Raw genomic sequence first — 128,676 nt, 5'->3', positions numbered from 1 at the left:
ACGATGCAGCCCAATGGGATTGAAATTCAAATTGGTCCAAGCAGCCACTTCTCTACAGATGGCTGATGATTAAACCCAGCAACTCACTGCCACAAGATAGCACGGGGTTCTAATAATAACAGAGCAAACCCCAGGAGCAGGGAAACAGCGCTTTTACGCTTTGATAAATCAAATAATTCCAGATTATGTTTTGGAAAAGTTTAACAACAGCCCCAGCATGGCTTGGAGTCTCTCTCTGGGTTGGGCTTTTCACCCTTGAGGATGTCCAAGCTCAGATCTGGTCTCTGCCACCTGTGAGGCTGCTCTGGGACCCCAAAGTGATGGCACTTGGTCACAAAATCACAGTTTAAATAGAGGTGAGCTTGCAAATAAAGAGATTTTTCTTCCCCCCACACTCAATACATGAACATTCATTGATTACCAAGGGTAATATAGATTATTATTGGATATTACAGCCAAAATTAAAAATCTACCACCCAGATGGGAGTCAAAATTAAATTTCAGTCAAAATTAAAAATCCAGATGAGCACTGGCTGTCCTGTGCTCAGCTTCAGAGAGGTTCAGTGTAAACTTCTGTTAAAATCTTGTGGCCATCCCCAAAAAAATGCAATAAAATTCCTCCAGCCACCACAAAAATCAACAATTAGAAAATCAACAAAACCAAAGCAGCCAATCCTTTATACATACATACATATATATTTACATATATATTTATATGCCAAAGCAGCCAATCCTTTATACATACATATATATATATTTATATATATTTTTATACATATATTTATATTTATGTTTATATTTATATACCAAAGCAGCCAATCCTATATATTTTTTTTTTTTTTAAGAATTTTTCTACTTGGCAAAATTTGGGCAGGAAAATGCAACAATTGAAAATCTGAAAATCACATTAATATAATAATATGTTAGCCATATAATTTTGGAAAAAAAAAATTTACTCATTGTTATTGGAGTAGACCCTCACAGTCCCAACCACCAGGACAGCCTTGCTCTGTCGGAGGCTTTTTCCAACTCCTCTTTGGAGTCTGATGAATTTTTAAAATTTTATCTCAGGTTTTTCAAAAAAAAAAGGAGAATGGGAGGGATGGTCCATAACTGTGGGAAAAGCCTATTTTTAAGATGTTTTTTGCCTTTCCAGGACTGTCTGCAGGGCAGTGACCACCACTGTGGGCTTGTAGAGATGGGGAGTGGATCCTTCATTCCTCCTCCTCCTCTCCATCCCTCTGGATGCTTCAGCCAACACAGTGGATGGACAACATCCTCTCTGCTCCCCAGGGATGTCCACTGGAGATCCCAGAGAAATCCCACTTGTAGAGGTGGGAAAACCAGTGCCAGGCATGGAGGCAAACCCAGGAGAGGACCTGCCTGGGCTCCATCCTTGTTGGATGTCAATGTGCCTTCAGCACCTCCAAAGGTGCCCAGGTGTGGACATCCAGGGAATGACAGGTTCCTGCATGTCCTGAGGCCCAGGTTCCCACAGGTGTCCCTACAGGTGTCCCAGTGTCCTTACAGGTGTCCCTACAGGTATCCCAGATTCTCAGAGATGTCCCTACAGGTGTTTCAGATTCTCACAGGTGTCCCAGATTCTCAGAGATGTCCCTACAGGTGTCCCAGTGTCCTTACAGATGTCCCAGATTCCTACAGGCATCCCTACAGGTGTCCCAGATTGTCACAGGTGTCCCCACAGCACCTGAGGCTTTTCTCCCTCCAATACACCTGGTGAGAGTGCAAACATTGGTTCAACCATAATTTGAGTAGTTGATTAATTGCTGTCACAAATTAAGCCCAATTAAGGCTTCTCCTTGGGAATGATCTCATGAGGGACCCCTCACACACAGCAGCAGTGGGTCCCTTTCTGTCCTGGAATGAGAATTTTTCTCACCTTTGTCACAATGTTAATTTTTTATTTTGCTGGTTGTTGTTATCGTAGAATCCCAGAGTGGTTTGGGTTGGAATGGGTTGGGTTGGAGAGGGTTGGGTTGGAAAGGGTTGGGTTGGAAAGGGTTGGGTTGGAAAGGGTCTTAAAGCCCATCCAGTGCCACCCCTGCCATGGCAGGGACACCTTTCACCATCCCAGGCTGCTCCAAGCCCTGTCCAACCTGGCCTTGGGCACTGCCAGAGATCCAGGGGCAGCCACAGCTGCTCTGGGAATTCCATCCCAGCCTCTCACCACCCTCAGAAGGAAGAATTCCTTCCCAAAATCTCATCTAAATCTCCACTCTTTCAGCTCAAAGCCATTCCTCCTGTCCCATCACTGCATCATCTCTCCTATGCTTTTGTCAGGAGGATAAACATGTAAATCAGTTTATTTATTGAAATAAAATACTGTCTGGGGGGTTTTCCCCTCTTTCAGCAGTGAATTCCACTGATGGACAATGAGTGGAGCACTGAAGTGTGGGAACATCTCACATGTAGGGTCGGGAACAGCACTGGAACCTTTTAGCGGTTCCCAAACTGCCAACCACAAACTCGTCCTTCTTCTCACCTGGGCTGCTCCTCACCTGCCAGGAGCTGCCGAATGTGAACAGCCACTGCCATCTAGTGACCACGGGACAGCTCCCAGTTCCCGAAAATTCCTTTCCTGCCTTCTTCAGGAACGTGAGAAAGGAGATTGCTGGAATATGAAATGCAAGGAGCTCTCAGAACTTTGGGCCTGGGAGCCAAAGCTTGGAATGAAACCCAGGATTTGATCTGAGACCTTGGGAAGGGCTCCAAAACTGAGGTGCTAGAAGAGAGAATGTGGATTTATAGTTTAAAGCAGAGACGTGTTAAGCTAAATAAAGGGAAGTTTAGGGTTTTTTGAGTTTAAAATATAGAAAAAATAAAAGTAGTTACAGATGTAAAGAAGGATTTTAGAATGCAGCACTGTAGGTTTGTGTGTTATAAAATGGTTGGCTAAGAAAGCTTACACTGTAGCATGGGTCCATAAGATGAAATATTTAAGGATTGAGTCAAAAATATAAATATCCTTGTTAGAAGTATTTTATTAGTCAATAAATCATTAAAAGGTCTTGTAACTGAGGGTCTTGCAACCTTCTGAACCATGCTGTAACGACATGAACTGAACTCACCCTTCCTACCTATGTAGAAAATAAGAAAATAAACCCTATAATCTAAAAACTCAGAGGTCCTGTCTCTAACTCATTCCTTCAAAATTCCTTCCAAAATCCCCATAAGAGATGAGCACCTGGCCCCAGGAGAAGAACTTCAGATTATATGGAGTCATTTCATTGTCCATTGGTTTGACTTTTTTTGAGCAGGCGGGAAGGGAATTTGAACTCCACTGAAGTGTCCCTAGAATTTTTAGGGTTGGAGAAGCTTTCTAAGATCATTGTCTTAGTTTTGTATGGGAGGCATTTACAGAAGTAATGCAAAGCTTCTGACTATTAGAAAGTTGTATGTACTTTTGTGAAAAAAACACATGTTAAAGATGACAGAAACTTAGAAACTTCATCTTTTTTTCTGGACTGGAAGAAGGTAACAAGAAGCGCCTGTTTTGGCTAGGCCAGGCCCTGTCCATGAGCACATTCTAGTAAATACACCAGCAATTGACCAAGAATAAACCCACCACACTCATTAATACATTAACCTAAAAATCTCTAATTAACAAACTAACATCACTACAATCATAAAATCCAGGCACCACTGTGTTCACCACTAACCCCTGTCCCCACATGGCTTGGAACACTTCCAGGGATGGTGACTCCACCAGTTCCTTGAGAAATTGGTTCTGGTGGTTAAGAACTCTTCTGGTGAGGAAATTTTCCCTGATCTCCAATCCAAACCTCCCCTGGCCCAGCCTGAGGCCGTTCCCTCTGCTCCTGTCCCTGTTCCCTGGGATAAGATCCCAAATCCCCCCTGGCTGTGCCCTCCTGGCAGGAGCTGTGCAGAGCCACAAGGTCTCCCCTGAGCCCCCTTTTCTCCAGGCTGAGCCCCTGCCCAGGTCCCTCAGGGATTCTCCAGCCCCCTCCCAGCTCTGTTCCCTGCCCTGGACACACCCCAGGATGCTCCCTTCTCCCTCATCTTGGTCTCCCCATCCTGGTCCTCCCTTGTGCCTCAGGAGATCTCAGTGTCCTCACTCCTCTCTCCTTTCCTGGCCTCACCTAACCCAGCTCTTGGAATTACAATCCTGAATTAACAACAAGAAGAAAGATCCTCTCTGGATCCTCTCATTGTCCAAAGGGGAGGAAGAGGAGGAGGACTCAGGAAGAGAAGTTTTGCAGAGATGGGAAGAGAAGGATGGACACAACTGGAGTGAAATAGGGACAGAGAAAGGGGAGACAGATTCATCCCAAGAATAAGCCATGGAAAACCAGGAAGAGCAAAACGAGAGTGGGAGATCAAAGAACAGATGGGCAGATGCCAAGGAGGAAGAGGGACACCCAGCAGGGACAAGGACAAGCTGGAGGAACCTCAGCCCATCTCCTGGCAGGGAAATCCAGACCCCACAGGCCCTTTTCCCTTCAGGAGGGAGTAAAAGGGTGGGAAAAGGCTGTGGGAAGAGAGAATCCCCATCTCTGTTCCCTTCCCTGGACACACTCCAGCCCCTCAATGTCCTTCTGCTCATGATGGGTCCAAACTGACCCTGGGATTTGAGGTGTGGCCACACCAGGGTTGAGAACAGGGGGAAAATAAGACCTGAATAGCTCCTGACTCTGGTCACTCCAATGACCTGCCCATATTCCCAGGAAAAGTTGTCCTGTCCATGGAAAAGGTGGTCTGGGGGATGGGATTCATCCATCTCTATCTATTTCAGCTGCTCTGGTCCTCCCTGTGGCTCCAGCCAGAGCTGAACCACCCAGCTGCAGCAGTTTCAGTTATCAGAGCATTAATTAATTGATTAAATTGATTAAATTAAGTGATTAGAGTGATTAAATTAAAGATTGCCATCTGGGAGGAGCCCACAGCTCAAAGGAGGATAATTCAGAGCTCTGCTTGCCAGCTATTCATCCTCACCTTCCCATGAGCTGAGTAACTTCAGGATGGCCCCAGGCATGTCTCAGATCCCAGATTTTAGCCTTGCTCTCAGTGGACTGGGAAAATGGGACTGGAATTAGAATTGGGACTGGAATTAGAATTAGTCCCGTGTTGGAGTTCTGGTTACTGAGAATTTCAGATTTCTGTGCTGCCAGGCACTGACCCCCAAGAGAACACTGCACTGACCTGAGGCCCTGGAGAAGCTTCCAAAATGGAATGACAGAACTGGGATTGTGGGTGTGGAGTTTGGATAGAAGTGTGTGATATCACAGGGTGGGAAACTCAGAGTTTAAGGGTTTAGAATACAGGAATGGATATAAAGCAAGATGGAGGTTTTGGGGTGGAGGCTGATTCTTCTTCTTCCCCTTCTTCTTCCCCTTCTCCTTCTCCTCCTTCTCCTTTCTCCATGGGTTTGGGTGGTTTTGTGTAATTGGATAAAAAGTCCCCATTGCAGCCATGGGTGGTTGGTTATTGGGTTAAAAGTAAAAATAATTTCGGTATCATTTCTTAACTGGACAGTTGATCCTTCAAAGGCCTTGTAGAGAGAGAGATGGGGCTCCATTTTTAGTTTGTTGGAGTGAAGCGCTGCAGAACTCAGGGTTTGTGAGAGTGTGACAGAGATAAGAACTGATAAACATCTGAGTCCCAACAAGAAATTCCATCTCACACATTTAATCCCCACTTTAGCAAAATAGAAGCAAAGAATCTGCAAAGGAAGGAGTTTTGTGTGGATTCCCCATGTCTGGGACTGCAATTAACTCTCCAGGAGAAAACTCCTGATGGAGGTTTTGGGGTGGAGGCTTCTCCTCCTTCTTCTCCTTCTCCTTTTCTCCTCCATGGGTTTGGGTGGTGCCATTCATGGTGGGGGTTGAAGTGAGCCAATGTCACTGAGCTCCATCTCCCTCTGAGAAGCCCAAACTGAGCTTGCAGAATTTTACAATCACCCAATCCTGCACGGACATGGACAATAGGTGGATTTCCAGCTCTCCCAGGGACATTATTTTATCCTCCACCTGCACACAGCTTAGAAAAACACAACTCAGGGCTGAGTGTGAGACAACACAAAGTCGGGGCATCCTCTGGAGAGCTGCCTGCCCAAAAGGACCCAAAACCTGGGGCTGTGCTGGGACAGGTCTCGTTTGCCAGAAGATGGCACTGGTTCTCCATGGAACCGTCTGTGGAGCAGGTGCACCCCAACCCATCCCAGCTGCTTCTGCTCCTCTGCTTGCCTTAAAGCTCTGCCCAGGGACCCCGCAGATTTTGGGTTTATCAGGAGCACCAGGGCAGCTTTATCTGCACCCAGACTATCCTGGAATTCACAGCTCTTCCTACACAACGAGCACAGAGCAGGCAGAGTGGATTCCTCACTTGTAAATGTATGGAAAACTCACTTTTTGCTTTTCTGTTTTTTTTTTGTTTGTTTTCTTTTGGTTTTTTGTTTGGTTGTTTTTTTGTTTTGTTTTTGTTTGTTTAGTTTGGTTTGGGTTTTTTTTGTGATTTTTGTTTCCTGCAATGTTTCACTCCCTCGACTCAAAGCCTTCTTTCCAAAGGAGAAAAAGCACCTCAAATAACTAAATGTCTTCAGCTTGGCAAGGATTATTTTATTTAATTGCTATTTATCTCTGCAATGGAGATGCTCAATTGCTCAATCCAGCTCCCAGAAGCCCAGGGAAATCAAGGGAGAAGTGGGAAATGATAGGTTTTGATTCTGACATAGAGGAACAATTGTGATTTTAAGGTGATCTGGAGCTCCCTGTGCTCCGGGCCAGGTTTGTGTTGGGGTTCCTGTTGCTGATTCCCCAACTTCTGGGACTCTGGATGGGCCCTCCCAGGGGGCTCTCCTGTCTGGGGAGATCCTCCTGGAGTGGTTTTGTGTCAGGAAAGAGAGACACACTGGATCCTTTTGGTCTCCAGGTTCTTGTTTGTTGTTATCTTATCTAGAGTTTTGCACGCTGTCCACACCAGGCTCAGCACGCTGGAAAAGCACCACAAAATGGCCACAATCTCTTGTTCCAAGGTCTTTTCAGACTAAACTGTCCAATTAAGAACTGACACCTGGATTATTTTCCATTTTAACCCAATCACTGATCCCACAGAGCTGCAATGGGGACTTTTCTGCCCAATTACAAAATGCCACCCAAACCCATGGAGAAGGAGGAAGAAGAAGCATGGAGCAGAAACCCAGGATGACACCCTGTGCCCTCCATCTGCTTCCATTCACAACACACTAAAAACCCCAAAACCTCAATTTCTCACCCAGTGACACACCTGCACTGCTCTCTATAATCTATTTCACACCCCCAGTGGATTCTTGTGGTGGTGTTTGCAGGGGTCCCAGGATGAGGGAAGAGATGAGAATCTTGACTCCATGTTTCAGAAGGCTGATTTATTATTTTATGATATATAAAAGAAAATTATATATTAAAAGAAATTATTATATATAATATATATATTATAATTTTTAAATCTATTTTGTTTTATATATCTTCTTTTATATATTTTATAATTATTATATTAAAAAAATGATATATTAAAACTACACTAAAGAAAGAGAAAGGATTTCATCAGAAGGCTTGAACGGAATAGAAAGGAATGATAATAAAATCTTGTGACTCTCAGAGAGTCCGAGCCAGCTGACTGTGATTGGCCATTAATTAGAAACAACAACATGAGACCAATCACAGATGCACCTGTTGCATTCCACAGCAGCAGATAATCATTGGTTACATTTCATTTCTGAGGCCTCTCAGCTTCTCAGGAGAAAAAATCCTAACAAAAGGATAAAACATGTCCGTGACAGATTCCAGTCTATCTTGAAGTCTGGGGAACTTTCTCCATGAATGAGGGTCAGAGTCAGTGCTGCCCTGGGGGTCAGGGCAGCCCAGAGCAGACACAGAAACATTCCCGGTGCCCTGGGTTTCCAAAGGTTTGTGACCAACAGATGGGGCCATTTCCACACCTTCCAGCCGCAGATCCCCCAGAGCAGCTTCTCCCAGTGCCCACAGCAAGGTGGCTCCGGAGTCCCTGGGATGAAGCTTCCATGGGATGTGCTGAGGAAAAGCTTTCAGGTCAGTGGAAAAGGTCTTGGAAAAGACCAGCGGGCGGGCAGGAGGAAGTCTCCAACAAATCCTGTTCCTCCGCTTCTTTCGCATGATAAAAGCTGCCAGTTCTGCCAAGAAAACCTGGAAAACTCCCCGAGGGCAGTGGTGGTTCCTCAGAGGAGCAGCAGGGCTTTGCCAGCCTGGAGAACAGCACAGATTTTCCCAACCTTTTCCACAGCCACCATCACCTCTGTTCCTGAGCTTTCCACTTGTAGGGATGCAGGATTTCTCTCTGCCCTGGGAAAATCCAGTTATTCATCATTTAGTGAGCCATGGCACTTTGAGGAGGTCAGATACACACCCGGGAATCACAGGATTCCCAGGCTGGGCATCAGGGACCAGCAAAGAATCCATCAAAAAGGCAGAAAAAACATTTTTTTTTTTCCAGCCCCACATCTGGAAAAGCAGAGGAACACTTGCTACAGAAGCAAATAAGAACCCCTCTTTTATTCCATTTTCAACACTTTCAATCCCTTGTGCGTTAAGACCTCCACCTGTAAAAAGCAAAATAAAGGCATTCAACTTTTTATTGCAGGAATCTTCCTGCTGATTAAGAATATAAATAATATTAAATATTAATAAATAAATAAAATATAAAGAATAAAAATATAATAAAATTATAATAAATAAAAATAAATAATAACAAATATTATTTAATTGCCAAATGGAAGAGAGCAGTGCTGGGACTTGTTTTGGCCTGCCAGGTTCCATCCTGTGCGTGGATTTAATTGCCTGAACCACTGAGTTCTTACTTTGTTAACCTAAAAATCTCAAATTAACAAACCAATACCACTACAATCATAAAATCCAGGCAGTAACCCAGCACCACTGTGCTCACCACTAACCCAGGACCTGTGGGATGGAAAGAAAGCCCCCAAAGCAAAGAGAAAAACCCCAAACATCAAAGGAAAGCCCAGCAAGGTGCAGTCTGAGCCCAGGACAAGGCTGAGTCACCCAGGCATTACCCAGCAGCACAGGTAAGTGCTGGTCCTGCAGTTTTACAAGGCTCCTGCCAATCACACTTGGAATCACAAAATTTCCTGAGCCAGGAGGGATCCACGAGGATCAACAGGTCCAAATCGTGGTCCTGCCCAGGACAAGTCCAAAATCACACTGTGGTTTAATAAGGGAGCACAAGGGAGAAAATGTAACCCCCTGAGGGAGGCTGTGTCCTTCCCCAGTCCCCACATCCTTCACCTCCTCCCAATTGGCTCACCCCAAACCCTCTTCCCAAATTTTAGGCTCCTCCTATTATAGGAATGTGTTTTATGTTGATGGAGTGACAAAACTATTTTTTGGTTTTGTTTGAAAAAGGAAAGAAGTTTAGAAGTTTTTTTTCTTTGATTAGGTGAAAAAGGCATTTTATAGGCTTAGAGGACTTCAAACTTAAGGATAGCTAATTGGACAGGAGCTAAAAAGTTTTGCTTGGGCAATTTACTAGAAAAAGAAGTGAGCAAAGAAACTGATCACTTTTGTGAGGTGTTTTACCAAGAGGAAGAACCTCTTGCACCTAGATTGCTTCTTCTCTGTAAAGAGTTTGTTATTTTGCTTTTTATTAAATCTTTTTATTTCCAACACTGCAACAGAAGCCATCCTGCTGATTTTATGCCTCCAAAAGTAGCTGAGCTATCTTAGGTGAAAAAAAGACCTCCAAGAGCTGATGAGACCTGGCTCGAGGAGGCTCCTATTGCCTCAGGCCAAGACTAGAAGCTGACTTCCACTAGCAAGGCCACCTTCAGCCCCTAAATCTTCACTCACCATAAAAGCTGCTGCTGGAGATTTATCCCAGCCTTTTCCAGCCTGGCCTGCCAATCCCAGGCTTTGCTGCAACTTGCAGGAGCCCTCAAACCTTCAGTGTGGCTTTGCTTCAAGACAGGACCTGAAGGAAGGATGGCCGAGGTCCAGCCTGTGCTGGAGGTGCCAACAAGCCTTGGCCTCCTCACACATACTTGGGAGGATTTAAAGGCAGTGGTTAAATGGGATGGGAATTGCTTTTATCTGCCCAGCAGCCAAGGCCAGCAGGAACACGCTCTTGGAAGCTGCACACCGTCTTTTTTGTGTTCAAAAGCTTTTTTGGCTTTTGAAGGTGTCCCAGTGGAGGAACCCAGGGCACAGGGGATCCTCCCTTTCCTCCACGTGGGACTGGCACCACGATATTTTCTGAAAAGTTCCTTCTCCAGGATTTTTCTCCTGAGAAGCTGAGAAGCCTCAGAAAAGAAGTGTAAACAATAATTATCTGATCGCTTCTCCCTGTGTTTTGCTGCTTTGGAGTGTGGCAGATGCATCTTTGATTGGTTCCACGTGAATTGTTTTTAATTAATGACCAGTCCCAGTCCAGCTGTGTCGGGACTCTGGTCCGTCACGAGATTTTATTTTATTTTATTTTTTTTTTTAATTTTATTTTATTTTTATTCCATATTTTATTTTTTATTTTTAATATATTTATTTATTATTCCTTATTTTATTTTATTTTATTATTTTTATTGTATTCCATTCTTTTCCAGCCTTCTGTCTGTATCCTTTCTCTATAATTTAGTATAATTTTAATATATAATATAATATAATATAATATAATATAATATAATATAATATTTATTATAATATAGTATTTAGGATAATATAATATTTAGTATAATATAATATATTATAAAATAATATGATATAATATCATTTCATAAAATAATAAATCAGCCTTCTGAGGACTTGGAGTCAATTCTCATCTCTCACCTCGTCCTGGGGACCCTCACAATTGGTGACAACATGAGACCACACAGAGCTGGAGACACCCAGGGCAGCCCCTGCCTAGCCCTGGACTAACAGGGAGAGGCTGGGTCTGAAATCAGAGTTAATTAATTCCATAATCATGGAATATCCTGAGTGGGAAGGGACATTCAGGGGTCATTGATCCAGATGCTGGTCCTGCACAACAATCCCACCCTGGGCATCTCTGGGAGTGTTGTACAAACTCTCCTGGAGCCTCAAGGCTGTGCCCATTCCCTGGGGGGCCTGGGCAGTGCCCAGCACCCTCTGGGAGAAGAAGTTTTCCCTGATTTCCATCCTAAAGCTCCCCTGGCACAGCTCCAGCCCTTCCCTGAGGGCTGCCACAGTCACAGGGAGGAGAGACCCACACCTGCTCTCCCCTTCCCCTCAGGGGGAAGCTGCACTGAACCATTCAGGGTGGTGGGGACCTCAGGAGGGGCCTGGTTTTGGGGGGGATGGATGTGAGACCCCTCAGGAGGGGCCTGGTTTGGTGGGGATGGATGTGAGACCCCTCAGGAGGGGCCTGGTTTGGGAAGGGGGATGTGAGACCCCTCAGGAGGGGCCTGGTTTTGAGGGGTGGATGTGAGACCCTTCAGGAGGGGCCTGGTTTGGGAAGGTGGATGTGAGACCCTTCAGGAGGGGCCTGGTTTGGTGGGGATGGATGTGAGACCCCTCAGGAGGGGCCTGGTTTTGAGGGGTGGATGTGAGACCCCCTCAGGAGGGGCCTGGTTTTGGGAAGGGGGATGTGAGACCCCTCAGGAGGGGCCTGGTTTGGGGAAGGGGTGGATGTGAGACCCCTCAGGAGGGGCCTGGTTTTTAGGTGTGGATGTGAGACGCCTCAGGAGGGGCCTGGTTTGGGGGGGCGTGGATGTGAGACCCCTCAGGAGGGGCCTGGTTTGGGGGGGGTGGATGTGAGACCCCTCAGGAGGGGCCTGGTTTGGGGGGGGTGGATGTGAGACCCCTCAGGAGGGGCCTGGTTTTTAGGTGTAGATGTGAGACCCCTCAGGAGGGGCCTGGTTTTGAGGGGGTGGATGTGAGACCCCTCAGGAGGGGCCTGGTTTTGAGGGGTGGATGTGAGACCCTTCAGGAGGGGCCTGGTTTGGGAAGGTGGATGTGAGACCCTTCAGGAGGGGCCTGGTTTGGTGGGGATGGATGTGAGACCCCTCAGGAGGGGCCTGGTTTTGAGGGGTGGATGTGAGACCCCCTCAGGAGGGGCCTGGTTTTGGGAAGGGGGATGTGAGACCCCTCAGGAGGGGCCTGGTTTTGGGAAGGTGGATGTGAGACCCCTCAGGAGGGGCCTGGTTTGGGGGGATGGATGTGAGACCCCTCAGGAGGGGCCTGGTTTGGGGAAGGGGTGGATGTGAGACCCCTCAGGAGGGGCCTGGTTTTTAGGTGTGGATGTGAGACGCCTCAGGAGGGGCCTGGTTTGGGGGGGCGTGGATGTGAGACCCCTCAGGAGGGGCCTGGTTTGGGGGGGGTGGATGTGAGACCCCTCAGGAGGGGCCTGGTTTGGGGGGGGTGGATGTGAGACCCCTCAGGAGGGGCCTGGTTTTTAGGTGTAGATGTGAGACCCCTCAGGAGGGGCCTGGTTTTGAGGGGGTGGATGTGAGACCCCTCAGGAGGGGCCTGGTTTTGAGGGGGTGGATGTGAGACCCCTCAGGAGGGGCCTGGTTTTGATGGGTGGATGTGAGACACTGGTTTGGCCTGGAGGTGGATGCAGAAAGAATGTGGGAATGGGGGAAAGAAAGGCCCTGGGCTGATAAGAAGGGGATTAAGAGCTGCAAGGTGATCGTGATGATTTTTGTGTTTTCCACCCTCGCTGCTTTTGCCTGGCTCAGGCTCACACCAACAAGCACAAGGTCTCCCAGCAGATGACCCAAAGGAGACCCCAGCACATGTTCTGGGTGTCCTGTGCCTTGGCCATGCCTCACCCACACCAATCTCAGGACTGAGAGGTGGTCCTGCAGCAGCTGAGTGCTCCAGGGGCCTCTCTGCAGGAGATTTGTGTCCTTTCCATCACTCCTTTCCAGCACTCCTTTCCAGCACTTCCCATGTCTGAGGCATCTCAGCATGGCAAAGCTGCACCTCCTGCACCCACAGAACCCCCTGAAAATGCCCTGAGCTCCCCAGAGCCTGGCACCCCACTGCACTTGGGTGAGGAACCACCTCAGGAGGGCTGGGGCTGCTCATAAATCAGGGCATGGTGGCAGGAGATGCTTCAGTGCTCAGCCCCTGACCTGTGGCCTGCTGTGTGTGAGTGCTGACAATGATTTACAGGCCAGGAGAGCTCTGCATGCCCACACACTCCCAGGGGCCAAAATGCCCTTGCAAACTGCAGCTACAGCCTGCACTCCATCCTCTGGGAACAGGGCAGGGGATGGGTTCTGCTTCTCAACCCAGTGCCAGCAGTGAGAGGAGAGCAGATTGCTTCCCTCGTGCTCCTCGTGGAGGTTAGAAACAACCAAAATAAGAGGGAGAAGGGAAGGGTGATGCCTCAGGTTTGGCTTTTATATTTTCAGATTCTGTGCTGCTTTAGTGTGTGGGTCTGAGCTTCACATCAGGGCATGCTGAGCTCTGTGCACAGAGCAGGGAGACAAAACAATTCCTGCTCCAGCTGGGCACCAAGGACAAATGATCCAAATCTCAGCCCCAAGAGCACAAACCCCGTGGGCTGGAGAGAGAAAAACAAGCAGGGTGGGACTGCAGGGGCTAAAGCTGGAATGGGACAATGAACTGCAAGATGCAAATGGAGCAGAACTGATCCCAGGGAGAGAGCCCGGGAGCGCTGGTGCATTTTGGGGCCATTTTGGTTCATCTTGGGTGCAGCCCTGGCTGGGCTCTTGTGCTGCCCAAGGTGCATCCATGGAGGCCTTTGAATAAATCCCTGCTTTATTCTTTAGCTCTGTCCAGCCTCTGTTCTAGGGCAGCCTGCATAAGGTATCAAGGTCAATAATTCTGAGGGGTAAAAATGTGATCAAAACACACCTGATCCTTTCAGCTGGAATGCTGAGAGCCAGGCTGAGGCCATCCCTGCTCCCCCAGGGCTCTGGATTGTGTAAATCACTGGAATAAGGAGTAGCATGGCCCTGGTTTCCACTCCTGCCCCTTCCCAATTTGTGAGTGAAGAAAAGGCCATGGGCCAGTTGCAGTGTTATGGAAAACAAAAGCAAATTACAGCAGTTTTTCACTCTTTCCATGCAAAGCAGAGCTGGATGGAGGGATATGGGGGTGTTGTAAGGCTGAGTGTGTCCCCTGCTGCAAAAGGTGTGGAGCCACCAGCTTTGCCCTCTGAGATCCATCTGGGATCCCTCTGAGATCCATGGACTCAAAGCTTTGCTTATTGGGCTGCACATGTTCAATTTTCCCTCTCTAAATCTATCCCAAACTGGGCAATCTTATGGGAAAAGAATCAGCCAGGGCACCAAGGTGGTCAAAATGCAGCAGAGCCCCTTAAATCTCAACAAAGTGGAGGTTTCCCCACACCTCCCTCCCCTCAGGGATCCCCTCCCTCAACTGATTACAGGACACACAAGAAAACACTTTGAAAGTATCTCATGCAAGAAGAGAAAGGGGGGATTTTTAGGATTCTTTTTCCCCTTTCCCTCTAATTTAGGAAGCTGTGGCACCAATTCTTCACCTTTTTGCATGAAGTGACCTTGAGGTGCCTGCACAGACCTTCAGAGAATCATGGAAGTGTGAAAAGGTTGGAAGGGACCTTAAAGCTCATCCAGCCCCACCTCTGGATGGGCAGGGACACCTCCCAATGTCCCAGGCTGCTCCAAGCCCCATCCTTGGACATTTCCAGGGATCCAGGGGCAGCCACAGCTGCTCTGGGAATTCCATCCCAGCCAGGAATTCCCAATTCCCAATCTCCCATCCATCCCTGCCCTCTGGCACTGGGAGCCATTCCCTGGGTCCTGTCCCTCCATGCCTTGTCCCCAGTCCCTCTCCAGCTCTCCTGGAGCCCCTCCAGGCCCTGCCAGGGGCTCTGAGCTCTCCCTGGAGCCTTTTCCTCTCCAGGGGAACATTCCCAGCTCTCCCAGCTCCAGAGCAGAGGGGCTCCAGCCCCTCATATCCCTCTTTTTCTCTCTTCTGGCTTCTGTTATTGTCCAATCCTTTTGTTCTGGCAACAAAACACATTTCCTTTCACTGATGTTTCCAAAAGCTGGCAATTTTTATTTTTTTTTAAGTACCTAAAAAGGGAATTTTTTTGCCTTCTGCTTCCATGCACATCCTTCCTGAGCTGTGCTCTGCTCTTGCAAAGGTTTTCCTTCATTGCATCCATCCCATCAAAACAGCCCCTCTGAGCAAACACCAGGCAGGAATTCCTCACATGGAAATCACCTTTTGCTGGTAATTTCATGGAGAATGATGGACTTTATAGTCTGGACCAGAATGCTTTTTTAATACAATTAATCCCAGTGCAAAATCAGCTTCCTTTTGTCTTCATGGCATCCAGACACGTCAGGAATGAAGGAATTTTGTGGGGCAGAGCTCCAGGAGGGATTTTTGAGCTCTGAAGGAGCAGTGCCAAGGAAGCAGGGACTCTTCCCACCTTCAGCCTGTGCTGTAAAACCTGCATTAAGCAGCCATTATTTGAGGGACTGTGAGGACAACTGGAAAATTGTCATTTCCTTCTGAAAATCAGCTGTAAAAGACAGACCTGGGAGGGAGAAACCCCTGTGTGTGAGCTCAGCACCTCTCTGAGCTGATTCATTCTGTTCTAGAACTGAATTAATATTGAAACCCTGAGCTATTCCTGAGCTGTGGCACTCCTGGGCTCATTGGGAGAGCGACTGGAAGGGGGAAATGAAGAAATTGGGGTTGTGGGGGCAGGAATTGGGGGAGAAGAGGGAGAATCAAGGGTTCCAGGGAGGGTAAATATCCCAGTGCTGATCTATAGGGGACCTGGTCAGCTCTGCCCCTCCAGGAGCTCTTGTTTACCTCAGCTGAGGGTGACAGGAGCCCTGTGACCTGTGTCCCTCTGTCCTTAGGGTCACCCACCTCTGTCCCTCTGGGCATGGAGGCAGGGGCCAGGGAGATGCCCCAGTCAAGGCTCTTTGGCCTTGAGCATCCATTAAAGCATTTAATGCAGGGTGCCTGAGAGGGGAGAGGAGAGATGAGACAGTGTGGGAGAAAAGGGAAAGGAAAAAAGGGGAAAGAAGGAGGAAAAAAGGAAATAATAAAGGAAGAAGAGGGGGGAAAAAAGGAAAGAGAAGTGGGGAAAAAAAGGAAGGAGAAGTGGAAAAAAAAAGGGGGGGGAAAGAGGAAAAAAGGGAGAAGAAAAGGAAAAAAAAGGAGAAAAGAGGAAAAAAGGGAGAAAAAAAGAAAAAAGGAAAAAAGGGGAAAAAGAGGAAAAAAGGAAAAAAAAGAGGAAAAAACAGAGAAAAAGGAAAGTAAAAAGAAAAAAAGGGGGAAGGGAGGAAAAAAGGAAAAAAAGGGAAAAAAGGGAGAAAAAGAGGAGAAAAGGGAGAAAAAGAGGAAAAAGGGAGAAAAAGGAAAATAAAAAGAAAAAAAGGGGGAAGGGAGGAAAAAAGGAAAAAAAGGGAAAAAAGGGGAAAAAGGAAATAAAAAAGGAAGAAGAGGGGGGAAAAAGGAAGGAAAAGCAGAAAAAAAAGGGGGGGAAGAGGAAAAAAGGGAGAAGAAAAGGGAAAAAAGAAAAAAGGAAAAAAGAGGAAAAAAGGGAGAAAAAGAGGGAAAAAGGGAGAAAAAATGGAAAATAAAAAGAAAAAAAGGGGGAAGGGAGGAAAAAAGGAAAAAAGGGAAAAAAGGGAGAAAAAGAGGAAAAAAGGGAGAAAAAAGGAAAATAAAAAGAAAAAAGGGGGAAGGGAGGAAAAAAGGAAAAAAGGGGAAAAAAGGAAATAAAAAAGGAAGAAGAAGGGGGAAAAAGGAAGGAAAAGCGAAAAAAGGGGGGGAAGAGGAAAAAAGGGAGAAGAAAAGGGAAAAAAAAAGGAAAAAAGAGGAAAAAAGGGAGAAAAAGAGGAAAAAAGGGAGAAAAAATGGAAAATAAAAAGAAAAAAAGGGGGAAGGGAGGAAAAAAGGAAAAAAGTGAAAAAAGAGGAAAAATAAAAAGAAAAAAAGGGAAGGGAGGAAAAAAGGGAAAAGAGGAAAAAAGGGAGAAAAGGAGGAAAAAAGAGAGAAAAGGAGGAAAAAAAAAGAAAAAAGGGGGAAGGGAGGAAAAAAGGGAAAAAAGGGAGAAAAAGAGGAAAAAAGGGAGAAAAAAGAAAAAAAAGGGAAAAAAGGGAGAAAAAGAGGAAAAAAGGGAGAAAAAAGAAAAAAAAGGAAAAAAAGAGGAAAAATAGGGAAAAAAGAGGAAAAAATGAAAAAAGAAAAAAGGGGGAAAGAAGAAAAAAAGGAAAAAAAGGGGAAAAAAGAGGAAAAATAAAAAGAAAAAAGGGGGAAGGGAGGAAAAAAGGAAAAAAGGGGAAAAAGAGGAAAAAAGGGAGAAAAGGGAAAAAAAGGAAAAAAGGGGAAAAAGAGAGAAAAAAAGAGGAAAATAAAAAAAAAAAGGGAAAAAGAGGAAAAAAGGGAGAAAGAAAGGAAAAAAGGAGGGAAAAGTGAAAAAAAAGAGTAGAAAGTGGGGAGTAGAAGCTGGAGTTCAGCTGTCCCTGGCTGTGGTCACCGCTGTCACCTTGGAGAGAGGTAACAGAAACCTCTTTAAATCTCTACAAATTCATTTCTGGTTGAAGTTTTGTAACAGTTTCCAACCATCTCCATTGTCTGGGGGTGCTGCATTCCACCATGGGTTTTGGAAATTCTTCTAATTGATTACTGCTCTGATAAAATAATTCCAGTTTAAAAATCCTCTCTCCATCGGATTCACTGGGAAGGGACATGGGATGTTTGGTCAGATTTTAACACAGCAAAGAACAAAAAATCATAAAAAGAGATGGGGATGAGGAGCAGGTCTGGGCAGTGCTTTCTCTCTCTCTGTTTCTTTCTTTTTTCTTTTTTTTTTTTTGGTTGGTTGGTTGGTTTTGGTTTGGTTGGTTGGTTGGTTTTTAGTTTGTATTTTTTTTTTTTTAATAGTGAATTTTCTGGGAATGGAGATTGGCAGGGAAGAGAAGATAACAAAAAAAAATCCACATTGAAATTGTTTGGGGGGTACAAAAGGTGGGAGAAAATTTCTATGGGGAAAAAAATGAATGTATTCCCAATGCAGGTCCAAAACATCAACAGATTTCCTTGGATATTTCAAAATATGACCTTTTTGCCTGTAAATTACAAGCTGGCTTAAAAAAAAAAATAAATCCCAGAGTGCAAAGGAAAGGCTGGAAAAGGAGGAGTGAAATGCCCTCAGAAGGGAACAAAACTGAGCTCCATGGATGTCCTGGGCTGAGCTAAAAGGACATTTGCTGTTCTCTGGCTTCATTTTTTGATGGAAAACCTTGGAAAAGAAGAAAAAAAGACCAAATTCCTTTGGTGTCTGCAAACTACCTGAGCTTCCTCCTGAACCCAGGCTGGTTTTGGGTTCTGGGAGACCCCACATTGTCCAAAGCAGCTCTTGGGTGGCAGGAGTGTCCCCAGGGATGTGTCCTCCTGTGCTTCTCCATCCTGTGGGCAGCCAGGATGTTTTGTTTTTATTGCAACAAAAATGGGAAAACTGCTGCTCCTCAGTCCTGCTCTTCCCAACCTGAAATTCTGGAGAAAAATGAAGCTTTTTTGGCATTTTTAATGAATTGCTCTGAAGTTGTTGACAGATGCTGTGGCTCAAAACGTTGGGATATTTCACGGACATTTACCAGGGGAGTTATTCCCTGAGTCCACCACCCCTCCAAGCCTTGTTGGGATGAGCAATGCCATCTTATGGAATGCTGAAGGAAAAGGGATCCAGCTATAGTGGATATTTTTGCTTTTGAAAAGGAGAGGAATGAGGAGGAGGACTTCATCTTATTAGAAGGCTAATTATTATATATTATATTATATTATATTATATTATATTATATTGTTATCTTATATTGTTGTATTATATTATATTATATAGTTATATTATATTATATTATATTATATTACATTTAAATTGAATTTTCTAAGCACTTAATTGTCCTTTACTGTGCAGCATCCTGGGACTGTCAGCTGACAGTCTTGATACACACACACTTGGATTTCATTGGTTAGTGAATTAAAACACTTACACTACAATTTAATTACTAATTTTTTTTTTAGGTAAACAATCTTCTACAATGCATTTCCCTTGTCAACAAACACAGGCACAGCAAATAAGAATTGTTTTTTCCTTTCTCTGAGGTTCAGAGAATGTGAAACCCAGAAATATTCTTGGGAAGAATCATGCCTTGCTTTTCTCTGTGAAGAGAAATGTGGCAACATCCAGCCAAGAGATCTGGCAACCCTTCAGCTGCAGAACAGCCAGAAACAAACTGAGCAGAAATATTTCTGTAGCCACAACATCAAGCCCACCCATTGAAAGTGTGTCAGGGATTTTCCAGCCCTGCTGAAAATTCCCTCTCTTTGCTTTTATTTTTGGAGGACGGGTGATGCTGGTGGTGTTATTTCACTGTTTTGGATGTTTCCTGCTAATAAAAGTGTTTTATTTCACAGTGCTTTGCTTTCTTTGAAACTTATGATTTCCTGCTGGAACTGAGATGTCATTGTCTTGAAGGCTGTCATCTGCCTGGTCCCCAGCCAGGGGAGTCTCTGGGAGCTGGGTGTTGTCACCTGGCTTGGTTTGTGAGCACTGCCAGGTTTTGGCCAAGTTAGGAGAAGGTTCCTGTGAGTGATGCCTGCTCCTATGAGTAAAATGAACCTTTTGAAAGAAAGCTCGAGTTCAAAAGTCCTTTTAACAAAGGCCTGGAGTGACAAGACAAGGGGGAATGGGTCCAAACTGACAGAGACAAGGTTGAGATGGGATACTGGGCAGGAATTCCTCCCTGGCTCAGGCTCCCAGAGCAGCTGTGGCTGCCCCTGGATCCCTGGAAGTGTCCAAGGCCAGCCTGGATGGGGCTTGGAGCGCCCTGGGATAGTGGAAGGTGCCCCTGGGTAAAACTGGATGATCTTTAATATCCCTTTCAACCCAAACTGTTCTGTAATTCTGGAGTTTCTGAGCATAGAGTATTTTTCCTGCTGCTCTACCTGTTTACTGCCAGTGGTTTTGCCTTCCTGCCCAGCCAAAAATACAGAAATAATAATTTTACAAGTTCCAGTTGCTGCTCAAGTTCTTGCAAACCTCATCCCAGCCTGCTGCATCCCTGAAATCCTTTCCCAGGATTGTTTCCAGTTAAGCAGCAAAGCAAAAATTCCAGCTCTCAACAGGTAACTCCCAGCTGGGAAAATTCTGAATATCACTGGGGCCTTCTGGTTTTGCTGTCATCTGTGCAAATCTTTGACCAAACCCGGTTTGGGAGACAACCAGAAGCCCTGGAATCTTGGAGCACCCCAATTTCCGTGCCCACAGGGCTGGGTGAGCTCAGAGTCACAACAAGGCTGTGTTGTCTGGTGAGTGTTTGGGATGTGACATCACCATGGGGGGTGTGGATAGTTGGGGAGTGTTGGAACCCAGGACATTGCTCTGGCTGCCCTGGAGGACTGGAGACCCTGGCAGGGGGCTCAGAGACCTTGGCACAGAGTCACAAACACCTGTGCCTTTGATTTTAGCCCATGGAAACAATTCCCAACTTTGTGTGAGGATTTACAAGCCACAAGAGTTTGAGTAGAATGACAGTGAATTTATCACAGGGTGAAAAAGTAGAATTTTGGGGATTTAGAGTGGGGATTCAAGAGGCAAGATGGAGGAATCTGGGCGTGTCCTGTCCTTCTTCTTCTTCTTGTCCTCCGTCTTCTGCTGTGGTGGTGGCACTTCTGGATTGGTTTAGAGTAGAGCCAGACTGTCTAACATAGGTGATAGGTATTGGAAAATTATTGTAAATAAAGTACAGGTAGTTTTTATTACAAAAAGATAACACCACCCCAAGGGTGGTCAGTGTGCCACAACCCAACCTGCCAGACAGATCTCAGCAGGTCAGAGAAAGAATGGAATAGGTAAGAGAAAATAAACAACCTTGAAAAGCAGAGCTGAGGAATCTCGACTTCTTCTTCGGTCACAGGGCTGGGAAAAAGAGACTTTCTAATACTTTGGGAGCCATTTCAAGCACAGAAACCCAAGAGGGAAGCAGAGCAATGGGAAGCAGGGCCCATCCCCAGTGGAAAGCTGGGATGGACGTGCAGACTCCAGGGCAGGATACTCATCCTAACGGTAATGGGTAACTCCAGATCTGGCCCAAAATCTATCATATATTTGGTTCATCTGCCAAGGAATTTTTCAAGGAATTTTATGTGGGGAAGCAGAGATGAAGCTCAATACGTAGGAAAGTTCATCCTTATTTGTTTCAAATAAATGTTTTTTTCAGAGTTTCAATTTGGGAAATCACAGAGTCATCAAGGCTGGAAGAGAGCTTCAAGATCATCCACTCTAACCATGAACCCAACACCAACATAACCACCCCAAAACTGGATCTCCAAGTGCCACAAAAGCAGGATTTTCACCCATTTTTCACTTTTCTTCCCAGCCCCAAAAGAAACCTTTTGTGTTCTGTTTTCATATTCACTGTACTGAAGAACCTTGGAAATCTGAGTCAAATGGAACTCCAAGAATCTCTGCCTTTGGGGCACTTCCTGTTTCAGGATTCCTGGAAAGCCTGAGGTGCATCAGGGAATGTTCCATGTACCAAATGTGCACATTGCAGAACATCCCCCCAGTCTGTATCCATGTACTAACCTGGGCAGGGGCAAAAAAAGTGGGAATCTTCCCATCACACTATCCAGTTTTTGTGTCAAATCCTGATATTCATGACATCCAGATAGAAGAATTCCTCCCTTGGTTTTATCACATCACCAGTTTTCCTTGTCTTTTGAAATCAGAGGGTTGGGAGATTCTTTTCCCTGATTTTCCAGTGGCACCCACCAAGGAGAATGTCAGGGGGTAAGTATGGGACAGCTGAGCAGGAACAGACCCAAAATAAATCATGGAACTGGATGGTCTTTAAAACACAGGAATGATGGAATTAGATAGTCATTAAAACACATTAGGTGCTCTTTAAAACACAAAAAGAGGGAGTCTGAAACACACATCTGGATGGAACTGGGTGGATTTTAAAACACAGGAGTGATGGAACTGCGTGGTTTAAGGTGTCTAAGGTCCCTTCCAACCCAAGCTCTTCAGTGATTCTGGGATGGTTTGATTGAGGATGAATGTGACAGACACAGCCAGGATGGGATGGAGCACCATAATTCCCAAAAAAGATTTAATTAGACATAATTAGCTAGAAAGAAATTATTAATTCTGTCTCGTGTTCAGCCAATGCCTCCAGATGAGTAAATCTGGCTGACTTAGTGATGCCTCAGGTTTAGCTTTTATATTTTCAGATTCTGTGCTGCTTTAGTGTGTGGGTCTGAGCTTCACATCAGGGCATGCTGAGCTCTGTGCACAGAGCAGGGAGACAAAACAATTCCTGCTCCAGCTGGGCACCAAGGACAAATGATCCAAATCTCAGCCCCAGAGCACAAACCCCGTGGGCTGGAGAGAGAAAAACAAGCAGGGTGGGACTGCAGGGGCTAAAGCTGGGATGGGACAATGAACTGCAAGATGCAAATGGAGCAGAACTGATCCCAGGGAGAGACCCCGGGAGCGCTGGTGCATTTTGGGGCCATTTTGGTTCATCTTGGGTGCAGCCCTGGCTGGGCTCTTGTGCTGCCCAAGGTGCATCCATGGAGGCCTTTTAATAAATCCCTGCTTTATTCTTTAGCTCTGTCCAGCCTCTGTTCTAGGGCAGCCTGCACAAGGCATCATTAGGATCTCCTCAATTCCCACACAGCATTCCTGCAGCATGCAAAAGGGAGGCTGGAAAACCAGTGGCAGCTCCTAAACCTCCCAGGGTTTGATTTGGGCAAGATCAGCCTCCAAGGTCAGCACAGGGCAGATGGAAAGGTGGGGAACACGGGGTTGGCTGCGTGAGAGCCCAAACTGAGCCATTCCAAGGCAAAATCCACCGGGCTCTGTCAGAGAGGCACTTCCAGGATAGGCAGGCTGGGCTGGTTTCTGTATGGAGCCCATTGTTCAGCCCAGCTCAGGCCTTCCTCCCTGGTTAATGGCTCAGCAAAGTGTGTTGCTTTAATGGTTAATCATCTACTTACATTGTTCAGGAGGAAAAGCAGGCAGATAATGCCCCTTGGCCTGCTGCTCATGTGACAGGCTGACTTCCCAGGCAGCAGGGAAGGGATTTCACACTGGGACAAGGAGGGAGAGGGAAAATGCCAGGCTGGGAGGCTCTGGTGGTTACAAAATGAGCAAAAACACACATGAATCCATATGTGTCTATAGATACACACATTGCTAAATCCATATGTGGCTGTAGATACACACACTGTGTGCACAAACAAAAATGTGTGTAGAGCAGAAACACACACAGATCCATGAAATGAAATGATCAAATTATTATTTCTACCTTTCACTTGCAAGCTTGGATATTTGGTCAGGGCAGTGAGATTATGATTGATGATTATGATATGATGGCTATGATGATGATGATTATGATATGATGATGATGATGATTTTATGTTTTATTATTATCTATAGTTGTAGTTATTGGTATGACTCTTGCAGTTATGTATTTTATCATATATTGTTGTCATTATTGGTGTGATGATGATTATTGATGATGATACCAGATTATCATCACCATCTGCAGGAGCTGTGCTGTGGGCACTGCCCCACAAGCTCCTCCAGGAATGCAGAAACCTCTGGAACAAGGGCACATGCAGGAGTTCCTGTCTGGTCATTAAATTATTATTTCCTCCCCAGCTGATTTCCCAACAGTTAAATGAGCTGATGATCAGATATCACAGAATCAGAGAATGGTTTGGGTTGGAAGGGATCCTACAAATCATCTGTCCATGGGCAGGACACCTTCCCCTAGAGCAGGTGGAATTTCACACAAATGGTTGTGAGCTTACAGGCAAACCTCACTCCAAATTCTTTTAGCAGCATGTCAGACTGAGAGCCATCACCATTCAGGGTTTCAGGGTCTCAGGAGTATCTCCTCTTACTCTGATTGCAAGTCCTGATCTTGCACAGCCCACCCTGCACCCTTTGCTGTCTGAATAGATCCACCAGAGTTGTCATGGAGGAGTCAGGGGGCTCAGTTCTACTCTCTGCAATCATTTTGGAGATGTTTCTTGTTTGGACATGTCTCACACAGGGAATACACCAATATTTCAGTTCCTGGAAGACCTTGGAATCACTGAGGTTGGAAAGCCAAGATCATCATCATGAGCCTGGAGAAAAGGAGACTCAGGGCTGCCCCCATCACTCTCTGCAGCTCCTGAAAGGTGCCTGTGCTCAGCTGGCCCTGGGCTCTTTCTGCAGCAGCACTGACACAACCAGAGCACACAGCCTCGAGCTGCACCAGGGGAAATACAGGTTGGATAGCAGGGAAAAGTTTTTCACAGAAAGGTGATAAAGTTCTGGAATGGCTGCCCAGGGAGGTGGTGGAGTCCCCATGCCTGGGTGTGTTTAACAAAGCCTGGATGTGGCACTGGGGGCCAGGGTTTGGTTGAGCTGTTGGGGCTGGGTTGGACTCTGTGACCTTGAAGGTCTCTTCCAACCTGGTCATTCTGGGAATTCTGGGAATCAAGTCCAACCATTCATCCAGCACTGCCAAATCCCCCTAAATCATGTCTCCAAGCACTACATCTGCTGTGCCCCTGGGGACATCTACCTGACCACCTGGGCTCATCCACATGAGAAATCAGTTTGTCAGTGTCAAGGAAGGAAACTCTGAGTCAAATTTTCTCCCTCAGTGTACTCAGCAAATATCAAACTTCATCATTGCATCCTGGCCTAAACATCTCTGTGTGACAGTGACAAATGTGCATTTGCACCCCAAGTGGAGGGGCAGGCACTGAGTTTTTCTCTCTGTGACAGTGACAGGACCCAGGGAATGGCATGAAGCTGTGCCAGGGGAGGGTCAGGTTGGATATCAGGGAAAGGTCCTTCCCCAGAGGGTGTTGGGCACTGCCCAGGCTCCCCAGGGAATGGGCACAGCCCCGAGGCTGCCGGAGCTCCAGGAGGGTTTGGACACTGCTCTCACGATGCCCAGGGTGGGAATGTTGGGGTGTCTGTGCAGGGTCAGGAGCTGGACTAGATGATCCTTGTGGATCTCTTCCAGCTCAGGATATTCCATGATTCTATGATTCACCTTAATTTGACAGGAGCTTGATTCCACCCATAATCAAAATTAAGCCTCCAACTCCACTCCCTTGAGCTGGGTCCTTCCAGAGCATCTGTCCCTTCCCATAGGGAAATGATAGGAGGAAACATCACCCCCAATACACTGGGAACATGTCCTTTATTTATTATTATTATTATTATTATTATTATTATTATTATTATTATTATTATTATTGTTGTTGTTTATTTGTTATTTATGTCCTTCTTATTTTTAACTTAATAACTAATCACTCATGTCTCGTAATGTGGATGCTTTTTGTCTAATTACAAAATACTCTTGAAACCCTTGAAGAAGAAGGTGAAGAAGAAGGACTAGTTACTGCTCTAAAACTTTTATCTTAGCTTTATATATGTATTACTGTATTCTAAACCCTTAAACTCTGAGTTTCCCACCCTGTGATATTACACATTTCTATCCAAACTCCACACCCACAATCCCAGTTCTGTTATTCCATTTTGGAAGCTTCTCCAGGGCCTCAGGTCAGTGCAGTGTTCTCTTGGGGGTCAGTGCCTGGCAGCACAGAAATCTGAAATTCTCAGCAGCCAGGGCTCCAACACTTAATAACTCCCTTGATCCATTCCCATCACCCTGAGCAGGATATAACCATTTCCCTATCTCCTAAAACACACAGCCTGGCCCCCCAAGACCAGGAAACAACACCCAGGAGGGGAAAAAAGAGACACCTGAGCCACTCAGGGCAGACAGACCAGACACAGGACTACCCTCAGCAGCCTTGGGGCCTGTGTGACTCAGCAAGGTCAACACACTTCAAGTCCACTCCAGGAACAACAGCGCTGACTTTCTGTCATCATCCCAGGAGGAAAGAGGCAGGAGGAGAATGGTCTGCAAACACTTGGAGTGTTTGTTCCTCCCAGGAGGACACTTGGCACTTGGGAAGTACTCACAGCCTTCCAGGGCAGGGATGAGTAACCTTTGAAGTGCAGGTTCCCTTCCCACCTGGAGAGCTCCACAGCCTGGCTGGATTCTTGTGTCATGGAGCTGATTTTGTTGTTGTTAAGCAGTGATGTCACCCAGGATGGTGGGGACAGGTCATGGCCACCAGGTTGGAGAAGAGGATCAGCAATAGGAATTAATCCCTGTCTCCAGGGGAAAAATGTGCTGAGGGTTCTAAAAGCAGGGGGAATGGGGCAGGCTTCCCCCCAAGGGAATTTAGAGTGAGGTAAACACAGCCAGGCTGAGCTGGCAGGGATCTTTTTGGCTGGGTCCAGACAGGAACTCCTCCATGTGCCCTTGTGCCAGAGATTTCTGCATTCCTGGAGGAGAGGAGCCTATGGGGCAGTGCCCACAGCACAGCTACTGCAGATGGTGATGATAATCTGGTATCATCAATAATCATCAATCATAATCACACCAATAATGAGAATACTCTATGTGGCAGTCACATTCTCTGAAAAATCCTTTCCCCCAGGATTTTTCTCCTGGGAAGCTGAGAAACCTCAGAGAAAAAGGAAAACAATTCTGATCTCATTTGCTTCTCCTGTGTTGTGCTCACATGTGGAATGTGTTTGGAGATTGTTTACCCACAGGTGATTGTTTCATTGGATTCTGCTGTGAGTTGTTTTCACTCTTTGGCCAATCAGGGCCAAGCTGTGTTGGGGCTCTGGAAAGAGTCAGGAGTTTTCATTATTATCTTTTTAGCCTTCTGTAAGTATCCTTTCTGTATTCTTTAGTATAGTTTAGTATAGCATCCTTTAATATAATATAGTATCATAAAATAATAAATTAGCCTTCTGAGAACATGGAGTCAGATCCATCATTCCTCCCTTTGTCAGGGGACCCAGCAAATACAATAAATATATAATAAAACCATAACCATAATAGTCATCCTAATAACTACAACTATAGATAATAATAAAACATAAAATCATCATCATGATAGTCATCACATCATAATCATCAATCATAATCTCTCTGCCCTGACCAAATATCCAATGAATACCAAATATCCAAAGATAATGAAGGAAATCTGACATCAAAGAGTACCAGGGATGGCTTTTCTTCTGCTCAGGGACAATAAGTCAGAGCCCTCTCCCCCCATAGTCCTGGATCTGACCTGTCTCAGGACCCCATCCTCATCCCAGCACAGGAATCCACCTGTTCTTCCCAACACAAATCCTTTCTGCTGCTCCAGGGAAGGATGTGCCCCCCTGGAGAAGGTCAGAGCTGGAGAGCTGAGATGAAAAGAGCTCTCAGTTGATGCCCTGTGAAGGGCAGTGGAGGGACAGCCAGCCTTGTTTGGTGTAGGGGACACCGAGAGGTGAGGGGGTCACTGCATCCACTGGGAATAAACTTGTGCAGAGGGGAGGGAAAACAGGCTCTGAATGCAGTGACACAGGCTGGAGTTAAACATTAGTGTGACCTGTCTGCAGGCCTGGCTGGCAGGGCTGGGGGGTGGAGGGGTCACTCAGAAATCACCAGCTTGGCTTCCAACCCCAGGAACCTCAGGACACCCAGGAAATTCACTCAGGAGCTAAAATTCACCAAGGCAAATGGTAGAATAACAAAGAGGATTTTACTCAAAGGAGCAAAGAGAAAATACCTCCTCGTCCTCAAGACAGAAATGCAAAGTAACACACAGAAAAACTTCCCCTGCACAAAAAATGAACCTATTCAAAATAAACACAGTTTATTTTAAATAGACAATAAACTGCCTGTTTGTCCCCTCTGTTTTAGCCCAGCTCCTCTCCATCCAATTCCAACAAACCCTCCATCCTTTGGGATCTCATCCCCCTGAAAGACAGCTGTGCTCTGCTTTGATTTCAAGCCTTTGCTACCAGGCTGATTTTTTTTTTTACTGCAGGAATCCAGGAAAAACCTGTCTGAGGAGGAGCTTAAATGCACTTTCATGCCTGGTACAAAATCCCAGGATGGTCTGGGTTGGAAGAAGTGTTGTAGATCATCCAGTTCCAACTCCCTGCCATGGGCAGGGACACCTTCCACTATCCCAGGGTGCTCCAGCCTGGCCTTGGACACTTCCAGGGATGGGGCAGCAGATGAAAATCACAGGAACTTTCTCCAGTCTGGCCAGCTACATCTTTTTGAGGCCACTTTTCCCTTTCCTAAGGGCCCACAAAATTCAGTTTCAATTCAGATCCCAACTCATTTTCTGCAGATGGCATCTACAAGCTACAGAAAATCAGTGTTTCATCCATCCATCCATCCATCCATCAGTCATTTCTACATCATTCCTCCCTGCAGATCACTCTGCTGCTTCCTGTAGCCACTCTCCACTTTCCCCATCTCACTCTTTTAAAGCTTTTTTTCTTTTTTTTGTCTCCTTTTGCATTGTCCTAAAAAACAAACTGAAATTCCTGGCTGTGCAAAGGAAGAGAAAGGAGATGATCCCCAAAAAAATGCCCAACACAGACCATTGCAAACCAATAAAAGCAACCAGAAGCTCTGTCCCCAGCCAGGTTTCTCTCTCCAGCAGGTCTAAATTGTTTGCCACGCTAGTTTTCTGCTAAATAAAAACTTCAGGGTTTAAATTTCCAGTCCTTTATGAAGCCATTGCTCTTGGCCACGTGATCCCTGCAAAAACAGCTTGGGTAAAACTCTTGACATTGATCCTGGGGGATTCCCCTTCTGAATGTTCCTGCAGCAAATGGTTTTATTTTATCACTTCCCAATAAAACCTGAGCTCTGGGGCTCTCAGGTGTGTGGCCAAAGGAAAATCTGGCAGCAGCCCAGGGCAACTCGTGACTATTGAGGAGACTCTTGGTGCCAGAGTTCATGCCCAAGAAAAGGATGCAGAGGGTGGAAAAGCACCCCCAGGTCCCAGTGACCACAAGTTCACCAGTTTGGCTGCTTTCTTCTCCTTCCCCACTGCCCTTAAACCTCTGCTGGCCACAGGAAGCCTTTGCATTAACCTCCAGACCTTGAAGAAGTGGGATTTGGATGCACATTGAAACATCTAAATCTTGGCATCTGCACCTTGATGGGGTTTGACCATGGGGACTTCCTGCCACCTAAAATCCCCCATGGGCTGCCCCACCTGCATGCAGACATCCAAAAGGTTTGATGGCCTGCAGGTGGATGTCCCAGGTGTCCCACAGTGTCTGAGACAACATTAAACACCCTCATTGTGTCCAATTCACATTCTCTGAAAAATGCCTTCGCCCAGGATTTCTCTCCTGGGAAGCTGAGAAGCCTCAGAGAAAAAGGAAAACAATTCTGATCTCATTTGCTTCTCCTGTGTTGTGCTCACATGTGGAATGTGTTTGGAGATTGTTTACCCACAGGTGATTGTTTCATTGGATTCTGCTGTGAGTTGTTTTCACTCTTTGGCCAATCAGGGCCAAGCTGTATCGGGACTCTGGAGAGAGTCAGGAGTTTTCATTATTATCTTTTAGCATTCAGTAAATATCCTTTCTGTATTCTTTAGTATAGTTTAGTTTAGTATTTTTTAATATATTATAGTAACATAAAATAATAAATTAGCCTCTGAGAACACGGAGTCAGATTCATCATTCCTTCCTTTGTTGGGGGTCCCAGCAAATCCAATAGAAGGGGACAAATGCTTTCCCATGGGCAGGCTGCATTCCCAGTATTGTATTGTGGGGTGCCCTGTGGCAGGAAGGAATGATGGATCTGACTCCATGTTCTCAGAAGGCTAATTCATTATTTTATTATACTATATTATATTAAAGAATGCTCTACTAAAACGATACTAAAGAATACACAAAGGATACAGACAGAATGCTGAAAAGATAATAATGAAAACTCCTGACTCTCTCCAGAGTCCCGACACAGCTTGGCCCTGATTGGCCAAAGAGTGAAAACAACTCACACCAGAATCCAATGGAACAATCACCTGTGGGTAAACAATCTCCAAACACATTCCACATGTGAGCACAACACAGGAGAAGCAAATGAGATCAGAATTGTTTTCCTTTTTCTCTGAGGCTTCTCAGCTTCCCAGGAGAAAAATCCTGGGCGAAGGCATTTTTCAGAGAATGTGAATGCCACATTCCCAGCTCCTGTCTGTTATTTCAGCCTCCCTCTTGCTGGCACAGAAATGCCAGGCCCACTTCTAATTCAGGAAACTGAGGAAGGGAAATGTGAGTGGCTCCTCTCGGAGGAAACACCACCAAAGGCTTCTCAGCTATCCTGGGAACGGCCTCGGCCACCCGGCCCAGCCCCAGCCCGGTGAGGTTCCTGCCTCTCCTGCCCTGCTTGGGTTACTCCAACCTGGGAGTGGCTGCCAAATATCTGCTGGGGAATCCATGCAGGACTGGCAGTGAGGGATGAGAGAGATGAGCTCACGGGTATTTTCCTTGCCTCTCACCCTTCTGTGAGTCAGTCGCCCCGCTGAGCTGGAATGGCTGCCCTGGAGAGGCAGAGAAACCTCCATGGGCAAAATCCCCTGCTCTCCAATGGATGTTTTGGATGGTGGGTGGAAGCTGGTGTTGAACTGCAGAGAAAAACACCTGGAGCAAAGCTTTAGGGAGGGAAGGGGGTCGAGATCTCTCACTGCTCAGAGTGACCCTGAGAAAAGTTGGAAAGTCTCTTTTCCCAGCCTGGTGGTCGAAGAAGGAGTCAGAGTCTTCATTTCTCGGTCTCAAGGTTGTTTATTTTGTCTTATCTATAAAAAATTTTCTCCTGCCCTGCCAAGGTCCATCCAGCAGGACAGACAGAGGCACTCTGCCTGCCCCCAGGGCAATGTTATGTCTTTATACTAAAAACTACCTGTACAATGTTTACAAGTCCTTTCCAATACCTATCACCTATGTTAGACACTGAGCTTCTACTCTAAACCAATCCAAAAGTGCCACCATCACAGCAGAAGATGGAGGCCAAGAAGAAGAAGGAGAAAGGCTGGACACGCCCAGATTCCTCCATCTTGCCTCCTGAACCCCCATACCAGAAACCCTAAAATCGACTTTTCCACCCCATGATAACTTCACTGTTATTCTATCTAAATTGTTGTGGCTTGCTGATCTTCATCTAAGGTTGGTAACTTGCTCCATGGGTCATAATCAAAACCACAGGGGTTTTTGGGCTCTGTGCCAGGGTCCCTGAGACCCCTGGCAGGGCTCTGGGCTGCTCAGGACAGCCAGAGGGATGTCCTGGCTCCTGACAGAAGAGAAGCCCTGGAGAAATGATGAGCTGGGATTCCTGCAAAAAACACAGAGATGGGAGCGAGGGCTCCTCTGGGATGGGGAAGCCTCAGGCAGGCTCTGCTCCAGAGCTGAGTCATGGAGCAGGAAAACTTGAAATCACCCTCCAGATCCCCCTGGGAAGAGCCTGCTGGGGTGGACACAGCAGTGCTGGCTGAGACCCTGGGAGCTGAGCTGCTGTGGGATGGTGTCACCCACAGGACAGGGACACAGGGAATGGGACATTGGGACCCTTTGCAGGATGCCACACTTGGACCCTCACAGGTCACTCCCACAACTGCTTTGCCTGCAGGAGCACATTCCAAAAGCACAACGGTGGGGTTGTGGTCATTTAAAAATTCTCTACAAATCCATTTCCCACAGGGTTGGGGTCAGGGTGAGGACACAGGGTTTGTGCTGCTGCCACACCAGAGGTGACAACAATTCTGGGGCTCCTTGTCCAGCATTATCCTTGCACCTGGCATTATCTTTTGCTCCCAAAGAAAACAACTATGACCATTTGGAATTGCCGCTTACACCACCAAACTCCTTGGGTGCTTCCCCCTGGCTCTGCTGTGTCCCTTTCCCTCCCGGCCAGAAAAATTCCCGTTTTCCAGAGCCGTGGCACTGCTCCTATGTGGCACTGCCCTCTGCTGTCGGTGGCTGCGGGGACAGCGCCCGAGGCCACTGCTCTGAGCACAAACACCGGGATTTATGTCACCTGGAGGACCTGGAAGCCACCAAGCTGTCCCAGGAAGACGCTGCATGCGTGGTCCCCGGGCATGACAAGCAGCAAAGTCCTGGAGGAGCCACTGCCTGCTTGGGCTTCCCTTTTTTCCCTGGCTGGAAGCAGAAGTGGGGACTATTTTTGGTGCTGCCTCGCTTTGGAAAGAGTCACACACACAGCCAGGGCATCACCCCGGGTCTGGCAGAGAAAATGAGTAACAGCAAGGGGCTCACTGCCTTTCCGTGACCCACAGCTCAACCAGGGGCTGCCTGGAGCAGCTGGAGTTTCCTTCCACGTGCTGGGATCACCAGCTTCTTGGGGATGTGCGTGGAAAATGACTCTTAAACTGCTTTTTCCACCAGAGAAACGCTCAGGAAAAGCCTCCCAGTGATAACATTGCTTGTCCTGGCCTCCACCTACAACCCTGCCTTGCCTTTTCCCAAGCTGGAAGAGCTCGGGTGGCAGGATAAGGACACTCAGCATGACCCTGGCACTGGTCCTATCTCCCAAATTCTCCTCCAGGAAAGGCCTCTAGATGGGGCTTTAATGAAATATTGCTCTGCCCTCTGCCAGATTGTGATGGCCCCATGGGGCTTCTGACCCCCAGAACCAACAGGGGGCTGACTCGGTGCCACTTCACTGGGAGAAGGAAGCTGAGATATTCCCAGATAATGGTGAATCACATGGATTTGAGGAAGCTGGAGTGGATGGGGCACCCACCCCAAGCAAGTTTCAGCCCCCATCCCAAGGGGTGCTGATGCAAAGCCACAGTGGGAGCCCCCACATCCCATGCACGGGTGGATGTGGGAAGCTTTGAACGGTGCTTTTCCACAAGGACACTTTTGTTTTGCCAAAAATGTGGTCAGGGACTGGGCTGAGATGTTTTAAACATTAAAAAATTTCAAAAAAAATCTTTCTCCTTCTCACCCCAAAAATAAGCAGAATCCACACAGTTTGCACAAGGCTGGGAAGGCTGCAAATGCTCAGGGTGAGAATAAATTTATTGAGCTGCCAGTGAATTTTGTGCCACTCCAGGAGCTATTCCAGGACAGAAGGTTCATCCCCATGAACTGTCCCCCTGTGTGGCTCCTGAACCTGTCTGTCCACACAATCTGGGGGTCAGAAACACCAATGACCCCATTCTGAGCACCTTGCTGCTCATCATGCACCAAATGTCACCTGCTGGGCACAGCTCTGTGGGGCTGAGCTTAAACCCCCGGGCATGGTGGCTTTGGAGATGAGAGCCCAGGGCCAAGTGTCCTCCTGGCTCTGTCCCCACGGGGACACGGGCTGGCTCAGCAGTGTGACACACACATGCTCAGGAGGGGAACCTTCCCGTCCTCGGGTGCTGGAATTACCTCCAGGATGACGATGACAGTGACATCGACAGACCTGGAAAAACGCTGCCGGCCAAAAGGGTGACATTCAGGGCATTAACTGCTTCCTCCCCGGGCTGCTCGGTGTCCCTGCACTGCTCACAGCGCTGTGGGTGTGCACACGAGTGTGCAACGCCGGTGCCTTCCCACATCCAACCTCTGCACGGCTGCCCAGATGTGCCGAACCTCCCCCTTGCCCAGCTGGCACACCCAGCCCTTTCACGATTGCTGCATTCTTGCACAGCTGCCCAGATGTGGCACACCCATCCCTTGCACATCTGCACTGATCCTTGCACCGCCACCCAGCCCTGTCACTTGCAACACCCACGCCTTGCACACCTGGCCCTGCCGCCCGTGCCATGCCCAGATGCCAATGCCTTGCACACCCGCCCAGATGTGCCAAACCTCGCCCTTGCCCAGCTGCCCACCCCTGGCACACCCAGCCCTTTCAGGACTGCTGCATTCTTGCACAGCTGCCCAGATGTGCCAAACCTCCCCCTTGAACAACTTCCCCGATCCTTGCACGGCCACCCAGCCCTGTCACCTGCAACACCCACGCCTTGCACACCTGGCCCTGCCGCCCGTGCCATGCCCAAATGCCAATCCCTCGCACACCCACCCTGGCACACTCATCCCTCTCTCCCCTGCCCATCTCTCTCCCCTCCTGCCCTCTCCCCTTCCCCACCGCGTCCCGCGCTCCCCTCTCCCCGCTCCGCTGGCGCTCCCCGCTCTCTCCCCGCCCCGCCGCTCCGTGTCCCTCCTCCCGGGGCGTGTCCCCCTGTCCCAGCCCGCCTCTCCTCCGTGTCCCTCCCCCCCCGCCGGCCCCTCCCCGGCCCGCCCCGCCGCCGCTCGGGCTCTCTCCGCCGGCCGCGCTATAAGAAGCGGGGCGGGCGGCGGGGCCGCAGCGGGCGCGGCGGGGGAACGAGATGAGCAGCGCCGGCGCCGCTGCAAGATGCTGGATGGACACGTCCTGCTGGGATGGCTCTCCTCCTGCGCGCTCCTAGGGCTGCTCGCCTGCGCCCCGCGGCCCTCCGCCGCCTACTTCGGGTAGGTGCCTCCTCGCTCCTGCTCTTTAACTTTTGCCCGAGTTTGTTTTTTTGGATGCTGAAGGGGTTTTGCGCTTTGCGCGGTCCCGCCCGAGGTGGGGATGCTGCTGTTCTCCTGCGGGCACCCTCGGGGGTGCGGGCATCCCCTCCTGCAGTGACAGCCGGCCCGGGACAGGGGCAGCGACAGCGCCGTGCCCGCGGCTGTCCCGCGTCCTAGCGCCCGGAATCCCCTTGGGTTTGCCAGGCGGGACCGGGCGCTCCGGGAGCTGCCGGGCTGAGTCCCGGGACTGAGGGCAGGAGCTGCCGGCGGCGAGCGAGCGCTTCGTTCCCCCGTTCCCCGCACGGAGCGGACCTGCAGCGCGGTTGTAACCCCCGTAGCGTGCGACAGCGCGGAGAAAACTCCTTTTTCCCCGCTATTAAAGCGTGGCTTTCAACACCAGTTGCCAGCCGTGGGGTGCTGCCGGTCGGTTTTTGGGGGGATCCGCGGGTGCGGGCGCCGCATCCCCAGCGCTCACCTGTGCGCGGGGCGGGGCGCGGCCGGCAGGGGGCGCTCCCGGCCCGGCGCGCGTCGCGCAGGTGGATCCCGATCCTTTCCCTTCCCGACCCCCGATCCCGGGGATTTATCCCACTTATACCGAGGTTTTATCCCACTTATACCGAGGTTTTATCCCCCTCTTGTTATCCCTCTTATTCCCCTGTCACGGCTCCGTGCGGTGAGCTGGACCAGCCAATTCAACCCGCTGCCCCGATCCCCTTCAACGCCCCCCGCAGCCGCGTCAGCTCCGTGCGGGTTTTCCCTCTGCTTTTTGGGGTGTCGCTGCCTCTTATCCTTAATTTTAAACCGTTTGTCGCAAAATGTTGTCGGTTTGAGAGAGGAGTTTGGCGCGACCACCTGTGTAAGAGGTTTTTGTGTAAGTTTACACGACAGTGGGGATTCTTGCTTCTTTTTTTTTTTCCCTTTTTTTGGGGATGTTGCGTTGTGACCACTGGTAGGAGCCACTGGACCAGCCCTGGAGAATGTTTTAGCAGGCTTGAGGTTTTCCCCCCTTCTTTCCAGTAAAACAAATCCTGGTGTTGAGGCTTGTCCATTGCTTGTGGTCTGGCAAAGTTTTCCAAACAGTGCTACTTACATCTTCTGTTTCCAACTCCAGAACCGTTTCACTTCCCGCTGCTGGGGCTGGTTTTCTAAGGAAACAGCCTGTCCTGTGTGTGCAGGTTTTTAGGAAAAGCCCTTTTCTCCCTGGGCAGTGTGCAGAGGGCTGTTCCCAGCCCGCTGGCTCATGTGTCTGCCCGGGACCACCGGCACTGTGCAGCTCAATTGTGCCTTGGGGACTGACAGGCTTTGCAAGGAGCTTGGCTGTAACTCTCCTATTAATCCTTGCTGTGCTGCTATCTGCTCTAGAGCAGCAGGTAACTCATTCCAGTTCCTTCTGGGATTTCTCTCTTGGCTTGGAGAGGTTTTAGCTTTAGGAGGGACATTCTGAGCCAAGGGCAGTGTCTGCTGTCTGTCCCGACTGCTTTGGGGTTTTCTGTGTCTTGGTACAGCTGCTGTTTTTGGTTTGAGACTCTCTCCCTGGCAGTGAGGAGATGCTGCCAGATGTGCACTCCTGGGCTGCTGTGCAGTGGAGTTTGCTTATGCAAAGCCTCCTTGTCTCTGGTTAAAGCCCCAGTGAAGGAGCAGCTGATCCCCTCTTTGTTCTTCCAAGAGCAGAGGTTGCACTTGCAGAGCTGCTGGGGCCACTGGGAATAGTCAGTGCTGAGATCCCAGCTCCTGATAATCCACAAGCATGTGGGGAAGAGCTGAGCCCTCCTCGCTGTGGGTTTCTCTCTGTTGGTAAGGAGAGAAATCCCACCTGGTAAAAAAGCTGGATGTTCCTGCAGAACTCCCCAGTTCTCCCTGCCAGTCCCTGGGAAGGCTGGTATTGATCTTCTTTTTCTTCTGCCACATGCATGAAGGAGCTGCTCCAGGTGAGGCAGCACATCTGTTCATTCTGAGAAATCCTTGCTAACAGCTTGGCTGAATGACCTGAGCTAAACCACACCTTCCAGGCAGGGAAAGGGATGCTTCTTTTGAGTCCCAAAGCCACCTTTTGGTGGCCTGCTGGCCCCTCTGGGTGCTGGCATCCGTGTGGAGGAGGTGGTGGGGCACAGAGCGAGGCAGTGCTCAGCAGATGTCACACTGTGGCTGCAGCTTGGCTGCTCCCTTCCTCAGCCTGGAGGGGGATGGAGACAGCTGTGGATGATCCCTTCCCCCCCCAAGCCCCAATGTCTTATTTCAGGGAAAGAATTCCACGTCTCCAAATGCGTGGCCTGGTGGGGAATGAGTGCCCAGGGACAGAAACGGGGCATGGTTACAGGGTAATGAGATTGTGTCAGCATGGAGTTATGTCTGTGCCTGTCCCAGGGGGTGGCAGGAGGGGATGCTGGGCTGGGGACACCACGGCTGGAGGCTGCTGTGCTTCCTTGGAACGCTGGCTCTGGTGTTCTTGGAGGGATGCACAAGTGGCTGAGTAGGATCAATGCCCTCTGGAAGCAGAGTTTGGGGTGTGTGGGAGTTAAAGCTGTGGTGCAGCTGGGGCTCTTGCTGCTGTTCTGCTCCATCCCCAGGCTGCCTGGCTGGGAAATGTGATGGTCTGTGGAGGGAGAGAGAGATTTTCCCTTTTTCTGAGGGGAATTCTTGCAGCTGGGTGTTGCTGCCCTCCTCCTGGAGCAGGTGCCAGCAGGACCCGGGGTTCCTGCCCAGGACAGCACCTGCAGTGATGCTGAGCAGAGCTGAGAGCCTGCAGGCACCTGCTCAGGAGGGGTTTTGAGGGGTTTGGCTCAGCCCTAACTCCTGGGAAGCAGCTGGAGAGCCTGGCTGCAGGCATCAGGGATGTGCTGATGCTACAGCTCCTAAACCTTGGCTGATAAGAAACTTTTTGACAGAGAGAAAAAAGCATGTCTGTAAAGCTGAGCACAGCCCTGCTGGCTCTTTGTGCATGTAGAGCTGCCCCTCAGGAGGATGGTGATGATGATGGGGGTGGCTGAGTTTTGTGGGATTTTGAATATTTTGGGGGGAGGCATTGCCTGGGGCTCGGTGTCAGCCTGCTGGGATGCACTGGCTGCCCCAGGAGTGAGGCTGCTTTTGTGTCCAGCCACGGCCTCTGCAGCTGGGCTGTCTGAGCACTAATTTGCACCATATTCCATTTGCAGGCTGCTGGGGGGAGTCTGGAGCAGCCCCAGGCTGCCAGGATCCCTGAGAAAGCATTGCATTTCAGTTTTCCTCCCTGCTCTGCTTTCCCGGTGCCTGACACGCTCTGGGCGTGGGTACCTCCCCTCCCTCCCTCCCTTTCCTCTCTCTAGTGTGGCCGGGGGTGGTGGAAATGCCAGAGCAGCATCTGGGAATTGTGTTGGGACTTGCACTTCTGGGCTTTGGAAGTGGCAGGTGACAAGATTAGCCATGCTGGGGTGACAGGGTGGCTGAGGAACTTCAATCCTGCTGTGCCCTGTGCTGGTGGGAAGGGAAACCAACCCGTGGGAGCTTCTGCTTTCCTGATCTGTGGGTCTGGGGTGACCCAGGCCATAAACCAACTCCTTCTATTTTCTGTTGTGATTTAGAGTCTGATTCAGTTTTGATGCATCTCTTTTTTTAAAAAAAAAAAAAAAAAAATTTTTTTAATTCTTGCTGGAAGGAATATTTTTGCTGCTGGTTGGGATTTGCTCTGCTTTCCCTCTGGGAGCAGAAGGATCCCAGCAGCTCTGCCCCCTCTGCAAACACTTGTCAAGACAGTAGTAATGTTACAAGTGGCTCATGCTTACATAGTGTTTATATTGACAGATTGCAATGTTCTGCATAAATGTAACTGATCTGTCCCCTGCACGCAGGCAACAGGAACCCTCAAATGCTCACGGGGGGAGAGGGAGGGGAAGCATAGCTTGCCCTAATTTACCAACACACCACTCACTGCGGGCTTTGCAGTGTGGGAAGTGCTGTGTATTTTTATTCCCTTTGGCAGGTGCAGGATAGGTGCTCTGCTCTGGCATAGAAACCTTGCTGTTCAGGGTGTGATTTTATTTTTTTTAGGAGAGACTTAGAAGAGAGCAGGATGTTGGACTTGAAGGGGCTGTTCAGACACCTTCAGGGTTCCTGAGTGGGGCATGAAGTCACCACGAGTTCCAGCGTCAGCTGTAGGATAGAAACCTCATCCTTCAGCGTGTGATTTTGTTAGGAGAGACTTAGAGCAGGATGTTGGACTTGAAGGGGCTATTCAGGGTGTGATTTTGTTAGGAGGGACTTAGAAAAGAGGAGGATGTTGGATTTGAAGGGGCTGTTCATGTGCTGTGAGCGCTCTGGGGTGTGTTCCTGAGTGGGGCATGAAGTCACCACGAGTTCCAGTGTCAGCTGTAGGATAGAAACCTCATCCTTCAGGGTGTGATTTTGTTAGAAGAGACTTAGGAAAGAGCAGGATGTTAGACTTGAAGGGGCTCTTCAGGTGCTGTGAGCACTCAGGTGGGTTCCTGAGCCAGGCATGAAGTCACCCCAAGTTCCAGTGTCAGCTGTAGGACAGAAACCTCATCCTTCAGGGTATGATTTTGTTAGGAGAGGCTTGGAAAAGAGGGGGATGTTGGACTTGAAGGGCTGTTCAGGTGCCGTGAGCACTCTGGAGCAGGTTCCTGAGCAGGGCGTGAAGTCACCGTGAGTTCCAGCGTCAGTTACAGCTCTGCTGTAGGAGAGAAACCTCTCTCATCCTTCAGGGTGAGATTTTGTGAAGAGAGAGTTAGAAAAAAGCAGGATGTTGGACTTGAAGGGGCTGTTCAGGGTGTGCTTTTGTTAGGAGAGACTTGGAAAAGAGCAGGATGTTGGACTTGAAGGGGCTGTTCAGGTGCCTTCAGGGTTCCTGAGTGGGGCATGAAATCACCGTGAGTTCCAGTGTCCCCTGTAGGATAGAAACCTCGTCCTTCAGGGTGTGATTTTGTTAGAAGAGACTTAGAGCAGGATGTTGGACTTGAAGGGGCTGTTCAGGGTGTGATTTTGTTAAGGGAGACTTGGAAAAGAGGAGGATGTTGCACTTGAAGGGGCAGTTCAGGTGCCATGAGTACTCTGGGGCAGGTTCCTGAGCGGAGCACGAAGTCACCACGAATGTCACCTGGAATGTCCCCTCCAGGAGAAGCAATCCCAGGGGCTCTTCCAGCTGGAACGTCCCCTCCAGGAGAAGCAATCCCATAGGCTCTCTGTCCCTGTTTTTCCAGCCTGTGGGCCGCTCTGGGCCACGGCAGGGCCCGCGTGTGTGTGGCTGTCACTGGAGGGTGGTGTGGGGCCACGTGCAGGCCGCTCCAGGCCGCGGTGGCTCCGCTGGGCTCTGGCGTGTGTGAGATGGAGCAGCTGCTTCCCAGCACGACCCAAAAAAACAAACCCTGGCCTGGGCTGGCGAGGCAGGAATGCAGCAGGCAGGCAAACACAGCTGGAGTGCCCGGAAAGGACGGCTCAGCCATCCCGCCCTGAGCCGCGCGTTCTGCCGCTCCCACACGGCTCTGCGGGGTTTCAGCTGCTGCTTTTTGGGGTTTTCCTTGGAAAACTGGAAGGGTTTGCCTGGTTTGGGTGGGTGGGGTGGTTTTTTCCCCACCCCTCCCCTCGCTTTTTTGGAGCAGGGTGAGTTGTCACTGCTGTGAGTCCTGCCTGGCTTGGCTCCCAAAGTTGGCCTCTCTGGGTCAACTCAAAGCAGTGTTTAACCTCCATTCCTCTGGAGAGGGAACCCCGTGCCCAGAAGCAGCATTTGCTTTGGAGGTGCCTGGAAGTGGCACTGGATTTGATAAAGTGCCACGAGCGTGGTGACAAAGCCAGGAATATTTGGAAAAATAACTGTGCCGGACCTGCATCTTCATCCCTGGGGAGCAGGATTTGTCCCAGATTGGGCTGGGAAGTGCCAGAAAGCTCCTCCTGCCTGCAGAGGATGGAGCAGCGTTAACTCAAGCAAGAATTAGTAATTTTTTGGCTTAAGTAGTGGTTTGATCACATTGCTTGACATTTTGGAACCACTGCCTTGTGCCTCAGTTTCCCTTGCCTGGGCCTGTTCCTTTCTGAACTAAGGTTAATGATGAGCACTGCTGCAGCCTCCATGTCCAAATATTGCATTTTTCTTTTTCCCAGTGCTGTAAATGACACCTTGGAGAGGGAAGATGGGTTGTTAGGAGAATATTGAGTGGATACCTGGCAAAGCAGGAGGCTGGTGACTTCCTTTAGCCTGACTGGTGATGCAGAACCAGGGACCAGGAATCCACAGGACTCTGGTCTCCTGCTGAAAGGCCTGGTCAATGATTAACTTGATTTCTGGAAGCTGCTGACAACAATAAAAGGGAGTCCAGCCCCACAACCCCAACACAAAGAGCCCCAGAGTGTTTAATAATTAAAGGCCTTGTGCTTTATCGGGGTAATGAGAATGGCCTGAAGGCTTATTTGGTGGCAGGTAATTGAATTAGGCTGTGGGATTGGGAAGGGGGGAGCAGGTTAAGTGGAAAGTCTGGAAGACTGAATGGAGAAGCCTCTGTGATGCAGCTTAGTCTGAATCTTTCTGACCAGAGCAAGTTTTGTCAGTTTTTGCTGCTTTCTTCATTTTTCTGTCAGATTAATTCATGGTGCTGGCAGATTTGGTGTAGTTTCCTCTTGGAGAGTCATGGAATGATTTTGGGTTAGAAGAGATTTTCTAGTTTCACCTCCTGCCATGGACCTTCCACTATTCCAGGGTCTCCAAGCCTTGTCCAGCCTGGCCTTGGACGCTGCCAGGGATCCAGGGGCACCCTGTGCCAGGGCCTCAGAGCCCTCACAGGGAAGGATTTCCTCCTAACACCTCCCCTAAACCTGTTTTCTTTCACTTTAAAACACTCCCACTCATCCTATCACCGTGTACCTGTGTAAAAAGCTCTCCCCAGCTCTCTTGTGGATATTCCTGGCTCAGGGATGCTCCATTCTGTTCCCGTCATTTAAGGACATGCTGACAGTGTTGTTATTTCTAATAAATGTTGATATTTAACCATTCTTTAAGGTTTTTTAGTGGGACATATGAGTCAGAAGAAACTGTGGAGGTTAAGCTGTTGTGGGGCTGGCTGGGCAGCCAGAGGAGGTGCTGGACCAGTGACCATCACTGGTGTTCCCACAGTATGAGGCATTTGTGGTCCAGAGCTGCACAGGGGTGGTGGCACATGGAAATCTTGGCTCAGGAGAGCTCAAGACTGGATTTGCCTTCCCTGTCTCCTGTTTCATCCCAGTGCCTTGATGCCTTCTAAGAGGGAGTTAGGTTTTGAAGATGTTTAATCAGAATGTCCCCACTGTGGGGACCACCAGAGGTGGGAGGACTTCTGGAGCCAGAAGCTCCATGTAGATCCCCTCTGCTCCAGTTGCATGTTCACAGAAATAATGTGGCCCCTTCAGGGCTTGTGTTCTTTGGCCACCTGAGTTCTCTAGAAGAGGAAGGGTGATGATTGAGAGGATTTGATGCATTCAAAGTGTCTTGATCTACTCCTTCTCCATTTCTGTCCCTGTGGTTCCAGCTGCCTTGAGAGACCCCTCTGGGGTGGGATGGTGCTGAGTTCACACTGCAACCTTCTGTTAAACACAAACTTCCCAAGTTCCCAACTCCCAGGGCTGTGTTGGAGCAATCCAAGAACTCTCCTGGACCTGTTTTTCCAACCTGAAGCCTTCTGAGCCTCTGGCTTCCCTCCACACTGGAGCAGCCCCTTCTCTGTGCAGCCAGAACAGCTCTCTGGTGGCTTGTGCTGTGTTCCTACACTTGGTTCCTTGACCTGAGGAGCCCTGGAGCACAGGACTTGGTGTTTGCACTCCTAAATGGTCATGGGGGGCCACTGCTTCTCCTGCAGAACGTGGCTGCTGCTTCTGGACCAGCATGATCCAGCTAGGATTTGCTTTCCTGACTTTTTCCAGAGCTCAGGTCAAGTTGAGAGGACCCAGAAATTATTAGGATTATTATTATGGAAAGGGTTAACCCTTTAGAAGCTTTTTTTTTGACGTCAAGATGCAAATTTTTTTCCTCTTCTCTTGTTTGTAACTGTGCTTTATAAGGTTCCTTCATCTGGTGGCTGTAAGTGCTAATGAGCCTTATCTCTGCAGATACTGTCATAAAACACACTTATGAAGTTTATCAGCTCAGCAAGCTTTACATTTTATTGTAACGTGTGTTTGCACTTCCCCAAGTGGAACAGGGAGTATTTTGATTCTGTGGATAAACACAGCACTTACAGGATTTGCTGGAGCTGATAGAAAAATCTATCCTGATTTTTTTTTTTAATTTTTTTTTTCTTTTTATTCCCTCAGCTCTTACCAGGAACTCTTGTTTCAAATGAATCAAGCAGCTCCTGATTGTGCTCTGTAGCATTCCAGTCTGTTATTATAAACCATTCTCTCAGGTGTGGGGAGCATTTTGTTAATTCAGTTGTTGGAGGATCTTGGGAGAAGGGGAAATGACAAGTTAAAAAAAAACATAAACTCTTTTTTGGGGAAGAACACAGAGGAAAACCTATTTTCTCTCCGTCTACCACAGAAAATGCAAACTCGACAATGTCTGACAGAAATGCTGAGTCTGGGATACAGCTTGGAACACCCAATTCCTGTTGATTCCCAACAGGCTGGATGGCAGTTGGCAGGAATTTCATGAGCAGATCCATTTGGCCTAGCTGGTTAAAACAGCATTAATTGCTCATGGAGTTTGGGGCAAACTTGCTCTGATTTCTGCATTTGCCACGTGCTGGGTGGAGCAATTTCCCAATTGGAGCAAAACTTTCCTTTCTTGGAAAAACTTCTTGGGGTCTCTTCCAGAGAGTGGAGCAGCAAAATTGGCCATGGAGCAGAGCAGGAGGTGGCTTTTGTGGTGTGGAGCAGCAGATGATTCCCCCTAAATGTGAACAAAGCACTGAAAGAGAACCACAGGGACATCTGGGCTTGGCTGAAAACCCTCCCTGCTTATTGTATTTGTGGGGTGCCCTGTAGCAGGGAGGAGTGATGGATCTGACTCTGTGTTCTCAGAAGGTTAATTTATTATTTTATGATGCTATATTATATTAAAGAATGCTATACTAAAGAATACAGAAAGGATACTTACAGAAGGCTAAAAAGATAATAATGAAAACTCGTAGCTCTCTCCAGAGTCTTGACACAGCTTGGCCCCAGTTGGCCATTGAGTCAAAACAATTCACATGAAAGCAATGCAACAATCTCCAAACACATTCTAAAGCAGCAAAACACAGGAGAAGCAAAACAGATAATTATTGTTTTCCTTTTTCTCTGAGGCTTCTCAGCTTCCCAGGAGAAAAATCCTGGGCAAAGGGATTTTTCCAGAAAATGAGAATGTGCCACACCTACTGGCTGGCTGAGGCAGTCCTGGCAGGAATGGGCAGAAGTTTCACCAGAACTTTGGTGTGCTGTTGAAATTCTCTCAATTTCTGTGCAGCAGCCTCCCAGCACAAAGAGGGTCAAGCCACTGCTGTTTTCAAGGCCAAATCCTTTTGGAAGAGGTGAATTGATGAGCAAAATAAATGCCAAAAATTAAGAGCCTATTTTGAAGTACCCAGGGAGGTGTGTTGAGTGTGACCCCTGGGAGGGGACACAGGTGGCAGAGATGAATTATTCTGACTCAGAGCCCACAGCTTGGCACTGGGATTTCTGCTTCTGGATCTTTAGCACCTCTTAACTCTGGCTATGGAGAGACCTCAGAGCTCCTTCCAGTGCTAAAGGGTCTCCAGGAGAGCTGGAGAGGGACTTGGACAAGGGATGGAGGGACAGGACAAAGGGAAATGCTTCTCACTGCCAGAGGGCAGGAAAAAATGGGATATTGGGAAGGAATTCCTCCCTGTGAGGGTGGTGAGACCCTGGCACAGGGTGCCCAGAGGAGCTGTGGCTGCCCCTGGATCCCTGGAAGTGTCCAATGCCAGGCTGGATGGGGTTGGAGCACCCTGGGACAGTGGAAGGTGTCCCATGGCATGTTCTTCTCATGACTTGCTGGGACTTTTGTAGCCTTCCCTCACCTGATCCTAAAAGGAACAGCACAGAGGGATTGTTGTGCCCTGCTCTGCTCCTCATGGCTTTCCTACAGCTAATTCCCAGTGTAGACCTCACTGGGAGCCCCTGTTGTCAGCCCCTGCTGAGCTGGGGGCATTGTTTCATCACTATCTTACTATAAATATTAATAGAATATAGTTATATAATTACTATAAATATCAATATAATTAACAATATAATAAATACACTGTAAATAGAATAATATAAACATAATACATAAGAATAAATATATAATACATTACATTATTATTATATATATTATTATATATAAATATATAATACATTATTATTACATGTAATAATAAATAATATGTAATCTATATTACATGTAATAATAATATACAATCTATTAATATGTATTATATATTAATATATAATAAGAAAATATATAATATAGTATAAACATAATAAATAAGTATAAATATGCAAAAATAATTTAGTATTATTAAATATATAATTATATATAAAATAATTAACAATAAATAGAATGAATATAATTTCTCATTATCTTTTCAGATTAATGATTTTTTTTTTTTTAATCATGTTTGGTATTCCAGCAAAACAAAGCCAGGCAGCCCTGGTGGTGTAACTGTAGTTTTTGTAGAGATGGCAGCTGAAGCTTTTAGGTAGTGGGGAACAGTGGCTGAGGGCTCATCAGACAAGGCTTTGAAAATTACTCAGATAATCAAAGAAAATGTGTTTTCACTTGAGTTAACATTGAAAGGCTGCTGGATTTTGGTGTTTCTCAGCTTTTTTGCATCCTGGATTGAGAAGCTGGGAGCCAGCTGAGTGGCTGCACTGGGGATGAGCATCCACCTTGGACTGGATCCACTGGTGTTGGCTGCAGAGCCTCTCCCAGGGCAGTCCATGACTTCAGGGGACCTTTCCCAGCTCAGGAACATGGAGTTCAGCTGCTCCCCAGTGCTGCCCATCTCCTCTGACAAGAAACCCAATCCTGCAGCCCAAACCCCTCAGGGGACAGCTCACCAGAGCTGATACTCGATTTAAAAGAACTGACTTGTTTGGCTTAATCTTGACAAAATTCTTTTCTAGCCCTAATCCTCTCCCGGTGTAAGGTGAGAGCTTGAAATACCTGGCAAACCTGGAGCTCAGCTCTCTCTCTGCATCTCTGGGCCTCTCTGCAATCAAAGGTGAGGGGGGTAGGGGCTTTTTCAGCATTTTCAGCCCCTGCCAAAGATCAATCTCCTGCTGTGGGAGCAAGCAGGGAGTTCTTTCCCAGTCTGTGGTTAACAAGTTGATCTGACAGGCCAGAGGTGAAGCAGCCACTTGAGCTGAATTACAGGGTCTGACCAAAGATCCAACACTTCCTCTGGCTCGTTAGCACAGCTGTGCTGCATCCCTGGGGACTCTTTCTATCTCCTGGCTTGCCCCATGTTGACTCTGGAAATCCAGAGGCTTAGCATGAGTTTGGAGAGAGGACTGGAGCTGAAGAGCTGCCCTTGGGAGGGTGTGAGCTGGACTGAGGAAGGCTTTGAGCAGTCCCTGTGGTCAGTGTTACGAACTGTAATGTCCAAGCTCGTTTGTGGAGCTGAGGAAAATGTGTTTTCAGGCAGATCTGCCTCTCTGCAAGGTGCAGGGCAGGCACTGGGCTAAAGGGATGGTGGTTGCAGGGTGGTGGGACCAGGCATAATCCTGGATCAGCTGAGCTTGCAGAGGGATCCCCAACCATGAAGAAACAAATCTGATGTTGTGGAGATGCCTTAGGAGTAACTGCAGTGGGATTTTGTGTTCCCAGAGCACAGACTGGGCTCACCAGGGCTGTCCCAGCCAGGGCAGGAGAAGGGCATCCTCCCTTAGCCCTGCATCCCTGGGGCTGCTCCAGGCTCATGGAAAATCTGAGAGCTGGTGCTGGGAGGGGGCAGCTGAGCTGACAGCCTGGCCTGGGCTGACTCACAGCCACAAAAACGCCTCAGTTTGGGGCTGACCCTGTGGCACCATGGCTCTGGGGGTGTTTCTGCCTGGATGTGCCCCCTCACAGACTCATGGTGAGCAGTGAGGGGTGACTCCTCTGCTCCCAGAGCCTGCAGAGAGCCAGGACTGAGCTGAGCTGCTCCCAGGGATGCTCTGCTGCTGCTGGCCACATCAGTGGCCTTGTCCAAACAGCTGCTCCTCATGCCTGGGGGCTGTTTATTCTGCTCCCAGGGCTCTCCTGTCAAGTGCTTTGGGTTGAAGGGGCTCTGGAGCTGCTGTCTGACCTGTCTGTATGTTCAGTTTTACCCCACTGTGGGTGAAGGGAGCAGAGATTGCTCAGGGTCTGAGTGGCTTTGGTGCTTCAGTGTCGCATTCACATTCTCTGAAAAATCCCTTTGGCCAGGATTTCTCTCCTGGGAAGCTGAGAAGCCTCAGAGAAAAGGAAAACAATTCTGATCTCATTTGCTTCTCCTGTGTTGTGCTCATGTGGAATGTGTTTGGAGATTGTTTACCCACAGGTGATTGTTCCATTGGATTCTGCTGTGAGCTGTTTTCACTCTTTGGCCAATCAGGGCCAAGCTGTGTCAGGACTCTGGAGAGAGTCAGGAGTTTTCATTATTAACTTTTTAGCATTCTGTCTGTATCCTTTCTGTATTCTTTAGTATAGCTTAGTAGAGCATTCTTTAATATAATATAGTATCATAAAATAATAAATTATCCTTCTGAGAACATAGAGTCAGATCCATCATTCCTTCCTGCCATGGGGGTTCCAGCAAATACAATAACTTCAGCTGTGGCACAGGGCTGTTCTCACAGGGAGCAGCCCTGAGCTGAGTCAGGGATTTGGTGCACATCCTTTAAAGCCTCAAAAAGACCTGTTAAACTATGGATTTTATTTAAAAATGCCTTCAATATGTGCCTGACAAAGCAGAACTCGCTGGATTGGAGTTTCTCCTTCTGCTGCAGCAATAGAGGGGGATCTCAAGGCAAATTTGTGTGAGGGATCCCAAGGCCAATTTATGGGGGATCCAAATTTGTAGGTGATCCAAAGACAAATTTCTAGGAATCTTCCTGCTGAATTGGTGGGGTCTGAAGTGTTTAAAAGCAGGAAACACCAAGCTCCAGCCCACGAGGTCTGGCTGCAGAACAAGCTGAGTGGTGCAGGCTCCACTTTGGGGGTGCAGCGTTGCACCTGCTCTCCTTTCCCAGAGCCTGGCTGGGAGATGTGTGGCTGGATTTCCAGGGCAGCTGCTGCCCTTGCTTCAAGCAGCAGCCACACGTTGTTCCTGCTCCTGTCAGCTGCCCGAGCTCCTCTGTTTGTGTGTCTAAAACTTGAAGGCTGGGAGAAGGAGGAAACCTGACCAGTGCAATGGAAACCTTCAATTCCCCGCGGTCCCAGGAGGAGCGGAGCAGCTCCAGGCTGGAGCTAGCAATGAACTCCGTTTGTACACTGCCTCGCCTCTCCAGGAGGAGCAGCAGCCAGGAAAAATATCAACAGTTCCATTAAAAAGTCTGCTGCTTTGCTAAAGTAGTGGAATAAACATACCTGGAGGTAAAGCAGCCCGAACCGCACAGGAAACATTAACGGCAGCGAACACACGCAGCCTCTCCCTGTGGATGTCCCCGAGAAAAAACACTGCATCCATGGCGATGGGGACATCAAACAGCAGCTGGGGGGATTATTCTTAGCTGGGGAAGCAGTGGCTTGCGTGAAACAGGGGCTCTGTGGTTTCCTAGAAAGGCAAAACCTGGGCTGAGCCTGCCCTGTGCTGCTGGCGGCTCTGGGGAAGGGGGGACCTGGGGTAAAAATCGAGGCAGGATGTGGTTTGGGGTGGTTGGTAGCCCTTTGTTTGGTTTTATTACCCTTCTTAGCTTTCTGATCGCTGTTTCTGTGGGAATTGTGTGGGGCTGACCTGCTTTTGCTCTAACTAAACTGGGATGAAAAGCAGTGGGAAGTGGGGAACACCCTGGGAGCTTGCAGAAGAACAGGGTGGGTGTGGTAGCACTAAATGGGGGATCCAATCACCCCCAGCCATCAGTGCAGGATGGACTTGGCCCCTTCCCACCTGCACAGACCCCAGATCCATCCCCTGACCCCTTTGGGGCAGGGGAATGGAGGGAGAGCTGTATTTGATATTTCAGTGAGGGATGGTAGCCCTTTGTTTGGTTTTTTTGCCCTTTTTAGCTTTCTGCTTGCTGTTTCTGTGGGAATTGTGTGGGGCTGACCTGCTTTTGCTCTAAGCAGTGGAGAAGCTGGGATGAAAAGCAGTGGGAAGTGGGAGCTTGCAGAAGAGTGGGGTGGGTGTGGTAGCACTATAAATGGGGGATCCAATCACCCCCAGCCATCAGTGTGGGGTAGAGTTGGCCCCTTCACAGACCCTAGATCCATCCCCTGACCCCTTTGGGGCAGGGGGAATGGAGGGGAGAGCTGTATTTGATATTTCAGTGAGGGGACATCAGCATGGCTCGAGTGGGAGATGCTGGCAGCACTTGTTGGACCAGGGAGCTGCCCATAAAACCCAATTTCCCCTTGGCCATGCCCAGCAAATATGGCCTGCCCGGAAAATCCACGTGGAAAATGCCTTTGGTTGCAACCAGGTGGCACCTGTCAGGCACCAGGAGACATTTCTATTAGTGCTCTTCTTGGAGTGGTTTGGATCCCTCCCAGGCCTGAGCTGTCCTCCCTGGGGCAGATTGATGGGATTATTGCATGCTAGAGACAGTCCCTGTGCTCCCAGGCCTCATCTGCACAGCCACTTAGCACAACTAATCTGAAGTGACTTTTAAAGTGGATTAGTTCAATTACTCTTAACTAGCCCTGGTGGAAACACTCTCCTTGGGGATTAAAGGTCCTTAATTCACTTTAACAGACTTGATTTCAATGCAAAGCAGGCTGAACTGAATTAAGGGCACTTTAGAGCCTTGTTTGGAGGAGGCACTCCAAAGCTGATGTGGTTTCACCACCCCACTTTGCATTCCTGGGCTCCATTCGTTCCAGTTGAGCATTGCTGGAGTGTCCCCTTACCGGTGACTAATGCAGGCAGCCTCTCACACAGAGAGCTGCAAACTTCACCTCTGCTCATGTGTGAACCAGCTCCTCCTGCATCTCCTGAGCCACTGCTTAAAATTGGTGTTTTACAGGTGTTTACTCTCCTTTTTTTTAACTTTTGTTTTCTTTTCCAAATATTTTTTTAAATTTTTTTCCCCCCTTTAACTCCTCAACCCAAGCTCTTTTTGCTTTTTCACTTCAAAATGCAGGGCAGTGAGTTACACATCAGCTTTTCCCTGCTGTCCTGAATCTCTGGGTGAACTGGGAATACTTGACCAACAGCACACTCCTCCTTTAGCTGGGGAGTTTCTCTGCAGTTGAGGGTGAGCTGTGGTTGTGAAAGACTTTTTGGCTTCGGTTTTCCTGAAGTTTTTGTGAAAAACAGTCACTCCATGTGGTGCACTGGATAATTCTTGCTTTGGAGGGAGCTGGGTGGGACAGGGCTTTTCCTCTGCATTTGAAGTGTTGGCTGATGTGGGTGTGGAGGAGAAGAGGGGAATCCTGCCAGTGCCAGGGAAGATCCCTGAGGGGAAAAATATCATGACTTTTTATTTCCTTCATGCTGATCCTAAACATTTTAACTGTGAAAGGGAGAAGATGTAGCAGTGACCCTTCTGCAGATGGGGCTCTCCACCCTTTGTCCTCATCCCACACCCCATTGTCTGCCTTAATACCATCCTGACCCCTGTCAGATCCCTGCTTTGCATCCAAATTTAATCCCTGAGGAGCAGATTGTGGAGGGAATGGCTGCTGGGTGCAGCTTTGCCACCTTTCCTTTCCAAGGAAAGGAAGGGTTAAACGCAGTGACTGCAATGAGTGCCAGCATTGCTCTGGGTAAGGCTCCTCCAGCGTGCCAGAGCAAGGTTTATTTTACTAATAGCCCTGTGTAACTTCACCCTCCCCTCCTGCTCAGGATATTTCAGCTCCTCTCCTTAGTTCAGCATCCCTTCAGAACTGGGGGAGCAGTTTGGGTGGCCACAGCAGCAGCTGGCAGCTGTGTAAGGATTTTTTTTTTTTTTGGGGGGGGGTCAGTGAACAAACCCAGAGTTTCTTTAGGTTGGGTTGTTCATGGCTCTGCTGAAGGGTCCCTGCAGGCTGTGGAGAGGGGAACAGACACTGCACACAGGCAGGACATGGATGCTGCTGCTGCCCTGATGTGCTGGGGCTCTGAGACCTCTCTGTGCTGCAGCTCAGAAATCCCTCAAAGGCCCCTCTGTGCTGCCCTGCAAGGGCTGTGTCTCGCTTACAGCTCTGCCTGAGCCCTAAGCTGATTTAATCTCATTTTCTTGCCACCAAGGAGCTCCTCCTTCCCTCTCCACAGCAGCTGAAGGACATCACCAAGCTGCTCCTCAATCCCTGGTGGCCTTCAGGCTTGGCTGGAGCTTGGCACAAACAGTGACCATGTGGCTGCTGTGGTTCTGCTCCAAGTCTGGTTTCTCTGGTGAACTTTTCTGGAGCGGTGATGGAAATCATGGCCAGATTTGGGGAGCTTATTCTTATTCTTATCATGGAATGGGTTGAGTTGGGTTGGCAGGAACCTTAAAGATCATCTTGTTCCACCCTCTTCCACTGTCCCAGGGTGCTCCAAGCCCAGCCTGGCCTTGGACACTTGCAGGGATCCAGGGGCAGCCACAGCTGCTCTGGGCACCCTGTGACAGGGCCTGCCCACTTTCACAGGGAGAAATTTCTTTCTAACATCTAATCTAAGTCTCTATTCTTGCTCAAAGAGTACCCTCAAAAATAAATACCTTTTTTAATTTAAATTTTTAGTTATATGACATTGTTTTTAATTACCTGGGCCAAGAGCTCTTTCTCTCTAGGTTTTGGTGGCAGTGCCTGTGTGTTTAGCACCATGAAGTGCTGGTGTTTTCTTCTTTAAGACACAAAGCCATTAACTTCATCTTTAGCAACTTTTAAAATTTTTGGGGACTTTTTGCTCTGGGAAATAAGGAAAGACTACTGAGAACACATCAATTTTGTGTAAGTGTCCAACTGAGAAACTCCAAGTGTTGCTGAGAACTCTTTCACCTCAGGATACATTTTTATTTTGGAATGATGCTGGTTTTAAACCTCAGGATCTAGAAAGAGGTGCATTAATACATCCTTCAAAACCTTCTCCTCTCTTAGGGATACCTGGGGGTGCCCCCATCCCTGAAAGTGCCCAAGGCCAGGCTGGACAGGGCTTGGAGCAGCCTGGGATAGTGGGAGGTGTCCCTGCCATGGCAGGGGGTGGCACTGGATGACCTTTAAGGTCTTTTCCAACCCAAACAATTCCATGGTTCTCTGTCTGTTCTAGGGTAGTTTTTTGAAGGGCTCTTTGAGGTCAGGCTCACAAAGTTTGAGTTTGTGACCATCATCTGAAGAGGGAGTCCAACAAGCTGCCTTCGAGGTGGGAGTGCTCACATCCAAGAGCAGCCCAGTGTTGTTTGCCATCCCTTGTGGCTTCCTGCGGGGATTGCAGAGCTCCAGAGCTGCTCTTGTCAGTAGTCAGGAGTGCTGGAAACATAAATGCAAGACATGCTGGGTCCTGGGAGGTTTTCATTTTAGACCCATATTAAATTATTTCACTTGCGTTCCACTTCTTTCATCGTGTGTTGCTGTGACCATTGGGTGGGGGGCATAAAGGATCTGCTGGAGTGGCCCTAAAAATGAGCTTTCAGTAGGCAGAAGATACATGGCAACACCTAAACTGGATTTTTCCTCCTGTAAAATTTCAATCTGACGGATGTTGACCTGTGGCATCCATGGGATTGGTGAGGTTTTCTGTGTAAGTTGCCCCCTTCTTTCTACTCCTGCAGCTTTTCCACAGGGATGGAAACTGTTGTTTGAGGAGATCCTCAACTTCCATCTACAAAAATGAACTAATCAGTGTCAAAAATTGGGAGTAATGGATTGGCTGAGATGTTGGTGTATGGATATTATTGCTTTTTGTGGCTTCATGTTGGGAAGAGCAAACCTAGGAAGGTTTGAAGAGCCTAAGAACTTCATGAGTTCTTGCTGTGATCAACTGGTGGCTGGGTGGAGGAGCTGAGCAGATTTAAATCTGGAGTAGAATCACAGCCAAGTCCTGTCCCTTTGAGGATCCAAACGGGAAATTTCTTTGCCCACCAAGCTCTTGTCCAATTAGATGAAGCCAGCCTCTTCCCCAGTAATTCCAAAGAGAAAGATGATGTTCTCAAAATGACTGAAAACTCTTAAAATCACTCAAAATCTCTGCTGTGGGATTTATATACATCCTGCTTAATGGGTTCACACTGGAACACTTCTTGATCTCTTGCTGCCCTGCTTTCAGCAGCCTCTGGACAACCTGAGAGCTGTTGCATTTAGGTGCCAGGATAATTTGGTAAGGATTTGTCCTTTTTAATGGTTTCTTTCCCACCTCACTCTTTAAAGCTGCTCTAATTCCATGTTGCCCTAATTGTGATATGCAAACTTTAAAAGGAAAATCGCAGCCAATGTATTTTAAGATCCTTTTGGGCAAGCAGCCCCCTACTTAACGTGATAAATTTGGACAGCTTTTCTCACTAAGGAAAATAAAAAGCTTTCCAAATCAAGAAAATTATGTAAGCAAATCCGATGAGTGTGCTCTAAAATTAAACCTGCCTCACAAGCTTTGGGACCTTTAGTGTGGAACTAATGTTGGGGTTTTTTGGGGACTTTTTGGTTGGGTTTTTTTTTTTTTGGAAGCTGTAAAACCTTGCTGGGGAATGTCCAGTGGTTTCTCTCTGATTCATCCATCCACTTATTATGACCAAATGTGGAAGAACATAGAATTATCAGGGACCATCCTTGCCCAGGACCCACTTGCCATCATCCTAAATGAGCCACAGGAGGTATTGGGCCAGAAATATTCTGGAAGCAGTGGTTGCCTTGTCCTGTTCCTTCATGGATCTCCTGCCATGCAGCATCCAAAGGCATGACTGTAGAATTCCAGAATGGTTTGGGTTGGAAGGGACCTCAAAGCCCATCTCAATCCAGTCCCCTGCCACAGACAGGGAACCTTCCACTGTCCCAGGTTGCTCCAAGCCCTGTCCAGCCTGGCCTTGGGCACTTCCAGCATGGGGAATCCACAACCTCTCTAGGAACTGCAGTGCTGTTGTAGCTGGGTATGGATTTTCTGTGCTGGAACCAAGTTGTGCTGTCTCCTCACCTGTGACCCAAATTGTCTTGTGTGAGGTTCCTAAACCTGGGGTTTGCAAACTGCTACAGACACTCTATCTAAAGGATAATTATTCCAGGATGAAGATGGGATAGAAAGGTTTTTACTGGTCACTTTTCCATAAATCCCTGTCTCCTCATTCCATGTGCATTGGTGAAGTCTCTTTTCTTGCTGCTGTCTTCATCCTCCCTCCCACAGTATCACCTAAACTCTCCTCCACTTTGTCCAAGGTGTGTTTTTCTGTGGCCAAAGTTGCTTTGGAGACCTCATTCCCTTGGTGCAAACTCGGAAGGGCTCAGCATTATCCTCCAGGGATAGCAGTCAGCAGCTTCCTCCTGAGGGAATTGGAGGCACAGGCTCTGTTCTCCTCTCTGTAGTTGATGCCTTGTGCAGGCTGACCTAGAGCAGAGGCTGGACAGAGCTAAAGAATAAAGCAGGGATTTATTCAAAGGCCTCCATGGATGCACCTTGGGCAGCACAAGAGCCCAGCCAGGGCTGCACCCAAGATGAACCAAAATGGCCCCAAAATGCACCAGCGCTCCCGGGGTCTCTCCCTGGGATCAGTTCTGCTCCATTTGCATCTTGCAGTTCATTGTCCCATTCCAGCTTTAGCCCCTGCAGTCCCATCCTTGTTTTTCTCTCTCCAGCCCACGGGGTTTGTGCTCTGGGGCTGAGATTTGGATCATTTGTCCTTGGTGCCCAGCTGGAGCAGGAATTGTTTTGTCTCCCTGCTCTGTGCACAGAGCTCAGCATGCCCTGATGTGAAGCTCAGACCCACACACTAAAGCAGCACAGAATCTGAAAAATAGAAAACCTGAAACCTGAGGCATCGTAGTGACCAGAAACAGGACCCAGAAGAACAGCAGGAAGCTGTTGAGGGGTTTAGGTTGGATATCTTCTTCCCCCAGAGGGTGGTGAGGCACGGCCCTGAGGCTTCCAGACCTCCAGGAGCATTTGGACAATGCTCTCAGGGACAGGCTGGGATTGTTGGGGTATCTTTGCAGGGCTGGAGTTGGACTTGATGATCCCTGTGGGTCCCTTCCCTCTCAGGATATTCTGCGATTTGAGTGTCTCCATGAGGTTTCCCTGTTGGGACTCTGGTGCCAAATGCCCATTCAGTTTGGAATAGGAGGGAGACTCACAGTTTCTCCATGCAGAGCAGGAGTTAATTGACCTTAACATTTGTTCTGAGTCCTCTTTGGGCTGTTGATAGCCTGGGGTGACCTTTAGGGGTTCATGGCACCTTTCCTGGCCAAAGCCAGATATGAACATCTGTAAAACTTTAGCATTTCACCCTACAGAGTCTCACACTGTGCTCTTCACTTGTTGGCCCCAACAGCTGTGTCAGCTCAGCCTCCCAAGGTGTTTCCATGTGGGGAAAATCTCTCCTGATCCTGTTTTACTCCTTTATCTGCAGCCTGGGGACAGGTTTCCAGCAAACACTCGGAGCAGTTGTTAGCGTTGCTATCCCTCCCCTCTCTCCTTCTTGGCCCTTGGTCCTCCCGAGCTCGTGCAGCCAGGAGACACTGAAATCCCAACTGTGCAGGACACAGCATGGATAAACATCTTAATCTCACGGATCCTTCAATCTAAATGTTTTCTGGGGCCCTCCTTCAGGCAGGATTAGCTGGGAACGGCGTCCCAAAGGTCGCAGCCTTGCTCTGACTCGCGCCGCTGCTCAGGATGCTGAACGTGTGTGAAAGCCTCAGCAGAAAGCCTGAGATGCCATCACTGTTCTCCGAGGAGCATCTGTGTGTCCTCTTGGGCTTTGGACTCAGGTCTTGGAGCTCTGCCTGCCCCTGTTAGCCATTGTGATAGCGTTGCCTGGAGCGCCCAAATGTGACATGTAGCAACTGGCATTTTGGCTACACTTAAGTGCAAGATTTTTCCAGTGTAGGTTTATATCTGGTTTGTTTTTTTTCTTCCCCTCTTCTCTCAAGTGTGTGCATATTACTGTTACGATTTATTTTCAGGCTCTAACTTGGGTTTTATCACTTGAAATGCTTTGGAAACTTTGAGGGTTTTTTTTTTAAATTAGTGGCATGGCCCTCTTTACCTCGGAGGAAAATTCCAGGGTGAAGAATGCTTTTGATTCACAAAGAAATTATGTTAGAAAGGTTTTCCTCTTATCTTTGTGTTCTTTGGGCATTGCTTTCCTCCTTGAAGCTGACATTTGCTTTGCCAAACTTCACTTTGCTTCTTGACAGCTCTAGAATGGATTAGGGTTTATTACCAGAATGTCAAAGCCCTCAATGTGGACATCCTTCAGCAGAAAGTTGGGTGGGAAGTCATGATCCTGGGAAAATAGTCTTGAGTTCTTGCTTAAAGTGACACAGGGTGGAAGAAATTAATACAAAGAGTATTTTGATGATTAATAGCAATAATTTTGTGCTAGGATGGGTTATTCTTGCTCCCTTCACCCTGAGACCTGTGACAATGAATTGAACATCTCCCAGTCATTCCCTCCCTATATCTCCATGATTTTGGTTTCGTTTTTCATTGCTCCAGCTGCCTATGAGCAATACATTTTTGGGGCACTGCTAGTTTGGGGCTGGACAGGGGTAAACTGGAGGGATTTCTTTCTCCAGCACCAGGAAAACAAATGGCAAACAAATGGCACCCAGTGGAGCGCGAAGCTCCCGCCGCTCTCGTTCCCGCGGTTCAGACCGCGGCATCGCTCGCGGGGTTTCACAGAAACGAGCTGTGGGCCATGCAGGTTGGTGTCCCTGGGGTTATGAGGGTCAGGGATGGATGCTGGACACCTCCCCAGCCTCAGGGGACGTCTGGCAGGAGGCTCTGGCAGCAGGAGCCACCGAGGCTGGGAGTGGGACAGGGCTCTTGACACGGGGCCAGCGGGAAAGTCTCAGGCTCAGACGGAGAGAGGGGCTGGGGAATGTGATCCCGGCTCCCAGGCAAGGACCTGGCCAAGTTTTGTCACAGAGCTCTTGGGTTTCAGCTGCTGCTTCAGCAACGTGGTTGTGTAGGATTTGCTGAAAGAGCTGGGAATTCTGGTTTGGTTTGTCCAAGAAACCAAAGACCGGTCTCACCCTGGGTCTGCTTAAACTCCCAAGTTTCCTTGAATCTCCTGAATTTCCTTTCAATTTACATTCATACCCTTCCTTTTAAATATGTTTTGCCACAGGATTCAGGGGAAAAATAATGACTCAGGCTAAATTGGAGTGCAAGCAGGGCTCAGACAAATTTTTCTTTTGCCCTGAGTTGTCTTCATGTGGGCAGCTCTGGTTCTGCTTGTCCTCCCTGCTGAGGAGATTTATTCATAAGCAAGTTTTTATTTTAATTTTTAATTTGGAATATAAGTCTACTCTTTCTCCAGTATCATTATTAATGTATTTTTTTGAGATTATACTCTATAGCTGATCACCTTTGTGACACTTGGAAATGAATTGAGATCCTTCTGGTTTTATTTTTTTATATTTTTAGCTTGTTAACTCTAATTCTGATAGGCTCCATGTAGCTGTGCCCTGTATCCTCCTGGGAATAATGACTCAGTGTCCAGATCCACAGAAGTAGGTGGGATGTGGGATTTGTACAGCTAAGCCCACGTGCATTTTGGAGACAGATGGAAACTCCATTTCAGGCTGGGGCTGCTCTGGTTGTGATTAGCTCTAATGAGCATCTGTTGATGGAGTAGTTCAAGAATGGTTCTCAGTGTTCTTTATCCCTTCTCGTGTTGGAATATCAAGAGCTGAACTGAAAAGGAGGATTCGGATTGTTTGTGAAGACTTCCAGCAAAGCTGTCTCTCTTATGGAATATACCCAATGTGGGGGTTTTAATATTCATTTTAATTTTTATTTCCCTTGTTCTTGTGCTTCCATATCAGACTAATTCCACCTGTGTTGTTACAAATATTAACTTTTTATTTATTCACACCCCAGGATTTCCCTGGTGTGTCTATACCCTCGGGTACAGCCTGGACTCCCTGGAATTTGCTTGTCCCTTGCAGTGCTGGACACAATTCCTGGCAAATCCATGAAAAACTGAGCATAACCACCAAAGTGCATCTGCAAGTGAATCCAGATGTACTCTGTGATTCAATGCCAGCACCTCGGGTATCAGGAGACACCTTTTACTGCACAATTTCTGCTAATTAAGAGCTCAGAGTTTAATTTGGGAAGCTCCAGAGGAGTTACCTCAGTCATCCCCTCCGTGCCTGCACCCTGCCATGGAATTCTGTCCCGTGATTCCATGCGAGGTTTGTTCTGCAATTCCTCTCCCCTTGCAGTGAATGGGCAATTACTGAATATTTCTTTTCTGTTCTCATTAACTGCCTGGCCCCAGGGCTGATTTAGAACACATTATCCATGTTCTGTATTCCATGGAAAACACATTTGGGTCCTCGTGGGTGTTTTTAAGGTGCTGTCTGACACGGAGCTCAGAGAAAGCTGTCAGGAGTTCACTTACTCCAGCATTGCTCCTGATGTTGAAAATCAGATTTCTTTTCATTACTTTGGAGTACTTGGAATTATTGTAGGTCATCCTGTATTTGGTTGTCACACCAGGGAAACCTAAAGCCTGGAAAACGAGGAATACTGATGACTTGGGAACAACTGTGAATGTTCTTTCCCTGAATTTGCCTTTTATTGTGACACTACGAGAATGAATTTTAATTCTCAAAAATGAGTTTGCTCCTCCCATTGCCCACTGCCTCCTTTCCCTTTAGTTGTCCTTTGGGAATTAAGAAAAGATGGGAATGTGGAAAAGGATTCTGCTGCCTTGCAGAGTATGGCCATTTTTCTATTATTTTTAGTAGAATTGATTTCCTACTGCATACATAGAATTATGCTGATGTTTCCTGGCCCTTGAGCGGCTCAAATTCAGGTAATTTGCCTGTAATGATTTTGTTCCTTTTGCTTCTTCCACTCCTAGTTCCCAAAGGAATTCACGAGGAGTAATTTAGACCCCAAACTTTCAAATCTCTTCATCTCTTTCACAGATGGATTCTGTAGCATTCTGGGTGTTTTCAGAGGAATTTAGGGATGCAGATAATTATTTCAAATGAGATGTCAGCTCTGAATATTTAGAAAACTGATTGTCCAGGCCTGGGTTGGGAATGGATCCCGTGTTTTCAACACAAGCACTTTGTGTTGTGAGGCAGAGCATCCTCCTGGGTCAGTGCTCTGTGCAGAAATTGCACTTGGCTTTTCCCAAATGTGTCAATTATTGGGGTCTCTCTCAGCTGGGACTTCTGGCCTCGCTGTAGCTTCTCACAGATGAAACCAACGCCTTCCATTCAGCTGAAACCCAGCAATCTTTCCAAAGGAAAAGATTCAAACCCTGTACTGGAGATGAGTTGGGGAATAGACCCCCTCAAATCCCCCATTTCTGAGGCCTAAAGAGTAAAACTCTTTAGACTCAAAGGGAAATCATAGAATCACTCAATAGTTTGGATTAGAAGGGTAAAGGAGAAATCATCTCATGCTGTTGGAAGCCTGGTTACTGAAAATTTTAGACTTTCTGCCCTGACAGCACCAAGAGAACGCTGCATTTGACCTGAGGCTGTAGAAAAGCTTCCCAAATTAAATGATAAAACTAAAATTATGAGTGTATAGTTCGAATTAATGTGTATAATATCATATAATGGAGAAGTTAGAATTTAAAACATTAGAATGTAGTAATATATATAAAACAAAATAGAAGTTTTAAAACAGAAACTAATCCTTCTTTTTCATGAGTTTAAGTAGTAGTATAAGATTAGATAAAAAAGTCCACGTTGTGAAACATGACTAGTTAGTTATTAAGTTAAAAGTGAAAATAGTTCAAGTATCATTTCTTAATTAGACAATTTGTCCTTAAAAAGCCTTATAGAGAAAAAAAAGATAAAAACTCAACATCATGGCACTATCCTGTTGTGGGCAGGGACACCTTCCACTGTCCCAGGCTGCTCCAAGCCCCATCCAGCCTGGCCTTGGGCACTTGCAGGGATCCAGGGGCAGCCACAGCTGCTCTGGGCACCCTGTGCCAGGGCCTGCCCACCCTCCCAGCCAGGAATTCCCAATTCCCAATCTCCCATCCATCCCTGCCCTCTGGCACTGGGAGCCACTCCCCGTGTCCTGTCCCTCCATCCCTTGTCCCCAGTCCCTCTCCAGCTCTCCTGGAGGGTACCAGAAACATTTCCCTTTTTCCTCAAGTTCTTTGGGACTTGGAAATGCCCAGTGTGGGATATTGAAAGGACCCAGTGCTGAAAAGACCCAGGATCTCAGTTCTGTTCAGCAGGTGAAGATAAAACCTCATTTTTCTGCATAACCCATGATTTAGGAACTGCCTTTCTGCTCTGCTGCTTTTCTGAGCTTTTGATGGCTGTTTCAGGAAATGGGAACTCAGGTTGATTGAAGGTGTTCTGGATGATGTTTACCTGCTGGGATAACTCTAAACCTGTGGACACTCTTCCCGTGAGGGTTTTTCCTCAGGATACCTCCTGTCATGTTTCCTTGCACTTTTTAATTAGAATTGAAAATGATTTTCCCTTTAACTGAAGGGATGCAGAGGATTGGCAGAGGAATAAAATTTTCCTTCACTTTTTAATTAGAAATGAAAATATTTTTCCCTTTAACTGCAGGGATGCAGAGGAATAACGTTTTCTTGCATTTTTTAATTATAACTGAAAATGTTTTTCCCTTTAAGTGCAGGAGGGCAGAGGAATAACACAGTGTAGCTCTGCTTTTGTTGGGACTTCCTTCTCCAGCACCCCCAGCTTGCAAATCAAATGGTTTCTTTACCTGCTCTGCTGCTCCTGAGGTCACCTTTTTTAGGCAGTGGTTGTAACTCGAGGCTTGCTCCGAGCTGCTTCTTGGAATTGGAGTGGAACAGCCCCAGTTTGATGAAGGATGAGTCTCACAGAGCTGGGCAGCAGCTCTCAGCTCCATGAATATGGATGCAGCTGTGGCATCCCACAACTTCGCATCCAGCCCTAAAGCCGGGCTCTGTCCCCCCAAAAGTGACCCAAAATCTCCCAAAACCCAGTGAGGAACAGCTGCCACATTCAGTGGGGATTGGGCTGGGGTGGCACACGGTGACATAATGTGTCCTTGCCCTCTGTAATCTTTTACCCCTTCCACCATCCAGGCACACAAGAGCCGATTCAATTCTTAATCTTGGTGTAACGAAACCACCTCGTGGTTTTGTGTGTTTGAGTTGATCTAAATTGGGATGGCAGGGGCTCCTGAATCCGACAGCTTTAGGCTATTTTAGGTAGTGAAAATCTGCCATTGGCACTATGGGAGGCATTTATAAGCAACAAGCTAATTATGTAAAATGCACACTGTCCACTTGTTAAGATCTTCTTAAAGTTTCATAATCTAATCAGAATTTGCTATGTATAACACTTGGCTTGTTGTCCTCCCCTCTCTGCCTTTTTAATGCCACTTTGTGGGGTGGGTGGGTGATCAATACAGGAAGGAAATGCTTTCCTTAATACTGGTTGGTGGAGTGTGCCCCACGTGCTGCTTTAATGCACAAAGGATTTGCCTTTCAATTACTGAGCACAAATGCATTGCTTTGGAGTGGATCAGCAAACCAGAGCTTGGGTTGGGTTGGGTTGGAAGGGACTTTAAAATTCCACCCTCTGCCATGGGCAGGGACACCTCCTGCCATCCCAGGTTCCTCCAAGCCTCACCCAACCTGGCCTTGGACACTTCCAGGTGTGTGGTGCCTTGCAGGGAAGAATTTCTTCCCTGTATCTAATCAAAATATCTCCTCTTTTAGTTTAAAACTCTTTCTGCTTTTCCTATCACTGTATTTAAAAAAAAAAAAAAAAAAAGGCTCTCCCTCTTTTTCCCATTTTTTATGGATGCTGTGCAGTCCACAGAATAAAACTGTATCTTTCCCTGGCCTGGGGTATTTTGGCTAATGTGGCTCTTTGTTCAGACAGACTTTTTGTAGTATAAAAAAACCCCAGGTATGTGCTGAACTCAGCAAGGATCCTAAGGGTGTTCGCCTGAAGTGTTGGCCAGGGTAGCTCTGGCTGAGGTCCTTGCCAGTGTTCTGTAGTCAAGTCACACTGGAAAGGGAGCTGGGGTCTGTTAAAAACATCAATATTGATCTGTTTGTCCCCTCTGATTAACCCCAGTCCCAGCCTCTGCTTCCCTTCCCCAGAGCTGGGCCTGGATGCAGCCCTTGGAGGAAGGTGGTGAAGGAACATCAGGAGGCTGGGGGCAGATGCTCACCCTGTTTGTTCTTGAGCAGTGCTCAGGGTGTGTGGAAGGAGGGGAAGGAAGGACCACACAGTGCCCCTGAGTCTGGAGCAGAGCTTGGTTCCTGCTGTTGGTAACAGAATGGAGCAACAAGAACATTCCCCTGCATTGATGGCTCGTCCTTACCTGAGTTTGAAACCTTGGCCAGGGCTGCTTTGTTTAGCTGAGGTTTGACCATTAAAGTCCCATTTGAAACTGCAGGGCTCCTCCAGGAAGTCATTCACAAGACACCTTTGGGCATGGGATGAGTTTCCTGCAAGAGCCTTTGAGTGTCTTCCTGTTGGGTTTTGTAAGGAATCAACCTCTGTGCTCACAAGGGATTCCCACAACCTGTGCTGGGCCTCAGGATGAGGATAAACTTCCACCACCCCATCACCCCAAAGCCTCTGGTGCATCCTGCTCTGTGCAGTGCCCTGAATGTTTGTTTTTTCACCTGTTTAGTTTTGAAACCTGCCACGAGGATAATGTGACATTAGAGTGGAAAAGCTATCGGGGCTGTGCAGGGGAGGAATTGCAGACCCGTAAACTGCTCCCAAAATAGCTGAGATGATGTGTCAAACCGCCCAACCATCCCAATCCTCCATGAGCTGACCTCCCAGGGATATCTAATAGGGGCTGGTAACGTTGGGAGGGGAGGGGGAGCTGACACCCCTCCTCCCTGAACCCACATGCTTGTTTCTAGAAGTTGTCATTTATCCAGAAGTTGACCAAGAGCCAGTCCCTGCTTCCAGCTGGGACCTCCAGGTCCTGGATGTAAAGCTAGGGCTGGGCAAGGAGGAAGAAGCTCATTCTCCAGTTGTTTTTCTGTCCAAATGAACTCGACGAGCTCTTTGCACTCAAAGGTTTAATTTCATTTATGTAGTCTGGCGAGTAAACTTGATTTTCTCTTTAGCTGCTGTGCTGCTGGAGCGTGTGTGTGTGCACAGGGAAGCTGCTGCCTTGGCTCCAAGGAGTTTCTTGCCTGGCTGCCAGGCTCTGTGGTCTGGGCAAGGGCAGCTCTGTGGCTGCAGCATGGGCTGGGAACAGACCAGGCAGTGTTGGGGATGGACGGCACCATTTATCCCCCAGATGGGACAAGGCAGGGACAGCCCCTGCCAGACCCTGCTGCTGCAGAGCCGGGCAGCCTTCACCCCCTGTCACAGACATCTTTTATGGAAAATCCTTTCTTTAGGATTTTTCCTCCTGAGAAGCTGAGAGGCCTCAGGAACAAAATGTAACCAATGGTTATCTGCTGCTGTGGAATGCAACAGGTGCATCTGGGATTGGGCTCATGTTGGATGTTTCTAATTAATGGCCAATCACAGCCCAGCTGGCTCAGACAGAGAGAGCCCGAGCCACAAACCTTTGTTTTCATTCCTTCTTATTCTATTCTTAGCCAGCCTTCTGATGAAATCCTTTCTTCTATTCTTTTAGTATAGTTTTAATGTAATATATATCATAAAATAATAAATCAGCCTTCTGAAACATGGAGTCAGATCCTCATCTCTTCCCTCATCCTAAAACCCCTGTGAACACAGTCACAACCCCCCAAAGTGGACAGAAGGGCTGGCTGAGGTGTGAGGGAGACAAGCAGGAATTCAGTGGGAAGTCAGATGCATTCCCTGGCAGGGGGAGACTGACACTGACACATGGCTGTGGGAGCTGTGCCCACAGCCCAGCGTGCCCGGGGCTGCCGTGGGTGGGAGCCCTGCTGGGATTGATCCCAGCCCCATCCAGCCTGGCCTTGGACACTTCCAGGGGTGGGGCAGCCACAGCTTCTCTGGACAACCTGGTTTTCACCAGCCAAGAATTTTTTGCAGCACCTCATCTAAATATCTTTATTTAAAGCCATTCCCCCTTTGTCCTGTTCCTGTTGGAGCCCTGGCTGCTGAGAATTTCAGATTTCTGTGCTGCCAGGCACTGACCCCCAAGAGAACACTGCACTGACCTGAGGCCATGGAGAAGCTTCCAAAATGGAATGACAGAACTGGGATTGTGGGTGTGGAGTTTGGATAGAAGTGTGTGAGATCACAGGGTGGGAAACTCAGAGTTTAAGGGTTTAGAATACAGGAATGGATATAAAGCAAGATGGAGGTTTTAGGGTGGAGGCTGATCCTCCTTCTTCTTCCCCTTCTTCTTCCCCTTCTTCTTCTCCTTCTTCTTCCCCTTCTCCTTCTCCTTCTCCTCCATGGGTTTGGGTGGTTTTGTGTAATTGGATAAAAAGTCCCCATTGCAGCTATGGGTGGTTGGTTATTGGGTTAAAAGTGAAAATAATTTCAGTGTCATTTGTTAATTGGACAGTTGATCCTTCAAAGGCCTTGCAGAGAGAGAGATGGGGCTCCATTTTTAGTTTGTTGGAGTGAAGTGCTGCAGAACTCAGGGTTTGTGAGAGTGTGACAGAGATAAGAACTGATAAACATCTGAGTGCCAACAAGAAATTCCATCTCACACATTTTAATCCTGACCCTGGCAAAAAAGAATGAGATTTGACTTATTCCTTTATTATTATCTGTAAAAAGTCTCTCTCTCTCTCTCTCTCTCTCTCTTTTATCAGACTCCTTTAAGCCCTGGAAGGCCCCAGTTGGTAAAATATCAGTGTGCTGTGTGCTTGACACCTCTGGGGCCATTCCTGCTGCCATCCAAAGGGTTCCAGAGTGCAGATGGGTTCAGTGTTAAATGTCCAAATGCTGTGACTGCAGCAAGAAGCATCTTGCAGGTGGTTGGGAACACAACAGCTGCCATTTGGGGTCAAATCAAAGGTTTCTCCAACCACTTGTGGATCTCTGGGGGTTCCAAGGAGAGCTGGGAGCAGTGATGTGGCTCCTGACGTGTCCTGCAGGCTGCCTGTGGTTTAAAGGCTTCCTGAGCCCTCGTGTTTCATCACCCAGCTGCCTGAACCTCCCTTTCCTGAGTTTGTTTAATCCATTTTGGAGTCTGTTCATCGTTCTGGGCTCCACAACATCCGGTGGCAGCGAGCCTTGACGTTTAATGATGTGCACTTTGGAAAAACGGCTCCCTTCTCAATGGCTGCCATTTATTATTATTATTATTATTATTTTATTATTTTTTAATGCTGTGCCTGGTCTGAGTCAAAAGGTCTGATCCCTGCACTGGCCTGAGCAGAGCTCTCCCTGTGGAGCTTCCAGCCCTGGCTGGATCTGCAGGATTTGGTTCTTCTTCTCCTCCTCCTCCTCCTTCTCCTTCTTTCGTCTCCTTCTTTCCCTTCTCCTCCATGGGTTTAGGTGGTTTTGTGTAATTGGATAAAAAAGTCCCCATTGCAGGGCATGGGTGGTTGGTTATTGGGTTAAAGGTAAAAATAATTGAGGTGTCATTTGTTAATTGGACAGTTGATCCTTCAAAGAAGGATGGGCAGGAGGTGTTTTGAGAGCTGGAATTACCCTTTTGAAGGAATGTCCTTACCCCCTGTGTGGTGCTTTCTGATTCCTTCTTGGTAAAATAAATAAATAAAAAGCAGCATCAGTGCAAGGAGCACAGGGAACAAACATTTATGGGGCTTTTGGGCCTCTTTGTTTAGATTTCAAATGCCAAATATCATTTATTCTGTGCAACTCTTCCCAGATGAGGGAAGCTGGTGAGAAAGATCATGAGCTTGGATTTTCTTTGCTTGGAACAGAAAATCAAAGCTGTTTCTGAAGCATTTTGGCCTTTAGGAATTTGGGATTTGTGGTAGGAGCAGATAGGTTTCCATGGGGCTCAAGACCACTGAGCCCCTGGGCCACCTCCTTTGGTCTCCTGTCTTTAAAATCTTGTATAAAATCTTTTGCTGTGTTCTGTCGTGTGATCCATGACATTTGTTGTCCTTTCCTGGTCCTGAGTCCCACCAAAAACTGCTCAAAAGCAAGGCAGGGTGATGATTCTTATCTTCTGTAAGTGGCACCTAGAAATCTCCTTTGTCTTCTATGTCATTTTTGGCCCAATTTTAGATTAAAAATCATGAAATATCTTGAGTTGGAGGGGACCTGCAAGGATTGAGTCCAGCTCCTGGCCCTGCACAGGACACCTCAACAATCTCAGCCTGTGCTTGAGAGCGTGAATTTCTCTAACCCTGTGTCAGGGATGGAGCTGAGATCCTGGGATGAGAGGATATTCAGTAGTGTTAAAAAAACCCCAAAACCCACAAAATATTCCCCCCTCCCCCCAAAAAACCCCAACAAAAGCTCCAATATTTTAAAAATCTGTCCCTTTTTGGGCTTTTGATTTTTTTTTTCCTCCCCTCTAGACCGCGTGGAGTTAATGGGTTAAAACAAACCTTTTATTTTCTTCTCTGGGTTAATTCTTCATCTTCCATTGCACTTTTCCTGCTTCCCTGCATCAAACTCCCAACTCCTCATTGCCTATGCTGCAGGAGGCTACAGGCCAAAAGAAATGATGTTAGGCTAAAAAATTAAAATAAATAAAATAAAAAAATCAAATAAATAAATTAAAATAAATTAAATACAAATGATCAGTGGCTGGGCAAGGAGAAGGGGTTTGGACTGGGGGTCCAGGAGCTGTCCAGCCAAGGAGGGGATGGTGTGGGGGGATAATTCCTGGCACAGGCTGCCAGGGGCAGAGCTAATGCCTCTTAACTCAGCACTGAAAGCCCCTGTTGCCGCCTGGCCCGTGCATTCCACTGGCACCGTTGGGTTGAAAATCCTTTGTAAATCTCCCTGATTGCTGTTTCATTCTTGAGAGGATGAAGGGGAGAGGAAACAACCTTTCCCTCCCCACCCTCTTTCTCTGTTTCTGCTTGTTTGTGGACAGAATGGGTCCTTCCTAGGGGAATTATGTCTTGGGGCTGAGGTTTTTACCTAAAATCAAATTGTCTTTTGCTCTGATGGGCTGGAAACTTCCTGAGGAAGGTTTGGTGTAAGGAGAGGAGGGGGGAAAGAGGAGAAATTCTTCAGCCTTGTGGTTCAGGTGCGCCACCAAAGAGCCAAAATTGATTCTTTCCTCTGCTGAGTTTGTTCCCCCTCACTGGGGAAGGGAAGGCAAACCCTCCCTTCAGTGAGTTTTAATTCATAACCTGTGCAGGCTTCCTGCTTTGCAGGAGAGGGGAATGCTGCAGCAGCTTGGAGGAGCTCCTTGTGGTTCTCCAGTGGAGCTGTTCCTCATGGCACCTCCATCCCATAAAGTCCTCTGCAGGAATGGGAGCATCTCCAGCCCTCCACAGCTGAGCTCTGTCACATCTCTACCCTGCTCATCCACTGAGAGCTTTTTTCCTTTATATGTCACATGCCAAACTTTTTGGTAATTTGTCCAGGGGAAGGTGAGGACCTGTTTTGGCAGGAAATTGGATGAAAGTTTATTTATACATGCAGCAACCGTCCTGTATCTGGGAGAAAACCATCCATGTTTTGTCCCATTCCCAGGGAAATCCCTTCTGAACTGGTTTAAAAACCTGCTGGTGGTTGGAGTCCAGTGTTCTCCCCAGTGCAGGCCTGGAGAAATCTCCCAACTTCCATGTGAGCTTCATCTACATCTGAAATAGGAAACTCTGTGGTAGCACCCAAAAAGAACTTTGGGATCAGAGTGGCAGCTGAGTGCTGGAGGCCATCAGGAGAGCTGTGCTGGAGAGGGCCAAGCAGGAGGTTTGCACCATTGGTTTATTTTGTCCAGAAGCAGCTGTTGTTTTCTCTTTTTGCTGGATGCTGGAATAACTCTGGGTAGGACCTGAGGTTTTGGATCCTTCCATGTCCACGTGTCCATCCTGAGATGGCTCAGAGGAAGCCATTGCATGGATCTATCCAGGCATGGTTGAAGAGAGCTTGAATGATTGAAACCTACAAGAATCTGCACCTTTTCTCCCTAAAAAAGGACCCCAAAAATCTGTTTGAGCAGATTCCATAAGGAGACTGGTGCTTCCTTCCCTGGTGAGTGGGATCTGCTGGGTTGGAAGTTCCCCTGTGCTGTTGCTTTTATCTTCTTTCCTCCTCCTCCCCATTGCTCAGAAGCTGATCCAAGGACCTTAGAGGATTTCCCTCTATCCCCAAACCCCAGAAACCTCCACTAGAAAAACCCATCAAGCACATGCTCTCCTTTGGAGCAGGGCTGTGGGGTTTGGCTGCTTCCCACCTTGATGGTGTGAGCTTGGAAGGGCCTCTCACCCCTACTTGGTGTTTTTGGGAGTGTGTAATGTTGTAGTAAGCTCTGTGAGGAAGCCCTGAGGGAGCTGGGGGTGCTCAGCCTGGAGCAAAGGAGACTCAGGGCTGCCCCCATCACTCTCTGCAGCTCCTGAAAGGTGCCTGTGCTCAGCTGGGCCTGGGCTCTTTCTGCAGCAGCACTGACACAACCAGAGCACACAGCCTCGAGCTGCACCAGGGGAAATACAGGTTGAATAGCAGGGAAAAGCTTTTCACAGAAAGAGTGAGAAAGTTCAGGAATGGCTGCCTGTGGGAACCCAGGAAATTCCTCTGGCTGCCCTGCAGGACTCGAGCCCCTGCCCAGGGGGCTCAGAGACCCTGGCACAGAGCCCAGACCCCCCTGTGCCTTTGACTGAGCCCTTGGAAAAAACAATTACCAACCTTTATATGCAGAATCACAAGCCATGAAAGTTTAAGTAGAATGATAGTGAATTTATCACAGTGTGGAAAAATAGATTTTTGGGGTTTTTAGAATGGGGGTTCAGGGAGCAAGACGGAGGAATCTGGGCATGTCCAGCCTTTCTCCTTCTTCTTCTTGGCCTCCATCTTCTGCTGTGATGGTGGCACTTTTGGGTTGGTTTAGAGTAGAAGCTCAGTGTCTAACACAGGTGATAGGTATTGGGAGATAATTGTAAATATTGCACATGTAGGTTTTTAGTATAAAAAGATAACACAGCCCTGGGGTAGGCAGAGTGCCTCTGTCTGTCCTGCTGGATGGACCTTGGCTGGACAGGAGAAAGAATTTTATAGATAAGGAACAATAAACAACCTTGAGACTGAGAAATGGAGAGCTCTGACTCCTTCTTCGACTGCTGGTCTGGGAAAAGAGACTTTCTAACACATCTTGGGGTCACTGTGAGCAGCAAGAGACCCCAAGAGCTGCCCAGGGAGGTGGTGGAGTCCCCATGCCTGGGTGTGTTTAACAAAGCCTGGATGTGGCACTGGGGGCCAGGGTTTGGTTGAGCTGTTGGGGCTGGGTTGGACTCGATGACCTTGAAGGTCTCTTCCAGCCTGGTCATTCTGGGAATTCTGTGTCTCCAGTAGCCTCTGTGTTTGGGCTGTGACTCCTGTAGAAGCTGCAACTGAGATTTGGGCACTGCTGGCTAAGGAGGAAGTGACATTTGAGAGGTTGTCACCTAAAGAAAGCTCTGGCCACACTGTTGAGAGGAAGATAAGGATCAAAACAGCCATTGGGGCGTAATTGTGATGGGAATTTCTGTGCTCTTTGCTGGAGTTTATAATTGCTTTATTTCGTGGTCTCCCACAGCCAGGCCCCATTGTTTGGGGACAATGACAGGGAGAGGTGAGCCCAGGGCAGAGCTGGCTGGGAATGGACCTGAGGGAGGAGAACTGGCATGGCCATGAGGGACGGTGGAACTCGCAAAGATGAGTTTTAGCAAAGCTGGGTTTGGTTCCTGGCTGGGGTTCAGCTCTGTCCTGTAAAGGCCTGTGTGGTTTGGATTCCCTCAGGCTGGGAATAACGCTTTTCCTCCTGTCACCTTCCTCGACCCTCGCAATGTCACAGCATCTTGTCAGGGGATCACTGGGAAAATTACACTGGGAAAGGGGTGAGGTGGAAGTGGGGAATTCTGACAGAACAACCTTTGTGAACACTTGCTGAGATTTCATTTTGGAAGCCTGAGGTTTGGAGAATCCATAACCTTATTTTTATGTAATCTAAGGAGATCTGGGATATTTTAGAGTTCACATGGACACTTAAAACTGTAAACATTTAAAAGCCCAAACAATGCAGAATGTGGTGGTTGAGCCTTCCATGTCCAGCTCTTCTTCCAAATATCAAATCTTCACTACTTACCTTGAAATTCAGATTATTTTCTTGGACTTCTGGGTTTTTATACTTCAAATATTCAATAGCCTTTGTGGGAGGATGAGTGTGATAAATCAATTTAGGAAAGATTCACGGAGTAGGAATGTGATGAAAGGAGAGAAAGATAGCAACTGGAGGTTATTTGGTACAAAATAAAATAATATAGGCCTGGTATTCAGCATAACTCAGACTCCTTGAGCTATGGAATCATTAATTTAGGTGTTGTGGTGAAGACTCGTGGTCAAGCTGTCAATTTTCCAGAAGATTTTTTAATTATGAAAGGAAAAGTGGTGGAAAGAGAAGAAAAAGGGCTGAAAATGTGGCAATTCCACAGGAAAAAATTAGTGTGGAAAGTGGAATTAGAATTAATCCAGTCATTGTACTGATGGACCAAAGAGAAATTTCCTAATCCAGGAGGAAGTGGGGTAGGAATGCAGAATTTCAGCAGCCCTGTCATTCCAGGTGGGAGCAGCAGAGGAAACAGCTCCAGTGGCACTTGCAAAGGAAACTCTGGAGCACCTCAAAACTGAGGGTGCCCTCACAGGTCTGTGTAGGTGCCTTAAATCTGCCTCATCCTGCTCCAATCCCCGGCAGGAAAGTCCCCACTTCAACAAGGGAAAATCCAGGGGCACTGATGGAAGTGTGAGCTGATGAGGCCATAAAAACTCTTGACCCCTGAGATGAGTGGGAAGCAGGATCTGTCTTGAGTTGCCTCTTGGAAGGTCAATAATTCCATGATGTCACAGATAAAACCTGGCCTGTGTAGTAGAGCCAGGGCTCTGCTTGGGATCTCTCCCAAATCTTTGGGTGATTGAACTCCAGGAAAAAAAAAAAAAGTAATTAGCAAGGTTTGAGATGAAGTTCACGACCAAGGAAGTGACAGGAATAGAGTGTGTGCAAACCAGATGGGTCTTGCTTTTTACATCAATTCATGATAAATATGGAAAGTGGAACTAGAATTAATCCAGGCATTGTACAGATGGACCGAAGAGAAATTTCCTAACAGAGGAGGAAGTGGGATGGAAATGCAGAATTTCAGCAGCCCTGTCATTGCAGGTGGACACAGCAGAGCAAACAGCTCATCTTGGATCCCAGCTCCAGTGGCACTTGATTTAATTATAAACCTTCTGATTTCCTGGCTTCAGACTGGTGGAACTGGAATGGGAATAGCACAAAGGATGCTGCAATGGTTCCTCTCAGGGTGCTGGGGCAGCCAGGTCCTTCCTGATTTTTGGATCTTGCACTCAGAGCAGAAATTGGAGAAGATTAGGTCAAAACCCACAGAATATCCTGAGTTGGAAGGGACCCACAAGGTGCAAAATTCTGCAGCAGAAATTTAAAATCCTGAATTCTATGAACAGTCTCTTGACTCTGGAGGTTGATGTTGCTCTCAGAGTCAAATTCCAGAGGGGTAAATCTTCCTGGGTTGTGTGCAATGAGCTGTTTGCTCTCTCTCCAGGTTCCTGGTGGACACACACACAGAACCCTTTGGAATCTTGGAATCTAGCTTAAAACAGTTTGGCTTAGAACAGCTGGTTCTCAGCTTAGAACCAGCTAAGTTTGGCTTAGATGGTCTTGGCTTTAAGACCATCCAGTTCCTACCTTTTTCCACTTAGAGGTGTCCACTCCATCTCCCACTCAGCCCCTTCTTGGAGCAAAATTACACAATCACAGGGTTCTGGCTGGCACTTTAATTGTAACAGCCATGGCTTGGGTGTGTAAAAAACAACAAAAAAAAAACATAGACACACACAGCCCCTGAAAGATTTCCTTGGCAAGAACAGCTTGGCCTTTGTGAGGAGCTGAGAAAGCGTCCGACTGACACCGTTGCCTTACAGGACCTCGCTCAGCTGAGGTTGCATAAAAGGGCTTTATGGGATTAGAAGGGCTCCATGCAGCAGCGTGTCAGGTGGGGCAGCTCTCCCTGCCTCTGCCTGGCCTTTGTTATTGATGCCACGCTCTGCAAAGTGCCACCTCACCCCTGTCCCCAGGGCCTCTGGAATGTGCGTGCGGAGCCGAGGGCCCCCGAAGGGAAAACGTGTGTGTGGGTCTGTGTGTGTGGCTTCTGCTCTTCACCTGGCAGGGTTTCTGTGTGCTGGTCAGGGAAAACCCCTTTTCCCCCTCAATTTACTCCTTGGCTTGTTCCAGGGGTGCTTCTGAGCAGCAATGCAGGCAGGATCTCTGTTCATTGTGTTACCCAGGTTGTTCTTCCACCAGCTGTGGGAGAGTTGTGGCACTGTGAAGAACCTTGAATCCCATTTCCTGCCATCTGCTGGTTTCTGGCTCTTTAGTTTGTGTGTGTTTAGGTGACTTTTGTCACTTAAACACCATTGCTATCAGCCAGTTTTCTGGCCAGTTGATCTGTGAGAAACTGGACTTTGAAATATCCCAAAGCCAAGCTTCTGCTCTTCACCTGGCAGGGTTTCTGTGTGCTGGTGAGGGAAAACCCCTTTTCCCCCTCAATTTACTCCTTGGCTTGTTCCAGGGGTGCTTCTGAGCAGCAATGCAGGCAGTGATGGGATCTCTGTTCATTGTGGTTTTACATGGGTTGTTCTTCTGCCAGTAGTGGCACTGTGAAGCACCATGAATCCCATTTCCTGACATCTGCTGGTCCCTGGATCTTTATTTTGTGTGTTTAGGTGACTTTTGTCACCTAAACACCATTGCTATCAGCCAGTTTTCTGGCCAGTTGATCTGTGAGAAACTGGACTTTTAAATATCCCAAAGCCAAGCTTCTGCTCTTCACCTGGCAGGGTTTCTGTGTGCTGGTGAGGGAAAACCCCTTTTCCCCCTCATTTTAGTCCTTGGCTTGTTCCAGGAATGCTTCTGAGTAGTAATGGGTGGATCTCTGTAAATCGTGGTGTCACCCAGGTTGTTCTTCTGCCAGTTGTGGCACTGTGAATCTCCATGAATCCCATTTCCTGCCATCTGCTGGTCTCTGGATCTTTATTTTGTGTGTGTTTAGGTGACTTTTGTTGGAGATACACACCATTGCTATCGGCCAGTTTAGCAAGGCTGATCTGTGGGAAAGTGTAATTTGAAGTATCCCAAAGCCAAGCAGCTGAGGGGGAAAGGTGGGAAGAGGGTGGGAATCACCAATTGCTCTGCAGAATTCTTGGCTGCAGCATCAATTCACATCTCCCTCCTCACTCCAAGAGAATCTGCTACAGCATCCTTGGAGCTTTTTCCCAGACCATTTAGGTGAACAACCCCTGCTCAGCTGGAAAGAAAAAAATGGGGAGAGGGAGCTTGGGAGATGTTTGGATGCCTCCCTCGCTCTCCTTTGCCAGCTGAGGGACTCTGGTGCCAGCCATCAAAGTTTGCAGGAGTGAATCTTTAGGGTACCAGGAAAGCCAGGAATGAACGTCCTGGAGATCTTGTTACAGATCTTTGCTGCAGTGAAGCTCAGGCTGAGGCACCTCTGTCCTGAATGAGCCTCCTGGGAGCTTTGGCTGAGTTTTGGGAGGCACCAGGGCTGGGTGATGTCCTCTTCTCCTTGGGGAGGAGCTGGGACAGGCCAGGAATGAAAGGGTTAAAATATGCTTCAAACAGACCTTGCTGTTTGGCCTTTCAGATTTTACAACAACAACAACAACAACAACAACAACAACAACAATAATAATAATAATAATAATAATAATAATAATAATAATAATAATAATATATTATTATATATTATATATTATATATTATTATGATATAATAATAAATACAATATAAAATTATATAAATGTATTATATAATAATATAATAATAGATACAATATTATTATATATTATTCTAGATAATAATAATAATTATTATTATTATTATTATCATTATCATTATCATTATCATTATCATTATTATTATTTTGGGGGGAGCAAAACTTGAGGGAAGATATTTTTCCATGTTTCCCACCAATCCCTCTGTGCTTTTATCACGGCAGGGTTTTTCTGGAGATATCAACACCTTTGAGTGTAACTGAAGGAGAACATTTTCCTGCCCACCTTTGTCTTAAAAGTCCCACCTCAGCCATTTTTGCTCCCTCCCTGAGATATATCTGATATTAAATCACCTCATCAATGCCTCAGTAATGACTGGATCTGTACTGGATGTGCCTGGCTGGGACTCAGGGCAGGATTTTGTGCCCATTGTGCACCAAGGTTTGGGAGTTAAAGCATCCTGAGCCCCTGTGCTGCTGGCAGGATGCATCCCATTAATTAGAGAGAAATACTCATTAAAACCAGCAAATCACTGCTCCTGTCTTGGGTTTTTAGTGGTTGAAATGGCTTTTGAGGTATTAAAGAGTCTTTTTTCTAGCCCTGCATCTGAAGAAGTTGAGATGCTTTGGTTTTTAAGGTTGTTTATTTAATTTTTTTATCTATTACATTTTTTTCTGACTTGCTGAGGTTTGTTTGGTAGGTCTGTTTGTGGCACACTGACTGTCTTTGGGGTGGTGGTAGTTTTTTATACTAAGAACTATGTGTACTTTATTTGCAATAATTTAAAAATACTTATCACTTATGTTAGACAGTCTGTCTCTAATTTAGAAGTGTCACTATTAGAGCAGAAGATGGAGGACAAGAATAATAATAAGAAGGACAGGACACACTTAGATCTCTCTATCTTGCTTTTTGAACTTTTATTCTAAATGTTTAAAATCCTACTTTTTTCACATTGTGACAAATTAACTGTCATTCTGCTTAAACTCTTGTGGCTTGTACATCTTCACACAAAGCTGGCAATTTTCTCTGTGGGCTAAAATCTCTTTTTAACCTCTTTGCCAGGGTCTTGAGCCTTCCAGGGCAGTCAGGAATGCCCTGGGTTCCCACACTCCTGCAGGACAGGTGGGGCTTTAAGGGGTTTCCAGCATTTCAGCAAATTGGGTGAAGGAGCTCCTTTCTCATTCCCATCACCCCATTTTTCCCAGTGCCATTAATTAGAGAGAAATACTCATTAAAACCAGCCAATCACTGCTCCTGCAGGACGGGTGGGGCTTTAAGGGGTTTCCAGCATCTCAGCAAAGAGGGGTGAGGGAGCTCCCCTCCCATTGCCATCACCCCATTTTTCCCAGTGCTCCTGCAGCACTGGAGATGTCCCAGCAGCACTGGAGATGTGCCCAACCTTCCCCAGTGCAGGACTGCAGCATTCCAGCGTGTTCCCAGCTCTGGATTCCCAGATTTTCCCAGCCATTTTTTCCTTTCTGGCTGTGGAACGTGTCTGCAGGTGCTGTGTGAGCCATTCCTCCCATTGCCATCACCCCATTTTTCCCAGTGCTCCTGCAGCACTGGAGATGTCCCCAACCTTCCCCAGTGCAGGACTGCAACATTCCAGCGTGTTCCCAGCTCTGGATTCCCAGATTTTCCCAGCCATTTTTTTAATTTCTGGCTGTGGAATGTGTCTGCAGGTGCTGTGTGAGCCCTGGTTGGTGATTCCCATGGACTGTGGGACTGGCACGTGGCCGGAGCAGGGCACAGCCAGCACTGTGGGGCACAGCAGCCTGGCCAGCAGAGCTCTCCTGAGCCCAGCAGATGTTCCTGCAGCCTCCCTGCTCCTGGGGACCATGCCAGCCTGGTCCTTTGCCAGCAGCTGTCACTTGACACCAGGAACAGTCCCCTGGCATCTTTTGTTGCCCACTGTCGAGTCAAGAACCTTGTGCTGGTGGAGGGAGGGGACGAGGCAAAGGGACATGAATTTCTTGGGGTTATGGGATTTTTTTTTTTAGGTTTTGAGCTTGTTCTGTCCTGTAAAAGCTTTTGGCAGCATCTCCTGGGAAGTGTGTCCTGCTCTCCAGCCTCGGGCTGTGGCTTGCTGGGTTTTGTGTCAGGATCTCCTCTGCTGAGGGCAGGGCGGCTTTCTGTGCATTCTCAGGGTGTCTCTTGGGCTCTGATGGGACAAATCATCCTCTGTGCCTTCCCCAGCTGGGTTCTGGCTCTGCTTGGTGTGCTAAAATGATTTTTTGTTTATGCCCAGGACAGTGACAGTGGTGTTCATGTATTTTTGCCAGTTCCCCAAGTTCATGCAGTGAGGCACCTGAAATGATTTCTTTCCACTTTCAGTTTTAAACACAGTCCTGTGGTGGAGGTGGCCAAGGGTTTATGCCCAAACAAGCTCTGTGAGATCTGCTAGGGAGCATAAATCCAAATATTTCCTCTTAGCTTTTTCCTGCTGCCACCTTGCACACACACTGTGAGGAGCCTCACTCTAAATCAAATCCACAGGGTTGCTCAGCCAGGAGATCCTGATCCCGCCAGTGACCCCATTTCTATCACTGCATTTCATGGAATCCCAGAATGGTTTGGGTTGGAAGGACCTTAAAGACCATCTAGATCCAAGCCCCTGCCCTGGCTGGGGATGCCACTCACTAGATCAGCGTCCAGCCTGGCCTTGGACACTTCAGGGATGGTGCAACCACAGCCTCTCTAAGCAACCTGTGCCAGGGCCTCACCACCTTCATGGGGGAGAATTTCTGAGCTGGGGGTGCTCAGCCTGGAGCAAAGGAGACTCAGGGCTGCCCCCATCACTCTCTGCAGCTCCTGAAAGGTGCCTGTGCTCAGCTGGCCCTGGGCTCTTTCTGCAGCAGCACTGACACAACCAGAGCACACAGCCTCAAGGGAAATACAGGCTGGAAATTAGGAAAAAGTTTTTCACAGAAAGAGTGATAAAGTTCTGGAATGGCTGCCCAGGGAGGTGGTGGAGTCCCCATGCCTGGGTGTGTTTAACAAAGCCTGGATGTGGCACTGGGTGCCAGGGTTTGGTTGAGCTGTTGGGGCTGGGTTGGACTCGATGGTCTTGGAGGTCTCTTCCAACCTGGTCATTCTGGGAATTCTCTGATTCTGTGGAAGGAAGGGGCTTTAATGGCAGGGCAGAAGCACTGGCCAGAGCACACAGGTCTCCTCCCCGTGCCCAGCCAAGGCTGCAGCAGGAGTGTCCCAGCCCAAAAGGTCTCTCTAAACCCATCTCTGCTTTGCTGTCTCTGCCAGCCTTGTGATTCTGTGAACCTTGCAGCAATTTTTTGTTTCCCCTGCCCTCACCATGGTGTCCCTGTGTTTCTCTGCAGGCTGACGGGGAACGAACCCCTGACCATCCTCCCTCTGACCTCAGAAATGGAGGAGGCGGCCGTCAAGGCCCACTACAAGGTGTGTGACCGCCTGAAGCTGGAGAAGAAGCAGCGCCGGATGTGCCGGCGCGACCCCGGCGTGGCCGAGACGCTGATGGAGGCCATCAGCATGAGCGCCCTGGAGTGCCAGTACCAGTTCCGCTTCGAGCGCTGGAACTGCACCCTGGAGGGCCGCTACCGTGCCAGCCTGCTCAAGAGAGGTGGGGCTGGGGGCGTCTGGGGGGGCCCTCAAGGGAGGGGAGTATGGGGGATTGGGGGGGTCCTCAGGGGAGGGGAGTCTGGGGCCACCTCAAGAGAAATGAGTCTGAGGGGCCTCCTCAAGGGAGGTCTGGAGGGGAGGCCTCTTCAAGAAAGGTGTGTTTGGGGCCTCCTCAAGGGAGAGGAGTCTGGGGGTCTGGGGGCTCCTGAAGAGAAATGAATCTCGGGGCTCCTCAAGGGAGGGGAGTCTGGGGGCTCCTAAAGAGAAATGAATCTCGGGGCTCCTCAAGGGAGGGGAGTCTGGGGAGTGACAGGGGCCTCCTCAAGACAGGTGAGTCTGGGGGGACTAGCGGGGCTCCTCTGGGGTTGTCAGGGGTTTCCTCAAGACAGATGAGTCTGGGGGGCTTCAGGAGGCTCCTAAAGAGAAATGAGTCTGGGGGCTCCTCAAGGCAGGTGAGTCTGGGGGGCTCCTAAAGGGAAATGAGTCTGGGGGCTCCTCAAGGGAGGTGAGTCTGAGGGGTCTGGGTGCTCATCAAGGGAGGTGAGACTGGGGGTTCTTCAAGGGAGGTGAGTCTGGGGGGGTCTCAGGGGTCTCCTCATGAGAGGTGAGACTGGGGGCTCCTCAAGGGAGGGGAGTCTGGGGGGGTCTCTGGGGGCTCCTAAAGAGAAATGAGTCTGAGGGGTCTCCTCAAGAGAAGTGAGCCTGAGGGGTTCCTCAAGAGAGGGGGGTCTGGGGGGGCCTCCTCAAGAGAAATGATTCTGGGGGGCTCCTCAAGAGAGGTGAGTCTGGGGGACTCCTCATGGAGGTGAGTCTGGGGGATGAGTCTGGGGGGCTCCTCAAGAGAAATGAGTCTGTGGGGCCTCCTCAAGGGAGGTGAGTCTGGGGGATGTCAAGGGTCTCCTCAAGAGAGGGGAATCTGGGGGGCTCCTCAAGGGAGGTGAGTCTGGGGCCTCCTCAGGAGAGGTGAGTCTGGGGGGTCTCAGGGGTCTTCTCAGAGAGGGGAATCTGGGGGGCTCCTCAAGAGAAATGAGTCTGGGGGCTCCTCAAGGGAGGTGAGTCTGGGGGCTCCTCAAGGGAGGTGAGTCTGGGGAGTCTTGGGGGTCTTCTCAAGACAGGTGAGTCTGGGGGGTCTCGGGGCTCTCTGCTCTCATCTCCTGCCCTGATGGCCAATCTGGGCCATCCTTTGCTGGTGGTTCTTCCCCTGAGGTCCACCAAGAGCTCAGTGCAAGGCCTGAGCTCATCCCTGGAAGTGCAGGGCAGGCAGAGAATGTGCTAATGGGGGTAATTTATGGGCTTGCCCTCTCTGCTTCCCACTGCTGGCCCTGGCTGCTCCCCTTGGAGGCTGGAGGTGTTTGTGCAGGTCTCTGCAGTTCCATTTTCTGCCCATTTCTGCTGGAAACTGAGCTGCTGCTGGAGGAGAGCATTGGGAAGCTCTCAGAGCTGTCCCCTCTTTCTTTATTATTTCTCCTGTTTATTTCTCCTATTTATTTCTCCTGTTTATCATTGCCAGTATCTCAGGAAAGAAGTTGAGAACATGCCTTTTTTAAGGAAATAAGGCAAACCAGGCTATTTGTGTTCTGTGCTGTCCTGTTAGAGGGGACAAGGGAAGCCCTGTCACGGTACAGGGCAAAAGTGGCTGTGTGCTGTTACTGCCATGGATGTGAGCAGTGAGTAATTAATTCACCTCTTCCCAGCAGCTCAGGTGGAGATGGCCAGAAATTAGGATTATTGGAGGAGAAAGTGATGTTTTTAGTTCTTTTCTTTGTACCACCACATATAATCCAGTTTCTTCCACCCTCCCAGTAAAATCCAGGTGTTATTTCCAGGCTGCAGCACCATTTTACAGACAGCATTCGAGGGGCTCCAGGGCTTTGGTGACTTCCAGAAAACCCCACGCTCAGCAATGGGCCTGGACCTGGAAAAGCCAGGGTGTGAAAGTCTTTAGAGATAAGAGCAGAGGTTTGCAGGGCTAATTAGTGAGGAGGAGTAATTCAGAAGCACCGGGCTTAACTAATGCACTGTCACTGACTGGTGGAAACAAGGAAAGTCCTTATGAAACCCAAGAGGTCCGGGCCAGAGCTGCAAGACATTTAAAAATATCCCTGCATGCCAGAGGAGTCCCTGGATTAGTGGTGCCTTGGGGAAGCCAAGCACTTTCTCATGCTGACACCTGGAGGCCACAGCTCGTTCCTTCAGACCTGCCTGTCCCCTGGGCAGGGCAGCCTGGAGTTAAAACCCCACAGAGACCCCCCCATCTCAGCCCTTGTCAGGGATCTGGGTGATAAATGAGAGCTCTGAGGGCTGCGGGGCTCTGCTGCTGTCTCATTCTGCCGTGGTTTATATCCCTGCAGCATCTCTGCCCTGCCCCGCTGCTGTAAATCCTTCAGGTGGTGTTCCTGAGCAGTAACACAGTGCTCTGTAAATCTTCCTCCTCCTCCTCCTCCTCCTCTGCAGGAGCTGCTGGTTCCTGGCTCAGCATTGCAGCAAGTGGTACCCCAGGGCAAAGGCTGGCATGTATCACCCACTAGGACACAGCTTTCCAAATCCATCACTGAGGGCTTGTTTCTCCTCCTCGTCCAGGGAGAAAGGAAAAAAAGGGGAAAAAAAACCCCATTTTTTTCACTTAAAAGCAGAAACTTTTTTTACACTTTGGTCACCAGACCAGCCCTGGCTGCTGGTTTGCAGCTTGGGCTGATGCAGCCCCCGTTTCTTAAAATAACAGGGGATTGTTTAAGGGACTCGTTATCCTCTTTGGATACTCGTGCACAATTTTGGAAATGGCTGAAACTGGATAGCCAGGCCCGGCAGACTGTCAATGCACCGGGGCTTAGAATGCCTGCATTGATTTAAAGCTCATTATCTTGTTACAAAATATCTTGGTGCAATCAAATAGTGCGTGGTGGAGATGGCTTTAAAATCTGGCCAGAGCCAAATGTCACATGGAGCTCGTTGGGAGCTGTGAGATGATCCCCGTGCTGATGGGCACAGGGAATCTGGGAAGCTCTCAGTGCTGGAGAAGGGGAGGAGTGGAGACAAAGCTGGTGCAAGGGGAGAAGCTGGCAGATGAGCTGCTCCTGCTGGCTTTCTGTCAGGTCTGGAATGCGCCGTGGTCGCACGGCGCTGACTTTCTGCTGGGATTCCACAACTGCTCTGGATTCAGCAGGGTGGAGAGCTGGGCTGCCCAGTTCAGCAGTTCAGGCTGGTGGCTGGGAGCTGAGTGTGCAAGGCCAGCTTGGATGGGGTTTGGAGCGACCTGGCATAGTGGGAGGTGTCCCTGCCCAGGACAGGATGGATCTCAGCATCCCTCCAACCCAAACCACAGGCTCAGAGCTCCAGGTCAGGGTTTGCACACCCCATGCCAATGAGGATTCTCTGTTTGACACTGGTGCCTCTTCATTCTGTCTAGCTGGGCAAGAATTCTCCAATCCAGGAGCACAGCTCTCTTTGGTAGTGGCATCCCTCTGGCAGGCATGTGGGCAGTCTGACCTGGGGTGTAACCTAGAAAAAAACCAAAGTATTTTAGTGAAAAATCATGGTTACAAAGAATGAGAGATGCTTAGAAGGCTGCTGGCTGGTAGTTAAGTGTTCAAGGCCAGCTTGGATGGGCTTTGAGGTGACCTGGGATAGTGGAAGGTGTCCCTGCCCAGGACAGGATGGATCTCAGGGTCCCTCCAACCCAAACCATGCCATGATTGCAGGCTCAGAGCTCCAGGTCAGGGTTTGCACACCCCATCCCATTGAGGATTCTGTTTGACATTGGTGCCTCTTCATTCTGTCTGGCTGTGGCAAGAATTCTCCAATCCAGGAGCACAGCTCTCTTTGGTAGTGGCATCCCTCTGGCAGGCATGTGGGCAATCTGACCTGGGGTGTAACCTAGAAAAACCAAAGGATTTTAGTGAAAAATCATAGTTTACAAAGGATGAGAGATGCTGAGAAGGCATTTTCTACCCAGGGGAGTCATCTGGGTACCCATGAGTTTTTGTTGTTGTGTGAATTGAGAATTCTCTCACCACCTCCAATGGAGTATTTGCAGTGCTGCAGGTGTTTCTGGGCTGTCAGAATATTAAAATAACAAAATTTGTTATTTTAACCCTCACCACTCTTTGCGGTGTCCTCAGTGAGTGTAGAGCTGAATCTTCTTTATTTTAGTGTCGTTTCTTGTGAGGAAAAGGTTCCTGTTCTCCTTTTCCAGGTGAGGAGTAGAATGATTGGATAATTCCTACCACAGTCTGGGAGGAAGTGGAACCTCAGAACCCTTGGAAGGACCAAGCCTCAGTCTCCTGGGGTGGATTTTCCTCAGTCTTCCTGCTCCTGGGAGTGTTTTGGGAAGGCAGACTCTGGGAATGGACACATGAGTTTGCTTGGAGTGTCATAAACCTCCCAAGGAACAGTTCCAAAAATGACCTGGCAGTGTCTCTGCATGTCCTTGGTTGACACACCAGCTCACAGATATATCCACTACTGTCACCATCCACTTGTGTTATTTTTGAGTGGGGGATTTCTTGAGTCCCATCCAAAGCTGTTCTGGAATTGCATCTCAAATATGCAGTCGTTTACAGCTTCCATAGCTGGGGAATGGGCAGCTATAAATACTGCCATGTTTGCTTTTTATTTCTGGCTTTTATAATTTGGATTGAAACCGTGGCTCCCTCTGGGTGTCATTTGCCTGTTGGGAGTGTGGATGCTGTCACATCCCTGTAGGTGAGTGTGGAGGTGTAAAGAAAGGCCGTGCATGGGAGGTTTGAGGTGTAAACTGGGTTTTTTTGAGTGAGGTGCTGTGTTAGGTGACACATCTCCTGCTTCCCAGCCCTCAGGTGTCATCTGTCAACAATTCTGCCAGTCTGGAGTAGGACCCAGTGATTCAGGAGGAGAGGGAAGAGTGAGGCGGACTGGAAGCCTCTGCTGGGCTCCTGCAGTTTGGTGTCCCCTTGGTAGCAGCAGTGGTACCTCCATGTCCTGTCCAACACTTCATGGAGTCAAAGCTTTGGCTTTGAGGGGACCTTAAAGCTCATCCAGTTCCACGCCCTGCCATGGGGAGGGACACATTCCAGTAGACCAGGTTGCTCCAGGCCCCGCCCAGCCTGGTCTTGGATGCTTCCAAGGATGGGGCAACTCTTGCTTAACTCTTTCCATTTTCAGGCAGAGACTGTGAGTGACACAGAGTGACAGCCACCGAGCTGGCCAGATTCCATGTGTGTTCCTGAATCCTTGTGCCACCTCTGTCCATCATTCCTTGCCCTCCCCCGTGCCCTCTCCACCATCAGTGATGCAAATAGAGCTTCCCATGCTGTGAGGGAGTCAGGAGGGCACAGCCCAGGCTTTTCCCAGAGGTGCCCAGCAGTGCCACAGGAGGAACAGGCAGGAACGGGTGCCCAGGAAATTCTACCTGAACTTGAGGAAGAACTTCTTTCCTGGGCAGTGACTGAGCACTGGTGTGGAGTCTCCCTCACTGGAGATATTCCAGAGCAGTCTGGATGTAATCCTGAGCCCTGTGCTGTGGGATGGCCCTGTTGGAGCAGGGAGGTGCCACCAGGTGCCCCACCATGGTCCCTTCTGTCACCGGCTGGGGGCTGTGTACAAATCACAAACGGGACAGGGCTGCTGTGGAACGTGCCTTGAGCTGTTTTATTTTCCAGCATCAGTCTCATTCCTTGATTATGACAATGGGAAGATGCCAACAGCTCACATCCCAGGCAGCAGACCAAGAACTTAATGATACAACTCACTTTTTAAGTTTTTTGACCAATCACACAAAGCAAAAGCACATTGACAGTAGTTCTATCCAACCACTGTAAGCACAGGTACCTTTGGTTAACCAGTGCTTGCTTATTTCAAATGCAATACCTGCTTGTGAGCCTTAAAACACAATGCACAGAGCTCCATTATTAAGCTTAGAACTCCCTAATATCTCACTAGATAAACTTTTCTGCAGCTTAGAGAGTTATTCTAGACAAGCGTTAATACACAGAGCGTTGTTCTATTTGTCTTTGCTTTTCTACAGTTTAAATAATTTTTCTGCTGACCAATCTCATGGCTGCTGCTTAGCTCTAATCACAGTTCTACTGCCTCTGAGGCCTGCTTTTTGCAGCTTTCCCAAAACCCTCTGATTTTGTGAATTCCCACACCTTCCAACCTTACCACTCTCTCACTCCATGACGCAACTCACGCTCTTCTCCCGATAGGTTTTACCTCCATTTCCTGGGTGTTTTTCCTTTCTTTAAGCTGAAATTAGAGCCTGTCCCTGCTGTCCCTGCAGGTTTCAAGGAGACAGCCTTCCTGTACGCCATCTCCTCGGCGGGGCTGACCCACGCCATGGCCAAGGCGTGCAGCGCGGGGCGCATGGAGCGCTGCACCTGCGACGAGGCCCCCGACCTGGAGAACAGGGAGGCCTGGCAGTGGGGAGGCTGTGGGGACAACCTCAAGTACAGCAACAAGTTCGTCAAGGAGTTCCTGGGGAGGAAGCCCAACAAGGACCTGCGAGCCAGGGTGGACTTCCACAACAACCTGGTGGGCATGAAGGTGCGTTGAAGGCGCCGCGGGGTGGTGGTGGTGGTGGTGGTGGTGGGGAGGTCAGGCTGCTGTGGGGTTTTGGGGGGAATGATGCTGGTTTTGGGTGTGGAATAGGAGTGTTGGAGGTGAAATGGATGGAGTGGTGCTCCTTCTGGAGGGGAGAAGGCTGAGCTGTGGGATTATGCCCTGGTTTTTACTGTGCAAAACCATCAGAGAGAGACCAGAGGGAAAGAAATGGGACTGGCCAGGTTTAGGAAGTATGAGGCGGAGACAAAGATTGCTGGTTTCCCACAGGAAGGAGAGGGTTTCACACCACAAAGGGATGGAAAGACAGGTTTCTCAGGCTTACATGAGGTAGAACATGGAGGAAAGGTTTTATGCTGCCACAACATGTCCTTGAGGGACGCTTCTCTTGCAGCAGTTCAGTAGAGCACAGAGAGTGTAGCATCTCCGTGGCCAGGTTTCTTTAAAACTGGCTGGAGAAACAGCTGGCAGGGAACCAGGGTGGAGAGATTAATTTCTGGCTGACCTCAGACCTAATGGTCCCTTCAGTTTTGCCTTCTGGCAGAAACCTTCTGTGTCACCTAGAGCACAGAAACCTCCTGTGTCACCTAGAGCGGGAGACGGTGCTTGGTTGTAGAGTCCCTTTTTTCTTTTCCCATCTTTATCCTCTCTTCCTGCTCTTTACACCTCCTCTGAGGCTGCCTAGGGGCCTCCCTGCAGGACTGCCAGAGTTCAGGAAGCATTTGGACAATGCTCTGGGGCACATAGTGTGATTTTTGAGTTTGTCCCATGCAGGGCCGGGATTTGGACTCGATGATCCCTGTGGGTCCCTTTCCAGCTCAGCATTTTCCGTGACAGATGTAAAGGACAAAGTGTCTGTGAGTGCTGGGTCATCCCAGCAAGGGGAAAAGGAAGAGGCTTTCCACCTTCTCCCATAAAATGCTTGGCTGTACCTAGCCTAGAGTTGCTCCAACACGAAAATCCCTCAGATTGGCCAGCACAGGTGCTTAGGATCAGTGTTTCATTGCACCAACCTCCAAGGGGGACATACTGCAAGGCCAGAAATAGCCCTCGAGCCTTGTTATTGTCTGTGTGATTGGATGCAGGCTTGGGGCTGGGATGGGGGACCTGGGTCTCCAGTTTCCCAGGCAAATGCAGCCCAGCCAGTTGTGCATTCTAGGAATGGCCACCCCAGCTCAGTTGTTGCTGTGTCTATGTATAAAATGTCATTCCTCGCAACGGAATTGGGGCATCGGGGAATGCCACCAGCCAGGGCTGGCCAGCAGAGAGTCTCCCCCTCTCCCCACTACCAGATGCTCCTAGACAGCGCTGAGATCAGGATTAGAAATATCCTGGATTTAGCTGGTGTCTGGTTTTGGCTGACAGCTTTGCTGCTCTGGATTAAAGGGCTCAGTGTCTCTGAACTCCTGTGGCAGCTCTTTGACGTGTCAAACAGGCTTTGCAGGGAACTTGTCTCAACCCTGGTGTTGGTTGCTCTGTCCCATCTTTTGCAGTTGAGTGTGTAGCAGATGGGATGGCAGTGGAGAAGGCGGCCCTTGGAGGCTGTGTTTCCATGCTGGATGTCTCTGTGAGATGTCCTGGCTCTCCTTTCATTGTCCTTCCATTCCCATCTTTTGGAGTTGAGTGTGTAGCAGATGAGATAGCAGTGGAGAAGGTGGCCCTTGAAAGCTGTGTTTCCATGCTGGATGTCTCTGTGAGATGTCCTGGCTCTCCTCTCATTCCAGAGTCACACAATACAGTCTCATCAAAACCTCCAAGGATGTGACTTTGGCTGCCACTGGCATGTCCTTGTAGCTCCAGGGGTATCCACCAACAGTGGCAGGGCTAAAAACCTCCCAGATGGGTTTGGCCCAACTCCCAGTGTTCCCAATCCCAGGAGCTGCAGTCAGGATGTCCATATGGCTGAGGCCACTCTTGGATTTAGGATTTGTGTCCTTAATTATCATCTGTGCTCTGCACTGCACGACTCTGAGCTAAACAAACTCCAAGGATGAGCGGGAGAGGTTGAACATTCCCCTCCGTGTCCTGATCCTTGCGAGTTAGCTCCCAGGGGAAGATGCAGGACTCTCCAGCATCCTCTGCCTCCACTCCCCTTGGCACAGTGGGACTGTGGCCACTGGCAGTGGTTTCTCAGTGTGGTATCTGCAGCTGAACAGCTGAGTAACAGTTGTGACGGTTGTCCAGACACCCAGAGCCCTCCTGGCAACCCAAGTCACAGACCTCTGCTGCAGGTCAGTGATCCACTGCTCCTATTTTTGTCCACCCACAACGTCCCTGTCGAGTTGGGATTGCTGTGTGACAGCTTTCCTTTGCCTGTTTGCAGCAGCAGTTGAAATGATTTCTCTGTTTGTGCTGCTGGATATAATAATTCATCGGGCCGTGGTGTGGTTGAAAGCCAAGCCAAGCAGCCCAGCAGGCTCACAGCTCCACCATGGAGCCAGGCAGAGAGGGAGGGAATGTTGAGGAGGAAGCTTTCAGGAGGGTGGTGGTGGAAGATCAGGAGAACACATCTGTACGGTTGGGATACGTGGCCCCAAACCCCTGGCACAATTCAGTGTCACTAAGATGATGATCAGAGATAAGGACCCAGGCTGGCTTTGTGACTACAAAGTCAAAACTTGCAGTGCTTGGTTCAGATTCCAGAATATTGAAACCAGTTTGACCCTCTTGATGTGGTGGATGGATTATCTTTGGCACTGCTTGCTCTCAGGTGTGGATTAATACCAGGTTTGATCTCTATTCCTCCTCCTGTTCCCACTGCAAGTGCAGGGATGAGAGGATGGAGGCTGAGGGCACTACTGCATTCCTTGCTGAGTTTGTGGATATTTTCCTTGAGGAAGGTAGTGAGTTAAAGACGATTCTCAGCACATTTTCTGTGCCTTTAAAGAAGCTGCCCACCAACCAACTCCTGCCATAAAGACTTTGCCACTATCAAGCAGGGTTTGCTCACCCAGTGACTGCAGCAGTCTGAAACCCCTTTGGACTCACCTAGTGTAGTTATTGGAACAATAACCAATCTAGATTTGATTTTGGGTGGATCAGAGGCAGTAGAGGGGTGCAGACAGCCTTGATTTTTGTGCCATTTTGGAGCTGAGCAGTTTGGAGCTGGAGTTCTTGCAGCGTGTGGATGTGTGTGTTCACTGAGGGAGTGGAGAAGTCTCTATGAGTGATACAGCACAAGCTTGGTGGTCTCTCACTGATTCTTTACGTGTCATTTCTCCCATCTAATTACTCCCCACCATGGCAAAACATACAAATAGTCCCTTGAGACCCAGCAAAAAAAAAGGACCTGTGCTGGACTGACTAATTTGGCAAGCAACCCTCTCCCCTCCTGGTCACCACAGCAGTTTCTCCATGGTGTCACACCAGCAAACAATCCCTGTATTTCTGCAAGGGTGACATGATCCTATCCCGCCTAGTTTTAGTGTCTCTTGGTAGACGTTCTCATTTAATTATGAATTTACTTCTGCTTTTTTACAACCTTGATGGGCTGCCTGTAATTTTGCTGCCACCAGTGAAATAATCACTGAACATGTTGTGCCCATGGTGGCTCACCAAGTTATATGATATGACCTCAGTGGTTAATGAAAGGGTGAGCTTGTCTAGTGTGAGGATGAGGTAATTAGACCAGGACTTCTCCAGCCTTCTCTTTATTGAAAAGCGGGAGTTCTGAATAGACCACTTATTAAAAAAGCAATTTCCCTTCCTTTGCCAGATCTACTCTCCCTCATTCAGCCATTCTTTCCGAGGGGTCTTGGGTGGAGAGGGTTTTTTGGGGGGAGATGTGTGTGTGGAGGGGATGGGGGAGAAGTCAACTGTATTAAAGCTCCGTGGCCAGCAATGAAGTTTCTGAGTTATATTAAATGAAGCCCAGGCAGCCTTGCTAAAGCTCTCATCTTCTCTCCATCCTCCCCCCTTTTCCCCCTTGTACACACAAGTGCAGCCCTCTTTTGTAACCCATTAATGAAAAGGCGGAATATTAGAGCACTCAATTAGTTCCACTGGGCTTGAGTAAGTGATGTTTTAATTAAATTTGCCCAGTTTCTCAGCCAAGTATCATTAAACATGACTTTCCAACTCCCTCTCTGGAGCGTTGCTAAGTTTCTTAATCCCAGGAGTGCTGACCTCTTCCTGAGGTATGTCTGGTCAAGCATGTCTTACAGATCCAAGGGGCACAATTAAAAGGGGCTGCTGTTACCCTAGGAAAAAAAAATTATCATGTTCTCACTGCCTTTTCCCTTCATCCTTCCACAAACCTTTGCCTGAAGTCCATGTATAACCACAGTTGTCTTGAGTGTTTAATACAAAATTATGGGGACGTAGAGATGGAGAAGAAGAAAAGGTCTCTCTTCCAGCAGTTTTCCTGCTTTGAAACTGGTTCCTTTCATGAGGCTTCATTGTTTTTTGCACAAGATGCTTTGGTGTGTGCAGAGCAAGTGTTTCTGAAGGATCACAGAATCCTGGAACGGCTTGGGTTGGAAGGGACCTTAAAGGTTGCCTTGTCCCAAGCCCCTGTCATGGTCCTTGTCACCCTTGTGGGCTTCAAGTCCAGCCCCACCCTGAGACAGCTACACCTGGAACCATCTGGGATGCTCTGGAGAGGATAGTGGGAGGTGCCTGGACTCTCCCTTGCTGTTGACTTGCTTATTTTGGAATTCCATCTGAGGAATGGCTTTTCCCCCCCAGGCAGCACTGGCAGGGATCTCTCTGGAGGGCTGGAGATGCACTCTCCATATCAGGGAGATGTTTGCCCAGCTATCATCTGTCTGAGGAACTTCATGAGCTATCACATAACACGTTATCAGAGCATGCCACCCTCTTCATTTCTGGAGCTCTGTTGAGCAGAGGGGGGAAATTGAGACCCAGAAAGATTAAGTGACTCACTAAAGGTCACACACAGGCGGAGTGAGGCACAACTCTCCCGTTGCAGGGACAGTGTTTACAAGCACTGACCATCCATTCTCACACAGTTCCTGCTCATTAACACAGTTCCAGTCCAACTCCAGCTTTTGCTGCACCCTCATGATGTATAATAATTGCTGTTTTGGAGTTTAATCCACTTGGTGCATGCAAAAAACCAAAAGACATAAAGCATCCTTCTTGGCTGTTTTTTAGGGATGTGTTTGCAGTGAGAAATGGGGCATCACATGTTTACCAAGGTACAAATCAAACCCAGCAAATAACAGCCTGAGAAGAGCTCTTAATGTACAGATCAGTTTTCAGGGCCACCACTGGTATTAATTGCTGCAGGTTATGACAGGTAGGAATGCCCAGGCGTGCTCTCTGGATTTTCCACTTCTTTCAGGCTGAGAATGGCTCAGCCAAAGCCTTTCTTAGGCCTGGAAATCAATACTCTGGAAAAAAAATTGCTTGCTGTGTCCCATAAGTGATTGCAGTTGGTTGTTTATGTGGAGCTTTTTTAGCATGGGAAGCATGCTAGGAATACTGAGCATGGGGAAAATACTTCTGAAGTTCTCAGTTTTAAGTAGGGTTATGTTGTTCTATGCTTAAATGTTTGTGTTTTAATACCTATGTCACAGAAATATGAATGTTCCCATTTTTTAAAGAGGGAAGGCTGGTGGGAGGGGAAAACTGTTCTGAAACAGCAGGTTGAGAACAGCCTGAAAAGAAGGGGTTTTTTTTAACAAGGTAGAAGAAAAAAGAAAGGACAACTTCTAACAATCCGTGAAAGTTTTATAGTTCAGCCAGTGGCATTGGCCAGTGTGAAGGGACAAGTCTGGTCCACTGCTTGTGTGTGGGGACCGTGGCTGCTGTCCAAACAAACGTTAATACTTGAGCTGGGAGAATGACTAAGCCTATTTAAATTGGAGAGGGCTCCGTGTACGGGGCGACGGAGGGGATTTGATTTGTGGGGAAGCATCCCAAAGCCCTTCCCAAAGCCAGGCAAGGCTTTTCCCTGGATGAGCTGCCTGCGAGGAGGGTTTGCTGCCTCCTCTCCCCCAAACCATAGCGAATGGTTTGAAGCCCTGGAGCCGCAGCCCAGCCATGACGACAGCGGAGCAATGAGCGCGGAATTCCCACGGCCGGGTGTCCGCCCTGGGCTGCTGCTGCCCAGACAAGAGTTGTCTGAAAAAAAAAAAAAAAACCAAAAAAAAAAAAACCCCACTGCCAGAGCCCCGTGACCCAGCTGGGAATGAATGGGAATCCTGTCCTCGGCGTTTCAGCTAAAACACTGAGAAATTGTGTGTTGCAGCATGTCTGAGACTGATCATGACGGGGGCACTCAGTCTGAGCTTCGCGGCGCACCATTGTTGGGAGGAAGGATTACATGTTGCATAGCAATGCTCTGCTGTGATCCCTTTGCCCCATGTAAAGCCAGTTGGGAAGGCAGTCCAGCAGAGCTATCTGGTTTCCTCCGAGCAGGAAAACCCCAGGAAAAAACGGTTCTGTCTTGCTTTGTGTTTCCCTCATTCTGTGTTGGTCAGTATTGGGTGTTCTCACGGCAAGGTCAGTGGGAATTTGTGTTCCTAAGTCAAGCTAAAAATCCTTATTTTCCTCCCAAACTGTTCTGTTTGATACTGCCAGACCAGGTGGTTGTTCAGAGAAGAGTGGGAGGACAGAATTCCCATGTGTGATGCCACCCCTGACCCACCGCTTGTCTTTGTTTGGCTTTGTTTTCATGGTAGGAGCTCTCTAGAGCACACAGTACAAAAATGATGCTCCTTCTTGCTGCTACTCCTGAGTTACTACAACACTGCTGCTGTCTGGTATCTGTGGAGTTGGGGCCATGGGGAGCATGAAATATTTTGTGCCTTGGATGGAAGCTGAGCCACTCTGCTTCACATCTGTGACAAAGGTGCAGGTGGCCACTCTTGGTGTGGATGAAGTGATTATTCAGTGGTGAGCTCAGGACAGGTTCAGGTCTGTGGAGGATGGAGGTAAATCAGGCTCTGAACTGTGATGAGCCCTGAAAAGAAAGCAGGAGCTGCTACAGCTCTTGAAATATGATTTTATATGGTAAAACCTTATTCTTCCTCATCTAACCAAGACTTTTTTGGGGAAAAAAAACCCTGTGTTTTTCTATCCTGGAAGAAGGATAGAAGACCTTCAGGTTTGAAAGCGTGATCCAGACATTTGTCCTAGGATCCAGCCAGCAAAGCTTTCTCCAAGCAACCTGCTGACTTGGATCAGTCTTGCTCTGCTTCCTGAAGAAATGAGGTGGATTTAAGTGTCTCTGACAGGAGCTTGCAACAAGAGGAGGAAAGGTCGTTGTGGAAGCTGGGGAGCGGGACGGGAACCTGAAGGGCTTTGCCAAGATTCATTTTGGCTCGTGGGTGGCTGGGGCTGCAGGCAGCAGTTCCCCATCACGCAGCGCCTCGAGGAGCTGCAGCGTGACTGACAGCAGCAGGGGAGGCTGCCTGGGCAGGGAATTTTTCTAGGATTTTCACTCTTGCTGCCTCGTAACATTCTTGAGCCCTTCCCGGTCCTTCCAGGAGAAGCTTTACGGGGCGGTTGGGAGGCACCGCGCTTGCACGGCAGCCACAGGAAAATCCACACTGAATTTCATAAACTGCTGCATTCATGGGGACATGGGCAATGGAAACCTTTCATGCTTTGGTCCAGCAGAGCTGTCCCAGCCACTGCTTAACAAGGAGCTAGAAGCGAGTCAGGAAAATCCACACTGGGGCTCATGTGGAACTTGTTTGAGCCCAGATGAGAATAAAATTAATCTACCCAAATACACTAATTAGTACCCCTTGAGGGACCTTTATGCTGCTGGAGGGACAGCTGGCGTGAGGAGAATGTTTTAAAGCACCTCAGTTAGTGCTAGGTGGAGATATTTAAACACTTGAGTTTGGCCCAAAGGGCAGGATTCTGCTCACAGACTCCCCTGAACTGAGGTGCCTCTGTGTGGGCTGGGTCCCCAGGCTCCTGTTGGTGATAGAGATGTGCTCAGCTGTCAGTGGGAGCCTGGAGAGCTGTTCAGTGGAGCAGGTGTTTGCCTCACTGCAGGGTCCTGCCCTGCTTTGGCTGTCCCGACTGCGATGAGAGTTCTGAGGTGTTTCTCGAACTGAGGTGTTTAAACTCGAGTGTTTGCCTCGGTGAGGTCAACCCTGGCTGGCTGATGCGATTCAAGTGCCTAAACCTACATGCTTACACCTGACTGAAGGTCCTGTGCCATCAGCCAGCTGCCAGTCCGTCAGGATCAGGTTTTCCAACACGTGTTGGGCTGTATCCACCAGCCCCACGTGGACGCCTTGGCTGCAGTGCTCCTGCAACGTCAGCACTCCCGCAGAGCTCCAGAGAGGTGGCTCCTGACAAGAACAGCCCCGACTCCAGGTTCCCTTCCTGAGTTTCATGACCCTGTCTTGTTCAATCAGCTCCAAGCCCAGGAGCAGGACTACAAGCTGAGCCAGTTCCCGTTGGTTTCTTGCTTTCCCAACTCCTGGGCAATGGGGGGTTGTCTCCTTTTCCAGGTGGAGCAGATGCAAATGCTCTGGGGGAGGAGGAAAGGTTGAGGAAAGCCTGAAGTGATGAATGACTGCAGTGTGCAGCCCTTTCCCAAGTATCCCAGCAATTTCTGCCCGGTTTGCCGATGGTGTGGGCGTGAAATCAGGTGGAGGAGCTTTGTTTCACACGAACTCAGCTCTCACTTCTGGACAAGCAGTGAAACGGGACTTTACATGAGGGAGGGGACGGGTGAGGGTTGGGGTTTTCCCCCCTCCCCCTCGGTGTTGAAATGTGTTCTGCACGCTCTTGTCTGACATTGTGGGATTTCTTGTGGACTTGGCGAGACACTTTGGCACACAAAGCGTGACAGCCCTTACCCAAGCCATCCCAGCTGAGCGCTATAACCAGCAACACATCTCCCCCTGTAACCCGCCACCGCTCTGAATGCTACTGTGTATTATTGGATTGCACTTGCAAAGGTCTTTGGCTGTCACAGGAATGAAGTGTGACCATTGGACAGGCTCTGCTGAAGGCTGCATTATGCATATTGTCTTTCTAAAAATGTTTCTGGAATATCACAATTGGGCCAGGCCCCAATTCCGAGTCCATGACCTATTGCACGGTTGCACATGGGGCTCAGCAGGATTTGTGCAGCCAAATAATTAAGAACCGGATGGTCAGGAAATGGACTGCAGCCAGTCCTCTGCTGTCAGGAGGCCACAGCAGAGCCAGATGCCATCATGGGCACGGGGGGAGGTTGTTTTCTTCTTTTTTAGGTACCGTAGATGCCCAAAGGAAGGGCACTTTCAACAGTACTTTGGTGCCTTGTCAGGACCCAGCTCTGTCAAACAAACTCTGTCCTCACCTGCTGTTTTAAGGGGTGGTTGTACCTTACCCATTTAAAGTCAACAGAACCTAATTTTGGGGAAGGGGCAGGGTGGGAGAATTAGAAATACAAATTTGTGTTTATAATCTGTGGGCAAAATGTGGGGTATCTGTGGCTGTCCAAATAACATCTCTGCTCATGTGTTGCCCATGGAGGTGCTCCAGGTGTAAATCTCTCTCTGGAGAAGGGGAGCTGGAACATTACAATGCTGCTTCTACGTAGATGGATGTGGTTTTGTGCTGTGAAACTTCTTTATTGGAGTTGATTTGAAAAGAATGGGATCCTTTGTTTAGCATCAGTCAGCGGATGGTGCTAAACTAAGATTGCTTCTTGTACTTGGGTTTGGGGTCCTGTGGTATGGAGAAGGTTCCTATCATCCACATTTCTGTTCTGGAGCATGTGCCACCCCACCTCTTTCCATTTCTTCCACTTTTATATCTTACCTACTTATTATTGACAAAGATAAATAGGTGTTAAAATATGTATTAATCTCTTAGTTGTATCACAATTTCAGATCTCTATCTACACGATGAGTGGCAGCACTGGACAATCTTTGTGCACCTTTTCGATATCTTTAATTAGCCAATTAAGCAAAGTTTTTGCAGGTGAATGTCATAGTCTGGGAACTGAGACCTCTTGAAGTATATCCTGTAGGATGCGTTTTCTGTCTGCTTCCAACAGATATTTTTTGGTATTGTCTTCAACTTGGTGTCCCTGAAGCGTCTTCTAGAAAATATCATGTTTTACTTGATGCTTTGATGACTGATTCTCTTTGGGGCCATGTGTGTGTCTGCAGGTCATCAAAGCCGGCGTGGAGACCACCTGCAAATGCCACGGCGTGTCCGGCTCCTGCACCGTCCGGACGTGCTGGAGGCAGCTCTCCCCCTTCCACGAGATCGGCAAGCAGCTGAAGCAGAAGTACGAGACCTCGCTCAAGGTGGGCAGCACCACCAACGAGGCCACGGGGGAAGGCGACATTTCCCCCCCTAAAAAATCCATCCCCGGCCACAGCGATCAAATCCCAAGGACTACGGATCTCGTCTACATTGACGACTCCCCGAGCTTCTGCCTGATGAGTCGCTATTCCCCCGGCACCTCGGGACGGAAGTGTTACAAGGACAAGAACTGCGACAGCATCTGCTGCGGCCGGGGCCACAACACGCAGAGCCGGGTGGTGACGCGCCCGTGCCAGTGCCAGGTGCGTTGGTGCTGCTACGTGGAGTGCAAGCAGTGCACCCAGAGGGAGGAGGTTTACACCTGCAAGGACTGACATGACCCGCGGCGCCTGCTGCACGGGCCAGCTTGGAGAACTGCCTATGGAGACAAACAGGGTTTGATTGACCTTCTGGCATCTGGAAGCTATGTTGAGACATAAGCACTTTGTAGGGTACAGGTGACCCAGCTGTGTTGCTGTTTTGTTTTGGGGTTTTTTTTGTTTTGGTTTCTTTGTTTTGTTTATCCTGTAGACTGAATTTTCATGAGGTCCAACCATGTGGAAATAAGTGCCTGTCACACTGGGGTTAGACACCAGTTGACCTTCACCTTCGTCGTCTACGTAGTTTGACGGATCATTTCTCCTTGGAACGTTGTTTCAGCCATCCTCCATGAACTCCTGGGCTAAGAGATTCCCTTTGGCATGAATATCCTGTACTTCTTTATTCCTGGAGCTCACCCAGCTGCTTAGAGAGCTGACACAAAAGATCTTTCCGCTTTGAGTGCAGTGGTGCCGGAAGCGGACATTTATTTCTCCTAAAACTGGAGAGGGATTTGTAGGGGTTGATGGGTTCTTCCAGTGGAGTTTCTGCACATGGAGCAAACCAGGCTCTGACAAAGAGACCCACGGGAGCATCAGCTCTTTAATGACAGCTCCGTGTCCGCATCGTGCATCGTCACCACGTACAGCTCGGAAACGTTGGGTCCACCACGCTGCAGACAGAAATAGATCCAAGAAAGAGGTTGGGAAGACAGCAGAACACCAGATGTGCCTGTCCCCTTCAGTCCAATCCCCTTCTTTATTTAAAACACTTCACCCAAATGCAGGCTCTTTAGCACTATTGCTGTCTTAAATTGAATTCACCTTTTTTTTTTTTTAAACCACTAGATACTTTTGTTTCATTTTCACTTCGCGCATGATTTATTTTTCTCTCCTCTTCCCACCTCTTGCTGATGGAGGTCAACCTGTGGTAACTGCTTCAGAAATCCCAACTGAAACTCGTTGAGTTGAATTTGGACGTGTTTCTCTTGAGTAGGACAAGAGGAATCCGAGTGCCTCTTGGAACCCGGGGCTGTCTTGCCTTGTGGAGCAGCCGTTTTGGCCTGGATCAGACCTCTGGAGGAGTTGACTTTTCTTTCCTAGGTCATCATTCCATTTACTCTAAACCATGGCAGTGGTACATGACACAAGCTGTATGTAAACCCTATGACCTTAAGATGATTTTGGTTTTTGTTTTTTTTTTTAACCACTAGATCGAGAACTGTACTTTAAAAACACACCTGCTAAATCCTAACAAACTCATGGATTTGGAATAACCAATCGACACAGAGACAACCTGAGAGAAGCCAGAAATTTGACTGCAGGGGTTGATCACTCCAAGGCTGTGAAACACATGATAACCTCCAGCATTTCTTTTTTGCTTGGAAGAGGAGATTTACAATCCAGGACTTGGCGTGCCAATATTCTTCGTATAAAAGTGGATTGGAGGCAGCCAGTGAATTGCCTGAATGAAGCTTTCTAAGGAAAAAATGGGGAGCAGAGGGTGTTTTGTTTGATTTTTGGTAGCAATTTTTGATTGTCCAGTAGTAGCAATTTCCACCGAGTTTATATAAGCCATTGATCTGGTGTTCAAAAGAGGAGATTCTCAAGCATTAGTAAAAATCAGTAAAAAAAAAAAGAGAGCAATTTCCCAAGATGAACCGTTATTTTTCAATGTATTTTTTTCCTTATTTTTATTTAATTTTAATTTTTCCCCCCCTAATTGTAGCCACTAATATTTAAGCTGTTCATATGCATCTACTGGGAAGAGAAAAGATAGATTTGGGGTTTTCCTAGTAACAAACACCTGCAGTCCAGCCTGGTTCATTGGCATCAAATCTTGAGGAGGGGGCAGGGGGGAGGGACAGGGTGTTGCTGTTTAATAGCACCATGGCTCTGCAGAGGGAGGCAAAATGTCTCTTTTTTGGTGTTTCCTTATTTGCTGTACAATTCTGGAGCTTGGGATAATGCTGGAGGAGTGAAGGTGGAATCCACATGTGGAATTCCCACCTTCCACCCCAGCAAAGCACCAGGAAGGTCTCACAGCTTTTGGGAAAGTCACCCCTGAGCAGTTTATCTAATGGTTTAAAAAAATAAATCACCTAGAAACCTATTATTCAGTGTGTATATATAGATATATGTGCACACCTTGACACATAAATATATATATATATATATAAATATTGAACATTTATTTATTGTAAAGCCCTTCAGAAGGACCTTCTTATGGTTTCAATGTGGTATTATGTTAAATTCTCTTTCTCCCTTTGTCTCTCTCTCTCACACATATGTGCAAACTCACTGTTACATTTTTGTGTGTTCTAGAATAGCTCTTCCCCTTCAAAGTAAAGCCAGATCCAAACCTGCTCAAAACAGGAACTTTGGGGTCTGAATTACTATTTCTGGCTCCATTCTTTCTTTTTTTCTAATCTGTTCTTAATTAAAGGATGGGCTGCAATTTATGTGCATTATTATTATTATTATTATTAATTATTATTATTATTATTGTTATATTTAAACCATGGGCCTCATTTTCCTCCTTTTCACTGGTGTCTCTGTCTCCATTGACCTCGCTGGAGTAACTCCACATTGCACTGGTGTGAGAGGAGAATGAGTCCCTAGAAGCAGAAGAGAGGGGAGTGTTGGCATGGATATCCTGGCCAGAAAAATGCTGGGATGGGATGGGATGGGGTAGGGAAGCTTGGTGCGTTCAGCAGTGTGGGGGAGAGAGAGATGGGTGGGAAATCAGGCAGATTGTCCAAGCTTGTCTAGAAGGAAGCAGCAAAGAGTGAATGAACTACTGAGTGAAAGAGCTCTTCTGTGTATTATAACTCACGCACTGAAGCCTGGATGCTTTCTGTAAGTATTTAAAAAAAAAAAAAAAAAAAGACAAAAAAGAAAAAAAAAAGACAAAAAGAATTACAAAAAAATGAATAACAAGAAAAAAAAAAAACCACCACAAATTGTATTTATGTTCATGTGGATATAGTACTTGCCTGTTATATATTGTAAATAGCAAGGTTTATTCTCCTGTGGTTAAAAAAAAATTATAAATAACTAAATAGTAGCGAGGCACATGTGTTAAATGTATAGGCAGTGTATAAAATATACTAACACTCTGAAATCAGGAGAACTTGTCTTCTTGGCCTTTTGACCTAGGGTGGTAAAACAAATGTGGGTTATTTTTCTTCTGCCCCCTGCACCACGCTGTGGGTGTGTTTTGGGTGGGGGGTCTTTAGTTCCAGCGTTTTCCAATGTTTGCCTTATCGTTGAAGAAGGAATTGGGGCAAAAGCCTCCTTTTGGAAAAATCCAGTGGAGCTTAAGTCAGAGCTGGGAGAGAATCTGTCAAACCATCCCAAATCCCTTTGGAGTGCTAGGCCTGGGTTTTCTGATGGTGAGAGATGCGTTGGAGTTGAATTAACTCATGGAGCACGAGTGCTACTCCATCCACAAGAGTGGGAACTCCTGTATAAAACACTGGGGAGTGTCCTGTAAAACCCTTTTTGTCCCAGCTGGATTAAACTGGATTTTTCCAGAGAGGCTGATCCTGCCACCACACCATTGGATCTCCAGTGCAATTCAGTGAAATTGCCTGGTTTTGTAAAACTACTTCAGCGGTGGCTTTGGGTCCCTGAACTTTTTCATGGTGTCATTTCATATATATATATATAAATATTAAACAAAAGTGCAAAGCAACTTTCCCCCTTTTTCTTATCCCCAGAGAAATAGGATTTTGCTCAGATGTAACTGGAGAAGGACAGATGGGTGGAGGGGAGATCTCTGGTTCCTGACCCCCTTTCACCCCCTGTCCCCCCAAAAGTGTCAAAGTGTTGGTTCTCCTAAGCTGATCCAGCCAGATCAGTTTTGGGGTGGGGGGGTGCAACCATTATTTATATAACTTTTTTATTAATTTTTTTAAAAAGAGAAGTTAGCTGATGGAAGAATATTTTTATTGAATAGTGCATTTTAGTTATGTCAGAAATATAAAAAAAATATATATAATATTTTTGTAAACAAGGCAAACTGAAAACGTTTGCTGTTTTATATTAGAATTTTCTATTAAAAGAAATAAAAACCCACAGAAATAATTGTTGCACCCGTCATCTGTTTTTTAACAAGCTTCTATTCTGTGTGACTGACTCATTTATGCCGGATGTGGAGAAATGCAAAACAAGTCCTAAACATTATGTTCTCCTTATCTTCCAGTTATCAAAAACTCCAGTTGGTGAAACAAGCAGTGCTTAATCAAAGGGGATTTTTAATTATTATCATTATTAATGCTAAAAATGAGTTATGAAAAATGAGTAGCTTATAATGGAAAGATAAAAAAATCTACCCCAAAATTTCAAGTTTACCCTTTTTTAGCTGAACATCCTCCTTTTGAAATGGGTCTGGATGGAGGAAATCCCAAATCTATTTGCAGTTATTGGGGATTTGCCATTGAGCTCAGTTGGCTGGGGAAGAACAGCTCTTAAAAAGGTGGTTGGGGAAAATAAAATCAAAATCTGAGTACATTGGAAGGTTAAATGAAGAGGACCAAATTCCAGGCTTGATCCAACACAAGCAACTTTTATCTATTTGAATGGGGCAGTATAAAACTGGGGAGCTAGGGATTTGCTCTACTGTGACTCGGGAAGTTTGTCCATCACCTTGGGAAGCAGGGAATGATTTATGGACCCCCTGTTTTCTTAAGAACTTTTGTGATTGCTAGTTTGGAGACCTGAGCAGGGGCTGAAATAATTTCTGAGGAGATTTTGTTGTCAAGCAGCTCGTTGACATCTGCCTTCCTTCAGGCCAGGTCTGGAATTCCTTTGTCCGCGGTTTTTCAGCTGCCCTGTTTTAGGGAACATACAGTCGGGTGTTTTGGCTGGGGTAGGGTTGGATGAGACCCCAGATGAAGGGACAGATTTCTCAAGGGTACTTTCATGGAGTAGATGCTGCTTAAGGTGATTTTCTGGTGGATTATGGTGCCTGTGAAAAATTCCTCAGTTGATGCTGCAGTAAAATCCAGTCTGTTCTGTACCCTGTGGAACAGGTGCAGTAAAGCTCCTCATTCCCAGTTTATCCAGCTCTGTGGGCACATCTGTTGGGTTGAGTCTGGCTTCCGTGGCCAGCTCACCCTGGATTTCAGTTTTTAGGGTGCTAATTAGGTGATGACTTTTAGAAAGTGACGTTTTCCCACAAGAAATACAAGATGTGGCCTTTCTGGACCGAATCACTTAGTACGGCACAGGATCAGGTCCAGGGGAATCATGGAATGTTTGGGGTTGGAGGGGGGTCTTTAAGATCCATCTCATTCCAACCTCCTGGTTAGATCTGCTCAACCCCCCTGAAGAAGCCAGGTCATGGGTATTGCCACTGAATAGCTTTTAGATCTATTTTTCACCAACTAACATTGGATTTAACCAAATTATTCGCAAGCAGAATATATCTGTACAGAGGAAATAAAAGAAAAAAAGGGAATCGTGAGGCTTTGTGGGTGGGGAGGAAAGGAAAATGGATTTGGCAGCACAGTTTTACTCTGGCTTCCTGTAACTACAATTCCTCAGGTGCAGGGAGGGAGTGGGGAGTGAGGCCAGGAATTGTACAGACACATCGAATCCACCTGTCAGGGGAAACATCAGAATTTTGCCTTTCTCTCAGTTGTTGCTGATTGTTTTCAGAAATGGGATAAAACCCTTCTTAGCACTGGGCGAGATGACCCAAGAGGCCAGGAGATGACTTCCCTCAGGAGTGTTGGGAGAGGTGTTGGCACTGATGTGGGTCTGGAATCATCCCCCTGGGGAAAGGAGCCCCTGGTCTGCAGGTCTGGGGCACCTCTGGAAGGTGCTTGGCCCATCTGGAGGTGCCCGTTTTCCCTGCTGACAGTCGAAGGGGATAAAGACATCCAGGTTAGTAGAGGTGAGATTGAAATCAGGAAAATCAGGAGATGTGTGGATAATCCTTCCAGCTCCCCTTGAGCATGGATCCATCTGAAACACCAATCACCAAATCAGCCCAGGAATTTCCCTTGGACCACCCCACCTTTAATAATTTGAAGCAGGAATGTAAAGTCTAGGATTTGTTTTGCACACCTGGGATGGCATTTCCTTTTAAAGGGAGGTGGGAATACTAACATGAAGGATTAGTATTTTTCTTGTTTTTCTTTTTGTTTTGTTTTGTTTATTTTCCGATGTCTTATGGGAGCCTAAGTTATTTTTCTCTACCTCATATGTACAGCTTGTAGGTATAAATCTGATTCTGAGTGACTGTTGAGAATGTATTTAAGTTATTTAACATCTTTGTATAACAAAAAAAAAAGAAAAAAAAGCAAGAACAAATGAAACAATAAATGTATTTTAAATTATACTTGAAGCGTGCTCCTCTTTCTTCACTTCTGTTGGAAAAGTCTTTGTACAGTGGTGGTGGGAGATCCTTCCTTCAGCCTTATTCATTAACATAAGCCTGGCCTTGGGGCCAATTTAAGCCCCAAAAGTGGTACCCTGAACTGGAGAAATGCCTCTCCATCCATTGCAAATGACATCATTAAAAAAGCTCCAGAGGCTGAGGGACTCCAGCAGCTTCCCATGGGATTCCATGGTCATCATACTTTGCTGGAGAAGTCAGGATACCTTGGCAGAGTGTCCCTGTCAGGATGTGATTCCAAAACAACTGGCTGGAGCTCAGAATAGGTTGGACGTGGCCAAATTTAGTCTGGGGGAATGACAACAATTAAAAAAACTGTTGTTATCCCAGGCTTTGACTTGCTTGACCCATTGATGTCAATGTGTCCTTGCCTGGCACATTGTCTTGCTTGATCAAATCCTTTTCTTCACAATGGACCTCTGGAGCTGTTCAGTTCCTCATTGCAGCTGAGCTTTAAATACCCAGAGTTGGGAGAGACCCACGAGGATCCTCCAGTCCAACAATCCCACCCTGGGCATCCCTGAGAGGACTTTCCAAACTCTCCTGGAGCTCAGGCAGCCTTGGAGCTGTGTCCATTCCCTGGGGAGCCTGGGCAGTGCCCAGCACCCTCTGGGGGAAGAACATTTCCCTGATACCCAACCTAAACCTTGGAACAAGATCATTTTTAAAACCCCTCCAACCCAGACCATTGTATGATTCTGTTACTTTGAGAACTCTCACTTGTGTCTCCAAAGGGTTTCCAAAGTCCCTTTGGTTTTCCAACTCTCTCCTTCCCATGCACACAAAATTCTTGCATTTATTCCTTTATTTTAGCTTCCAGTCTCATTTCCTGCTGTGGGAAAAGCACCCAGGCTTTTAATCCACCCCTTCAGAGCTGGTTCCTTTACACAGAATCAGCGCTGCCATCCTCAGACAGAAATGCTGGAGCTTTACCCAGATCGTGCTGGTGTTGGGATGGTGTCCCACTGCTGTTCTCCTCACAGATGATTATTCACCCAAGGAATTGTTTGCTAAATCAGTGAAAACTCTGCTCAACCAATGCTCCTCCTGCTTTTGCTTTGCTTTGTCCTTTCTTGTGGTGAGAAACATCAGCTTGAAGCTCTGAGGAACCAGGCAAACACTTTGATCCAGGTATTTTCCATACCATCATGGAATGGGTTGGTGTTGGAATTCAGGACATCCCTCTGGCTGTCCTGGATTGCCCGAACCCCTGCCAGGGGGCTCAGAGACCTTGGCACAGAGCCCAAGGTGCCTGTGACTTTGATTATGACCCATGGAGCAAATTACCAACCTTATATGAAGTCCTGCAAGACACAAAAGTCTAATTAGAATAATAATTAGTTTCTCACGGGGTGAAAAATAGATTTTTGGAGTTTTTAGAATGCAGGTTCAGGAGGCAAGATGGAGGGATCTGGGCATGTCCAGCCTTTCTCCTTCTCCTTCTTGGCCTCCATCTTCTGCTGTGATGGTGGCACTTTTGGGTTGGCTTAGAGTAGAAGCTCAGTGTCTAACATAGGTGATGGGTATTGGGAAGTTAATTGTAAATATTGTACACATAGTTTTTAGTATAAAAAGATAACACAGCCCTGGGCAGGCAGAGTGCCTCTGTCTGTGCTGCTGAACAGACCTTGGCTGGACAGGAGAAAGAATTTTATAGATAAGGAACAATAAACAACCTTGAGACCGAGAAATGCAGAGCTCTGACTCCTTCTTCGAGCGCTGGGCTGGGAAAAGAGACTTTGTGACACATCTCAGGGTCACTGTGAGCAGCAGAAGTCCAAGAGGTTGGGTTGGAAGGGAGCTCAAGGATTACCTAATTCCCATCCCCCTGCCCATGGGCACCTCCCACTAACCCAGGCTGCTCAGCTTTGAAACCAGAAGAGCGAACAACTGGAGATGCTGGGATGGGAGATGGATCTACCTCGGCTTTGCTTCCCACCAAACCCCGCAGGGCAACCCCCTGCCTTCTTCAGCTTCCCACCCGGCCTCCCATTTGCACTTCCTGGCAGCTGGGTAATGGGAACTGGCAGGTTTGGAACCTCACAGGCAGCCCCTTAAGGAGCTGCTAATGGGAGTTGTAAAGCCGCAGGAGCCCGAGGATGTGGCGGGGTTTTGACAGCTGTTCCCGCAGAGGAAGTGGGTGACTCAGAATGCATTGTAAGAATCTGGGATTAAAACAAGGATCAGATGAGAGATTTCACCTCCAGAAAAATAAAATAGGTTTCTTCTCCCTTTTCTCTCCTGTTGTTTCCCGTGGTGTCACTGAGATGCCTTGAAGGTGATTTCAGGCTGCAGCTGGGGATGTGCTGAGCAGGAGGGGAGCATGAGAAGTAAAATCCAGTAAAAACAGAGCTGCCTTTAGCTTAGAAAGAAGTTATGACTTGCCTGAATCTCTTACAAGTTTCAGGTACACTGAGGGATGTGTTTTGTGTGGAATTTTGTGTAAGCCAGCTGGGGAATCAGAGATGGAGCACAGATGAGTGGAGAAGAGCATGTGAGGAAAAACACAGAATGAAGAGAAAGAGAGAGAAAAAACAATGAGAGGGCAAATTTTATACTAAGCTTCCTCTTAAACAGGCATGAAAGACTAAAATTTGACTGTTATTTAGAGAAAAATAAAATTAATCACCAAGAGATGAGATGAAAGAGTCAGGTCCCAGAATCACAGAATGGTTTGGGTTGGAAAGGACCCTAAAGTTCCTCTCATTCCACCTCACTGCCGTGGGCATGGACACTTTCCACTACACCACGTTGCTCCAGCCTGGCCTTGAACACTGGATATTGATTCATCATCATCATCATAATCATCATTAACATCATTAGCCCCATTAACATAGCTCAAGCTGTCTAGTGGTTTTGAACATCTCCTTTTAGAGGTTCTAACTGAGCTGCTTAAGGGATAGAAGCAATGCCTAAACTTTTTTAGTCTAAACAGAATGACAAACAGAGGGCCAGAGAGATCAAAGAGGGCCAGAAATGAGACATGACTTGGCCAAGCTCATCCCTTAATCTCTCTGAGAGCTGGGGCCAGGTCATGGGGAGTGCCCTCAAAGCTGTTTGAGATGTGGGGGCACCACATGTGAGCAGGGCAGAGCCCCAGGCTGGGCCACATTTCAGAGCTCACCTCCTGCTCTGTGCTGTGGGATGTGGGTGGGAGAGCAGCAGGGCTTTCCTGCTTCCCAAGGGATTTATTTCAAGCTGTGCCCTCCATTTCTGCAGTGGGGAACCAAAGCTGGAGGTGATGGGGAAGGTGCGACTCCCTCGTGTGCTGGTGGCTCCAGGGTGTAACTGCTGCCAAATGCAAAATGGGGAATTTCCCTCAGGATCTGGGATATCCAGGGGGTGGGAAGCTGCTTGGAAAAGAGGAGGAGCCATCCAACCTTCCTCATCCTCTCCCAGGCCATCTCTGCTCCTGTTTCCAGGACTTATTGTCGGTACAGGGAGTGGATTGGACTTTTTGGCTACAGCTCCATGAATTAATTAAACACAGCCCTCCTGCTGATGCCACCTGGCCTAAACCAGCCCACATCCAGCCTGTGAAATGTCCTGGCCTTCCAGAACAAGGTGGCTCCATCCAGAATGTCTCCTGGGAATGGCCCTTGGCCCGTGCCAAGGAATTGCTTGGGAGCGTGCTTGTACCTGAGCCAGCAGCACACCAGGGATTTTCTAATATTTTAACAATATATTTGAGTGAGTTCCACTGCTCAGGAATGTTCCTTGCCACTTTTTAAATGGGCTAGAATTGATGTAGAAATTCAAGTGCTCTGCAAATAACCCTCACAAGCCAAGCCTGAAGTGTTTTGGGTTGGTTCTTTGATTCTGCTGGTGGTGAAATCACATTTCTAGAAGGATGACCCTCCTGGCTGGACTTAAAGAATTAACTAAAGGAATTAAAGCAAGGAACAAGTCCACGGAGCTGCTCCAGCACATCAGCCTCTAGGTACCCCTGAAGTAATAATGAGTATAATTAGACCTTACAAAACTCATAATATTTTGTACAAAACATGGCCAGACCTTGAAAAAAGCCTCATATCAAATGACAAAGTGGGGGTGATCCATTTGGGGGCTCATCAGTGTTTGTAGGCCCTTAAAACCCTTCCATGGCTTTATTCCACATCCTCAAGGACTGAACAGCCACAGCTTCCCTCAATTATTTACTTGAGGTCCTATCTAAGGAATGCAGGGGTGCCACCTCCACCTGGGGTTAATGGGGGACAATCAGTGGGATTTAGAGGGAGGTGGTGCCTTTCATCCTCCTCTTCCTCCACTCTTCGTGCCTTGGGTTGTTGGTGTGTCTGGCCTCACACTCATTTACTTGTTTTTTGTTTGAATTCCCCGAAATTGGTAAAAAAAAAAGCGTGGCTGTGGCACTTGGGGTGTGGTTAAATGGTGAATATGGTGGTGCTGGGTTCAGTTGGACTCGGTGATCTTAAAGGTCTTTTCCATCCTAAATGATTCCCATTAATGATTTACATTCCCATATCCTACAAAGTTAAAGGCTGGCAGCATTCCCTGCAGAATTCCAAACTCAGCGATTGGTACAAAAACCTTGAGTCAACAGACAGACCCTGATGGCCCCTGACCAGACCAGAATCCCAGATCCACATAACTAATACCAGAATGTCAATTATGAACGTCAGAATGTCAATTATAAACATCAGAATGTCAATTATGAACATTAGAATGTCAAATATAAATACCAGAATATCAATGATAAATATTAGAATATCGATTATAAATATTAAAATTCAAGTCCAGAGCCTGCTTTTTAATCCGTTTCCCACCTCTCCTTCGAGGATGAACTCCCCAGAATGGCATTCCTGTCCTGGCTTCTCTTTCATTCCTGCCCTTCTCAGCTTCCCAGGGCAGTGTTAATTTGCAAGGTGCTAATTACAAGGGCACTCAGCCTAAATTAACACTCGTTTCTCCCTCTCACTTGCAGGGAAGAATCTCTCAAAGGATTAGGACAGGTTGGATGGGGCTTGGAGCAGCTTGGTCTGGTGGAGCTGTCCCTGCCCAGGGGACAGGGATGATCTTTAAGGTCCTTTCCAACCCAAACCAACCTGGGATTCTTCTTTTTTAAAGTAAATTCTACTTTAAAGCTTTTCAGGCTCTCCCTGAGTGATGTCCCAGGAGAACTGGGCAGCCTTTTGGGAGGCCCGAGGGGAGAAAATGAAAATAAAGTGTTTGGGCCCTGAGGTGTTGACCAAAGGGATCTCCAGCCTAAAGAAATCCCCCAAAACCTGCTGGGAAATTCTACCAGTTAACCCTGCTTGGTGAAGCCTCTGCGTGTCTGAAATTTCACTTATTTTTGTGAGAATTAAGGATGAAAAAAATGGGGTTTGATACTTCTAAGAAGGTAGCACTAAAATTATCATGGTCAGAGCTTAAAAAAAGGCATAAAGAACACATTTTGGACATTTTGTCTGATTTGGTGTTTTGGTTATGAAGGGCCAAATGTCCCAAACATCAAGGCTGGTGTGGAATCATGTTTTCCATGAGCCACCCCTCTCTTGTTCCTCTATTTGTTGTCTCCTGAGGCAAGGAAACTCCAATAAAACCGAAGTTTTCCCCTCCTCAGGTGGGAATGACCTCACTTGTGCCTGTTTTCCTTTGTAATTCCTTGTGACAGTCACTGGGACACAAACCCAGCTCCAAAACTACAGGGCCACAGTGAGGAGGGGGTTTGCTTGCAACTGAGTTTTATTTCTGGATTGCATTTGCCTTTAACTTTGAATTTTCTCTCTTAAAAATCCTACTTCAGCTAAAAATCCTCTCTATCAGCTGCCATTTGGGGAAAAAAAAAAAACAACCCAAAGAAGCCATTCCTGACTTTTTTTTGGATGCTCTGGGCTGGTGGTGACCTTGCCCAAACCATGTTTGGTGGAGTCTTCCTCAGTTTATTGTGGCAATAAATTGGATTTTGAGTTGGAAGTGGGATCTGCAGTGGGAGGGCTTTGCTGGGGAGAAGCTGGGCTGAAGGTTTCCTCTTTCAGCCATGGTTTGAGGCTACAAAGGTGGGAGAAGCAGGCACAGGTGAATTTTTCTGAAGCTTTGGCAAGGTTTGGTGACAGGAAATGAGCTGGAGCAGGTTATTTCAACAGCATAAACACAACCCAGGTGAGAGTGGCTGCTGTGGATTGGGTAATGTTTTGGGTTGATTTCTTTTTATCTGTGGAAAAAAAAACCAATTTTTTTTGATTGAAAAACTGAGGAAATAATTAGAAATTCAGCTCTGACGCCTCAAAAATCAGAGTTCAATGATTTCTATTCCCACTTTCCCCAATGGATTGGTCTCCTGAGCACAACAGATTATCCTGATGCGTGAAATGTCCCCTCCATGGGAGATGAATTGGCCAGGAAGTTTGGGCTGTGTCTTAGCAGTGAAGAGATATTTGAGTTTTAATTCTCATTTAAAAAAAATAGTATTTTCAGTGCATTGAAGTACAAAGGAAAGGACAGCAGGGAGGAAATCTGATGAAAAAGCAATATTTTTTCATGAAAATCAGAATATATTTTATAAAAAAAGGCAGCTCCACTGCAAGAATTTATGGGAATTTTTAGGTTTTTCTGCAGATGAGAGGATTCTCAGAGATCATCAGGACAATCCTGAAGATTCCTGATCCAATTTCTTGGCTCCCAAGGCCAAACTCACCCAAACCACCCCAGTTTTACCTCTCACTCTCCTGAAATCACATCTGAGATGTGCTGCAGCACTGTCAGGGGGGGAAGGTTGTTTACGTAAATCCATATTTCATTTTTATTTTTGGATTCTGTGCTGGGAATTTCTGAGAAATCCAGAGCCAGTTCTAGCAGGCTAAACACACTCAAAATGCAAAACAAGCAGCTGTGTGGGAGGCCTGATAATTTAAGTATTCAGGAGTTATAGAACTGAAAATATGGTTCATAATTTAATTATTGTTCATTTTAGATTAGTTGTTTTTAAAATTCCTGTAATTTTCTGTACAAATGATCCTTCTGGAATATTCCTGGTTTACACAGGGTTTTTAATTCCCTGTTTAAAGTATCTGTGTGAAACATTTGCTGTAGGAATCACCAGTGGAAGGAATATGATAAGAGTTATTCCTGATTATTTTGAGGAAAGAAAAGCATAAAATGGGAGTAGTATCTAGATTATTTATTTATTTAAAACATTTTTGCTGGATGTCCTCCCCAGCTCTCTGTCCAGCCTGGCTCCCATTGGACGCCCACCTCAACTGGAATGGAAATTATGATGACACCTGTCAAATATCCTTGGGAATCAGTCAGCAATTCCTGACTTCCCTGCGGTTATTCCCAAGCATTTTCTTTTATTCTGGAGTTGGGGCACAAAGTGTGGCTCCAACAATTCCTTTTTTCAGGGTGGGAATTCTCCCCATGCTCTCCCCTGCCCCAGGGAAGAGCCAACTGCACATTTGTCTTGGTTTGAACAGACAGGTGTCTGCTGAGGGAGGCAGGAGCCTCCCTTGAAATGGAAAATATAAACCCCTCCCTCTGAATTATTATAGTTTTGAAATTATGTTTTTGTCTTGTTATTTTCTCAGGAATATATTCTGTGATGCGTCTTCAAATATCAAATTTCTAGGATAAAAAAAAAAAAAAAAGAGAGAGCCATTATTAATTCCTGCTTTTAGACAAAGATAAGGGAGTAGGAATAACAGCTCTTTACTAGGAAAACTAAAAATACAAATGCAATAGCACAACCAAGAAAAAAACCCAACAACAACAAAAAAACCCAACTAAACAAAGAAAAAAAAAAAAACAAACCCAAAACCAGGGCATGTTCTGACACAGAGTGAGAGCAGTCCCTGTCCCCCTGTGTGTCAGGGGGTGGCCCAGCCCCATCCCATGGGGGCTCAGCCCTCCTGCAGTGCCAGCTGTGGCTCTGCTGGAGCAGGGATCCTGCACAAGGGGGGAGTTTTCCTCTGCAGCTCCAGGGCTGCTGCAGATGGGCCTGGGCTCCCTCTGGCCATGCAGGGCAGCAGAAGCTGCTCCTCTGGCAATGCACTGGGCAAAGGCTGCTGGGCTGTGCCAGCACCTCAGATTGGATCCAGGGAGGAATGCTTGGCTCCTCCCCTGGGCGGAGCATCTCCCCATGGGATGCTGGGATTGGCTCAGCCCTGCAGGGACACTCAGTGGCCATGGACAGCAGAGATCTCCTGCAGGGAGGATTGGCTGTGGGAGAGAGAAAGCAAAAACTGCCCCATGGACAGAGAGAACTGCCCCAGCTCTGACAGATGGGCAAAAGGGATGCACACAAATCTTACACCCCAGGACAACATTCCATGTTCCATCCTGGCATGGACACTTCTCCCTTCCCACAGGGATGTGCCCAAGCGGGTGGAGGACATGGAGCAGCAGGAAACACCCCTGGAGATGCTGATGGGTGGGGATTGGACTGGGACATCTGCTCTGCTGGTCTCCACGTGGCCTGAGCTCACCCTGGGGTGATTTACAGAATAAACGGGATTCTGTGGGATGCAGAGTTTTAGGAACTGTTGCCATGGCTCTGCCTCCCTTCCCCACGCTTCCTGATTCTATATTGTCTCTCCACAGCTTCACCAGTGCTTCCAAACCCGGAATTACCCCCTATAGCTCCCATAACTCCCTAGAAAGGCTCCACTTCCCACACCCTGATGTTTTTTGCGCCAGTGACCTCAGCTCCTGGCATGTGGAAGCCAGGGGAAGATCCCAAATGGATGCACCCAGCATTCCCAAGCCACTTCCAGCAACCATAAATAACTGTGTTTGGAATCAGCTTGATGATAGAAGTCAAAGCCTTGCATGTTTGGGGCTGTGACATCTTAATTAGCCATGAGCCAGGCCCAGGAATTTTTGCCAGCTCACAATTTTTGAAAATTTACGATGTCTAGAAATTAGATATTTAATATTTAAGAAAAAGTTGGGACTTTTTCAATATTCCTTTTTCTTTATTTTTTTATTTTCTCGGGAATATATTCTGTTATACATTTCAAAACATCAAATTTCTAGTATGCAAAAAAAAAAAAAAAGAACCATTATTAATTCCTTCTTTTAGGGAATGTTTTGCATTTCTGCAGCTACCTGGATTTTCTTTGCAATCTTCTTCCTCTCTTTCTGGTTTCTTTCTCTCCATTTCTCTTTTTTATCCTTTCTCTCTTTCCTTCTCTTAGTTGGTAACAGCAAAACCCAGTCAATGATGTTGCTGCTGCTGTTCTAATTGTGTCTGGGGAAATTTGTGTTAAGGCCTGGTCTGAGCTGTATTTTGGACCAGGAACTGACCTGATCCTGCAGACATTTTAATCAGGATTTATTTTTTTTTAGTCATTCAAAGAGCTTTGATGGGTCCTGCACTGATCCAGTGTTATCTCATGGTGTCTATATCTGCATCTTATCTTTTTACAACCCCTTATCATTACTGCCATGTGATAAAGCTGAAGTCATCTGCACCAGCGTGAGGCAGAGGTACAACCTCCACTCCTTCAAGGACAGGTGAGACCCTTCAGGTTATCTCAGAGGACACGAGATGCCCAGTTGTGGGCAGCTGAGTTCAGTCTTGGACATCCCGAAGGCCAGCCTGGGAGATTTCACTGCTCTGGTCCCACTTGGAGAAGCCTTCATGGAATCACAGATTATCCCAAGTTGGAAGGGACCCATCAGGATCATCGAGCCCTGACCCTGCTCAGAGCATCCCCAAGAGCCACACCCTGCACCCAAGGGTGTTGTCCAAACTCTTCTTGATGGTCTTTCAGGTCAAGGAAAACTCAACCCCAAGGAAAACACTGGGAACAGCTGCCAGCCCCAGGCTCCCTCTGCTTTCTTCCCGAGTTCCTTCCTCCCATGGTGCTCACCACGGGGATGGAATTTGCTTCCCTGTGCAGTGAAGGGCTGTCCCCACCCCACAGGAGGAGTCGCATCAGTGCCACCCAGAACGAGGGACTCAGCAGAAACAATCCCTGCACCCTTGGAGCCCAACCTGATGACCACAGCAATGGCCCAAATGTCCTTTTTGCCACCAGGTGGAGCTGGGAGAGAATTCCTTGGAAGGGGCCAGCTGACAGCACCCCAGGATGGAGGCACAAACAAAAAGAGGAATTTTTGTTTGCTCTTCTGGTTGATTCCGGGGCTTCTCACAGAAAATTCTCATCTTTCTCACAGGGAAATTTCCTCATGAAAAGCAAAAAAGGGGAAATCACAGACTGTTTAATTTGCAATGAATAAACTGGCCCCTCAGCTTGGGAAGGACCTGGGGACACTGAGCACATCCAGAGGGGACAAGGAGGCTGGAGAGGGGCTGGGAACACAAACCCTGTGAGGAAGCCCTGAGGGAGCTGGGGGTGCTCAGCCTGGAGCAAAGGAGACTCAGGGCTGCCCCCATCACTCTCTGCAGCTCCTGAAAGGTGCCTGTGCTCAGCTGGCCCTGGGCTCTTTCTGCAGCAGCACTGACACAACCAGAGCACACAGCCTCCAGCTGCACCAAGGGAAATACAGGTTGGATAGCAGGGAAAAGTTTTTTACAGGAAGAGTGAGAAAGTTCTGGAATGGCTGCCCAGGGAGGTGGTGGAGTCCCCATGCCTGGGTGTGTTTAACAAAGCCTGGATGTGGCACTGGGGGCCAGGGTTTGGTTGAGCTGTTGGGGCTGGGTTGGACTCTGTGACCTTGAAGGTCTCTTCCAACCCAGTCATGCTGAGAATTCTGTGAACTCCTGCATGGCTGGTTGGAACTTGATGACATTTAGGATCTCTAAACCCCAACCTCTGTGGGATTCTGGGGTTCTCTGGCTTCAGAGGAACAGCAGGTACAGCGCTGTCATTGTTCACCTCATGCACGACTTCTTGGTCAGTGTTCACTCCTGCCTGTGGTCACCTCACGGCCCAGGACTGTCCAGGCTTTCTGGGAACAAGGCTGGCTTCAAGCTATTCCCATGGAAATTCTGTCCCCATGCCTTGGTGACTGCTCAGGGAATGGCAGCAGCATTCCTGGGCATCCTGTTGGATCAGCCCTGGGCCAGTGGGTGTGGAAATGCTCTGCCCTTGCTCTTCTCCCATCCACGAGAGGCTCTCAAGCCCAGGAGACACTGAGACAGCTCATGGGAGCCCTTCTGTAGACAGGTGGGGTTGGTCTTTTCTCCCAGGCAACAAGGGGAAACCTCCCCACCAGCAGCTAAACATCCCTCCCTGGGCACAGCAGAGCAATGTTTTCCCAGAGCGCTCACCAGATCACAGAAACCCAGAATGGTTTGGGTTGAAGGGACCTTAAAACTCATCTCATCCCACCCCTGCAACCTTCCCTTGCTCCAAGCCCACCCAGCCTGGCCTTGATCACTACCAGGGCCATACACGATTTCCCTGAGCAACCACCACCTTCACAGTAAAGGGTTTTTCTCTCTCAGTTTTACTTGCACCCAACCAGGGTGTTTCTAGCCTGTCTTTTTTTGTTTCCCCCAGCTGTGCCATTCCTTCCTCAAGCTGGTTTATGTCTTTTCCATACACTCGGCATCTTTCACAGGGCTGCTGGAAAGGCTTTGCAAGCTCCCATGGAGGTACCCTAGGTAATAAAATTCATGTTACTGAATGCTGTGCAAACAAGTGAGGTCACCCTGTTTAGTAAATCTGTTTTTCCCCCGACTGAGGATAAAACCTTGTTCTCTCAGAATGCTGGAAACTCTTAACACCTTCCTTTTTTCCCTTTTTTTTTTTTTTTTTTTTTGCTTCTTTTGCTCATTTTCAATTCCCTCCGTCGGTTCCCCTTGTGAGTATCCCACCTATTTATCCAATGCTGTTATTGTTGTTGGATGGCTGGAAAAGATCTGCCTTTGGTGAGCAGTCTCCCAGCCCACAATGCTGCCTTTTTCTCAGCAAAGACGCTGAGGATCACTAATACCAGCTTTATTTTCCTTGGCACTTCCCAGAGCTGGAGCCACCCAGCCTTTCCTTGCCGAGTGCTTCTTAATCAATATTAAAGGGCTGAGAGTACAGGCAGCTTCCCTCTGCAAATAATTATTAATCAATGGTGTGGGGCTTTGGTGGGGAAGGGAGTTCAAGAAGCCTTTGGGATGGGGAGGGTGCCTGAATTGGGTTTTGGCTGAGGGGATGGGTGTTTATGTCAGGTATTGCTGTTTAGATTAGATAGAAAAAAGGACATTATTTTCACAATGAGGGTGGTAAAATGCTGGCACAGAGAGGTGGTGGAAGCCCCATCCCTGGAAACATTTAAGGACAAGTTGAACAGAGCTCGATTTAGTTGAAGATGTCCCTGCTCTTGTCAGGGAGGTTGGAGTAAATGACCTTTAAAGGTCCCTTCCAACTCAAACCATTCTGTGATTCAAGAATCCACCTCAAGCCCAGACTTAATTTGAAATTCTGGAGTAGCTCAAGTTGTATATTGACATTTCTTTAATTTAAGGAACATGTAGGTTCTTAATTGAATCAATATATTTTGAAAACCAAGGGTACAAGAATTTAAATTCTCAGAAAATAAAGAATTGGCTCAACGTAAACACTGTTTGAATTTAGTCATTGGTCCTGCACTGCTCCTGAGTGCACTGATTAAAATATTTAAATCCTTTCAATTTAAAAGGATTCAATTCCAATATAATAATTTTCTGTGAAATGCATCTTCTGGGAAAGCAACAGTTGGGCAGTTGAAATTCTTGGAGAGCAGAAACAAAACCCACTCTTTATGACCTTGATAGTGCCCTGCTTGCGAGCCAGTGGGAAATTTTCTGCAGGAATGTTTTCCCGTTGGAAAAAGCCAATTTGATAGAACTGATATGGTTTGTAAACAGCAATTCTGACAAGCTTTCTCTAAAAAGAAAAGTTTTGGTTTTCAGTTTCAGGAAGTGTTTTTATTCCTATATTTTTTTAGATGCTGCAGCACGTTGCTTACATAAAAACAATAACCCTCAACTCAGTCCCGAATTTTGTCTTTATTGACATTAATATCAGCTGCAAGTGTCCTTTTCCCTCAGAGCCCTGTTTAGTAGGAAATCTTGAAAATATTTTGCTTTCCCTTGCATCCAGACTGGAAAGATATTTGAAAGCATGGGATTTACCACAGAATGGAAAGTTGGATTCCTCTCCAGCTCCAGCACTCGCAGGTAACGGGTGCTTCACGGTGCTTTTGAAAAGGACACGGGACCAGATTGTGGAAAAGCCTTTCCAGGAACGTGGTAGAACCCCCTGTTGCTTGAGGAATGTTGAAGCTGATTTGACAAAGCCCTGGAGAATATGTTCTTGAGGGCAATTTGGGATTGGCAGGCAAGTGGCCGGGTTGCCTTGAGACATTCTTTATGCTTCCATGAAGGGAGGACAAAATGTTTATTTTGGTTTCAGGGTTTAATAGGTTTGGAGATATTTCAAGCTACTGGAGGCTTCAAAATTATTCAGCCCAGAGACTTCTCCTTAGCTTTCTATATTTTTTTTTTTTTCAGTACTAAGAGCAATCTGGGCAGTAACAAAACTCCAGCTCTTGACACAAAACCTCTCTCGTGTCACAGCTGGGGTCAAAAAGCACTTTTCCACCTGAAAAATGAGATTTTAGAGGGCAAAGTTTTCTCCTTCTGTCAATGCGCTACTAAATTTCCTGGAACCTTCAGTCAGATGGACTTGAGAAAAGTTCAATCTGAGAAATAAAATGCCTGAAATGAACATTAATTCCTCAGATGAACATTCCCAGTTGTTTTCTGCAGGAGGGCGAGTGTCTCACGGCCTCCTCGTCTCCGTTTCCGTTGGCTGTTGACGTTTCCGTGAGGCTTTGCAAAAGAGGCAAAGTTTTTTTTTTTCTGTTTTCTCCAGAACGTGGAGACTTTCTTGCCTTTCAGTTTTCCAACTGCACGTCAGGGAGCCAAAGCTCCCTTGGAAATGTCAACTCCAAGGGGAAACAGGTGATGTGAACTCGCCATGAGTAAGGCTGGAGGGTGGCTGCAGGAATATGACATTCCAAGAGTTTTACATAAAAATGCCGATCCGCTGGAGCATGAAATGACCCCGCTGGTCTCTTTTTTTTTTTTTTTTTTCTTTTTTTTCCCCTTTTCCCTTCTTTTCCTGCCTCTTTTAATTGTGTGTGTCCTTTTCACTGTGCTGTGGGTTGTGTGTTTTGGATGAGGAGGAACCTCCTGCTCTCTCGTGCGATGGGATCCAAGGACGGGCCCACCAAGAGCAGATAAAACCTCGGGAAATCTCTGAATCCAAGTATGAGTCACCAGAAGAGTTGATTTGAAAGGACAGCTGTACTAACATTGACTAAGATGCCTATTAAAAATATTGGCAGCCATGGAGGGATCACTCAGTATTTGATCATCCATTTTGGAAATTAGTAAAACAATCCACAGAGATTCTGAATAATATTTTCATGTCAAGATAAGAAGTTTTAATTTGTGGGTGTTTTTTAGCATTTTACGATTTCCTCCCAATTTTGCTCAGGAAATCATAGAAACACAAAATACTCCTACTTTGGTGGAACTGATATTTGAAACAAAAACAGAAGCCTAGGCTACGTTTGGTGAACCTAATTATGATTTTCCCCCATGATCCATTATTCTCTTTATGTCTGTGACAAACTGCCTGAGGTTTCTGGGAAATGAGGAATTAATTCCATGTCCTTGGGGGCTCAGTTTGTGTGTGGTTTAATGCCTGGGCAATGCACAAGGTTTTGGGGGCACTTGGAGCCTTTCTGGGAAAATCCTCAGTGGTGAGGATGCCTTTCCCGTGGGACCAGATGGACATTGCAGGATCTGCTCCATCCCCCAAAGCCTCATGTTCAGGTGTGGTGTTGGGACCACAAGGTTTGTCCCTGTACCTGGCAGTCCTAACCCTCCATCAGGAGGATTGTGTCCATCAGGAATGGCTCGATAAGGCCAGGAATGTGTGCACTCATTCAGAGAACCTCTGCAGCCAAGGTTGATCCTCAGATCCTTGGGAATAAGGAGCTGGTTGTTCTTCTGCGTGAATCCCATGGTGAGGTAGAAACGCAGGGAGAGGGTGAGGATGATTTTGGTGAGGAAGGACCCACAGCCAGATTCCTGGAATCCCCAGAACGGATTTTCCTTGAGTTTCCTTCCAGGGAAACTCAACCAACCTTCAACCTCTGTCTGTCAGTCCGTCCTGCTTCCCCCCTTGGCCCCTCATCCCTTGCCAGAGTGGGCTGCAGCAGTGTAGGGGCTTTGCTGTTTGCTCTCTCCAGAGGCTGGGATAAATGGCAGCACTGGATTAAGTGTGGAGACCTCTTGGGAACTAGGGAATCATGGAATATCCTGAGTTGGAAGGGAACCACAGGGATCATCAGAGTCCAGATCTGTAGATGGAGCAATTCTATTTCAGCTCACATTTCCTCAGCTCTCTGCTGTGTTGGGGGCTTGGGGGACACCAAGGTTGCTTTTTCTACTTGTTGATCATTTTGATGAGAACAAAATTAATTTTTAATATGGAAATCTAACTGAAATTTTAATTGAAACTTGTAATTCTTGGGCGTTTTGTTTTCAGGTTTTTTGGCACTTTCTTTTTGATTTGGTTTGGGTTTTGTATGTTTGTTTGAGGTTTTGTTGGGTTTTTTTTCTTCTCAAAGGAGAGAGGGCCAAAACCTCTTTGCTTTTGTCAAAGTTAACAGTTGGACTTCATGCTCTCAAAGGCCTTTTTCAACCCAAATGATTCTGTGATCCTGTGATTCTACATTTGTGCCAGCCTGTGTGAAAATGAAAGCATAAGGTATCAATAATAGGAGTAGGAAAACACATTTTTTTCCCAAGTGCCATAAATATGATCCTTTCTTAAGAGCTTTCACATGCTTTTCTTACCTCAAGACAAAACTGAGCCCTTGAGCCCTTGCTAAAAATATCAGAGGCATGAGGGCCATGGCAGAGCAGCCCAAGAACTGGGACCAAGAAGAGTGACCAAGGATATGCTGAAATTGGAATTTAGACCTCCAATGTCCAAGATGATTTGCAGCCTCACACAGGCCAGTGCTGGAGGGAGGGTGATGGGTTGGTGGTGCTCATGCCATGACAGCAAAGCCTGGATTGTCCTCTTCTCTTCTCCTTCTCTTCTCCTTCTCCTTCTCTTCTCTTCTCTTCTCTTCTCTTCTCTTCTCTTCTCTTCTCTTCTCTTCTCTTCTCTTCTCTTCTCTTCTCTTCTCTTCTCTCTTCTCTCTTCTCTCTTCTCTCTTCTCTCCTCTCCTCTCCTCTCCTCTCCTCTCCTCTCCTCTCCTCTCCTCTCCTCTCCTCTCCTCTCCTCTCCTCTCCTCTCCTCTCCTCTCCTCTCCTCTCCTCTCCTCTCCTCTCCTCTCCTCTCCTCTCCTCTCCTCTCCTCTCCTCTCCTCTCCTCTCCTCTCCTCTCCTCCCTTCCCTTCCCTTCCCTTCCCTTCCCTTCCCTTCCCTTCCCTTCCCTTCCCTTCCCTTCCCTTCCCTTCCCTTCCCTTCCCTTCCCTTCCCTTCCCTTCCCTTCCCTTCCCTTCCCTTCCCTTCCCTTCCCTTCCCTTCCCTTCCCTTCCCTTCCCTTCCCTTCCCTTCCCTTCCCTTCCCTTCCCTTCCCTTCCCTTCCCTTCCCTTCCCTTCCCTTCCCTTCCCCTCCCCTCCCCTCCCTCTCCCTCTCCCTCTCCCTCTCTCTCTCTCTCTCTCTCTCTCTCCCTCTCCCAATAACTGTTATTTTCCAGTAATTGTTATTTTCCACTCAGGCCCTCAGTGTCTGTACATAAATTCTGCCATGCACTGATCCTTGTCTTGTCCTCCCTATTCCAGAGGAGGGGATCAAGGCACAGGAGAGATTTCCACCCATTCCTTGTCCCTGCCTGTGCTAACAATCAAGGAAAGTCCCGTTTTTCACCAGAGATGATTTGCACTGCTCTGGCTCGAGCCAGGCTGTCAAAACCTCTCTCCATGAATCCATGTGTTGCAAAAAGTGGGGGAATCTTCTGCCTTTCCAGCCTTTGAAGGAAAGGGGAATGACTGGTGAAGAAAACCATCGAAAGAGAAGCAGAACTTCATCCTTCTCCCCAGAGTCATTCTCCCTCTTGCCACCGTGGTGCCAGATAAAATTCAGATTTGTGCTGCTCCCTGATGAAAATCCATTTCCCCCCCGTGCTCCTGTTGACAACCTGCCAGGAAAGGTTATTGATACCATCCCTAAAGCCTGTGCACACTGACCTGTTCTGAGGGAATCAAATAAAAACCTATTCCTGCCCCAGCCTGGGCCCACCCAGGGAGAAGCAGGCTGGTGGCTTGACAAAACTCAGATTATTCTGTCCAGAAAGCTGCACTTTTAATGGATTAAACATCTCTGTCTTTTGTGGTTGCCTGCTTAAGAAAGAAAATCATTACAAGAAGAAAATGTTGAACTGGTGTATATTTTCATCTTTTGATTCAGAGTCATTTTTCTTTCCTCCCTGCCTTCCTCCTCTCTTGCTTTTCTCTGTACAGAGGAGTAAATTTTGCCTCCGTGATGTTTCTTTGGCTGAACATGATTCAGCACTGCTGGTGCTCTAAATCAAGGTAATCAAAATAATCCTGTTCTTTTAATCCAGCCACTGGACCCAACCCTGTGTACTACATATATATTTTTTTCTGAACGTTTGGCTCTGACATCACTGAAATATTGCAGCAAAATATCAGGAATAAACCAGCATTGTTCGTTCCTGCTTTCATCCCCAGCCAAACACCCGCTGCTCTCCACAGGCCTCAAAGAAGACCTGGCTGCCTAGAAATGCCCAAGCAGGATTCCTTCCCCAGTGCTGGAGGAAGAGGATTCATTAAGGGGAAAAGCTGGAATTAAAGATTCCAGGAGAATTGTACTGTTTTGGGTTGGAAATGCCAGATGTGGCAGGGGCTGTGTGTTCTATTCCCATCTGTCAGAGCTGGGGCAGTTCTCTCTGTCCATGGGGCAGTTTTTTCTTTCTCTCTCCCCCAGCCAATCCTCCCTGCAGGAGATCTCTGCTGTCCATGGCCACTGAGTGTCCCTGCAGGGCTGAGCCAATCCCAGCATCCCATGGGGAGATGCTCCGCCCAGGGGAGGAGCCAAGCATTCCTCCCTGGATCCAATCTGAGCCTGGCCCAGCCCAGCAGCCTTTGCCCAGTGCATTGCCAGAGGAGCAGCTTCTGCTGCCCTGCATGGCCAGAGGGAGCCCAGGCCCATCTGCAGCAGCCCTGGAGCTGCAGAGGAAAACTCCCCCCTTGTGCAGGATCCCTGCTCCAGCAGAGCCACAGCTGGCACTGCAGGAGGGCTGAGCCCCCATGGGATGGGGCTGTGCCACCCCCTGACACACAGGGGACAGGGCATGGTCTGACTCTGGCAGTGATGTTTTGTATTACTGCAATTTTTTTTTTTAATTTTTATTTCTCCTAGTAAAGGACTGTTCTTCCTACTCCCATATCTTTGCCTGAGAGCCCCTTAATTTAAAAATTGTAATTAAAAATTAAATTTTATTAAATTTAAATTATAAACTTATAATTATTATTAATTTATAAGTATTATTAATTATTAAATTATAATTACATTTTACTTATTTAATAAACAATCAAATTACTATTAAATTTAATTAAATTATAATTATAAAAAAATTAGTGTCAAAATTATCATTTAGAGGGAAGGAGTTTACATTTTCCATTTGAAAGGAGGCTCCTGCCTTCCTTAGCAGACAACTCTCTTTTCAAACCAAGACGTGTACAGAGGGAAAAACCCCACAACACCAACACCAACACAACACAAATCAGCGATGATCCTGGGCCAGCTCTGGGCTGATGTCAACCAGCAAAGCTCTCACAATGTCCAAAGATTTCCCTGCTTAATCCAGATGGAGATTTGACCCAGGATATTCCATCCGAGGCTCCTGTTTGCCATTCAAGGATGTGGAGTCAGTGGTGGTTTTTCCCATGAAGGCCTAAAAACGAGCTCCTGGGTTCACCTTCTCCACATCCACCGAGCTCTGCTGATCCATCCCAAGCTCTGCTGTGCTCTCTCTCCCCTCTCCAGCCCACCCAGGCTGCTGGAGGTCACTTCCACCAGTGGGAATGGTGCTGGTGGAATGGGTTTGCCTCTTGAGGGACTGAGAGGCTGATACAGAATTTGGGAACTCCACCAGCAAGGCGGGTCATATCTGATATCCCAGTTTTTGGTCTTTGCTCGTGCTCTAAATCTCTTCTTTGCTGCATAAGTGGCTTTCTCCTCTTGTTTCCACATCTAAACCTCCTGGAAAGCAGAAGTTTCCAGCTCAGATGCAACATTTAATCCCAGCTATGTTGTTTAAAGGATTAAGCTGATATCTTACGTCGTGCCAGAATGGATTATATGAGGAAATTGGACAAAGCTAAGTATCAGTGTAAGGTTCCATTGCTCACTGGAGATGTTCCCAAGTTTTGGACTCTTTTTAGGAAAGGAAACACCTGCTGCCTTCCATGTGACCTCTACAGGTGATTACCACTGTTAAAAATAGATGGTTTGGTGCCTAAATCTTAAAATGCAGAACATTATAGATATAGATGTACCTAAATCCACAGCTTCTAAAAACTCTGTGTGCATTCTTCCTGATTTTTTTTTTTTTTTTGAGAACATGAGGTCTGGAAATCAGCATGAACAGTTAAATTTTGCACCCAGTCTCTCTCCACTGATATCAGGGAGGCTGCATCAATTCCTCGTTTGAAACTTTGGCTCTGGGAAGTTGCTAAAAGTTCCTGGGAAGGAACCAGCTCAAAGTTTCAAGGAATCTCACTGAGGAGTTATGAGTAACAGGAAAAAAACCAAAGGCCAAAGCTGGCTTTGCAGCTAATCATTTATTTTCCCAGAGAAGTCCCTTATTAATTTTTATGGTGCATAAATACCAGAAAACGAGACACCATTAATTAGTGACTGGTTTTGGTCTTCATACTCAACTCGGTTCAATCCAAGCCAAACTGGGATTTTTTTCCTTTAATTTTTTTTTAAGAGTAAAAGAAAAGTTCAGATGTGGATTGACAGATAGATTTTGGTGTTTATTTGATTTTCTGAGCAAGTCTGATCCTAATTTAAATTAGAGCAGTTTTCTTTTTGTTCCAATCACTGGGACCCTCTCTCAAAAAACATTTCACTTCACCTCCACCCCAAATATTCCAGGATGTGCATCATGGTGCTTTAGGGATGGATGCAGTACCTGGAAGAGTGAATTCCATTTGGTTTAGATCTTGGTCCAAAATCTATTGGCTCAACTCAGATATCCACGGGCATCTTTGGGGAGGTGAGAGAGCCCTTTGGGAAGTGCCGGGCTGAGATGGGTGACTGTTGGATGTGCAGTCCCTCTCAGACAACATTCCCACCCCAAAATAGGACAAAAAGGGCGGGAGATGATCCCCAGCAGATCCCTGCACAGCCCAAGAAACATTTTGGCTGACAGAGTGCCACCAATAACATCTTCCTCCTCGGAGAGAGGAACCCTTGGAGCTGACCTTCATCCCTCATCTTTCACAAGGGCTGTCACCCCGAGGATTGGGGTGGGCCCCTCGCTGTGATCCAGGGAGACAGATATTCCCTTGATCCTGATTAGCAGGAGTTTGGAGAAGACATCCCTGACAGACCTGGCCAATCTGTAGTTTCTCTTTGCTTTCAGTTCCTAGCAGGTGTTTTCCTCACATGGAGCTTGTTTTTAGGCTTCTATGAAAGACCCATCTTCAAAAAACTGCAGATAATCACACCAGGAATCTGCTCTATGAAATTCCTGAGCCTGAGAGGATTTGATGATGCCTCAGGTTTCGGCTTTTATATTTTCAGGTTCTGTGCTGCTTTAGTGTGTGGGTCTGAGCTTCACATCAGGGCATGCTGAGCTCTGTGCACAGAGCAGGGAGACAAAACAATTCCTGCTCCAGCTGGGCACCAAGGACAAATGATCCAAATCTCAGCCCAAGAGCACAAACCCCATGGGCTGGAGAGAGAAAAACAAGCAGGGTGGGACTGCAGGGGCTAAAGCTGGAATGGGACAATGAACTGCAAGATGCAAATGGAGCAGAACTGATCCCAGGGAGAGACGCCGGGAGCGCTGGTGCATTTTGGGGCCATTTTGGTTCATCTTGGGTGCAGCCCTGGCTGGGCTCTGGTGCTGCCCAAGGTGCATCCATGGCGGCCTTTGAATAAATCCCTGCTTTATTCTTTAGCTCTGTCCAGCCTCTGTTCTGGGTCAGCCTCTCAAGGCACCATTGAGTGCCTTGAGCTATTGGCCACTGGCACTGGTAAAGGATGATGTTCCTCTGAGCCTGCATCTGCCAGTAAATAACACAGAAGTCTGACTTTGAACCATTTGCATTTTGGAGATGTGCCTTAGGTGCTGTGTTAACCCTTCTCTTGCCGGGCTGTGTTTCAGGGCTGGCTGCAGAGCCGATTCCAGCACGACTTCCAGAAGTCCATAAGAGGTTTAGAAAGAGCATTCACTGAGTCTTCAGCACCTAAACCCACTTAGATACCAAGAAAAAAACAAATAAAATCTAAATATCTAAGCCCATTTTGGTTTGAAAACCTTGGAGATTGGATTCACTGGCAAGATCACGCACTGCTATGTCTGAACAATAAATCCTCAACCCAAAGCAACAATATCCTCCTGCAGAGACCAAGCTTTGGCTTTTGTGTCAAGGTCTCATTGCAGATCCAGCACTTCTGCTCCAACTCCCACCAAGTCAGGAAAAGAAATTCACCTTACGAGGTGTTTCTCTGTATCCTCTACTGTCCCACTGGATGAAAGATTAGATTGGTTACACCTCATGCTGGTTTGAGGTGTAAAATTCTTTGGAAATCTCTCCATCTGGAACAGATTTGCTTCATTTAGGGTGAGGGTAATGCTGGAATGTGACTGGGTGCAGCTGAGAGATGAGTTACATTGGTCACTGCACAGATGGTCCAACAGCCAAGCTACAAATTTACCTTCCAAATAAAGAATTCCTCCTTTTTTCCCCATCCTTTTAAAAATTTTGATTACACAAATGACCCCTCTACCAGCTGAAGGAGTGCTCATGTTTGGCTTGAAAAGATGGGTAAGGACTTAAAGCTTCAAAGCTTTCTTCAACCCCCAAAAGGAGGAGGTGGAAAGGAGGTAGAATGGACATTTTCTGCCTCACTCCACTGTGGTTTCCTCTCCAGCTCTCAGTGTCCCACCTCCCTCACAGCTGTTGTGTGGTAAAACCAACATGGAACATCCATCAACCCATCCATGTCATTGCTTGGGTGTTTTTCACCACTTTCTGCTTAATGAGATAATTATTAAAGAGAAGAATTGACTCCAGAAGCCAATATAAACCAGAGCAAGAAGCACAGCACACTGACAGCGCTCTGCCTCCAGGCTCTGCCAACCCTTTGGAATGAGAAGACAATGTAAAACTTGGAGATCTGGGTGTTCAGACCGCAGAGCTGGGAAAACGGAGCTGTCTGAATGTAGGGTGGTGAGAAATGGTGTGAAAATTACAGGTCTTAGGCTGAAACACAGCTGTAGAGCACCCAGGGGTATGCGCTGCTCTGGCTTTCTGCTATTCTTGGCTCTCTCAGTCCCTCTGAAGTGGCAGATGACATCCTGAGAGTCCCCATGATCCGTGTGCCCCGGGAAAGCTCCATGCAGGGTTTGCTGTTTGCTCAGGAGGAAACCTGGAGGTCCTGGGGAGGCCAAAACTCGGTGGCATCCAGGGGAATTCATTCCCAGGAGCTGCCTGAATGCAGCAGCAGGGATTTGGGAGCCTTGGGAAAGGCTTGTGGGTGTTCAGAGGCGCTTTCAGTCCTTACCCACCTTTTCAAGCTAAACATGCACACTCCCCCAGCTGATAGAGGTAGAGAGGTCATTCGCGCAATCAAAATTTTAAAAAGTTAAATGTTTAAAATGTTCTCTCTGGGCTCTTCCTGCCTTCCCTGCTGGTCCACCCCAGTGCTGGGGAACGTGTGTGGGCAAGGAGAGCTTTTCCAGAGGCTGGTTTAGAGCCCGGCGCCTTTACCAGTAAAACTAGACTGATTTTTCAATATTTGCCTGAAATCACTGTTGATGTTGCAGTTTAACTGAAGACAGACTCACTTGTGGCTTAGGAGATGTAGGTGCAAGTCCCAAGTGGGATTCTGGACAAGCCACTTGAACCTCCCCCGTGCCTTGGGTTTTGTTGGTTTTTTTTTTTTTTTTTTTTATTTCTCAGAAATGAAATGTTTTGGTTTGAAGCAAAACTGTTTCCCCCTCTATAAAATGTTTCTCCCTCCCATTTTTATATTTCAGATGGAAAATTTCTAAAAGTTGGGGTTTGTTTTGTTTTGTTTTTTCCCGGTTCCAGTTCCTGTTGGAGAATATTTTTTTGTGGAAAACACAGCTTTTCCCATAAAGTGTTCTGAACTCCACCAGAGGAAAGCACAATGTGAGTCCTATTATTCTTGTGGTGCAGCTGGGGTCAGGACACATTCACTGGTCACGTAGCCTTACCCAGTGTGCTCTCCTGGAATGGGAATTCTGATGGGAGAGGAGCCCTCAAGGACATGGTTTGGGGTTTTTTGGGTCTATTTGCTCTTTAAACATTTCTAACCTCTTCTTAAATGCAGCCTTCTGCTCCCTTTTTTCAACTGTTTCCAAAGGGAGGCATCCCAAATCCATTCCTCAGGAGTTTTTTTTTTTTCCTGTGTGGAAGTACCACACACAGCTCTTATTACCCTCCTTTGCCTCTCCCCATCCCCACTCCTCATCCTCTTCCCTCCCAAACACTTGGGCTTGGCTCCTTCCCGAATCCAGCTTGGTTTTCCCTCAAGGAGCCTTCCCGCAGCTCCTGTTGCAAACCACACATTAGCAAAGCAACGAGCTCCTCCAAGCCTCTGGGCTCTTGTGAATCCAGGAAAAAAAATAATAAAATTCCTCAAAGAATAACAAACATCCCTTCCCCCCCCCCCCTCTGCAGACCTGGTGAAAAATCAGGATGTTCCCATCCCCAAGTTCATGGGGTCGGCATCCCTAAAATCCACAGCGTGAGGGGGATTTTCAGGGAACACTGAACTCTTTCACCGACCCCTTGGTGGATTCGCTGTCTGGTTTGGAGCAGAACCCACGACCTGGAAGGGAATGTTTAATTTAAAAGGGAACCTGGAGTTTAATTGTCCTTTGGTTTTGGCTGTGCTGCGAGCAAAGCCCTGGTGTGCGTCTTGCGGAAAGGCAGCAAACCCAAATCTAGTCAGGGCTGATTGGCTTGGGTTTATTTTGTTTAATTCACATGAACATAAACCAAAAATGGTTTAGAAGTGGGGTGTCTGAGCGGAGGAGCCGGGATGGGATCAAGGAAAGGGACCAAGGGGTGATTTTCCAGCAGCGTGTTCATCCCCAGCTCTCAGATCTCCAGCCACAAACTTTGATTCTCACTCACCCCCAGACAAGAAGGGGAGTCAGGGCTCTAAGAAAGACACCAGGAGCCTTCCTGAGGCTGCAGTAATGAACTCTAATTATTAGTTGGATGTCTGGGTTTCTACGTGGGGATGGATCAGCATAGAGAGGCAGACTGGAAGGCACACAAAATGTGTGGGATCTGCCTGCCCCTGGCTTTGAAGAGAATTCTGTAACTTAAAAAACACTGTAAACTTTCCCAAGAAGTTAATCCTCTTCCTTACCCTCTCCCTCCCCCAGATTGCTTGAATAACATGAATCATTCCACCCTGCACATGGCAGACGAGGAAATTTTATTCTTAAAGCATCAATTTTCTATTGGGGTTTTTTTTTCCCCTAGAATAAAGTGTTATCAAAATCAATTTGTTTTCACACGATATTTCCATCTTTTTACATGAAAAACAAACTTCCAGATTAAAACCTCTCAGGAGCTCGACAGCCACCAAGATTCTAACAAATTGTGCCACCGTTCCTGGCTTTGTCACTGTTCCTTGCTTTGTCACTGCTGCTGGTAAAAAAGCCCTGCTAAGAAATAACCAGCCCGTGGTCAGACAGCCCGGTCAGCACCAGTGGGAAAGGCTGTGCTGGAAACATCCCTGGCTCTTTTCTGGGTACAAACCAAATTTTGAGATGTTCTTTAGGTCACAGGTATCAGTGTTGACTTTCAAATGTTATAAATTCCCTCCTTTTTTTTTTTTTTCTTCTTTTCAACTGATGTCTTATTGGTTTTTTAGGGTAGCTCTGCCCAAATCCCTCTTTTCCCCACCTCCTTGCTTATGTGTGTAACAGAAGCAAGAATTTCAATGATGTTTTGCTCAGACATGCAGGGACTGACAAAAGCAGAATTTAACATCCATACAATGTACAAGGAGGGAAATATTTTGGGGAGATAATGGGGACAGAGCTGGCTTGTCCTGGGCACTGTCACCCTTTGGGATGGACTGGTGGGGTGAGCCTGTTTGCTCCCTGGACAAAGGGAGAAGGTTTTGTCTTTCAGCATTTCCCACGGGAAAAAACAAATGGGGTTTTGCCACTGTTCCTCCATAAGGGCTGTTCATACAACGTTAGAATGGTTTGGGTTGGAAGGGACCTTAAAGATCCTCCAGTTCCACCCCTTGCCATGGCCAGGGACACTTTCCACCATCCCAGGCTGCTCCAAGCCCTGTCCAACCTGGTCTTGAGCAATTCCAGGGATCCAGGGGCAGCCACAGCTTCTCTGGGCACCTGTGCCAGGTTTCTTCATCTTTAGAGTGAAGATCTTCCTAATATTTAATCTAAACCTACCCACCTCCAGCTTAAAATCATTTCCCCTTCTCCTGTCACTCCAAGCCCTTGTCCAAAGCTCCTCTCCAGCTATCTTGGAAGTTCCCTTTAGGCTGGAAGGGTCTCTTGGGAGCTTTCCCTTCTCCAGGATGAGCAGCTCCAGCTTTCCCAGCCTGTATTTATCATTACCCACCTCCTTTCCAGCTCCTCCCTGGCTCTTGTTGGGGCAGCCTTTGCCCTGTCCTCACCTCCTGGGTGATAAATGCTTGATAAGAGTCACAAGCAGATGAATTTTGGGAGGGTGTGGGCAGGGATGTGAAGTCAAGGAGAGGAAATTAAATTCTCATTATGGTAAATCGTTCCAGAGCTCGTCTGTGCATCGGAAATTTCTGTACATCCCCAGAAAAAAATCCACCCAAATCTAATTTTGTTCCATTTTATTTTTGCCGCGTCTCTGCCCCTCCCTTGCAAGGATCTCCATTTCCTTCAGAGCATTTTGCACAATGAGTGCCATTTTCTCTTCTGCCCATCCTCTCCCCATTTTCCAGCCTGGAATGTGGGATTAGATGTTGTAACGTGGCATTAGGAGCCATAAAGGTCAATATCCTGCCTCCCAAAGTCACTCTTGGGCTCACAAGGCTTTGTTAATGAAAACCCCACAACCCTCCCCTGCTTCCCTCTCCCTCCCGAGAAAAAGGATTTAGGAAACAGCTCAGAAAGGGTGAGAAAGGGGGAGGAAAATAATAATGACCAATAAATTAAATAAAGACCAAGCCTCGTCCTGCCATGCACAGGAGTCAGGAGCCCTTTTGCATTTGAGACACCCAGCAATTACCAACTAATCCATTGGGCAAATGCAAGATGGTGCCTCCAGCCATTCTTCCCAGCCCAGCTGCGTTGTGTGGGGAATGTTTGCCAACAGAATTAAGGGACAAGCAGAGAAAATGCCTTTCTTGTTCCCCTCAGGGCAGCACAAGAGTGGCTGCACAAAGCCTCGGGCTCTTTGGGCTGCAGCTTTTGGGAGGTGGAGGATGTGGGGATGTCTGGGAAGGCTGGAGGAGTCCTGGAGCTTTTGGGGGAAATTCCTGGGTGCTCCTTGGCCCCCTCCCTGCTGGGGGAATTCATCCTCTGCAATTCCATCTGCTGCTGGCCACGGTGCAAGGCAGGCTTGGGCACAAGTTGTGGTGGGAAAAAGGAGAATGGGAAAGCCCAAGATGCCACAGCCATGGAAGAATTTTTGCACCATAACTCAGGGATTTGGCTCTGGAAGATCTGGACAGGTGTTGGGGAGGGGACTCCAGACTCCATGGTGAGCTTCATTTGCCTGCCTGTCTTGGTTTGAACAGACAGGTGTTTGTAAGGAAGGCAGGAGTCTCCCCTGAAAAGGAGAATGCAAACCTCTCCTTCTGAATTGTTATAATTTTGAAATTAAGGGCTCTCAGGCAAAGATATGGGAGTATCAAAAGTATGGGAATAACAGCTCTTTACTAGGAAAACTAAAAATACAAATGCAATAGTACAAACAAAAAAAAACCCAAAAAACAAACCAACCAAACAAAAAACCAACAAAACCACTGCCAGAGTGAGAGCAGTCCCTGTCCCCCTGTGTGTCAGGGGGTGGCACAGCCCCATCCCACGGGGGCTCAGCCCTCCTGCAGTGCCAGCTGTGGCTCTGCTGGAGCAGGGATCCTGCACAAGGGGGGAGTTTTCCTCTGCAGCTCCAGGGCTGCTGCAGATGGGCCTGGGCTCCCTCTGGCCATGCAGGGCAGCAGAAGCTGCTCCTCTGGCAATGCACTGGGCAAAGGCTGCTGGGCTGGGCCAGGCTCAGATTGGATCCAGGGAGGAATGCTTGGCTCCTCCCCTGGGCGGAGCATCTCCCCATGGGATGCTGGGATTGGCTCAGCCCTGCAGGGACACTCAGTGGCCATGGACAGCAGAGATCTCCTGCAGGGAGGATTGGCTGTGGGAGAGATAAAGAAAAAACTGCCCCAAGGACAGCAGAGAACTGCCCCAGCTCTGAGAGATGGGAAATAAAATGCACACATATTTTACAACTCAGGACCCTCCCCCTGGGGATTTTTGGGAGACGGAGGCTCCTGAGCACCCAAGGAGGATGTGTGGTGTCATCCTGATTGCATCCAAGTTTGGAATGGCTCCTTAGCCTTCCTCTCCTTGTTCCTCCCCCAGGAGCCCTCTCCTAGGACTGGGAACTTCCATTGGCATTTGGAAGAGTGTCCTTCACACTTGTGTCTAAAAATGAAACAGGTGAAATTTGGAATTACCACAAGGGTCTGAACTGCAGGAAATGGAGCACAGGGCCAAGTTCAGCTTTTCTCTTAAAATCCATGGCAGTCAGAAAGATGCTGCCAGTATTCTTTGTGTTCTACCTGGATAACTGAGAAATTTGATGTTTCTTTGTCTGAAGTCAGCAGAACTTTTCAGGGAACCAAGGACTTCCAAAGGCAAAGAGCTAGGAAGGAAGGGTGCCTACAGGATAAAATTCCCGCATCATCATAAATCCCAGAAATTGGTCACTGACTCTGGTTTCCTCATCCAATCTGTTTCCCACGCTTGGGAATATTTTTCAGGCTCTGATGGGA

The 128,676-nt window shown here is 47.6% G+C and overlaps 1 protein-coding gene across 1 annotated transcript; it reads left to right on the top strand.

Moving 5' to 3' along the window:
- Window positions 1-34,149: 34,149 nt before the first annotated feature.
- Window positions 34,150-100,444, top strand: WNT9A (Wnt family member 9A). The gene is made up of 4 exons (XM_054646704.2): window positions 34,150-34,365; window positions 76,753-77,012; window positions 83,268-83,530; window positions 93,640-100,444. The coding sequence occupies exons 1-4, from the start codon at window positions 34,271-34,273 to the stop codon at window positions 94,111-94,113; spliced, it is 1,092 nt and encodes a 363-aa protein (XP_054502679.1). The 5' UTR covers window positions 34,150-34,270; the 3' UTR covers window positions 94,114-100,444.
- The last annotated feature ends 28,232 nt before the right edge of the window (window positions 100,445-128,676 follow it).

Source organism: Agelaius phoeniceus, chromosome 1, assembly GCF_051311805.1.
Source record: "Agelaius phoeniceus isolate bAgePho1 chromosome 1, bAgePho1.hap1, whole genome shotgun sequence".
Taxonomy (NCBI): Eukaryota; Metazoa; Chordata; class Aves; order Passeriformes; family Icteridae; genus Agelaius; species Agelaius phoeniceus.
This window is presented reverse-complemented; position numbering and strand designations above follow the sequence as displayed.

What these genes read in the sequence shown, in the direction of transcription:
- WNT9A (XM_054646704.2), top strand. Translation starts at nt 34,271, where the DNA reads ATGCTGGATGGACACGTCCTGCTGGGATGGCTCTCCTCCTGCGCGCTC. An exon ending in CCCTCCGCCGCCTACTTCGG is followed by an intron (nt 34,366 to 76,752) that starts GTAGGTGCCTCC and finishes GTTTCTCTGCAG; the next exon opens with GCTGACGGGGAACGAACCCC. An exon ending in TGCCAGCCTGCTCAAGAGAG is followed by an intron (nt 77,013 to 83,267) that starts GTGGGGCTGGGG and finishes CTGTCCCTGCAG; the next exon opens with GTTTCAAGGAGACAGCCTTC.